The sequence below is a fragment of the Sylvia atricapilla genome, chromosome 2 (genome assembly GCF_009819655.1).
Source record: "Sylvia atricapilla isolate bSylAtr1 chromosome 2, bSylAtr1.pri, whole genome shotgun sequence".
Classification (NCBI taxonomy): domain Eukaryota; kingdom Metazoa; phylum Chordata; class Aves; order Passeriformes; family Sylviidae; genus Sylvia; species Sylvia atricapilla.
In genome coordinates this window covers 45,195,584-45,339,762 of record NC_089141.1, presented here as the reverse complement: position 1 = coordinate 45,339,762, position 144,179 = coordinate 45,195,584, and the positions used below count along the sequence as shown (strand labels likewise).

The following is a 144,179-nucleotide window of genomic DNA, read 5'->3' as shown; positions in this document are numbered from 1 at the left end:
ACCATATAGTATCTTGCTTTAGCCAAAATACCAGGTTTTAAACCTACTTCTGGTTTTGAAAGTTTTTTGAAAATAACTTCCAGCTACTTTACAAGCATAAATGTGTCAATACGATGATGTTGTCTTGTAAGAATGCCCTTCAACCACCTGAATAACTCAGTATTGGCAGCAGTTCAGACCATGCATCTTGGCAGGCAAACAACCTGGCTATATATCCAAAGCTATCACTGAGCACACTTTCTGTGACATGCCAACCTTGAGTACCTTGAAAGTGTATGAGTATTTTAAGAAGGTTAAAATGCTGTTGTCAGTTTGTCAATTATATCATTTCACCAATTACCACAGCTTTAACAAATCTTTAGATGTCACAGGTCTCCTGAAGCTGCTGCCAAACTAAAAAAGAGAGAGGGATGGATCAGCAGAGCAATTGAGGGAGTGAGAGGGAGTAACCATGTCTGGAGGGTAGAGGCTTGTTTACTTCAGCTTTAGCCTGTTTACTGAACATTCAGCTGGGAATCTTGATTGCTCCTGAGGAAATAAGTAGAAATGGTTGTATTTTTGAAGTTCCAAATTCTTCATGCAGTGCTGTGGAAACTGACACTGCGGGCAGGGGAAGACAGGGATGGGACTGATCTTTCCAAAGATAAATTGGTTGTAAAATCATGTTCCTAATCTTCTTGTTGCTCCTCCAGCTCTCCTTCTTCATGGCCCACCTTACCCAACCACAGCCCACACTGTGGGAACTGTCAGGCCCTGAGCCGGAGTTTACAATCACAGCAGTTACCAAAGTAGCTCCGACAACAGGGTCTGGCTCATGCCTCCCTCCATTTCCAATCCATCAGCCCTTCTTTCATGCTCTCCAACTGTTCCTCTCAGCTATGCACAAGGTCATTACTCCAGAGCAGGACTTCCCTAGAGAAAACCTTTCCCTTACACATCACCCCTTCTGCCAGTGTTTACTGTCCTGCATCTTTACTGTCCTGCTGATGGTCCAGCACTTCCCCTGCATCTCCCCTGGCTGTTCACCTCCTCCCTGACTCTCTGATAACTGGGCAGCCAGTTAGTAGCAGTAGGCCAGTAGAGTTAGCGTTGTCCTGTCAAATCTCAAATCATCTACTTCCAGTCCTGGCTGATTCCTTCAAGGAGAGACAGAACGAAACAAAAAAACCTAGAACACAGAAGAATTAAAGTGCCTTTGCAAAGTTTGAATGCTGATGCTTAGTTTCTTGACATAATGAATTTACCCAGAAAAGCTGTATCTCAAGCATAAAGGAATCTGCTAAGAAAAAGGCACTGCAAGTAGCTGGCAGGCAGCAAGACATTGTGTCAATGACCATTACCCTTCTCGGGTAATATCCTTGTCAAAGACAATAGGACAGTTCTGCACACACAGGATGAGAAGCAGCCACTGAGCAGGCAAATTCCAACTCATTTCACCAGCCATAAAATAAATACTGAGTCCATAAGTGTTTGTGCAGAAATGAAAGCTGTTTTATGACCAAAGCATAAGAGGAAAGCCCTTCAAATGCCCACTTCAAACTCTAAAGCTTTCTTACACCTTTGACACTTCCAATCTCTTTAGCTTTTTGCTATGAGTGCAGTTTTAGCAACAACAGGAACAAGGAAATAACACCACCAAATTGGCTTAGCACCACGTGTGAATTCTTATTTACAAGCTACCGATAGCAGCATTTTTATCCCTGGTTCAGCTGTAGCTGCAGCAAGCGAGTCTGAAAGCAGCTGCAGGGCTCACAGCAAGAAGGGCACTGCCCCAGCCCAAGCCTCCTCCTCTCTCATGAGGCCCCACGCCACTGAGGTGATCAGGTACTGCCACTGAAGTGCCCCTGGGTCAGTGGGGGATCAGGGACTCACTATGCACCAGTATGACCTACTGTTTCCCAGGCCCCTTCTCTCCTATTTCTGACCACCTGATCTTCTCATCTCACACAAAAAGGACTGCTCTTATGGATGTTCCCACCATTTTTTTTTTCTGCTCCACAGGGCAGCAAAGTATTCAATAGAGACTGAAAAGAACAGCACCCACTAATAAAGACTGAGCATGAGCCTGTGCCCAGGAGTCAAGGCACCCACATAGGGAGGAGTCATAGAGATCCTGGTTCCCACTCCCCAGAACCTATTGTTATACCAAAAAAAAGGGCAGGAGCTCTGGACTCATCTTTCCCTCACTATTACTCATATCTCCAGGGCCTCTTTATCCATTGCATTTATACACAGCTGGTTATAAATATCACAACATGAAATAAGGTGATTTTGGGCTTTTGGTCTAGCTGACATTCCTCGGGCTTTCCCACATTTCTTAAGGCATGTGGTAGGGGAAGAGATCCCACAAAATCAATTATCCTTTTTCATGGATTTTCAGCAAGATATACAGTGAGGCAATAATTAAGACCTCAAATCTACATTTTGGCAAGGTTTTCAGTGGATTAATTTGAAATATATAACAAGATAATGATATCTTTATTATTTTTTCAGGTTATTATATAAATCACACCACTCTCTCCAGAATGATGGAGGGTCCTATGTAGTACTCTATTTTCAGTTTCCATCAACAGCTGTTGCCCCAAAACATTTAGAGCTGTTGTAATATCTCTTCCAATGTACTAAAATACAATTTTCCTGTTGCTATTGCAAGACACCAAAGACCAGACGAAGTGATTGGGTTTTTTGTTTGAATCTAGGAAAGAAAGTTCTAGGAATATAACAATAAGTTATAAACAACATCCACTCTGGTGCACCTGCCAATTGCAAGCCATAAAAAGCCAAAAAAGGCTATAACATGCTCCAACTAATTTAAGATCCTTCATCTAAAAGACTAAACGCCTCATATATGACAATGTGCATGCACATAAAAAAGTCAAACAAAAAACCAAAGAACACCCTACCCAAAAACTCAGAAGAAATGAAAAGTATAATTTTCCTCATATTTCTGTAGGAACAGGCAGTCTATTATGTAACAGACCTGAGATGACCCTAAAAAAGACTCTAAGCTGTAAAAAAAAAATTGACAGTGCTTGCTAATTTGACCTGAAGATAAAATCCTTCCTGGTTTTAAACCTCCTGAGTGGATCCAGGTGGCTGTGTCTATCTCCGTTTCAGCCCTGCCACACGATAGGATTTTTTAGCATAAGTACTTTGTTCATAATGTAAATCAGGCATGTAGTTCCATCTTACCCTAGGAAAGCTGTTCCCCATTTGCTTAAACTAAGGAAACTTGGCAGGGTGACTTAAGCTGAGACTCCCAAATATGTTTCATTTTACTTTGAGAGTCATTATGAGCATGCAGAAGTCCTGGACTAGCCTGTTAAAATTGATATAGCCTCAGCCCTGTGATGTGCATGTGAGACACAAGAGGCAGGTATAACTGGACAGAAGAAAAGAGCAGAGTGAAACAAGCCAGCATTAGGATTGTCCACGGGCCACTCTCTCAAACTAGCATTGATTTATTTTAAATGTCCTAGCAGGGAAGGTTTTGCTGGGGAATCATAATGCAAGCAGTGAGGGAACTTTGCCGCTATTTATCAGGAGCTCCTCCACACAGGAGGGGGACATTCAGCAAGTAAACTTTCATAGGTAACTTCAGAAGTTCTCTTATACCTTCTCTTATGCCAGAAGAGAAAATGCAAAGTTATTTGCAGGAATGGTTTATCCAAGCTGTCAGACATTCATGGAACAAAATCAAACTCCAGTTTGGCAGGACCAAAGGATTTTTGAGAGTTGTATTTATTTCAAGAAACCTGGACGAAATCCAAGTAGGGTTGTTTTACTAAAAACCGGAGAGAGAAAGACCTCATCTGACCTGCCAAATCTGAGTGCTGCTTGTGTATCATGAATGCTAAAACTGAAATGGCCTGTGGATTCCATGCCAGAGAGAACTCAGTTTCCAGCCCAGAATAGCCAGTACCCATTGTGGTCACTGCAAAGGCTGAGTTCCAGCCCTGCTTGTTGCTGAATCAGGGAAGCAGTGACACTTCTACTCATCACATCCCAACAGAGTACCCTTGTTCTTACACCTCTCATCATCCTTAGCGAATGTATTTTGAAAAGCTTGCAGCTTCATTTTGGTACAAAATGAAAATGGATTTTGCAACTGCAACCTCTCTTCGTGGGATAGAGTCCTTGTTTTCTGGCCCAACTGAGCTTAAGCTTTAGTTTTCAATGCCTAATGCAAATAATTTGAAATTGGAACACTGAAAGGCCTAGATGCATTCTAAACACTACAAGCACTACATTACAAACTAGTAAGCATAAAACATATTTTAAACTCACTCCTGTTTCATTAATACAAACTTCATAGTAAGTAAAGTAGAAATCTTCCTACAAATTCAAAAGCAGACCACTTTCCAATCTCCCTTCATCTGCTTAAATTATGCTGACTGCCATAGAAAGCATACCCTTTAGAAATAATAGATGATTAAACAGCCTGCCTCACCTGTAAATAAGCATGGAATTTGGTGTGTTAGACATGTTATTTGCTTTGCACCTACTAGTCAAGCTCAAGTCCTGTGACTATTTATCTACCAGAGAGCCTCCAGGTTTTTTTCATTTGAAATAAATGCCAAATGACAAATTGCTTTTGACTCCAGAGATTTGGAGACTGAACTGCTGCTATACATGTAAGCTTTTTGCTGGGGAGCCATCTGAAAGGCAAACACAAAACTCTAACATTATTATCCAACCCAATGTGAAATACTGCAAAATACAAACTCAGCCTCCAGTTTGACTCCTACTAATATGCACACAACATAAGACTCAAATAAAAATGTTCAGCTGTGAATATTTATCTCTTATTATTAGCTCTGTTGTGTTTAGAGGCTTAGTACACCTTTGGTTGCTTCTCATCCTCCAAATAGACAATACAGAAATACTTTTTTTGTGCCAATCATATACCAGCATCTGCAAGACAGAAAGAACATGGCAAAGGTACATAAAATGTAGAAAGAGGTTTGCTGGTGCTTGCTGCATTTCAAATGGATGTTTAAAAAATGTGAGAAGTTTCACTGATTGCAGAATATACTTTCAAGAGCCATCAGATTTCTTATGTATGGTACTCTAACTTGCACTGTCATGTCTCCAGCCAAAATTGCAGCAAGGTGCCAGTGGGCTCCAGAAATCTCTGATTCTACAGTTGTGTTTCTCCACCTATGGACATTGGGAAAATTATGCCGTTCTGTCACACAGTTTTCTCTGAACACATAGGAAAAATCTTTCTGAACCTCCTCATTAGAAAAAGCACTACCTGGCAAATCCAACATGCTTATGTTATTAACGGAAATTTAGAAGAAACCATGCCTCTCGCTTGCCTTTTGGACACTAAAGTAAACATTCTTTATTACATCTCAAATAAATGTTCATTATTATATCTCTGAGCATAACTTGGCAAGTTGCGTAAGCCCTGCTGGAAAAGGTGCATAGTAATGAAATAAACTAGGGTAAATGTGATCTGAGCAGTAAAAAATCATTATAAAAGCAATACATTATTGCCTTTACTAAACAATTACAATACTGATAGAAATAATGGTTGCAACAGCTCTGCGTTCACTGACAACTGTTTCTTAAGGCAACACCCTAAAACATCACACATTAAAAATGTTGCAAAACAACAACTTTTGATAAATAGAATGTACACTAAAATACAGGATCTGAATACAGAGATGAATCAAGAGAGAAAAGTCTGTGGTTTAGCAGTTGTTTTCTTTCCCCCTGATTTGGATTTAAGTACTGTCCTGAAGGACAAAAGTGTGAAGATGCTTCCAGTAAATGTGTATCTGATATAATTAAAGGAAGAAGTAGTGACATACACAATTTCTCCCATGTGTCTGACCATGAATCTTACTTACAGTTACTCAGGTACACTAATTATGATTTCAGAGAAGAGACACCTGGACTATCCACACCCTCCACAAGAAGTTTTACACCTAAGCTTTATCACTACCAAGCACTTCTATGAACCTTTGTGATTCTACTGGATTCTTCAGGGAACCTTTTAGAAGATTTTCCAAAGAGAAATGCAAAGCTGTCAGTGTGATCCAATAGGATTTTTTTCCACTATCCATTTTTTTCCACTTGGTTGATCTCTCCAAACTGACTTACAGCTGAAGGCACCACAGAAATCTGAGGATTTGTTTGTCCAAGGCACTGGCAAGGTCCTCATCACTAAATGAGATTATCCAAATGGCTCATGAATTAACATCTTTTAACAATTGGAACATATTTAACCTCATATTACCCCTGCTGCTTCACAGAATATTATACATATGAGGAATTACAGCACAAAGAGGATAATGCTTAGATCTTGGAAAAAGGACACTAAGAAAAATTTACCATTATGTGCTATTGCAATGCCCAGATTTCAGCATCCTTGTCCTTCTGATGAAATATGGACCTCTGACAGTCTGATCACTTGGATACCTCATGCTGGTGGGCACCCAAGGTGGCAGGGAACTGCATGGGGCAAGGAATAGTTCTAATCCTGCCTTCCTTCTATGGCAGCAGAGAGGCACCTCCAAGCTTCCCTGAAGGTGATGATGGATACACACTGAAGAGATATAGCAAGAGATCTCCATAATAGTAAACTGGATAGATGAATAGCCTTTCAGGGAGCTGTAGAGAGCAGTTTTGCCAGATCCACCAACCTGGTTACAAAGCAAGAGTGGTGTAGGCATGTCATCTTGTGTGTCATTTGAAGGTGGTATTGTCATATTTTATGAGGAGAAGAGATCTTTAAGGAATTAAAGCAAGCTGTCCCTTGACCATGCAGCTAGACTCGTCCCTTTAAACATGTACTTAGTATTGTCCTTGAAAATTTACCTCAAGACTTCAACATTACAAATAGGAACACATTTAGGACAAAAGGAACTGTTTCAGGCTCAGGTATGCATTACCTAGTTAATCTCAAGTTCTGGGATCTTTTTTCCATTATTATCCCTGCAATCAGCCCAAAGTTTAATTTTGTTTTAAGGAAATATTAGGACCTGGACAAACTGTCAGGGACATCAGAACAGCCATGCATGGCAGAGCAATGGTCCATCCAGTCCTTTGTTCTGTCCCCATTTTCTGTCTGGCCCAAACACAGGTGCCCAGGCCAGTGCATGACAGGGCAAGCACCCATCAGCACCTGCCCTGGTTATTATCCTGGCCCCCTTCAGATTATGGCTCTGGAACATCCTGGACCAGGCAAAACATAAACAAAAAAAGTGATGAAGACCAACATCAAGTGAGCATCCAGAACTAAAAATGCCCTTTATATTTCTCATTGTAAATCATTATTTTCAGAAAAAAGTATGTGACCTTTTTGCAATGTCTGCAAATCTTATTCTTGTTTTGAATGTATAAACTGGGTGCAGCCTTTCACTACCAATCCTATCAATGCTAAGTACAGAGTTTAGCTCCCTTTTGACTCAGCAGTCTTTTAGCTACATATCTTATGAGCATTTTTTGCTGTAGCAGCAAACTAGAATTTCCCATTCAAGTACATTCTCACTGGGAATCTTAGACTTTTATCAGCATCACTGTTTTCCTATGAATAGCATCTGTTCGGTTACACGTAAATACAACTTCATGTAACAAGGCTAACTTATCCAGCACTCCACACTTCTCTGTAGATCTGCCCCCTTATCTCTACAGGTCTTTCTACAGTTTCAGTGTGAGTTGCAAGTTTTCTTCTGGCTTGGAGTTCAGTACCAAAAATATTGAGTAGTGCTAGTATTTGCATGGAGCCTTAAAGGCTCTCATGAGACACACTTTAATCTGGAGATGATTTCCTATGACAAGATTCTAAACTTATGCAAATTCAAGACAATTTAAGGTGTTTTTAGGAATATTGCTCAAAAAATATCTCTTATATGCTACTCATGTCTTGCTTTCTATGAACAATCCAGAGCTGTGTGCTGGAGAGTCTGGCTTTAAGTACGGCTGTCACAAACCAAAAATGGACCCAGGTTTGATATATATCAAAATAAAGTGAGCAGAAGTGTGAATGGGGTGGGAGTGAGAGCTTTTACATGTGCAGTGAGTGCCAATTAGCAGACATCAGAAGTTTGTGCCAGTGTGAGATAGGTGGTCCCAGCCCCACAACCCACCACAAGCTCTGCTCTGCAGGGACTCATTACAAATGTGAGCCAGAGGCAGTTGGGACTGTGGAGACAAGGGAGTGACAACCTGAGACTATCAGGAACACAAAAAGAGGGCAATGAGGATGGTGGGATTGATCTGGGGTTCTGGTCTGTGAACATGGGGTGAGAGAAGAGGATGGAGCTTCATATCCAAGCATTTAAGGGACGGGTGATGTGGGAAGCACTGCTTTGAAGATGTGGCACAGCAGGGATGGGACCTCCTAGTATTCAAAGCCAAAAGCTTTTTCTCATAAATAATTACTAGTCTTTTTCCCTTCCATTTTTAATTTTATTTTTTTAATAAATATGATTCTTTTTAGCTTAGTAGTAATCTATTAAATATGTACATTCTTCAAAGTGTAGGGGTACCTTTGCAATCCAAATGTCAAGTGGCACATACAAATGTCTCTCAAAATTTAAAGAAAATGGATGTGCTCTGTTCCTTTCATGTGCAACATTTATAATCTCAGCAAAAATGAAAGCAGATTTGCTTGATGAGATGTAGCATGAAACATTGAAATCCCCCTTTGCCCTGGCTTGCCAGCCAAATAAATCACAGGCCACTTCATTGAGTCCCTGTCTGAATACATAAACATGACAGGACAGCTTTGGGAACATCTAGTAAATCTCATTAAACACTTCCACTGACAGCATAATAACATGCTAAGCATATTCCAGCTGCCACACTGCACTGAGAATCAGAGTGCCTCTCTCTTGCTCTTTGTAATGCTGAGCCTTGCTTCCATAAAAAGAAAGATACTATCATAGTTTTGTTTTAAAATAGTGGCTCACCCTGCAGGTTGTATATTTTCAAAACTCAGCTTTTCTCACTCTCATTTTTGGGACACATCATTTGTTAACCTTGGACTGCTCTCCTGACAAGGTGAAAACTCATTAACCACCTCTGTATAATTTAAACACACAGCTTTGTTACTATGCTGGCACCAGCCCACAGGGACGGCTGGGTTCCTGAAGCAATAGCTTGTTCTCATGGCAGGTACGTCCTCAATAGCTTTCTCTGGGACAGAAGATAATTACCTGCCCAGTAAAAGAATAACAGTATCAGAAAATCCACAAAAATGCTGTATGAACTTGATTAAGGCAAGATCACCTCACCCAGGACTGTCACAGAGCAGAAAAAAATAATGCTGCTCTTGAGTTTCCCTTTTCATGTTATATGAACAGTTCCCATGGGAACCATTCCTCTCCCTGTCTCTTCAGTACCTGATGGTACAAGAGAGAGGCACACACAAAACTTTCAGCTCTCATATGGAATACTTCTCTTCCCTCAGCAGCCACTTCAGTGTAGACAGCTTTTCAAAAGTGATTGATCTTAATAATAGCACAATTTTGATGTTGGGTATCTCCAATACTTTATATCACTGTCCCCTATAACAGGCAAAGAAACACTAACATTGCGGCAGGGGCATCAGGGAAGTGGCAGGGGAATGGCCCCACTGGTTTGGAGTCACCTTCCTCAGCACCATGGCTACATCCAGCTGATCCCTAGTTGTATTTGCTTAATGTGGGCTCCTTGTGGTTACCTTTCACCCCTCTTCCAACCTCCCAAGTGTTGTTCAAAGCCTCATGGCACCAGGGATAGAGGCTCCTCCAGTGAGGATCACTGATTTACATTCACTTTACGGAACACTTTTATGTCTGCTCATTGCTCCAGTGACTAGGTGCATCCAGCACCAGCAGACTTCCAAAGTCACGAGACCTACCAGGCTTCAAAAGCTTATGGTAGCAATATCTGATAGCAAAACCAGGGCTGCATAATTTAATTTACAACAGTGTGGGAGATGGAAGGGAAGCAGCTTAGCATGGTACGGGTGAAGGCATTAGCGAATGAAAGCCACTCAAACCCTTATGTCAGATTTCCTCACATAAATTTATTGCCAGGCTGAATGCTAAGCAGGATCTGTCTACTTTCCAATTTCAGTTTGAATCATGCCAAAATCTTTTGAGCACAACCCAAGGAAGTCAAAGTGGCAGATACTCATTTCACTTGAGAAAAAACAGTCTAGGAAGCTCTCTAGAGTGCAATACAGACCCACGCACAGAGAGCCCTGAGATGTGGTTTGGCATTCACATTGCAGAGGGCTTCTGCATTTGGCAAGTCCCCTACACTGCCGCTTCCCATGTCTCAGGTGCCACCTAGAGCTGCTGGCTGTCTGCTCCGATGAAGATACAGTGACAGTCCAGGGGCAACAGCAAGAAAGCAAGAAGAGAAAAAAAAAACATTGAGTCTAGCATTTAAAGAGCTAAATTAGCCAAATTTTTTCTCAACATAATTAAAATGGCATGACACAATTTTGAATGGGTCAGACTAACTTTTTCATATGGTTCACCTTACCCCTCATATCCTCCGTTATTCCATTCTCATAATTTTCTACCATGGAACAATGGAGGCCTTGCAAGTCCTTGCCATTGCACCAGAACTCTTCCTTATTTTTCTTTCCTGACCCTTCAGATCAGGACATGACCACCTGCTTACAGGCTGTCCAGATATAGGCAGGGTTTACAGCACCTAGGAACCTCCTTTCTCACCATGTTTGCTTGTGTGTAAGGCTGTGGGTGGGAATAAATCCATGGTTCTGGCCCACATCTAGAGCACTGCACCAGCTCCAAGGGCAGCACAGCAGCCATCCTATGGTCCATGCTGACAGGGAGATACCTGGGCCTGACTCAAACTTCCACAAGTTAGTGGCAACACTTCCATTGACCTGGATGGAGTCTGGATCAGCACTATAGTGGGACAATTACGGAGGTAATCTTAAGTGGAAGACTCCAAGTAAATGATTGCCAATGAATGAGGAGCTGATGAGCAGAAGGGAGAGACTGTGGTAGGAGGGAAAAATTTTAGCAGAAGGAGCAACTAACCAAGAGTGATAAAGTAGAATAAACAAAATTCCTACAGGAGGATACATAGATAACTTCTCATGGTTTCTTCTCTGTGATCCCCTCTTTGCAAATCTCTTTTATTTACACATAGTTTACACTGGCGCCTATTTTACTTCCAGTCTGGACTACAATAGTTCAGATCCATGCAAGGATATTTCATAGGATAGGCAATACAAAGAAAAGTCTCTCTCTCTCAGTTCCCTCCCAGTTCACATTTGTGTGGATCCTTCTCCCTCTTCAGGATAACCAAAGCTGTCTCTGTAGCCACAGCAGCAACCCTTACCATGAAAACTTATTCTTAAGGCAGTATTTAATGCTGTTTATTTGGCATTTAGAACCTGCCCTTTTTAAGGAAGGTGACAAATCTCTAGGCAGAAAATGCCAGCGAGGCCTTTTACATCAAATCAGTGCATGGAATCTGCTGGTAGAACTCCATGGAGGCTAATGCCAGAGATGCATTCACCAGATCCAGCTGTTGGCACTTAAAGGAGGCAGCTGGAAACCCAGAGTCCAAGGAGAAGGAAAGAGAACCCCAAAGGCATTCTCGACCGGGCTGAACCCTCTCACAAGGTACCTGCCTACTTCCCTCACTGTGGAGGCCAGATTTTGCCTAATACAGACCTGTACTTTGAGGAGACCTGGAAATGGATCCTGTGAAATGGACTGGCTGCTCAGGTAACACGAGACTGAGCAGATGAAACCACTGGGATCATTTTTCCTTTTAATCATCTAGTTCTGTGGCATTGGAAATAGTTGATGTGGGCACTTGCTCGTGCAGGCAAACAGGGAAGACTTTGGAGGGCAGCAGGGTCAACCAAGCACCCAGGTTATCAGGCGGGTTTGTCATGAAGGGACAGGTCCCGCAGATCAGGACCACGCTCCACAAAGGCACCCAGGGTCAGAACTGCCCTGCTGTGGCCAGGGCTGTGAAGAGCTGGAGATCTGCACTGCTGCTGCATGGCCAGGGCAGGGGCTGGAATGGGGCCCTGGCCCATGGGCAGGATGGGAGGAGGTCCTGGAGGAGGTCAAGCAAGGCCAACAGAGCCTGTTAGTTCCCTAAGGAGCCTGGCAATAGCTTGGCCGTAAATGTTCAAGGACTCCAGCCTTATCAGATTTCATTAAAACTAATGGGATGAAATCATACCTATTCATAAAGTGTCTTGCCCTCCTTTTCTAAAAATTTAAGTATCTTGCTGTCAGCAGAGCCTTAAGAACAGCTACAAGAATGGCTTGTTATGAAGAACCCGACCTGCAGTGCTGCAGGCGACTGCAATTACCTAAATCTTTACCACTGTTGCAAATTACTCTCATTTGTCAATGTCCCCATCCTGTCCAACCCATGATATGTTGTTATTATTGCCTTTGGATTTGAGTATTCCACAATGCTGCATTTGTTGCAGAAAGAATCTATTAAAAAACAACATGAAATTTAGAGAAGACTTTCAATTACAGATAGCCTGTGTAATACTACATTAATGCTCATCAGCCTTCACTAATTTATTCTTGCTCCCTTGTAATATGCGTGCAGACACTGTGTAAACAGGAGCTCTATCAGAAGGAATGATGCAGTTTCATTCCTCAAGCACAGTAGACAGATTCTCACTCCATAAATTATTCTATTTGTAAATTATCCTATAGGTTAATAGATTTTTGAGCCTGAAGGTGCTTCTGGCATCATCTAGCCTGTATTAACTCTTGCATAGCCACTGCGTGTATTAGGTGTACAATTTTATCCAGTGACTCGTAGCAAAGAAGAAATTATTCTCCCAAACTTAGTGCAGATGGGGATTTTTTAAGAGGAAACTATGAATAAGATAAATAATCTTTTGCCCTTAAAAATTACTTCTAAAAGGATATTTCCTCGGTATATAAATCATCAGTAGTTAAAGGCAGATTACATTTATAATAAATGATAGATGTTAGATGTTATCAAAGAGATTTCAGGCTTCACTCCACAAAGGCACTTAAGAGTGAATAGCTTTAAATTCATGAATTGCCTTGTAGGTTTCTGTGGGATCACTCCTGGGCTTCCAACAGAGCTGGCATGTAGGGGCTTGCTAGAATAACTCTTGCAAAAGCTGACTGAATACATCTATAAAATAGCACCAGATGAGCTTCAGTGAGAACAAAAACTCCAGACTCTGAATAGCTGCACTGCAGAAAAATACCTTCAAGGCAGGTCTGGAAACATTATGGTGCCTATATATCACACCCAGCTGATTTCAACTTGTCTGTGAGAATGGTGATATCCCATTTCAAAAAATCAACCTGGGTACATGACACTCAGGGTTGAAAATCTTGGATTTTGCTAACAGTAATCACAAAATGATGCTCATTTCTGCAGCATATGACAAGAAATAGTTGGTGCCTGTAGTACATACTGAGCAAAGATTGACTTTTGAATGGTGACTACAGCAGCTGTGGATGTTCGTTTAGCTGAAGCCACCTTCATTTACATGTCCTTTGAGAAGACAGCATTGTCACAACAGTTGTGTCCTGTCGTAAACTCAACTTCAAAACAACAATAATTGGAATCCATGAGAAGCACCTGATACTTTTGGGAAAACACAAAATTGTGTTAAAGCACACCAAAGAAAAGTAAGTTGCACAACAAAAAAGATGTCAGAGTAATATCAATATAGACAAATAAGAAGGTGAAAGATGAAATGCAGCAAACATTATTGCCAGCTTTTAGAAATAACTGCAGAGTATCCAGGTGACTGGAAAAAATTAATTGGGACACTGGGAAAAGAAAAAATTAGCTCACTAGCAAGTTTTATGTATGAGCTAGGGACATAACTAAAACTAACAAGATTGAATAATACGGCTTCAAGGTGAAACTGTGAACTTTGTAGAATCCATCCAACAGTGAATTTCGGGATATCTTCAGGTAGACCATTATCCAGGCTTAAAGATCTTGAAGAGTATCTTTTATTTTCTTGATTTGTTCCACAGGTTTGTGCCTACCTCTGATGCTAAAGATTCTTTTATCATGAGGTCTGAATCAATTAATTAAGCCTCTGAACAGCACCAATAAGATTTTGAATTATCTTCCCCTCAGGGCAGAGTCTGAAAAAAACCTGCAATACCCTAGCAGTACTAAGGACAAAGCTCCTCCGAAAACAGTAGAGCTATTTTGCTTTCCTCCTCTCCTAAGGTGGCAGTGAATGGGACACTTGCACTAAAAAATTGTGAAACAGACTTCTCAGTTAAGACTTTGTCAGTTAAGGCACTTCCTTAAACCTTTGTCTTTGTGTTAACTTGAAAAAATTATGTTCCAAACCTCTAGAAAGGTTTATTAGTAGCTGTGAAGACAGTAAAGTGATAACTACATGTGGCATTCTTGAGGAGCAAAAGGAATGCCTTCACTGAGTGATACAGCCCCATGCCACCTGCACAAGCCACCCGCACCCCACGAGCAGCAGCAGTGCACAGGTGCTCCTACATGGCATCTTTGGTTTAGTGATGTTTGAAGGGAATTCAATCTGTGTGCTCCAAGACCAATTTTTTATGTGAACTGAAGCATGCTAAGGGGGCAAGTGATGCTAATGCACACTCTTACTTTGCACCAAAATATCACTGGCACATTGCCTGCAGGCAACAGCCTGCTCTGCTGGGTTCAGAAGATGAGTAGCAAGTTAATGCTTCTGGCAGGACTTGAAAACAAGTTTACTAAGGCTCTTTGGGATTCCTAATGTAAGTTCAATACTCAGAGGGAAAGATCAAGCCTTCAGGTATTTTACTATAGTGAGCTGCTGTTGAGTTCCGAATGCCAAGGTAGTCACAGAAGACTTCAGCAATATCTTTGAAACTAGCAAAATAAATCAATCCCCTTCAAGTTTTGTACAGAAACTGAAAGTCTCATAAATGATCTGAGGTGAAAAATTTCAAAAAATCAGGATGGAGACAAGCGATTGAGGTTGAAGGACACAAGCACACAAAAATTTAGGAACACTAAGGAAACCACTGCAAGGGCTCACTTCCTCACTATAAAATTCAGCAGAATTTGGAGGACTGAAATTCTTGGCTAAAGGATGGAAACACAGTGAGGACCAGAGGTGCAGAAAACCATGAGTGACCTGCTTTGGACTTTGAATTTCAAAAAGGAAATCAGCAGTACAGAATAGAAACTCCTCTAGTAACAGTAGGTCCTACAATCATCTTATCCTATATCTATTTCCTGCTGTTAGTTTCTATTTTGGCACTGAAGCATGCCAAGTTCCCCAAACAACTGTTTTGTGCAGGTACAATCTAGACACAAACAGGGTTATAAACATTTTGGGGTTCTGTCATTTGGTTGCTTCTAAGAATGACTTTCCTGGCTTTGCAAAGACTAGGCCATGTCCAAACAAATGGTACACAGAGTGAAAAATACAGAGCAAGTTACACACAAGGCAGTAGCACATCAGTCCCTCTTGTCTGCCTTGTCCTGTACAGTTTCCTGTACCAGAACCAATACCCCAAATGTTCCCCATGCAGCAGGAGCAGAGCAGTACATTTATGCAGTGGGTTTCTAGCTGCAGTTCTCCAAGATACTGTGTTTTCAGGACATGGATTCAGTTACAAACATCATTCAGTTACAAACTCCCCTACTGAACATCACTCTCCTACCACAGCTAACTTGAATTTACCTCAGCAACGTGGCCAAAAATGAGATGCCTCAGGCATACAGACAAGTTACCAGGCAGTGACAAGTAACTGTGTGTCAGCTACCCTGCAGTGGCTATCTGCACTGATGCTGTTAAATGTCTGCAAGGAAAGACTTGTGCCTGTGACTTGCTTCTGCCACAGACTGTGTGCACAGTTGCAGCACATCAGCTGATGGGAGGTCATTTCTTTCCCACTTTCATCCTGCCTGTGCTTGCCTGTAGTATTTTGCTGGCTGATTTGACAGGCCCTGTGCAGACACAGGCTGTGGATGGCTGGAAGCTTGTTTCTATAATTTCCCACTTCGTTCCTGTTTGAAGGACAGCCTGGCAGTGTGTATACACAGACGTGGGTCTGGCAGCCACTGGTTGGCAGAGGGCCTATGGAAGCACCCATGGAGTGGGAAGAAAACATTGGCTATGGTTTAGTGGTTAGGCAGGGGTAGGAAAGAAGAGGGCAGAGAGAGAAAATTTATGCAGATGCTTTACATGGAGTGAGGACAACGAGGTTTCATAGAGGTTGGAAAACAATAGCTGATAGTGTGATTGCAGTTCTGAGGGCATTGACTCAAAACAAAGGAAGAAGCTGTCATGTCAAAGAGGACCCTCTGCTCACTCCCTATAAAAGCATAAAGATATTGGGAAGAGAGAGGGACACAAAACCTACTTGTTCTTTTTTTGTTTTCTTCTTTTTCTCTGGAGCCTGGTACAGTACAATAGGAAATTTAGAAGCACACTGAAAAGAAATTTCAGGGAAGTGCCTTCTTTGAGAACAACCTGTGAATTAGCTTCAAAACTGAAATTCAAAATATTTTACTGTTATACCTCTTTTAACACCAAAGGCTTCCTACAACTACTCAGTGTTTCAAATCAGCTTATTTCAAAGCTTACAGTATTACCTTGTTACAGTTCCCATTTGAGCCTAGTTAATGTTTGCAACAATAAAAGAATAAATTGTTTCAGCCAGAAAATAGCTACTGCAGATATTTGCTTGCATTGTAAAAATGATTGGGTCAAAGAACAGCTTCCCCAGAGGGAAAAAATAAAGAGATCCAAATAAAACCAGAGACATAAACAGAAACATGCATCACATCTTTATCCTGGCAACCAGCATGAGGGTTCAGCAAATCTGCACCAAATGACATCCAGCTCAAGGTCCAGCATTTTGCCTTTATTATTTAGCTTTTTTTATTAAAGCTTTGGAGTTGTTTCACTGTCATGTATTTAGTGATTGGGACATGCCTTTTACAAATTAAAATGTCTTTTTTTCTTAAAAATACTGGGGTTTGATGGCTGGTAGATCACATGTAGCTCAACAGAAAAACTGGCACTCTCTTCTTAGTCAAGTTGACTACATGAAACAGAATAGACAAAACCAAGTCCCATGGGAACAATAGAACACGTGCTCCAGAATTTGCTGGATTATTTATGAAATATGATGACTTTAAATAGGTGGTTTCTGTAGCAGCTCACGGATCCTCTGTATACCTGAGTTTATCATGGTTTCCTTCTTTTTTTTTTTTTTTTTTTTTTTGTCTTTTCATATTATCTCATTGGTTTCTTAAAATATATATTGGATATTTCTGTTTGTTTGTCTTCCCTCCCCAGACACCAACAAAATTTCTGGAATTGGCACTAGCACTCTGGATGCGTAAAGAAGCAATTTTTCAAATTAAGCCATGCACAACTTAATTTCTCTTGGGGTCTTAATAACGACAATATCTTTCAAACATAAGGTACAAAGCTTCATTTAAAAAAAAAAAGGGGGCTTCAATTTGTACATGTCTGCCTTATTCCCCTACTAAAGATGAGATCTCAAATTCTCAAAGCAACAAAGGTAGAGGTAGCTACTTAGTTATCTGAATTTGTTTATCATTGTTTACTATTTCTATCCCAGTGGCATTGTATTATACACTGTGCAATATAGATGAAGACAGTCCTCTGCATCACACAGCTTACAGAGATAACTGTAGCCAATAAGAAAAAGGAAGAGCAGGATGGTCTCTATCTCTCTGCCTCAGTTCACCATCTTTAAAAAAATAGCATTTGTGCTCAGAATTCTTCGTCATGTGTCTACCATGGAAAAACATGATAATAAAACATTTAAGTAGCTAGACATTTTTACAGACTTCAATGGAGATGTGATTTCAGCACTTCTAGCTTCTCTGTTGTATGTGGAAAACACAGCACATTAGTTACAAAAGTGGGCTGCATGCTCATGGGAATCCTAACGGCTCAAAGACAGAGGCAAAATAAGACAACCACAATTTATTAGTGAATAAACTAGAAAGCACCTTGTATAATGAAGGCTGTTCTCACAAACTTTAGATCTACAAGTAATGGTTTGAAACATCTGAGGTTGCAGGCTTTCCCCCTGCATTTTTTACTGCTGCCTGTGAGTAGAGCAACAGTCTCATCATTAATGCACATCTTTATGTTATTCTGCAATGTGTCAAGAGCTGCATCCTTAAAATCTGCAGATTTGAAATTATGAATCAGCAAAATTCTCATCTTTTTCTTTCATTGTTAGAGAATGGCTAAATAAACTACAAGTGTAATCTGGAAAAAAAATAAAATAAAATAAACACTTAATTGAACTGGTTGGTTTCTGGTTTACAGGCTCTTACATTCTGCTTCCACCAGCAGGAGGATCAGACACGGTATAGTTAAAAACTTATTTGCAAAAATAGTTCACAGTTCATTTATGGTGGGAATAATTTGTTTCTCACCCCTCAGGAAGTTTCACTTGGTTGCTAAAACCAAAGAGGAAGAATTCTCCTGGATATAGGAAAAGGATCTTATAATTTGTTCATAAAACCCTTTTCTCATTACTTTTCCCTTTTTACCTTTGCTGTGTACCATTCTGTCTTGTGGGCTGCTATTTACTTAAGAGAAGATAGATATACTTTCCTCCAGAACACATAAATACTAACTGCAGAAGAGAGGACTGAAAAAAGGCAACTCAGAGTCAAGCTGTGTAATGAATCTCCATAGGAAATATATTTGTAATTAATTAAATATCAAAAGAGAAGACTAAAAGCTGCCAGCTGGGTCATCAAGTAACAATAAAAACTAATTAAACAATAAAAAAGATCCAAGAGGCCAACTAACCAGCTTAGTGAGTGAGGACAGCTTCTCTGATCAGCTAAACCAGAGATTACTTCTACTGCTACCCTAGTACATCTCAAGAATTTGCAGGATAAAATTTGCCCGAAAGCTTAATTCTCCCTCCTGTCAGAACTTTCTCAGATTCTGCCTTTCATATGTGAACTAGGTCTTCCCTCACCAAGCCACTGTGGCCTTAAATGCCTCCAGACTGAGCTCTATTATGTATTCTAGCTGGTCATACATAGTAAACAGGCACATGAGCAAAACTAATGATCAGGTTTCTAAAAACCTGCTGCACTGTCATCTCCTCCCTTCTCACACATATCACATGTTCTCCAGCTCATCTGGTTTAGGGTTGGGTTTTTTTTTTCCCCCATCCATCTGTTATACCTTCCACTGTCTTCACTGGTAAGCCCTGTGCTGCATTGTTGTATAGTAAGCAGCACAAAATTATACCTGCCAGCACTGAGCTGTTAATTAAGTTAGCAGTAGTGGGATAATAACAGGACCCTGGCTCAGTATAATTTTCATCTGAACCAGCTGAACACATTTACCTAAAGGAAACAAAGGCTGCTATTCCAGCATTTTATTGTATTCACAATTTTTATTCATGGCACATTTAACCATTTCTACCATTACAGACAGTGCTGGACAGTTTTATCTGAACAGCAGTCTTTCTGTCCTGCACTGAGCAGTAAAGCACTGACCTCTTGGTAGGGAACAGCAGACAGGCTTGCTTTTGCTCTGTAGTGGCAACAGCTCCCTGCAATGCTGTAATAAGTATGCTGTGACAACCAGTAATGATACCAGCCAGAAGACATCTGAAACACACTGCAGTAATGTTGAAGTGAACAAAATATTTAACTCTGCAATTTCTTTACCGAGTACCTGGCATTGAACCCAGTTCGGCTGCTTGCTGAAAGCAGGACCCTGTGCAGCTGCACAGGGCTGGACTTGAACAGTGACCACCTTGGTGTGCAAAGAATTCTGTCTAAAGACTGGAGGTTTTGGCTCCTTCTCTAGAAGGCAGAAGACTGTCCCTTGCATGCCACATATTATCTATCTTTGCACAGATACGTATTAAAATATGTCTGCATAAAATGACCTGCCTTTTCTCCATCTCTCCCAGTCAAGAGAGTTCATCATCCAGCCTAGGTTCCAAGTAAGCCAGTGGAGTATTTGTAACCCTCCCTTTTTACCTAAAAGAGCTTAAGCTGTGCATATTTTCTTTCTTTTATACTTCCATGCTATATTTTCAGGGAGGAATTTCTCCTTCCCTGTGTCTGGACATCTTTGATTTATGGAGGAACTAACCATTTCTCTTAACATTGACCTTCATTCTAAAGGAATCTGACTGTTTGAACAAGGGTTGAAAAAGGCTAATGAGGAAAACAAAGCAGCTTCCTAGAACCTCTGTCCATCCAAGCATTTCACTCAGCATTGGCTGTTGTCACAGCCAAGTAAATCCCAGTTACCGACTCCCTTACCAGCTCAAGAATGTATCCAACAAAAGATGCATAATCAGGAAAATAATAAATAATCTCCCTATCCATGCACTCTGTACATATCCGTCCAAGGCACTGAATCCCAATAACCTTAAAGTTAAAAAATACTTATTGATTTCTAGGCTGGATGTCTAAGGCAGCACTTCATCAGGGACCTGCTCAAAATTATAAAAACAGAAAAAATAAAACAAAGGGCCTCCAGGCTCCAAGGACTGTCTGAATTCTCCCTTACAGCAATTTTGTGATCCATGTTTACATTTCTCATACAGAGCTACTGGCACTTTTTGAAGTTCTGTTTACATTCTGACAGCTCCAGCTGTCAGGTCACTGCTACAGACCAAGAGAAGCTGAGAGGGTCAGGGCCATCTCTCAAAGTCTTGGTTATTTGAAAAAGTCTGTAGTGAGGACATGTAGACTTTAGATGCTTTCTTTCTCATGTATTCCATCCCAACTGTATCAGAGATTTCCATTACTTTTTGAGTGGCTCTCACTTAAGCTTTTCAGACTTCTTTCATTCTCATTGTAAAGACAGAAGAGCAGATTGCTCCATAGGAAAATGCACATGAAATAAAATGTGCTTTCTTTGAACCACACAGCCTGTTCTATGGAGAAAGAAGCTAAATGCCTCTGCATTGCCAATAGGTGCCTAATACAAAAGAAAGTATGCAAAAGAGAAGTAACCTGCTCTACAAACTACTGGCACAGATGGAAGTATTACTCTGTGCAGGTACCCAAAATGCAACACTAGAGTCAAACACATATCTGCCTGCAGCTTTGCCAGAGTTACAACAGTGATGCTTTTGTCTCCTCCGCTTTACTTAATTAGTGTCACATCTATCACTGAGCTGCAGCAAAACTGACATTTCAGGAAACAATATCTGGCCCTTGCTAATCAGAAAGAGAGCTGTAAATCCTGAAAGGAGAGTGGCTTTAATTTGTGCCTATGGAATACTGATATTGAAATACTGGCCTTAAATATCTGCTCTGTGGGGAGTTACTGCTGCACATTAATTCTGAACTTAGCAGTTGCTGAGCTGTAATAAGACCAAAAAAAGGAGTGATGAGTGACAAAATACTAAGCCACATAGCACCAGGAATGCTGTAGCAAACACAGGAGTGCACTCACCCATGAAGCACACCACACCAATATTCACCCCCTACACACATCCAGTACTATCCTATGTACTATATCCTATGTACTAAACTATGGAGGAGGAATGAGCTTCAGAGAGCCCAACTTTACCAGAGATCCACTCCCACATACACAGAGAGAAAGTTATATGGAACTTTCAACATAGCCCATCAGAGAGACTTGGGAGGTCACCATCCGATTTGCCTCTTCATGCCTTATTTTATTTCTTTGGCTATACTGACTTACACTGGGACATCTCATTGAGTCATCTTTCATGCAGCCTGTCACAAAAAAAAAAAATTAAAAAAAAAAAATTAGATAAACTTTGGAAAGTTTTCTGAAGTGCCTTTCTCCAGCTTAACACATTTTTGATCATGCAGCTTCCTATCCTTTTTGTGAGGTGACATGAGATCATCATGATTCATTCAAGGTGTCCATGTTTCACTACATTCACTGATGTAAATGGCACTCCAGAATGCCCTTCAAATTCCACAGTCAAAGGAAAAACTTCCACACCATATTTAGAAAGTCTCATAGAGGAACTTTTCCCAGGGATGGCTGTAAGATGGATTGTTGCTTATTTTTTAAGGTGCAACAACACAGTTTAAGGGTCTGTCCATTCTTTAGGAGTCTTGGTAATATACATACCATTACATTTTTGCTTTTAAATAAGCCTGTAAAAATATGTAAAAATTCAGATTTCCCACATTTTATATGCAAAATCCCTCTAATACCAAATGGTAGCAAAAATATATTTGGTAAATGCAAAACTACAAGGAAGTCTCAATTGGATGGAGGCAGAAGCTCTCCTTTTCACATGAAATAAATATTTATATTCATATAAGCTTCTATTATGATTCATAAATATCTCAGAATTATTAACACCCTTGTGGTGACTTCATGAGGCATGGTAACGCTGCCATGTCTGCTTCAGAGAGGAGGAGCTGAAACACTGAAAGACTGAGGTTCCCCTCATAGCATTTTTAGCTTCTTAATCTGAATTATTAACCTGAGTTCCCCTCATCACAAAGCAAACGAGAAGCAATCACTTTCAGAGTGGTTGGTCCCTTCTAAACTAAGCTGGTTGGAACTACACTCAGACATTACCTAACCCCACACAAGACACACAGAGAAACTGGAGGGCTAGAGGATACAAGACAGGAATTTTGTTCCCATGCATAGGGATTTAGTTAACAATGAAAGTATGGAGCAAAACATGATTTTGACCTCATATTTCTCAAAAGTCAAGCCCACTTCTGAATTATTGAGTAACATAAAATAGTGGGCAAGATGCTAAAATAAGCATTTGCTAAAAATCTTTGATGGATTTGATGCAATAAGGAAATTAAAATATTAGTTTAACCTATCAATAATTCTATAACACAGCTATTACAAATGCAGACCAAAGTAGTTTGTTTGAAAATGCTTGATTGGTACAATAATGTATGAAAAAATTATTACATATGAGATTGGTAAATCTGGTGACATGGATGAATACTACAAACAACTCAAAATTGCATGCAGAAAGTCATCAAACATGAAGGTGGATGATGCGGTTGTTTTTTCTTTTGAATCCACTAGAACAGAAAATTAGGAAGTAAGGTCAAAAACCAGCCTGGATTTCTGTTGAGTTGCAGAAAATGTACCAACTAATGTAATGTAAAATGTACCAACTAATTAACTAATAATGCAGATTTAAGGAACCATTTTGTTCATTTGTCAACCATAATTTTATTTGTTTTCCTTTACTTTGTTTCTGTTTCCTTGAAATATTCCCCAGTCACAAATCTCTCCTGGAGCTTTGGCAAGAAATATGTCAGCTTTCAAGTAACACGAGGACAGGAAAAATGAGAGAATGAACCCACAAAAACATAGTTGAGTTTTAAGTGTGTTACAGTCATCTTATAAAATTCACATCAGTTTGGCTAGTTACACTGCAGTTTTTCCTCCAGATTTCTTCTCCAGAAGAAATGAAGTGTGATACTGTGGGTTGTGTTCAAAGTCAACTGCTATGGCTGATTTCAGTAGAGCTGTTCGTAGTGTAAAGCTAAGTGCAGAACTGTGGTCCATCTTGTACAGCTAAATGAAAACAGGTGTTTAGAACAGACACAAAAAGGGTGGCCAAACCATAGGTCTCTTCAAGCTAGTATTAAATGTATTCCACATTTTGGAAGCTGAGTCATGGCCAAAGTGGTTTGGGTTTTAGATAGTGAGTGATTTTATTTATTTCACTTTTACATTGGTTTTATAGTAACCAAGGTAATCAATTATGAATTTCAGGCAAAGTTCTGGTCTCTGCTGGACTTGTTTTTGTATGCTGTGGTACAGCTGAGAAATCTAAGAGGAATATTTCTTCTTTTACTTTACCAAACCTGGCTGATTTTCAACATTTGCATTTATTCTGAGATCAGTTCAGATTGACTTACCTCTAATGAGCCCACTCCTACATCTACAATTTTAAAGAGGAACCAAAATGCTTTAAAATAAATGTGTTCCAAACCTTGCTCACTCTGGCAGCCTGAGTTTACATAGTGCAACAGTAAGGAAATGCCCAAGCACTGAAATAAAAGACCAAAGAATTCAGTCTGTAGAACTGATACACAACTATGCCACAGCAGCAACAGAATTAAAAAACAAAAAAAAAAAAAAAAAAAAAAAAAACCAAACAGCGTAGCAGAGTGTTCCTATGGTTTAGACAAGTGGTTCCAGGCAGCTTGTCAATACACTGGCAGTACAATCTCTTGCACTTTTGTACATGATGGAAAGGCATACATGAATATTTAGGTCAAATAAATAATACATATCTCATGAACCATATCTCAAACCAGTGGGTGTGTCCTTGGAAGTTGCAGATTAGTGGACAACATTTGTATCTCGAGAACAGATGCAAGTATGTTTTAACTGTTTGTATCAAGATGTGCTGATTTGGGCTGGAATAAAGTTTATTTTCTTCACAGTAGCTGGTGGAGGGCTGTGTTTTGGGTTTGTGCTGGAAGCAGTAATAACATGGGGATGTTTTGGTTACTGCTGAGCAGGGCTTACACAGAGTCAAAGCCTTTTCTGCCTCTCACCCCACCAGTGAGTGGGCTGGGGGTGCACATGGAGCTGGGAGGGGACACAGCAGGGACAGGTGACCCCAGCTGACCAAAGGGATATCCCAGACCATCATACTCAGCACACAAACTAGGGGGAAATTTGGCTGGAGGCTGCTGCTCAGGGACTGGCTGACCACTGGTCATTGTTTTTATTTGCATCACTTGTCTTTCTAGGGTTTTATTAATCCCTTTTTTTATTACCTTCTTTTTCCTTACAAGTTATCAATACTAATATTATTATTTTATTTCAGTTATTAAACCATTCTTATCTTAGTCCATAAGTTTTCTCACTGTCACTCTTCCAATTCTCTTCCCCACCAACCTTCTGGCAAGGGTGGGGAGTGAGGGACCAGCTGTGTGGTGCTTAGTTGCCAGCTGGGGTTAAACAACAAAACAACAACACAAGAATACTGGTGATTTTTATAATGTTCTTTTTTTTTTTTTTTTTCGTAATAATATATCCATATTCAGAAGGATGCACTTAGCAAAGAAAAAAAAATTAAAAAAGCGCCAAAAAACAATCAAACCAAACCAAACAAACAGGAAAATAAAAATCAAGGAAGCACATTCCAGGAATAAAAGAAAATATAATAGGTCAGTTACTGATGGCTAGATCTCTTTCTGTCATAAATAGGACTCTTACCTACTCTTATTTAGCTACTGAGTAGCCCAGAATTTTCCTCTTTCACTCACCACAGACCTGAATTCTGAAATAAAGACTAAAATTAAGACTATAAGATTAATTACTTATAGAAGGATACATAAAAGCATAGCAAATCAAGAATCAAAATGCAGACAGGTGAAACATTCCACAGTCTGAGACCAACAACTGTGCATTCCAGCTTCCATTGTAATATGTATTTATTTTTTCTTTACATCATACCACACATTTTCCTATTATCAGCTAGCTACTATCAGAGATGACCATGTGCTCTCTAACTCACTGCTTTGCTTAATAATGCACTTGCTATATCTTGTCTCACTTACTATACTTGTCACATTTCCAAGCACCCATTTCAAGCAGCTAATTATAGTCTTAATTGGGGCACTTTCAGACCAGCATATATGCCTCGTGTTTGCCAGATGGTGGAACCAGATCTCCCTGTCTTGTGTGTACTCAGCAAACAGATAAAACCACAGCCCAACGTTTTGGAAACCTTTTTTAGATCAATCTTGCATCAGTATGTCACTGAGAACTGACTTGGCCTACATCAATAGGAGTTAGTTCCGCATAATCTATTTCATGCTGTGCTTCCCCAAGAGCTGCTCTGATACTAAAATTCTTTAGATAAAATATTATAAAGATTCTAACCCCCCAAAAAGGTGTGATCTTCTGCAACCTGCCTACCTGAATTTTAAGAGTGCTATGACAATTACGGGCAATGACAACCTCAAGGTTCAGTCACTGGATTCACCACTCAGGACCTAACACATCTGCAGCTCAGAGTTTCACAGCTTTTGTACTCCCAGCTCATCCTTCTCAGCACACAAGTAATGTAACAACAGGCTAATCTCAAGCTGACAACAAATAGCCATAGAATTAATCAAAAATATCTACGAAGAAGAAGAAATATTTAAGCCAGAACACTTACACTTCATGTCTTGGAACATTTCTGCTACAAGAAATTTGGAGTTGCAAGGATATAAGAACAGGTATATTTACTTTTTCCATACAATAGCCACCGCACAAGAATTCAGAAACTTCTCATGTTACAGTTGGTCAGCACTGTACTCCATGTGGCCACTTAGATACCTTTTGCTCTGTTCCGTGCACTAGAAACCATCCCTGTGCCACAGAGCTTTAGGAAGAAAGATGGAAAGAAGAAATGTACCAGTCACTGCATCCATAAATGAGGACAGAGTATTGTTATAGCTTCTGGTCAGGTAATTTCTGCAGTGGTTATTGGCACATACAGCAGTTTTCCTGGAAACAGCTGAAACCCGAAGGATTACAGCAGCCTTTGTGGCAAGACTGTTAAAAACAGAGCTAAAAAATCTGATAAAGATATAAAAAGCAAGGCTAGATTCTTCAGTGCTGGGAATGAGCTTGCTACAGTGTTAAGCTATGAGTATGGACTATTTTTACACAAAGGCAGTGGAACAGCATTGCTTTAGATTCAGAAGTGGTGCTTTCCCCAGGGAAGGCTCCCAGGAGAACCACTTCCAACGGTTTTTGTCCCACCCCCCCCCCTTTCCTCTCAACCCTGTGAAGAAGTGCTGTATTTCCACCCCTGCCGGAGAAAGAAAAATGAGAGAAAAATCATTCTACCACGCTTGAAATCCCCAAATGCTTTTAGTGGTTGTAATTTCCCCAGTGAGCAATTTTTAGCAGAATGAGCAGATAAAATTACACTGCAAACCATCAGATTGAAGGATAGAATCTTCATCATAATCAGGCATCATTCTTGCAACCGTTTCATCTCAGCAATTCCTTGCATATTCATCCCTCTTAAAGGCAAGCGGACAGAGGTCTCTGAATAGATGCTGTATTCAGGAGTTCCTCCTACATTTTATTGCAATAGAGACAGTGGCTGTATTTACTGGGCCTGTATTTGCTGTTCCATCAGGGTGAGCCAAGGCAGCCCAGTGTTCCCAGTGTGCAGCAGTGGTACAGTTGCACTGTTTGCACTGTCTCTGCACCAGCCCTGGGTTCCCTACCAGGACTGTGGGATTATTAAATACCAGTCAGGCACTGAACCCAAATATGTACAGGTGACATGGAGCAGTAACAGATTTACAATCATGTAAATGAAATCATGATGAACCATCAGCTCTGCTCATCACACTTTCCCTCCTGGTCCTCAACCTGTCTTTCAAGTACCATTTTTTATTTCATATGACTGCTGTGAAAAATGATGGCTCTTATAAATCTTCACAGGTTCAGATACTTAATCACACACTCCTGCATCTGTGACCAGGCTAGCAGTGCTATAGACCTGGATTTACAGGGCCACATTTCAATTATCAGCTCTATGGTCACGTATTTCACCATTCCTTTTTCCTTCACAGTTTCTAAATGTCAGACGTCTAAAGTATTTGACATTTAGGAAAATACCAGCATTATAACAAATATGACAATACACTAATTTTCAGACAATACATGCTAGTAAGAATGTAATTTTCAAGACTTAATTTCAACCCTAGTACACATATTTTTAAATCACTGATTTTAAAATTTAAATGAGAACAATTGCTAATATAAAAAATTTAATTATAAGCATGATCACTGAACCAAAAATAGGAGTGAGTTATAATTAGCATGCCAGCATATAAATGCCATAGTAAGAACTGCTACTGGTTACAAATAATTGATTTGTGAATAGATATGTTCTCTGTGAACTTCAGAAATCTGTAACTCAAAATCATTCTCATTACAGAAACTGGTCATCTTAGCTGAAAATATTTCTATCGATGAATGAGCCAAGAAAGTCAGTCACTTTTATGGCCACAGAAAGAGGTGGTTCTGGGTCACTGTCCAGATAGTAAAATATTAGAAGCCTGTGATCTAGTTTATAATTCATGATAGGCTATAGTTAGCCCTACAGATATTAAAAACCCCTTTCTTCTCCTGAAACAGAAACTGCTCTAGAGAACTTTACAGCTTTCAGAGTTTAAACACCAAGTCAAATAATTTCGTTAATTTGCCCAGTAAGTACAACAGTAACTATTCTATCACTATTTGTTTAACAGAAGAGTAGGAGTGAATGTAAGATGAGCCAATAGGAAACACGGGTTATAATTTTTACCAAAACTTTGCCTTCAAAAGGGAATTCTGAAAGCAATCAAAAAGAAACTCATGTGTTGATGTTTCATTATCTGTCACTGGGATCATTGTCTGCTGTCTAATGTCCAGCACCAACAATGATGGTAACAACAGGTTTTTCCTGTGCATTAATTTGGTCTGTATTAGCCAAATGGGAAGATGCTGCCTAGACAGCTCGGTAGGAAAAGCAGTCAGAGGAGCAGGAGGATCCCGAAGAGGCTATTTCTTTAGATATCACATACATTATTTGAAAAATGCAGAAAAGGCTCATTAAACACCTCTGCTTTATACAAAATAAGAACACTTATAGAAACAATATACAGAAGTAAAATTTAACAAGTATATCCAGCTACATATATGTCACAGAGCACACACAGCACAAAGATCAAATAAAACTCAGAAATCATTGAGATTCCTAAAACTTAGGACCAAGGTGTATCTTTGAATCGACAAGTCTGACCTCTGTAAGACCTCATGCAATAATTCTTGCATTTGAATTAATCACTCAACAGCTTAAACAGTCCTTTGAAAGGGGGTAATGAGGTGGTGACAAAGGTGTTTTATGGGACACGCATGCCAAGCATCAAAGGAAGTGATCAATAGGTAGCAGAGGATGGCTCCAGAAGCTCGTGAACACATCTCAATACTTAATTTAACGTTTCCTGAAGGGTATTGGAAGAGAAAATGAGCCTCTCATATTTGAAGCTTGAGAGGCCACAGTCAATGGAACGTTGTTAGGAGAGGATTAAATTGTTAAAAGCATTGCTCTAGGTAAGTGACCTCTGCAAGCAGCATTTTGGGTGGATATCAGCTGCAGAAGGCTCCATTTGTTAAGCTTGGATAAAACTGTGTTTCAGTGATGAGGGACTGGACAAGACTTATCACCATGGGGTCGAGAAAGGCAGTATCATAATCTAAAGGACATAGCTTGGGTCTGAATGCAGAGAGACTGGGATGAGTTGGAGAATAACCTATGAAAAATAATTAGGGTGGTGACCACTGACCAAGGCAGGAAATAAATGGGAAAGTCAGGTAAAGAGGAGAGACTAGACATGCCATGTCTAGGGAAGTTTCATAACATGACTAAATGTGTACCCTTTTAATAAAGTGGGGTGAATAACTTCTGCTCCTGTCAGGAATGCTTTCTTTTGCTCATCCATTCCCTAAGGAAAACATACATACACACATACACACACAAATATTTCCTTCTTCTGAAGATGACTGGGTGGAAAAAAAGCAAAAAGAGCAAATTTTAAATTGTCTTTGTTGTGATGTCTCAAAATAAAACTTAAAAGCAGTTCTGCTACTGCTGCTATATAGACATGGTCATATGTGGTACCCATTGTTAATATTTAAGATTTGAGATGTCTGGCTAAGAATTTTATCGTAACTAAAAGAATATTCCTTTCAAGTAAAAACTAACAATGATGGTTTCAGCTCCCCACTTTTCCACATCATTAACTACAATCATAGATAACTAAGCTTCTGTGTGACCTGTCCTAAATTGCACTTGTCTTATTACACACTTGGATTCCCCAGATTTCTGACACTGGTATTTACAAATAAGCAATTCAGATAGGTGTTGTCATTCAGAGTGGAATTGCAAACTTTTTCTTTCAGTGGACTCTTCCCAGAAAAAAAAAAACCTACTAACTTTCAATTGGTTACATGGATTAGAGTGAAGCATCACTTTTATGGAGGTGATAATTCTGAGAAAGACGTGTTGGATCCACAAAGAATTTCTGACATTTTCTGATTTGACACAGAAGAAAAAGTCAGACTCTTCCATTCAGTGGATTTTGTCACCAACCAAACTCACAGCCAAACCCCCCTCTCTGAACAGTCCATGTGATACAAAGCAAATATCCGACAATAAAGCAGATGTTTCTGCAGGAGGAGTGCATGCTGCTGGACAACCTCTCCATACAACCTCCTCACACAGCTAACATTTCCCATGTCATGCACTGTAACACTTCTGACTACAATAATTTTATTACATTTGTGAGCTTGATAACATATCTTTAAGCATTATTACCACAATTTCCATGCAAGGTGCAAGCATGAACATTTAAATCATCATTTATATGTCTCAACAATATGGTCACTTACCCTTCAGAGAACTATCTATTACAACTAGACTTGCTTTCCAGAATACTCCCAGAAATATTCTCCATGCTTTAAGAGCCATGATGCCCATTATCTCCTTGTAAAATAAGCAGAATAATCAATGTGCCTCAAATGATTTTCCACTTTGGGATACTACTTCACTGGCCAACAGAGCAACCAAATATAGCTGCAAGCCAGCCTTTCTACTTAAGCATGGTCAATATATGAGTTTGTAGCACTAACTTTTCCCAGGACAACATACACATTTTAATATTTTTAATATGCTTGCCTTGTTTTCTCTTCCCCGATGTCCTCTGTGGTCTTTTGAAGAAGTCCAAGTACTTTGTGGGGCTCTAAAGAAGCTGTACCTATGAGAAGAAGTAAAAGAAAAAGTCTGTTGTCTTAAAGGGAGCAGGAAAGAGACAATAGCTACCAAGAAAAACATTAGATAAATTTGCAGGGAAACATGTCCCCAGGACAGACAATTTTGGAGACTGTGAATACTGAGCCATTTATCAGACATAGGCAAGGAGCCCATCAGGAAAGGACAACTCAGAGCAGTCCAGACTACAGAGAACCCAAGAAAAAATGGTTTGTTTTCAGACATCTCAGACCATTAGAGTACCCTATTCTTTCACTTGGGGAGAATAAACTGTGAGTTTTAAGAAGCTTCTCCTTGTTATAGTGGCCCACATAAAGGAAAAAAAGACATTACTACTAATTTTGGGTAAGGTTTTTATTTTGGCATGTGACTGTATAGAATTTGTTTTTGATAAGGGTGTCTTCCAAAAAGGTGTCAAGAGGAAATTAAGTCATTATTTCCCTGGATGTGTTGATCCAGGGCATAATTATATTGGTATTAAAATTTTGAGCTTAATTTTCAATCTGAATTTCTCTAACTTCAGCTTCCAGACATTACACCTTTTTCTGATAGATTAAAAAGCCATTCAAAATCGTGGTGAAGGTATGCTGTAATCCGTGCATTTCTTGATCTTCTCTTAGACTGACTGAAAAGAGTAATTTCTATAAATCCTTCACCAACAGAAATTTCCCCAGTTCTTCAGAATGCTTTTGTGATTCTTTCCTGCATTCACTCTCATTTCTCAGTACTTTTTAAAATGCACTGGCCTGGACTGTATAAAGCTTTCAAATATCAAACTCATCAGGTCCCTGTCCAGAACTAATACTTATTTCCCTGCTTCTCTTCATGATTCTCCTTTTATCACAGCAGCCCTCTGTCACTGCATAGGGAATTCATATACAACCAGGTACTTCCCATGCAGTCAGTGTAGTCCCATACATGGTACCCTGTAATGTAGGAATGACTAAATAATTCCTTTTTAGAAATACACTTATGTTTATAGCTGTATATATATATATATATATAAAATTTTCCTGAACAAGCTGTGTGACAAAAGTCCCCCACCCAAACACTCTGCTGTCTTCTTTGTTTACCATGATGTCCACGTGTCTGTATAACACACCCATTCTTTGCCTATTCTGTGGGTCATGTGGGTCTGTGGGAATAACTGCAAGTCTGGCAGAGGCTCTTTCAGAAGCTGGTGTTTTAAGAGGTTGTAAGAAAACAAGTATTAATCCCCTTCACAAGAATTTTAATGAAAGTTGGCACTTCTGTTACAATGGCATATGATAAGACAAGTGCCTTTCAAAAATCTGTTGCATCTGTGGAGGAACAAAATATGTCTTCCCATTGTAATAATATCTGTGTGACAAGACTTATTTTCTATTAAATTGATATAAATTGGCAAGTATTCTTTTATGCTCCATTCTCTTTCTTTCCTTTGGAAATGGACAAAGACTGATTTAGAATAAACCCAAAATATTCTTTATATATAACCCCTACTTTAGTTATGCTCCTAATTGTTTCAAGTATGCCTAGCAATTCAGAAAAAAATAAGTGAGGACTTCAACACTTGATTCACGAATGGAAGGGGAAAAAAGAGAAAGTTAAAGTAAAAAACAAAGGTTAAATGGGCTGTGCAGTGCTCAGGGTATGCTGGTTCAAAGATTCTGAAAGATCAGTAATAACTGCACAGTTCTGTGCATAGGAACAATTTGGTTCATTACATGGTCTGAGTGTCTAAACGACATTCATGTAACACTGAAGATTAAATCAATGTGAAGATGAAATCTCCTGAAAGAAAATTCTAACAAAAGCCATTGCTACAATGCACACAAGCTGCTGTCATATATTTAGGGTTTTCACACCTCTTTTGTACAGCAAACCATCACTATGGTTGTTACCAGAATATGAACTTTCTTTTCTTAATTTTATTTAAATTACTACAAGACTAGATATAGGGGAAAACAAAATCCAAGGAAAAAATAAAATCCAAAGGAAAAATAATTCCAGGTAATGAGGACTCACACATGACTAGGCACTCCTTCAGGCTAGTTTTGATTATATGGATGAAAGATTAGGAGTCAAAACACAGAGATTAATAATAAAGAGAGGGTGCTTAGGAAGCAATGAGAGGCATGGGACCTTGTTGGATTTCCTGAAGGGAAGCCCGCTAGACGGTAGGGACCCAGATGAAAAATATGTCAATGCGTTATTTCAGGATAATTTTTCTATTTGAATGGAGCTGTTTAGTTTCTGTGGATAGCTTTATAATTTACTGGCTGGTAAGTCAGGATGCATCCCAAAGCCTGATGCTCTTACTTGCTCAGACCAGGAAGGCAGTGGAGCAGATGACATTTTTTATCCCTTAACTGTATGAAGAGGCTCCCCATCCATGGCACAGACTTGCCTCTCAGGACATGGCTGGGGCATGACCCTGGAGAAGAGATTGCCACATACTGCCAGTCACAGATACCTGAAGGAAAGAAGGGCATGGCCCTGAATTCACCCAAACCTCCTGGACACAGCAGGTCACAGACTGCCTGAAGAGTGAGAAACTTCCAGACTGTGACCAAGACAGATAACAGCACTAGACTCCACATGTATTTCACTCCTCACAGGTGTCTATACTCCTCAGGATATGCCATTATTATGCAAAGTCATGTTGTGTTACCTGAGCTGGGCCACGGTATCTCTGTACGTCACCATGGCAGTCACAGCGTCAGACAGAGATCCTGGGTCCAAAGCCAGCACAGCCCGACCTCTGCTCCCTGTTCCAGCACTAGGCTGTTCTGTGCTAGCTTGAGGGTCAGCAAACGTCTCTGGCAGCAGCTTCATGAGAGACAGAAATAAATGGCAAGGCAATGGTGCAAAAGCTTTTTAGCTATGACCTATCACTAATTTTTGCACCTGGTAATCTTCATACTGCCAGAGATTTTAACAAACAGAGATTTTCCTTTAAATGACAAATGTTCTGTTTCACTGGGTGAAATCCATGCCAATGCCATTTGCCCTAATGATGACAGTCCACCATCTCAGGAAAAAGTAACAAACTGTGACAAACTGGCAATACATGATACAAACATTAGCTTGTTTATAATGTGTTATAATTGAAATGGAATTCATTCACAAATTAAATAAGTGAATAAACACAGCTCTCCAAAGTCCTAAATTAAAATATTCAATTGAAACACTTGTCTTTGCCATTTGTGAAACAAATGTTAAAACATTTGAAGAAGAGCTTTTGCATTTTTATTGCAACTATTCTAAATGGAAGAGTGACAGATGATGAAACACACCAAACATATTCAGTCCAGATCACAGGAAAGTATTTGTCACACTGTCACAAAAGAAATCACTGGATAAAACTGGAAGACAATAGCAGCAAGGTGATATCCATTTTTAATCCTTGTTATAAAGCAGGAGGGGCACCAGAAATATGAATGAATCATCTTGAGTCATCCAGCAAAGTTTCACAAGGCTTAGCACAGTGACTGAGGTTGATCTGAATGAAGGATGGCACCATGCAGACTTGCTGAGTCCATAACTCAACAAGGGAGAAGGAAATCTTTCCTCCAGATTCTAATCATTCCCCAGGGCCTGATTTTCCAGAGGGTTTTAGATGTACGGTGGTGTAAATGAGGACAAAGCATGTTTTCCTAAAATTTCCCAGGCTCCTCTGTAGAACAACTCATCCCACTGTTTTGACATGGCCTGGAGGACACTGACTGTACAGAAGACCTTGGGAGACTACTTTCAGTGCAGAAACCATCTTTATCTGGCGTTTAAAGTTGTTGGGGGTAACTCTTCTAACTCAGTGGCCTATATCTGAGTTTAATTTGAGCTCACACTCCAAGCCCCACTGGCCTGCCTACACTACTCAATATCTAACACCCTTGTAAAAACGCCCATGTGTCTCTAAGGTCACCATCCCCTAATAGCAGGCATCCCCAAACCCATGCTACCCCAGCAGTCTCCCTGCACAGACAGAAGCTACCTGCTCTAGACCTGATACTGGGCATCACTCTTTTTAATTTTTTATACCATATTTTCATTTCCATGTGGTTGCAGACCACAGAATGACAGAACGGTTGAGGCTCCAGCGTGCCTCTGGGGGTGTTCTGGTCCAGCCCCATATCTCAAAGTAGTTTCAGCTAGAAGAGGTTATTCAGGACCTATGGGAAAGGAGGTTGTAGCCAGATGGGGGTCGGCCTCTTCTCCCGGGTGACAAGTGACAAGATGAGACGACATAGTGTTAAGCTGTGCCAGGGGAGGCGTAGCTTTGACATGAAGAGGAATTTCTTCAGAGAAAGGGTGATTTAACATTGTAATGGGCTGCCCAGGAAGGGGATGGAGTCACCCTCCCTGGAGGTGTTTAAGGAAAGACTGGTTGTGGCACTCAGTGCCAAGGTCTGGTTGACATGGCGGCATTCAGTCATGGGTGAACTCAATGATCTTAGAGGTTTTTTCCAACTTAATTGATTCTAGCATTCTATGACTCACTTTCATATGGTTGTAGACCACAGGATCACAGAAAGGTTAGGCTCCAGGGTGCCTCTGCTGACGGTCAGGTTCAGCCCCAATTCTCAAAGCACTGCCAATTGGAACAGGTCATTCAGGACCACAGCATCACAGAACTGTAGAATGGTTTGGGTTGGAAGGAACTTTAAAGACCATCTAGTTCCAAATGTCCTGCCACGGAGCAGGTCACTCAGGACCCACCCAACCTGTCTCTAACACTACCAGGGACGGCGATGCCATCAGCTTTTGAGCTACCTCCAGCGGCAGTGACACCGCAAGCTCTCCGGGCAAACCCGTGCTGCTAGTACTTGACCACCCCCGCAGTACGAGGATAATTTTCATTTCGATCATTTCAGGAGGCTCTTGCAGCAAGGGGAGAGCCGGCGGCCCCCAAAGGCGCGCCCGGCGGGGCAGGGCCGGGGCGGCGGCCCCTCAGGGCGGCGGAGCGGGGCGGGGGCGGCCGCCCCTTTTCCCCCTCACCGCCTCCCACGCGCGCACCTGCGCAGGCGCGCGGGCACGAGGCGCGCCCCCGCCCCCTCACTCCCTCGCTCCCTCGCTGGCGGCCGGGCGCACGCACACGCCCTGCGCGCGCGCGCGGGGGGCGCGCACCTGCGCCGCGCCCTCGGCCCCCCGCCCCGCGCGCGGCGCCGGCCCCGTGGCGCCGGGAAGGGACCGCGGCCACCCCTCAGCGCCTCCGCCTGCTGCCGCCTCCAGCCGTCCTCCCTCCGAGCCGCCGGGGGACAGCCCAGGTGACCCGGCGCTGGGGGTGCGTGGGGGATGCGTGTGCGTGTGCGTGCTGTCCGCGTCGAGTTTGTAAGTTCTCAGAGGATATCGCCCTACTCTGCCCCCAGCCCGGGCGGGGTTTCCTCACTGGGGGTCGATGAAAGATACTCCGCCTCCCCTTCTCCTTCCCCATCCTGTCCGCTCCCTCCGTGACCGGTGTAATCTCGGCTGCAGGATAGCGGGGTTTTCGCCGCCCCGCAGCCGGCCCCCACCCCAAACTGCGGCGCTTAGAGCGGGGTTTAGCCGCTTTATGGGTTGCCTGCCGTGCCCGTGCCTCGCTCCCCGTGCAGGCTGCCCGGAGGATCGCTCAGCCTCCGTGCACCGGCCCCTTGGAGGCAGTTTTAAATATCCTCCCCCCACCCCCGGTTTTGTTTTTATTTTCTATTGTCACATTTATGTAACAAGTGCCTGCCTGCACATCAGGCTGGTGTTGCCGTCTAGGGCGTTGCATGCTCCGGGGGGGGGGGTGATGTGTCCGGTGCTGTGGCTGAACATTAAAAAAATGTCTTTCTGTTGAAGAAGACAGGGGTTAAAATGAATGAAGATCTGAAGGTTAATTTGAGCTGGCTGCCTCAGGATCATGTAGAAGCCAGCTCTACAGAGAATGCCTCAGCTGCAGGCTCCTCCCTGGTTCCTGCCGTAGACCCTGAGCCAGAGCTTTTGGTAAACCCCTGGGACATTGTCTTGTGTACTTCAGGGACCCTTATCTCCTGCGAAAATGCCATTGTGGTTCTGATCATTTTCCATAACCCCAGTCTTCGCGCCCCCATGTTCCTCCTGATAGGCAGCCTGGCGCTGGCAGATCTCTTAGCAGGCATTGGATTGATCATCAATTTTGTTTTTGCCTACCTTCTGCAGTCAGAAGCTACGAAACTGGTTACGATTGGACTGATTGTTGCCTCTTTTTCAGCATCTGTTGGCAGCTTGCTGGCTATCACTGTTGATCGTTACCTCTCCCTGTATTATGCCCTGACTTACAATTCAGAGAGGACTGTCACTTTTACCTATGTCATGCTTATATTGCTCTGGGGAGCATCTATCTGTATTGGACTGCTGCCTGTAATGGGCTGGAACTGCCTCAGAGATGAATCCACCTGCAGTGTTATCAGACCACTCACTAAAAATAATGCAGCTGTCCTTTCGGTCTCTTTCCTGCTTATGTTTGCCCTCATGCTGCAGCTCTACATTCAGATCTGTAAAATCGTGATGCGCCATGCCCATCAGATTGCCTTGCAACACCATTTCCTGGCCACTTCACACTATGTGACCACCCGAAAAGGAGTGTCTACTTTGGCCATTATTTTGGGGACTTTTGCTGCTTGCTGGATGCCTTTTACGCTCTATTCCTTAATAGCAGATTACACCTATCCTTCTATATACACCTATGCCACCCTCCTGCCAGCTACCTACAATTCCATCATCAATCCTGTAATATATGCTTTTAGAAACCAGGAGATACAGAAAGCACTTTGGCTCGTCTGTTGTGGCTGTATTCCTTCTAACCTGTCTCAGAGGGCGAGATCACCCAGTGATGTCTGATTGGCAGCCACGAGGACGCTCCTTAACATGTTACTTCCCAGACATTCTGTCTTTGGTTTAGATGCATTCATTAAATGGTGTGTGATGGGCTCACATAAAAGCCACAGGATGGACTGACCTTTTTGTAAACAGAAAACCCCAGCGACCGAAATCAATCGAGTGGTTTAAGGAAGATTTCCAAAATCAAAATAATCAGTGTTCTTAACAGATTTGTAATGTTGCTCAGGGTATTTTTGTCATATTACCCAGACTTTGCCATGTTTGCCATGATTTTACATTAAGTTTTCTAATTAAAATTAGATTGAAGCAGCATACTTCCTAAAATTGTTTATGTGATTGAATTTAGTCATACTGCATGTTACAATCTGTTGTTAGGATATTTTTTCCTCTTTAATTCTTTTTTAAACAGAAAAAAACTCCCAAACCAAGTCCTGTTACCCCATCTGTATACCATCAGAATACTCTTCAAAATAATGGCCAATTGTACTGATTTATATGGAATTTATTGTAATAATCTCAGTGCAACAAATCTGCTCTAAGTGAGAAAGTATTGTGCAGCTTTTTGTTTTACATCTCAGCATGAATTAGGTTGACATTTGTTTTCAAGAGTTACCTGCTCTCTCATGTACTCTGGCTGGGTGTTAAGCAAGAGATAAGTGTTGCTTTCCTTTTCAAAAGTCAGACATATGTCTTCACTTGCATGTGGGACATCAGAGCTATGCTGTTGATTTTAAAACTGACTGGGGGTATCTTTGAAATTGATGGAACAATATGGCCGATTTGGGCTGTGCATTTGTAATAGATTGAAAACTAGGTTTCTCAGACAAGTTTATCTTTTCAGAAGATTAAAAGAAATGTTTCATAAAACAACCTACAGCTTGCTTGCAGCACGTATTTAGCACAACATGAAATGGTTCCCCTACATTTGTTACCAAGTTAATACTATTACCATTTGTTTTCACTGTTCTCCTATGTAATTTTAAATACTGACACTTAAAAATTCTCAGAGCATATCTGGTTCATAGTTATATGCAACCAGAACTGCAAAATGAAACAGTGTTTTCTAGTTTTTTAGCAGTTTCATTCTTTGCACTGTATACATGTCAGTTCATTTCATTATAGGACTTCATTTTAGTTCTGGTCTAGAAAGCAGAGCTTCCTCTCCTGAATTGTTAAATTTCCGACTGCTTCTAACCTTTCACTGAAGCCACATTAAAATGCACTAGAAATAAAGCATTGTTTTCTGATTTGAAGACTACTTGATTGTCAGAGAGAAAATATTCCTGGCACTTGTCTTCATGAAACTTATGGCATACCCTCATGTCAGCGCATGAGAGTTTAGAGTACTGCTTCCATTGGTGTTGATGGGAGCTCAATGTGTTCGTGCCCTGGCATCAGCAGGAGGTTGTACTCCCTTGAATGTCAAAGTCAGCATATTGTATTGTTGCTTCAGTACCTTTCATTAAAAAAAAAAAAAAAATCCAAAAGTCAAGTGTAAAAATAGCAATATTTACAGTTCAATGAAAAAAAATATACCTGTGTAGTAGATATAGTAGAGACAACTGCGCTGCTGGTCTGGATTTTTCCAAATGGAACCTGTCCTTTTCATGTGGACGCTTGGATGACTGTAGCTTTTTGTGGCAAAGTTTCTGTGATGTTAAGAATCATATGCTATACACAAAGCTGAATCTCAAATGTGAGTTGTCTGTAAACAAGGCTCTGTAGAGATTTTTATAAGCAATAATTAATTTTATTTGCAATGCTGGGTTTAAACTCTATTATTTATTTGGTTCAGCCTTCATGATATTTGGTTCTTACTTGGTAATCTGATTAGTTTAATAATGATTGCATGGCATGACCCAGTAGAGCTGTGAATTTGAAGCTCCCCTGGCTTCCCTGTGATTTACAGATGCTCAGCAAGTTAGACTGTGACCTCTGCTCAGTGTAGGGTATTGGTGTTCTTTATCTACTTATGAATGATGCTAAAACTCTAGTCATTGAATATTCTTACGATTTTTTGTATAAGAAATACTCACTTCATAAATATCCGTGCTGTGTATATGTGCAGTTTTGCAAATATGCAAACTATTGGGAAATAATGGCAGTAAAAGTCATGAGATGAATAATGTAGAGAGGCTTAATAATGTAGGATGGCACTTTCAAAAGAAAAAAGAAGTTAAAGTCATGCAAACTTTGCTCCCCTGCTTTTCCCCTTATTTGTTCTTCTGTGTCAAATTGCTAAAAGTACGATGAAGATGAGCAGCTACAACTGTGACCAAAATTCAGTCCTGAAGGCAACTGTTGTTTTTCTTATACCGACATGTTCTCATCCTCTTGGATAACCTCACAGGCACTAGTGTTTTTCTCTAGGCAACACCTGTGTGGTAGGGAAGCCAGAGAAAGACACCACCGAGGGAGGGAATGTCATCCCCTCTTCTCATGCTGTTTCACCTTGTGTCCTTGTCATCTTCCTCACTCCACAGGCTGCTCAATTCCGCAGAGGCTCTCCAGTGTGCCGGGGGAGCCGACCTCTTCCTTGTGCCAGAGCAGAGAGATTTGTAATTGGAAGCTTCTCTCCTGAGGAGCAGAGCAAGTCAAACAGAGGAAAGACAGATTAATTATAGCAATCCCACAAAGCTGGCTCATAGGGATGTGATTTGCCCTTGTTTGAGGAGTTGTGCATGGTTACTTTCCACCACAAACAGATGAGAAACATAATTCTGCCTCCAAAGATACTGCTGTGACCTCCAGTGAGGATTTTCCCTCTTCCAGAAATATGTTCTGAAATTGAGGCTGTGCAGCATAGGGCAGAAAATCCTACTGAAAGTCAGTTACATAGGTTTGTCTGCAGCTGTCAGGCCAAACTTTACCAGTCTGCAGCATTGGGATGGGTGCTACATAACACATCTCTGAATGAGCACTGGGAAATAGGGTCAGAGCCGTGGGTGCAAAGCTGCCTCTACCTCACTCACACAGAAGAATTGCTTGACAGCCAGCCACCTTTCGGACCTTGCAGAATTAAGCAACTCTCTGCTCTCCCTGCAGAGTGACAGTGGAGGCTCCTGTTCTGTATGGTGAGGTGCCAGTATCCATCCAAGGTCCTCCTGAAACTGGCAGAAATCCAGCCAACTTCCAGTTCCTGATATTTTGTTGTCCCATCAAACAACAATGTGTAAGACCAGGGGGGTGAGATTCACCATTCTGTGTATAGTGAAGTAGCTTTCATATTTCCACTGTAATGACAAAAGGTTGGAGTTTTTTTCTTAATACGTAATTCAGTTTAAATAATTGAAGTGCATGTTTATTTATTACCACCCTTGCCCCAAAGTTAGTAACAGCTTGTATCCTCGTGGGAAAAAAATTATTGTGGTCAGTTTTTTTCATACGTTCATCTTCAAAGCTTAAGTGAGGATTTTTTTTTAATTGTTGGGGTTTTTTTTAACAGTTTCCCCCAATAGTAGTATTTCAGCAATAAAGAGAAACATGTTTTTAGCATAAGAGCAATAAAATCCTCCATGATGTGGATACTATAAACTGCTGAGTAAACTCAGAGCAATAGAGAGGAAGCAATATATACTTTAGACAAAAAAAAGGTAACTTGCATAAAGACTTTCAGTAAGCATAAGTCTTCCTTTGTTAAGCAGATCCTATCAGACCAATGTGAGACATTGTTTCTGATTGATTTGTTTTATAATCGTTGAATTCCTGAATAGAATTACACAGCAATAACATTTTACCTTAATTCTTGCATCCTGAATTTGTGTTATTTGCTGAAAGAATTATGTACTGCATTGGGGAGTTTTATTCTTTTCATTGTATGGCATTTAGTTGCACAGCATTCTGTGGATAAATTAATGGTGTTCAGGATTTCCAGTTATAATTTAATCCCGAGAATACCCGAGCTTGTCATGCTCATCAGGGTGACTATGATAAATGGTGCTAGCCTGTTCTGAAAACAGCTTGATTATGATACCAGTGAAGAAAACCCCTACTAATACCCAGACTCTTTGGAAGCAAGCTCAAAGGACTGATCCTGCTTCTGTATCTTCCTGCCATGGACACTTAGTGACATAAGCAGTTGCATCCATCCTTTAGTGTTCAGGGACCAGCCTTGAGGCATCTTGGAGTCGCTAAAACTCCTCCATGGACAGCAGTGAACTTTGGCACAGACCAGCGCTCATGCTGTCCCCAAAGAGCTATTATTCTCTTGCCTCGTTTTCTTAGGGATTTTTTAGCTTTTAAAAATAAAATACATTCCTTTAAATACTTTAAAAATTATTTACCTTTTAAAAATAAAAGCCATTCAAGACTTCATTTCCCCAAGGTGATAAGCAACCTGCTGTGTGACTAGAAGTTGGGATACATTGCTACAAAACAAGCCTCAGAAGCATAAGTGCACACTCAGTACTTTGAAAAAAAAAAAAAAAGAAAAGTGATTCTTTAATATTCAGAACAATGTTTTCAAAATATTTGCCCTGACTTTTATGAAGAAAAAGTAGGTAGGGTCTGGTTTTTCTATGTATGATAAATAAATAAAAATAACAATTGGACAGAGTAGTTGCTATTTAAAAACCCACCAGCTCTCCTGTCGCTTTATCTGAGATACTGAATGGTTCTAGATTGGCTTTGTGGTAGTCCAGAGATGTTCCATGGAGAAAAAATAAGATCTCTCAATCTCTGCTTTTAGAGAAGTGAAAGGAAGGAACTATAAGGAAGTGGTATAATTTATATCTTATGAACAAGCAATAGGTCAGGAAAGGTAAATTAGGCATGTGTATCTCCCTCATCTATCAGTAAAAGAATGCTGGTACTCCAAATAAACTTGAAAGGTTTCCTGTCTGGAAATACTTTTTTGGTACAAGAGGAAATTACCCCTTAAAACTGGATGCTGCTGTCTTCTTCAAGAATATGCAGTTCCTTTAATGGATCAGAAATCTGAATGAACTGTAAGGATATCTACTTTCATATCAAGTGGATGATGAAAGATGAGAGATGGAAGTCTATAGCTTGGTGCATCAGCCAGATTCAATCACTCTGCGCTTGAGCTTGGCTGGGAAGGATGCTGTAAGAACATCAGAAGGATGCTGTAAGGTTCCAAATGGACAGTAAGAACTGTCCATTTGGAACCTTACCCGAGGTCCACAGAGCCCCCAGGAGGGCCCCTGGGGCTGCCTCTGGTCTGGGATGTGGTGCAGCTGTCCCATGTCCCTGGGGCTGGTAGTATGGCTGCCCCTCTTGAGTCTGCTCAGAGAGCAAGAGAGGAAGAGATATGATGAGAAGTGAGGTCCACCTTCCTTGAAACTGTTGCCCTATATTTTATTCAGGTTATTACTTGTCTTGTTACTACAGTCCTGTGTGACCCTACTTGAAGTCAGAAGAGGGTTTTTGTGGAAAAATATTGAAAATCCAAATAGGACCACCAGAAGATTATTTTACAGTAAGTCATTATGTATTTCTCTTCCTTTTGGGGAGCAGCTAAGCCTGTAACTTTGTAGTAAATGTTTCTTTGAAAACAGTATGCCTTTGCACTAAAAAAGTCCATGCTGTGGTTTATTCACAAAATTGTTGTGATCTTGTAAGCCCTGCAAGAATAAAGAGTTGCACATTGCACTATTTTACAAACTTCTTACAGAAGGGAAGGGAAGAATCCAAACCTGAATGTCAGTTAGGTGAAACCATATTGCAGTTAATTAGTGTGTCACTGCTGTGATGCAGACTAATCCAGTGCCCCGTGGAAAGGACAGGGGGAGATTTTTACAGTGGAGATTCTTTGCAAATAATTGAGAGAGTAAAACTAATTTTAAAACAATGTTCAGTTACAGTTGCTGTCACAGACTCCTTCAAGTGGCTTTTAAGGAAATTGTTCTCATCTTCCCAAACCTTTGTTTTGTGCTTTACATATGCCAACACAATTTTTACATACTTGCTGACATGCCATATCTTTAATTGGAAAAGATAGTGTGTCTCCCCCTCCCAGGTAGGGGGAAGTGTGTTATGTCCCAGAACCAATGAACTGATTTAGTTATCTGATACCTGTAAGTAGCACAGAACTTTCTAAAAAGCAGAGTTCTTCATTGCACATTTAGGAGCTTCCTTGAATTACAAGTGTAGAGTATTAGGATTTTAACTGATGGCCATAGGATTACAGGTTGGGTTATTTTTCTTTTTCTCCTTCACCTCCCCACCACTCCAGCTCCCAGATGTACAGTCCTTTTTGTTTCAAGGCAGACATTGCTTTGCAGTTGGACTCAATGATCCTAAAGGTTTTTTCCAACATAAATGATTCTATTATTCCAAGTATCTTCCTCTCATAAGTCCAGTGGTGCATTCCTAGGCAAAAGCTGATTTACAAAGTTTTTAATAGTTTGTTATAACTCTCTCAAATATATCAGCAGCCCTTTTTCATTGAACAACTTTAGTGAGTGTTTCCCTTACACAGGAAATGTCTGATACACCTGTGGGGAGGGAAAGCAAGTGTACTGCTACTGTTTTCTTTACACTGGTGATATTCCTTTTCCTCTGACCACTTGATCCCCACCATACGATCTACCATGATGCCTGAGCACAGGCCTAGTCCCGACTTCTCAAGGAAAAAGCAAGCCAATGCCAACTGCACATGCTGAAGACTGCATCCTGCAATGATTTACCTTAGAAAATGGAGGGACCTTTCACTTTTAAGAAATAGATGCCAACAAAATAGATTTTTTGTTGTTTTTTCTTCTAAGTATAAACTCTTTCTTAAAAGGAAATACCTATGTCCATGTTTAACATATTAGTTATATTACATGCAGAATAGAGAAACAGTTTCTTAGAGTATTTTAGTATGTCATTAACTTGATTAAGTATGATGAGCTATCACTTTTAAATAGCATAATTACATACTTAAATATTATATATATATACATATATAGTTATTTCGATTATTTAATTTAGTTTTTATGTGTATGACATGCCATATATCATGCTCTGTAACTTCATTGTGGACATGGTTAAAGTGTAACCTCTTTGCTGGGCAGTTTCTTACGATCAAAGAAAAATATTGCCGAACTTACACGAGTCGTGCAAACACTGAAAGATTCAGCAGTAAATGGCATTTCAACAAACAAAGACAGACAAGAGGTTTCAGAAGGGAAGCAAATTCTCATGTCTTTAATTTGGACAAATCCCACTGCCAGCTTTGAGATTACAGGAATGTTTTCCATGACCACAGATGGTACAGAATGCAGGAAGCGTTCTCGTCACAAGCATGGGCTTCTAAAGCAGTTATAACCTTCTCCACACACTGTTCCCATTTCTCTCTTTTTCTGTATTTCATAGGTGCTTTGGCAATAGGACTGCACAGATCATTATTCTAACACAGGTGTGGGGCACAGGTGAACATTTTGCAATGGCTGAAGCTAACCTGGGGAATGTTAGAGTACTTAAAAAATTTTATGCATTCATTTTTAAAGGGCACACAAAATTCATATATGCTTCAGGGGTTTTCTGGGAAAAAGGCCCAGGACCTCTAAGATTTAGGGCCAAGACAGAGAGCTCTAATACTTATGGTCACCATAGAATTTTCTTCTTACTTCAGTGTTCACTAAGATTAAATCCAGCAAAATAATGAGGCATTTGGCTTCCCCTGCTTTCAGGGGAGAGATGCTTTATAGTATACAAATAATACAAATAAAAGCAGCATGACCTGGCCCTTTGAAAATTGAAATACCCACATCCAGAAAAGGATAAAAGTATCCCCATAGAGTGTGGGAAATTGTGCCCCATCCGTGGGTTTTTGTGTTGCCACCCTTCATTTGCTCTCTGACAATGTAGTCCCCCGGTACATGGTCAACACTCAGTCCACCTTGTGGTGCCTTTGCCCCAGAGGCCTCAGGAGAAAAGAGCACAGAGGTGAGGTTTTCCTGCTGTGTTGGTCGCAGGTCACAGCACGATGGGTTTGGAAGGGAGCTCTGCTCTCAGCACAGAGCTTTCTGAGACGTGATAGAAAATAGGGAGCCTTCTTCAATCACATTCCAACCAAATTGGAGCTCTTTTCTTTTGTATCACCCTCTCAGTGTAAGCAGAGGCTTCCCTTAGTCCTAGAGAAGGAGGGTGAGTGGTTGCTGGGAGTTAGCATGTTCCAGCACTCAGCTTTTTACACGGCAGCTATCCCAGAGCTGAGCAGCTGAAGGTACAGTCATCTGCTGCTGAACTCAGGCTGGTCCCTCTACGAAGAAAATGCACTTTTCCAGAATGCAGGAACAGTGTGTGTGATTTGTGCCAAAAGTGTGGAATGAGTATTGCAGCTGAAGAGGCAGGTAAATTGCCTGGATTACACATACAGCAAAATAGTCCTGCAGTCTCTAGGGTTAGTTGTATGTGCTCAAATATATATTTTTTGAAGCTGATAGCAGTCCCATATATGTATGGAGAAGGAGAAGAATATGGGCTTTCCTGTTGGGCCTCAGCCAGAGCCAACCAAAAGAAATGGGCATTCTTGGTTTTGTCATTGTTTCTGGAGAGAGACACATTACACCTCTGTCCATTTTGATGTCTACAGCTTTTTACTCTTCGGGGCTAAAGCCCTCCTTTGTTTGGTCTGAGCTTTACTGTCACAGCCTACAAAATCTACAAAAGTTGATTGTAAATGTGTTTACAAATGGAATTTCATAGGATAAGTGTGCCTCTGAAATAAAGCTGTAAACACTGTCTTTAACTTCAGACAGTGAAATTTGGAATACCTGGGCTGGTAGAACGACTTGTAATTTTCTAGACTTACTACCTAGACCCCCCAAGTTTTTTGTTGCCAAATGCAATTAAAAATAACCATGTTTATGTCATGAAATCCTCAGAGAGAACTTTTCCTAGGAAATACTGTACATTTCAGGTAAACACCTAATACTACTGACTGCAGTGTAATTCCGTGCTGAATTCTAAAAGCTTTAGCAAAAGCATCTGCATGGAGGATAGTTCTCATGCTGTACATCTCACTAGGAGCCAGGTGGATTCAAATCCTGCATGTTGTGCTTTTCATATGAGAACCAGTTACTGGCTTCATACATGAAGGCCTGTGGTTATTTCTTATACTAATTTAGGTTTTTGGTCTGATGGTTTTTGGTTTTTTGTTGTTGTTTTTTTTAAATTTAACTGTGGTTGAAGTTTGAACCATAGCTTGCCAATGTATGAAGTGATTTTAAAAGGAATTGAAACATCTTTGCCTCAGTTTCCCTTAAGCTTAAAGCTTTGAATTGCAACTACAGAGCTTCTTGTTGTATACAAGATAGTCATTTAATGCACTTTATTTAAAAAAGGCACAAATTATTTTCTTTATAAAATGTTACAATTGCACTATGCTGTAAGAATTGGTTACTAAATATATACTGTACAGTTTTGTAGTCAACATTGTAAGTGTTTAGTCAAAAATGATTGAAACAATTACATGTTTCAGTTAAATGTTAATTTTATATGTGGTGTATGTAGCCATAAATAAATTTTTCTTTTTAAAAAAAGAACGGTTGGTTGTTTTATTTCACTGAATTCCCCACTCTGTTTCAAATAACAAAATGGTATCCCTTCTACAAATACAAGATTTAAGTGTGTTCCAGTGCAAAGAGATGACAGATGACACTGACCAAACTTGGGGGATTAAATTCAGACATGCAAACTTAAGTTGAACTTCTGTAGATCCCCAGCATCTACTAACACTGCAGAAGGAAATACCAGGCACTAAAGACAACAACTCTGAAAGAAGAGCTAACAGGAGCTCCCGAACATAGAGTTGCAAGTGAAAGCCAGAGTAACCTTCCATGCCTACCTTTCTTATTCAAGCTAATTTATCTATACAGCACTCTCTTCTGACACACTGCCTTTTATTATCATTGCATACACTCAGTTTTCGGGAACAAAATGCACTACGGATTCTAAGAGGTTCTGATTTGGTCGTGCTAAATGGATCTAAATACTTAATATTTGTGTAAGCAGTCATTACCTGGGAGAGGTAAAAGTTACTGTGGAAGTAAAAAACTGTGGTAACCTAGATTTTTTTTTTGGAAGTTTGGTCCTAATCCTTGAATAAGTAACTGAAAAATCAGATGCAGGATCACAGTTCTTTATTTCCAATTTGACTGTTTTAGACAGGCTAAAAGAAAACGGTGGACTGTCTCCTTTTCCAAATTAAATTTTTTTTATAATATGTATGTCTTAATTCTTCTGAATGGTTTTCTTGCACACCCATCTTATTTTCCAGGCATATAAATTGATGCAATGAGTTACATCTCTAACTGTAGGACTGACTGTCATCACCACAGCCATTGAAATGTAGCTTCTGAAAGGAATGGGGCAGTGACGGACAGATACCCAGGTAAATGATCAAGAGTAAGGCTTCCTTTATACTATGCAAGACTACAATCCTGCATGTCAGATGGATCCTGGAGGAGATCTTGGGAATGTTTGCTTCTACCAGGTACAGCTGTCCTCTCCACCTCTCACATCAGCATTAGGCACCACCTGTTTTGTCTAGAGGAGAAGAAACTGGTATCATGGTGAAAGAGTAGAGACCCAGTTTGTTTCTCTGAGGTTAAACTGCAGCACAGTGGTGACCAGGATGTATTTGATAAAGGTAACAGAATTATGAATAATGGGTATGCAACAGAACACTTATGTGGCCAATAACAAATGGCCACAGTACTTATCAGGATAAAACAGTTGAAAGCTGTCAGGACGTGAAATTATTTCCATGCTACAGTAAGCAAAACAAAGTTTCGTTGTACAAGACCCACAAGTGGAAATTTAAAAGTGTAGTTTCAGTGTTCTTTAGTTCAAGGATGCTTGACTGCATCATTCCAGGTGTACATGCCTGTTCTCAGGTTCATTTAAGTGTCTGTAAGTCGCATCAGAGATGAGCTGCTGAGTTGGACGGACTTTTGGACACGGTGCAGCATATCTTACCTTCTCAATAAATTCTTATGAATTTTCTTAGTTGTAGCAGGATGTCAGAGAGTGTCTTCTATCTCACCACTGTCCTATACCATGAATCTTTGATGTCCATTCAAAGTGTGAGGCCTGTGCAGGTAATGGAGATTTTTGATTCATTGCTGAAAACGTTATAGGAAAAATAAATCATCCATCTGGCATTTATGACAAAGACAAGTTCATTTGCAGATATTTTAAAAATCCTCCATTTTAAAGTTATTTTGAAACTGCCTATAATCATACACATCCAAGTAATTTTTTTCTCTAAAATTGCTTTTAAAATTAGAAGCTGAAATTTAATTTTCATTTTTAGGTTTGGTTTGTTTTTTTTTTTTTAATTGAAATGTCACCCTCATAACAAAAATGCTGCATGGGGTTGGGGGTTGGTGCTGCTTTGCATTCCTCTAATGTGTATGTGAGCTGAACAACCTCACTGCAATACAGCACATTACAACCAACACTTGGTTACTACATGCAGATCAGCTCTTACCTGAGCATATTCTGCTTGTGAATTTTATTGGGATTTTCTTTCATATCTGCAAAAGCCTTTCATCCCTGTATTTTGCCTTTCAATGCAGGCATTCTTTATCTGACAGCAAAAGATATTTTAATGTAACCAGGACACTGCCTTCCCACCAGTGGCCTAGCAGAGTTGCTTTCACCTTCATTTTTATCATGATATATGGCATTTAAATGGTGCTTGACAGAAAGCCTATATAAACACATTTTCTAAGATACATTGAGTTTGCCATCATCATCATTTAGAGCTGTCAAGCTCAAAACCACACAATTTCCAGAACAAGGATCAACACATTCCAAATCATTCAGCTTACAAGGGGAATACAGAGGATATGGCAAACTAAAGTGGGAGAGAGCCTTCGCAACTCCAGTTTCAGGCATTAGACAGGTCTAATTGGGGACAGAAGATTCCAAAATCTCAAACTAACCTCAGGATTTCCTTTACTCCCCTGGCTATTCCTCCTCTTTCACCTTTGCATGAGGGGTGACAAAGAGGGGGCTGGTTCTTGTTTCCCCCACCCTCTCCCACGTGGCATCAGTTGCTGTAGCCCCCAGCTCCACTTTTTTTTTTTTTTTTTCCCAAGAGCTGGAATTGCTCAGTGGTGCCGCTGGTGATGCAGTGCAAGGACATACATGGAACTTACTGTTAATGTGGCAAACCATGAATCTGCATCAGGCTGGAGAAGGAAGCATCTGCTATTTGCCAGTTTAACCCAACCAAAAAACCACTCCCTGACATCCAAGGAGGTCAGATAGCCTCACTGGTTTCAGAGGGAAGCAAGGGCAAGCTCCCAGTCCACTGGCCCTGGCCTAGAGACTGTTGGAGCAGAGGGGCTGGTCCCTGCCCAGCCGTCAGACGCTCCCTTGGCTCTGTTACTCTGCAGATAAGGTTGTGTTCCCTGCCTGGCAAGGTAGTGTATGTTACACTGAGCTAGATCCACACGGCAACAGCTCATCTCTCCCTTGATGCTTTGGATCCTTCTGCAGCCTTGTCCCTTACTCAGATGGGCTCCAGGATTTATTGTCAATGCTGGATTCCAAACCCCTCCACAGCTTTTTGTATGAAATAATAAAAATATTTTAAAAGCCAAACAAAACAACCCAGACACACCAGATCTGGTTTCTGTTGTCTAATTAACTATCCTGTATTAGTGTCCTTGGAACTCTCTGTGCTGAGGTTTGGTTTAGTTTGGGTTTTTACCCTCTCCTAGGAAGATGTCACAGAAAAATGGCATGGTTTCTTAATGTTCGGTCCGTTTCATTCATCACACTTTTTCTGGAAAGTGTTTGTCTGCCTTCCACCCAGCCACAGCTTGTGCACAGCCTTTACAAAAACACAGTCAGCCTTGCCAATAGATGTGTCTGGTGTTAGATCTGCAAACCCGTGTCTGCCATCACAGGGTCGCTCAGGCTGGCTCCCGTTCGGCAGCTGTGTGTCAGCTGAAGAATCGCGCTCAGAGGCCGCCCCCTTCCCCAGGAGCAGCAGCAGCGACCTGCCTTTGCTGAACTCGGGTGTTTCTCGGCAGAGGGGGCAGCCAAGAGAGCGCTCCTTGGTGTCCTGTTTGCTCCTGCTGTGGAGCGAACACCACACCCCTGGGGCCTGGGCAGAGTGGGTGCGAGGGACAGACAGCAACAGGCAGTGTTCAGGGAGGCTGATTTCCTTCCTTTGTGATCCCAGGTTGTGAGCAGGTGTAGGAAGGGACATGCACCTGTCCAGGATACGTTTGCTGCTCAGCCATCCGCGGTGCATCTTCCCTCGATAGGATTCACTGGGTGCTGCTGGACACCAGCGCTGCCCTGTGGACTGCAGCGGGGCTGTGCTCTAGGAGTGAGCACACTGCGGACACACAACAGCCTGCTGGCTTCCAGCTCGGATCAATTCAATGGCTTTCCTCGCCTTACCAAGGAATGTTGTCTTTTTCTTCAGAGATGAGGTAAAGCTTTCCTCGGAGCTCGGTAGTTTCCCTTATTCTCTTCAGTGTTTTTCTGCTTCTCCTTGATTCTATTAGAGGCTGTTTCAGTGAGCAGTCATTGATCGCACATGTCTGTCCCCAGAGATCTAAAAAGCACAATCTCCATAATTTCCGCTGCTTCACAAAACGATACAGTATTTCATTAAAGACAAGTTAAAAACAGAACAAAATGCTGCTCTATGTCCCTTTCAATCACCTCACCTTCAGCAGTCATTTGCAAAAACCTGTTCCTTATTCCTCTGCTTAGAAGGGGGGTTTTTACACCATTTAAATGACAGCATAATGATATGATAAAAGGACTTCCCCGAGCACAGGTCTTCCCCTTGTGTCAAAATACCAGTGGATTCCATATTTAACTCAGACGCAGCTGCATTGCAGCCGTAGGTGAAGTTTCCCCTGTGAATAGCTTGCATGGTATTATATCCCTGTGGAGAGTGCTGCCTGTTGGGAAGCTGTTCAGAGACAAAAGTCAGCAGGGCTTCAGCCCCCCCGTGGAAATCAGCAGCAAAAATCCTGAGCAGCAGCTCAGTACCTGTAAAGATGACAGTGTTCCTGGAAAGGTGGGGCCATGTATAGAATAATTCAGACCTTTTATGCTAATGTAGCAATATTGTTTTGAAAGATACAGAAAGCTTGACAAACAGCCGTAAAGCGCTTCACAACAGATGGCAACTTGAGCACAAAGAGGTCATATTAAGCATGTGGCAAACACAAATATCTGCTGCTCTTCCTTCTTGCTTCCCTAAGTGTTTGCTGTGAGAATGTGGCAGATAGGACACGGGCTCTCTCTGTCGCTGCGTTTGTGGGACTAATGTCTAAAAGAAATTATTACAGTGAATTTAACGTTAACTTAAAGGTTCTGCACAATTTCTACTCCTGAACTAGGCTACATCACACCACATCATCTGTATGTCTACCTCTCAGTACCTTTTATCATCTGGAAGAGTGCACCACCACATAGCAGTTGTAAAGCTTAACATAATATTGCCTTGTTTCAGGCTTAGAGTGTAAAACCGGCTGGCATCAGCCTTCTGCTGATGCAGAAGCAAATTAAAGTGCAGAAAAAGAGATGGCAATTTGAAAGGCTTCCAGTAACAGGTCAGAGGAGACTAAGGGGTACTTCATCCCACAGATTCTGTGGAGCTTTGGGCACTGTGCCTCCACTTGCACCCTGCAGACATGTCTCCAGTCTGAGCCAGGGAAAACCCAAGGGGAGAGACAGTAACTGAGAGTTTCTGGGCAGTGCATCAGGTTAAAACCTATGAGGCCTAAGGTTTATTTGACCCATTAAAAGTTACTAAAAGCTTTACTTCCAAGAAGGTTTTACCAGATGCTTTTCTTTCCTGGTGAAGCTGGAGCCCAAGGAGTATTTTGCAACCAGCATCCATTGGTTCAACTGCAGCAGAGGTGCAATTTCCTGCGGAAAGGTCACAGGCCATTTGCAGCTTTGCGAGTCAAAAGCAATCCTTAAAACTCCATCTAAAAACCACCTGGCAGCAGTTGTCAAGCACTGTAATTGCCCCTGTGTTGTAGCAGCTGACTGTGAGAACCAGAACACGAAACAAAATCCTGCCCAGGAGAGACTACAGGTTTGTTACTGATGGTAAAAGCAGAGCAAATGTTTAAGTGGAAGAGCAGGATGCTGCTTTTGAGTGCTCAGCATCACGGCCGGGAGACAGTGCTCCAGAAATAAATGGGGTACGTGAGAGCTCATCTTATCTATAGTGAGCATTGGAAAATAATTCAAGAAGCAATGGGGAAACTTTTTGATAGCTCTGCTTTCCCTGTTTCAGCATCAGGAGAAAGAGAGATCTGGGTAGCTGGGGAGGTATAGAGATGGTATTTCAAATCACTGTGAGACAAAAAAAGCTTGGAAGCCAGCAGGGCAGCTGAGAGGGACTTAGTTAGGTTCCAACAGACCAGCCTGGAGGAAAAGATTTTAATGTTGATGCCTGAGTTTTGATATAAAATCAACTTTAGCAGATGAAATTACTAGAGAGGAACTGATGGGAAGCTCTGACATTTATGTAAAACACACAGACATCTACCTGTCCTTTAACCTACAAAGGCTTTATAATACCTAAATTGTCTTCAAGACAACAGAGGTCAGACTGCTCAACAAATTGACATCATCCTGTGCTGCATTGAGTGTTAAGGTGTTTATTTTATAAACACACACCACTACAGGTAAGTCAAAGGTGGCACAACAGCCTGTGAGGAGATACTGGGGGAGCTTGGCTTGTTCAGCCTGGAGAAGACCTGGCTTCACAAGGACCCAGCAAAGCCTGTGGGGGGGTTATCAAGACAACAGATCCAGGATCTTCACATGGTGCATGCTGAGAGCCTACAGGCACAAGTGAAACAGTGAAGAAGAAAATGGATATAAGGAGAAACTATTTCTCCATCGGGACAGCCAGGCAGTGGCACAGGTTGGCCAGAGAGGTTGTGCAATCTCTCTTGGAGGTTTTCAAGACTCTGCTGGATAAAACCTTGAGTAACCTGCTCTGATCCTGCTTTGAGACAAGAGATTGGACCTCCTGAGGTCCCTGCCAATGTGAACTCTCCTGTGCTTCTCATAGATAGTGGGACATACCTGTGGGTGTCCCTACCATGATCTGGAAGGCTTAGACCTTGACAGGGCATTATCATAGAATCACAGAATGTTAAGGGTTGGAAGGGACCTTAAAGATGATCCAGTCCCAATGCCCCTGCCATGGGCAGGGACACCTCCCACCAGACCAGGCTGCTCAAGGCCTTATTCAGCCTTGCCTTGAACACTGCAATGGTTGGGATATTCACAGCTTCTCTGGGCAACCTGTGCAGTGTCTCACCATCCCAACAGTGAAAAATTTCTCCCTAATATCTAACCTAAATTTCCCATCTTTCAATTTGTACCTATTACTCCTATTTTTAGTTCACAACCAGAAGGTAGGTAGAGATCAAGCCTTGGAAGATACTCCCTAGGAAATGGGGGATCCCAATCTCCTGACATGTAGATCAACTGCTGGAATGAAATGAGCCAAGCACAAGCTACTGGATTTAGTAATCCAGAAACAATGAAGAATAAATGACTGAGAAATTAAAAGAGCCTATAAAATACTGGTGGTCTGGCTCAAAGGTCTAGTGGATATTTCTGGGGTTAAACAGCAGTAATCAATGACCGTGGTCACAGCTGAGGCATTGACACAGCCTCCACAAGTTCCATATTGGATCTTGCTCCTATATACCTCTTGGTATCTGCTGCCTTGAACAGTAACAACAATTCTGGTGCCTAATGAAGGGGAAGGGCAGAGAAAGAGTGGGCCCCCAGGTGTTTTTTTTTTTTTCCATTTTTTACACGATGGTCTTCATAATCTTAAGGATTTCCCCTATTATTCACAACATTGGGTGCTCACAGAAGGTAACACATTTTAAAATTTCAGACATTACAAAAAGATCTGCCTTGAGGCATAAGCATTGGAAATAAAATTAATTAAAAGTATACCAAGGTCTTCATTGCTCCACAGTGGGGTTATGTCATATCAGAGGTGGTATTTAAAAGAAAAAGTAAACATTTGTGTGTCAGTCTACTCAACAGATAAACCAAACAGAAAGAGTTACAGCATAAGGCAGCATTAGCATTTGGATTCTGAGTGGGAAAAATTCCTAATATCATTAAAAGCACGTTCTTTGTCAAACTGAACAGCTCACAGTTACTCAACTCCAGTCCAAGTTGGAGACAGATTTGTTCAAGTCTGCATGGCCATATCATCTGGAAGAGTTAAAGTAGAACCTTGTGTCTGCAGGGTACCTGGCACAACACACCTTGGTCCTCACCTTAGAATCATAGATAACCTGTATTTAATAAAAATTTAAAAATACCTCTAGCAATCACAATTATGAGTTCACCATGATTTATTTATCTACCTAAAATAATTGGAGGGTATCAGTTGAGTTTGTGGCGACTGATCAATTATTCCTTTGATGTTTGACTATTATTCAAAGGACTGGAAAAGAACCAAGAGCACAGAAGTAATTTAAAGACGTCCTGTCCTCTGTAGGACTGAGGTACAAGGAAAAGCTTGCACAATTTCTGGATGGAGAGTAAGCCTTCCAGTCACCAGGACTACCAATGCTGAAGTCACAAGGGGAGGAAAAAAAATCCTGCCTCTTCCAGCATTACTAATCAAGTACTAATGGTTATGACATGAACATTTTCTGTGGCAGCTTGTGCATTGCTAAGCTAATATATATTCCTTAATACTATTTTCCATATTATGATGTCTGGCATTATCTCTCTAGTAATGATAATAAAATAATACAATTTTGCTGCTATAACAGAATAAAATACTAAACATCCACAGTTTATAGAAATTCCTGCTCCCTGCACTGTCTTTACAATGGACCAAACCACCTGAGTAAGTGAAGTAACAGCTCATTTGTCAGTGTCCCAGCCACTTGTAAAAACTCCTTGCTAGCAATCCTGGTCAAAACTGCTTTTAGGTTTTTGTCCTGCTGAAAAGATTAATTGAAAGTCTTGAATCTGCAACGGGAACTTTTTCCTGACTTATATTGCATGCATGTTTAAGAAACGTTCACACTCAAAAATACCTGATGGAAGTCTCCGTATCAAGTGTCTGGACCAATTACAATGAGGCCCACCACAATCCTGCCCAGCCAAAACCTGCTCACCTGGCAGCTTCCATCTCCTTCAGCCAGAGAAACATATCCCCAGTTGGTCACTAAACACCCCAAGTATTAACTCCCGAGTGACACTCAAGGAGCCCACCCTGAAACAGAGCAGAAGGTGCCCTACAAATCCTCAGCAACTCAGGCTTGGAGGGTGTGAGGCTGCCTGGGAGAGTCATCACTGAGCTTGGAGATGAGGAAGGAGAAGACAAGCCTGGGAGAAGGCCTGTCTTTAGGAGAATGTGGGTTATAAACTGTGCCAGGTTTCACCTTAAAAGAAAAACATTATTTCCTAACTTTTCATGGAAGGGGAAAAAAACATAGCCACACAGAACAGGGTGAAAAAAAAGGTCCCTCGTTGCCATTGAAACTGGGACTCTCTGACCTGTGTTACTCTACTGACCACCAAAGGCCACCAAAACTCTTGGCTTTGGGTAGGAAGGAAGTTCTCAGGAAGGTGTAGAAAGTGAGACTTGGGGGACACATGCTCACAGCTTTCCTTGAACACTTGTGGAAATGAAGGTGTGTGGCGAATCCATTCCACATGGAGTGTATTCCACAACGGAGACTAACAACAGCAAAATAACGAGGCTCCAGATGTACCAAAAATAATAGTATCACACACAAATTTACACCCATCCATAAGGTATAGTCTGTCCATCACTACTCTGCTCCTTGACAGGAGCAGCTGAGGAGAGTGCCTGGGGGAACCTGCTTGGCATTGGTGTTTTCCCAAGGAGGGTCTGAGCAACAAAATGAAGCAGAGCTTACAGAGCCCAGCAGAGCTGCACACCAGCTGTGCAGGGTGCCTACCACCCACCTCTGCTACGGCACAAAATCGTGTGTGAGCCCTGCCAAGAAGCTGATCTGAGGTGCACCAGAGCACACTCTCACTTGAAAGACAAAGAAACTGAAATAAGCAAAGGAAGAAGTTTTGTCTTTATGAGTACAACTCCCAGGACAGCAGGGCTTTCCTTCAGCTCTATATAACCAATAAAAAGGAATTACAGAAACCACATTACTAAAATTACTTTAGGCCCATGCATATTCTGCAAGCATTAGGAGCAGATTAAGACCAGAACAGCTAGTAACAGTGCTATCTCATCCAAAAGATTTGCCTACCAATGAGAGACTGCTTGTGTAATGCTCTCTCAAGGAGAAGCCAAGCACCAGCAGCTGAAGGATCCTGAAGCTGCTGCAAGGCAGCCCTGGTGTGAGCAACAGAGGACAGGGGGACATGCAGGACAAGCTGCAGTGCCTCCTCTTTTTGTCCTTTTTTTTGGTGGTTTTTTTTTTGTTTGGTTTTTTGGTTGTTTTTTTTTTTTTTCCCTGCCCCATTCCAGCAGGTATTCTCTTCTCCACTTCTGTTTCCTCTCTGCCTCCTGCCAAAGTAGTTCAGGAATTAGCAGGGGATGCTCTTTGGCCTCCTTGTCATTACATTTAATTAGAAGACACCCTCATTTGCTTTGCTTTTGCTCTCCTACCTGGCAGAGTAATCTGCATTTCAAAAATGCAAATTCTTGAGCCTTGTTCTTCCTTTGCCTGAAGTGAGCAGCACAGAGGGTCACACTGAGTGGCTTAGCGGCAGCAGCTGTGGCACAGCCAGAGTTGACAGCTGAAAGAACACCTGGAAAGTCTACAGGACTGGTTAAAAATTAATGAAAAGGGAAAAATGCTGAACACGCAGTAGGCCTGGGCTGTCTAAGGTCAGTGCAGACAGAGAGAGCATCACAACTAGGTGGCACACTGAGAACAAATGAAGCCCTAAGCACCTCTCTAACACAGAGTGATAAGAAATTCATAGCAGTTGTATGATCTACCCCCTTTGCATGTGCCATGGAATATCCTGACAGCAAATATAGTTCTGGGATTGCCAACTCCTCTTTGAACAGTGCCACAGTGAGGCAGCAGTTCAGCTTCCAGGTCCCTTCGTTGTCAGGCTGTGCCAGTTTTGCTACCAAGAGCAGTAACTCATACCAGATCCAATGCTGAGTCACTTTTTTGGCTTCATTGTGTAATTTGCATGAGCAGTATCATAACAAACCATCTGCTTTCAGAGACCAGACACTTTTGCAACACCATGCCCCATACCATAAGTTAGTAATACAGCAACTGTCACAGTTGCCCAGATGAAGATAATCACAAACACTTCCATAATGTATGAAATAAATCTGATCTTTTAGGAAGAGTCACTTTCTCAGTGGATGCTGAGTGCTAACAGCTTTTCTGATCTCTGCTATGATAGTACAGATTACATTGAATCATTTCAGATTGCTTTTGTCCATGCCTATCCTTAAGCCGTGCTTCCATGGTTGAAACTTCCAGCCTTCAGTACTTACAAGTGAAATTTGAAACTTTGGATGTGCATAAGCTTTGACTCAGGTCCACTCTTAAACTGACCTGGAATTATTAAAAATACTAGTGGGCCAGGAAAAAAATATGTCTGTTGCTACATCAAATCCTAAAAGAGTTTCATTGCTGAGGAGGCAATCTAAGAACAGAATGATGAAAAGAATCCTGTCTGCTCTATTTCTTGCCACCTGTTCACATGAGGCTTTTTTAGTCTGGTTCACTTAAACTGCAGTCATCTGGCAGAGCTGAAATGCAAACACAAATCAAAATGCCAGCCCTGGAATTTCTTTTAGCTAGAGATCTACAGAGATAGGAAAATATGATAATGGTACAATTCACAAACTCTAGGCATTTCAATTGAATTATCTATAAGCCGAGTTAATTACCTTGAAAGAAATAATTCAGAATCTGCTCTCTTTCCTAGAAAACATCAATACATTTAATAAAATTTTCAGTATCTAAAGTTTTCTTCCTTTTTGGGTTTTTTTTTTGGTTTTTTTTTTTTTGCTTAGATAGGGCACAACCAAGGAAATCAAATTATTTCTTTGTGACAGCATGGGAAATAAGGAATGCATAGTAGATACAAGCTTTAGTGCTGCAGTAGAGATGCAGTTTTACAGAAAAAAAAAATTGTACATGGTTTTGCTGTACACACAGAAACAGCTGCATTACAGAAGGTTATTAATCAAATAGGCTCAGCGCTTTAATTTTGAATCCCCAAGAAATTCTGAGAAAACCTTAGTCTAAAGAAGTCACAGTTTTGAGTAAATTACTTGGAAGTCATTATGTGTTCTCTGAAAAAGGTAATTTTTCAAGCTATTAAAACAGCCCATCCGAAAAGCCACCTATTTTCCTCCCACTCCCATAATTTTGTCATCCTCCTCCCCCTACTTCAGACCTCTTGCACCTGCTGGTTCTTCTTGCACCTTTGTAAGCACAGAAAATTTAAGACAGACCTAACTTGGTTGTGCAAAGCTGATTAGAACCAGAGGAGAAGAGGTGATGTAAAGAACCTGAATAAAGTTAATCTTGGATTAATGGCTGCATTTATAATGCAGAAGAGAGGGCATTTGTGGGGGGTGGGGGAGGCAAAGGGGGTGAAAGAAAAATAGCACAACTTGGAGAAAGTACAGAGAAACAGACAGGGAGTGTCAATACTCCAACACATCATGTTCACTGTGCTCTGCTACTGTGAATCACAGCACAAGGTTTTATGTACTAACCCTGGGCATTCAGTCAATTTTAATTGTATTTCCTGTTGTGACATGCCTTTTTGTTCTGACTGAAATGTTTTCTTTCACTCTCACTTTTCCCATCTATTCAGAGTCAAAGCAAATTATAGAAAAATAGAGCTTTCAGAATGGCCAAAGCAGATTGTTTCCTTTGAGCTCCAGTTAGCTCAAAGGAAAGAACAAAAAAACATCAAGTGGCAGCAGTGCCTTTCCATGACACAGCAGAGATGGATGCTGAACTGGGAATCACACCATTGCCTGTAGGAATGCACTGGCAACGGGGTTTTTGCAGAGAAGGCTAGGTTTAATCTGAATCCACTCCCTGCTTGGTATCAATACAGCATTAAATTGAGTCATTTGGTCCACAGCAAATCTCCCTGCTCATGGGGGGGCTTTGAATCAGGAAAAAGTTGAGGCTCCTGTTAGATAATATGGCTGCCCACCAGCTACCTATCAAATTCAGGTTAGACTGCAGAGACCACCTTTTCTTTCTGTGGTTATACACCACCTGTATTGCAAGCCTCTGGCCATGAACTCAAACAGTAATAAAATTACAAAGCCTCAACATATTTCTCATTCTGAAAGAACAAAAAACCCATCTAGAAACTGCAGATATATCAAATTTATTAAGAGAGGATAAAATGATCCTTTTTATGCTATTAGTACTATTGACTTGTAATCTCTTGATGCAGTTTAGATATTATGGAACTTCAGACTTAATATTCTACCCAGAGGATGATATAAAAGCCATTATTGATTTCCACTCCCTATAAGCAGACTTCATCTCTATGTAAATTAAAGACTGTATAATATATTTCACAATATAGATTAGTTGTCATTCAAGTGTTGATCTAGTCTCATACCAACAACAAAGTTCCAAGCAGAAACACATCCTGTGAAATCTGGTTAGGCCTTTGCTCATTTACACTCACATCTACAGGCACATCATCAAACACCATAAGGAAAATTTGGGATGTATTTCTTGTCAGAGGAGTGGCGTATGCAGCAGTGCTGCACAAAGCATCACTCACCATCATTGTCCCAGGGGAATAATTACCCCCTTTCTATTCACCTGAGGAGGACAGCAGAAGACAGCAATGTCTTCTACCTACCAACGACTCAAATCCTTCAAATATTTTGAGAACTTCCAGAAGAGGGAAAGTAAAGCAGCACTATCAACATGGAAAGGTCTCCCACACAGCACCCCAGCCAGCTTCTCCCCCAACACACACGTGGGGAGCAGGGAATGTGGGCACTGCCAACTGCCCTCCCCATACTGCAGTGAGGTGTTTCCTATGTGCTCTTCCCTTAGTGACCAGGAAGCATTTGTTTGCTCCTCAGAGCAATGAAGACAGTGGCCTCAAATGTTTGACAGGGGAAAGCTTAACCCGGCCATGAACATCCTTGTCACACACAGGAGAAAAACCCAAATGTTACTGTAAGCATCAGGGGCCACATCAAGCGTGGAGCAACTTGGTTTGACCCTGCTGTGAGCAGGATGCTGGACAAGGGAACTCCTCAGGCATCCTCCTGCCTGAACTACCCTGTGATCCTATGAAAGAGCAGTGGAAAGGCTTTCTACTAAGACTGGCTTCCACCACACAAAGGAGCAGCAATGGAGTCTAAGGAAACAGCATTAGCTCTTGTCGCTGAACATGCTTCCCTTCCTGACTTGGAGATGGGTTTCAAACCACCTTCCCATCCAAACCTGTGCTTGCACACAACAGAATGTGAGAAAACTTGTCTACCACAACCCCATTCTGACCCCCCAGTCCTTTTCTAAAAGGCAGCCACAAAACTCTCAGCTCCTTGAAAAACAGCCTTACCAAAACCAACAAGGTCCTCAGATTGTTTCTCACTAGGCTGCTGACAGGCTTTAGAAAACCTGGCTGGGTGGTGAAATCCAAAGCACATCACCCAAGCAAGGCTGGAGAAGAACAATCAAGGTTTTCTAGTTTGTTATTAGGCTCAGCTCCAGCCATTGGAAGTCAGATGATGAAACTTGCTGTGCAACTAACTTCCTTCTTTAGTGATTTTTATTACCATGTCACCCAGAAGCTGAATAGCACATCCACTTCTAGTCATACATAATTTTCCCCGTAAAAAGGGAGACTCGAGAGTTTTAACTCAAGCATTGCATTTACAGCAACACCGTTATTAAGCATTGATGGGCAGCATCTGTAGAGCTCAAGCACACAACTGAAAGCAATGGGCACAAAATGATACACAAGAGGTTCCCTCTGAACATCAGGAAATGTTCTTTTGCTGTGACCCTGACTGGGCTCAGGGGACTTGTGAGGACATTTACAGGTGGGAGCTCAGCCAAGGTGCAGTAAGTTCCTCAGCTATCAGACCTTGTTGCTCTAGTGCTTTTAGCTCCATGGCAGTTTTACATTTCAGAGCACTTTGTTCCAAGTTTGTCAGGGACCGAGACTCTGAGCCTCCAGCAGTCAGCACAGTTGCACGTGCACAGAGGTTTTGCTGTACATCCACTTTTACCACACTACCACTCGATATCTGAGAGAGAAACCTCTCTCTAATTCAAACTTCTTCATCTCCTGTCCTCATACAGCTGAATTTTAATTAGAACAAGCTCTTATGACTGCCCCGTTTGTCCACTGGAGGTCAGTCTCTTGCTACAGAGACTGTCCCTCTTACCTGGCGGGTCTGCAAGGGATAGAAATCTAACAGCAGCACCTCACTTCCAGGATTTTAAGGCTTCGAGTCCAAGAGGAGGACAGAAGCCGAGAGCAGTCCATAATGGAAGGTTGCTCCTGACATGTCCTTTTTCAGTCAAAGTGACACAAAGAATTGCAAGAAGCTCAAATGTAGGGTTTTCCCAGCCATTGAATAGGTTCGATCCAAAAGCTGCATGTGCCCTCCTGCAGCTCTCCTGCCACCACTGCAGGGTTGCAGCAGCCAAGTGCCAGACTCCTCTCTTGGGTAAAAAAGCATCTCGTTGGGCAGGGAATTAGTAACTGATGAACGAGCATTTTGAAACATTTTCACGCTTTCTGCATTATCTAGCTTTGTATGTAAATCAAATACTAAAGTGTAATTACCAGCCAGTAGATTTTTACTCTCTAGTTAATCCTACTTGGCTCGTGTGCCAGGATGAGCTCCAGAGAAGGCGGCTGTTTCGGCTGCTGCTCGGGCTGCGTAGGAGAGGTGCTGCACCACGCTGCTTTCAGCAACACCCGCTCATTAGCAAGGCTTCCTCAGCTATTGCCAACACTTCGCCAGACATTCTGCACAAAGACACGGGTGTTTGCCTCTCCCAGCCTGAGCAACAGATGATGTTGAAGGACGGCAACAGCAGCGACCAGGAGCGAGGGAGTGTGGCAAGGAAGGGTGAACAGCCACGAGAAGGGGGCTGTTTGGCACTGGAGTCCATACCCGTACTTCAGTTTGGATCAGAAGCACTTCGGAAGCAAATCTGCTCACTCCATCTCTCCATGCTGCAATTCCCATCGTGGAGCAGCACATGAATTTGATTCCTGCCAGATGCAGATAGGCACAAGACCTGCTCTCACTACAGCTCCAGGCGTTTATTTTGCATGAAGCAGAACTGAAGCCCAGCACCTGCCGTGCCCTGATCTACAGACTGGCTCCCTTTGAGCCCCACTTGAGTCACCTGGACATGATCTCACCGGCCGGCTGACATCAGGGCTGTCTAGGCTGCAGTTTCAGGCATTAAGATTGATGAGATGAGACAGTCTCCATGCTGGGGATCTTAAGACCTTTAATTTTCAAGTCCTACTTTATTTTCTTTAACCACCAGGCTAAGAAACTAATAGTGCCTCCTGTATCTTCAGTTCTGTCCTGCCATGATCACTGACGTTGTCAGAGAGAAATTTTGTTCTTTTCATCCCATTACCTTTCCATTTCATTCCATATATGCCTCCTGAGGCAACAAATTTTTCTGCATCCTTTCTACAGCACCAATACCCCTGTTAGCATTCAAGCACTTGGGTGAGAATAAATGGTTGCAGCCCAAACCCAGAGAGAAGCAATACCTCCAGCAGGCTGGTAATTGCAGCAATTGAGCAATACTCACATCTGGAGGTCTTAAAACAGAGCAGCACTTTAGAGGTGTGCTTTATCCACACATTCTTTTTATATATCCTACCACCCTGAGTATAGTATGTTTTGCTTTCTGAGCAGAACACATTACCAGTTCACTAGACTCCTTTAGCAATTTCTGTATTCATGAATTTTAAAAAAGACCTATTTACTATTTAAAATGTCAGCTGAAGCCTATTTATCCTAATCAGGTATCGAGGCCAGCAGCGCCGCCAGTGCCATTTGTACCCTCATGTCTCATCTGATCAGTGAAGGAAATAAAAGCTGAAGCAGGCAGATGGCTGAATCAAAGAGAAAGGTCATTGCATACTGCAGCTGATAAGGTGAAGAGAATAAAATAGGGAAGGTGATCTTCAGGGAAAAGGTTAAAACATAGCCTCACCCTTTGGAGGCTTCTGTATGGAGATAAAACAAATACAAAGAGAAAATATCATCAATTTCACCGAAGCACTTTCTCCTGTTGTTTAGAACAGAAAAAAAAATCCGGACCGTTCTCTTCTTCCCCATCTCTCTTGTAAAAATCTTTATTTTCTACCTCCCATTTAAGAGACAGAAAAATGTCACAGATTTGTGCTGTTATTCTCCCCATGTAAGTGAGGCTTCCATGCTTAAATGCTTTTACTTGGCTAAAACAGTAAATAAGCAGCTATGTTACAGACAACTCCCACATCTCTTCTCAAATAATTCTAGCTGTTGGCAGCTGCCTCACCATTTGGTATATTTTAACTAGGTTTGAAAATCCCTAAAGTAAGGATTTATTATCTCTTTCAGAAAAGCACAAAGTAAATCTATCAAGCCATATAAATTATTCACATAAATTCTAGAAACATAGCAAATAATATAGGACAGGAGGGGCACCACAGGAGAGGGATGGAGCAACCTTTACTTAAAAGCCTGTGGTAGACCTACATTCAGTTTTCTAAGCAGACCATGTCAACTTATAAAGTTGGCTCTTAAAAATGGTCTGTCATGATAGTCAGTGGGAGTTTTGAAGAGAGTACAGGAGTGTTAAAAATGGGATATACTTTCAGGTAAGCACTTTGGCTGATGGCAGTCTGTTGGGTACAAGGCAGGATTCTTGTTTCTCTTTCCTAAAACATTTGTGAAATGTCACAGTGGTGCTTTGCATCACCTATGGCAAATCAGTGACTGGTACTGGGAGGAGCAGTGAGCCAGTAGGATCCAGGTATTCTAAGGTAAACCCCAAATGCCCCAAGGAACTGCAGATGTTTAAAACTAATCAAGATCACATCACAGCATGGCAAAACACACATTATACATCTTAACAGTCTCAACACAGTCAGATTAAATATTCTGATGAACCTATACAAAATTCTTCTCTGCAACACAAAAACTTCACCATCTGCTGTAAGCAAAACTTCTAAACCTTTTTTACAGCAGAATGTGCCATACATATAAATTATCTAGAAATAAATTTATGGGGAAACTTTAACAGCCATCCTTGAAAGCGTTACTTTGATTGTCATTCTGAGCATATGAAGCAAACAAAAATCCTTCATCCTCAAAGACAGAAATAATGATTACAACATAATGGCAACCATAAGAAGTGGACCCAGCTGTGTGAAGGCAACCTAAGAAGAGTTTTACAAGCATACTAAATTTGGAAGGAAACACAAACAGAACACAAAAACAAACTACTGCTGTTATAGCTGAAAACACCCCAAAACCAGACCAGAGAAAATGAATACAAACAAATGTGAAAGTGTCTCAAGTGAGGCTAAGGTGTTATCACATGGCTGGGATAAGCAACAACTTTAGAAAGGCTTAGCTTACTGATCAAGTGCAACTCTATGGTAAACAATCCTCCTACCATCATCTTCCTCTGTGAAGAGGGAAAGCCCTGTGCCCTGAAGCAGCACCCCTTTTAACACCCACTGGTACCAGCGCACTCACAGAAGAAGAATCCACTCAAGGGAAAGACACCATCGCTAATCAACCAAACCACAGGTCCTGCTGGAACAGAGAAGGGGAATATCCCAGGCTGGTAACGTGCAAACCATCCACCGAAAACCAGGATGAGACTCACAAGAGGAGGAGGCAGAGGGACAGGCTGCAGGTGACAGCCTATGCTGGGCTGTGGAGTTCAGGAGAGCAAGGGCACTGCCACCATGGCCGGTGATGGCATCCAGTTTGTGAAGGGTGACAAGGCAGTGGCCATGGGCGATGCAAGAAGTAGAGAAGGTGACTGGTAAGGGACTAGAAGGCTAAACTCACTAGTGAAATCAAACATTAACAGCAGGATGGGTCAGGAAAACTTGACTAAAAACGCATCAGCACTGGCAAATACCGAGAGCACCTGATTTTTAGGAACAGAGGGAAGAGATGAGTTCTGCCACCTCCTTCAGTGTAGTTGGGATTTCTGTTCAGAGTTGCTGCCTCAGACAGAAAGGACAGGCTGTCCAGTATTAACTGGCATTAGGGTAACTTGGGCAGATTGCCAGGCCTCTCTTCCCTCCTCTACCCTACACTTGACTGGCATTGAGTGACTGCTGAACAGAGCAGTTTTCACGTGGCACGACAGTACAGAGCAATTGAAAATGCCGAGTGACTCAGAAAGGAAACATGCTTAAGACAAGCTGCTGAGACATCTCCAAACAGTTGCCCTCAGCTCTAATCTCCAAATCACGCTGCACATAACATCCTGACAAGAGGAAAGCACAGAACTCCACCCTACTCTGGCTAATCAGATAAGAAGTTCTCTACTTATCTGCAGCAGTAAGAATAATCTCCAAGAGACTACTATATTTAGCTAAGAATCTTAGGAGCAACTTGTCTTCTTATATAGCTCAAAAGCCCAGGCCAGCACAAACCTGAGAGTGCTTTCCACTTGTAGGACTGCACATCTGTGTCACCCACATATGAGAACACATTTCTCCAGAGAAACCTTAGAGACTTGACAGCACATGAAAAGATTCTTTGCCTGTTAGTAGAGAAAGCAAGATAAAAAATTCCTTTTCCCTATTTGTACCTAAAGGACTTATTTTTCTCAGTGTTCTTGTTCTAGCTCTTATTTTTAATGAAAGATGGTCAATTGGGAACCCACAGTCCTTCTGGAGTAACCACACTTCCTTTTAAAGTCCAAGGAAACTGGGAAAGGTGCTCAGTGATAGGCTCAAGTCTCTCATGACTGTTCTGCAGCAGACACCAGGGCCTGAGAGATTCTAGCATGTGTCATAATTTATTTTTATTCTCTATATATCACCCTCAGTGTTCTAGTACCTGAATGCAGATCTGCCTCAGTATGCTAAAAATCCTTGGACTTGAGTTCATGTATGTATGTACTCACTCTTAGCAGGAATGCTTCAGACGCAGAAGTAAAAATCCACACCCCTACAGGGCAAGCACTTACCCAAAGCAGACTACAGCAGGTTGAATTTTCGTTTGGTTTTTCAAAAGGCAAAAATGTGTAATGTCACCTTAAGGAAAATTCACTGTAAAAAACTATCTCTGGATAAGCTGTTCTAATACTTGCTTTACTTCTTGGCTAGGAACTAACACCTCAGCTCAAAATTTAATTTGTACAGCCTCGGCTGCCAGCCGTAAGATTCTAATGAAGTCTTAATTATTATCAGGTTTACACTCAGTTCAGTTTACAGTGAAATTTTAAACATTTTTAGAAATTACATTTTTGCTGTACCCATAGGTATGTTGTTTCAAGGGGAAAAGAACACCTCTTCATTATTAAAACAGTGAGAGAACATAGCTGAAATATACATCAAGAACCAATTTCCCAAGGAGACATTTCCCTTACTCCCAACTCCAGTTGCATACTGCAAATGAGCTCAATTTGGAGCTTGTTCTCAACACCATGCACACCTTCTTTTACAATAAAGGTGGTTTTCTTCTCCATTTATCTTGGTAAAGAGAAACCTCAAATACCCAAAAATCCAGTTCAGTTTAGTTCCATGAAAATTCTTTAAAATTCAGAGGACAACCACAAAAGCTGTAGAAGCAGCATGCTGAGTGACCATTAGTCCTAATTCCAACCGAGCTACAACAAGCTGTTATAAATGTTTTACTAAGAGAACCTTTGCATCAAAAAATTTCAAGCTTGCATATTCAGTTTCTCTGAAAAAATGGTGTCTAAGAATTGTGCTCTAAATTATTTGAATTGGGTTCAAATCAAAAAGTGGGAAATTTGAGACAGGTAAGAACTGACTGCCAGAGGGACTGGGGTTTTCAGCGGAACAGAATAAAGATTAATTTATTTTCCCAAGGAACAACTGAGTCTAAGATGCATAAACAAATCTGTTTAATTTACAATTAAGCTACTCTATTACACAATTGGTTTATATAAGTCCTTCCCAGTAGAACGGAAAGCATCTCCTAGCTTTAATCTGATTACAATTGAAAGATTAAAGTATTTTTCTACTGGGCCTACATGGGTTTGTACTTCACAGTATTGTGCTGGGTGTCACTAACCTACAAAGATAACTCCTTATTAAAAAAGTGGGCATGAAGACCTGCTGGTGTAGCTTGTATTTTCTGCCTTGTTCTTTCTGGAAGCAAAGCTGGCATTTAATGCATTTCACTAGAAAAAAAATCCCTAAAGTTACCTGTAGGGAAATTCATACTTGCTTAAACCAGTCAGGAACTTGGAATCAAGGCTGCAAAAGAACAGAGTAAGGATGTTAGCAGGAGCAGCAGTACCTCAAGGAAATCTAGTTCTGTAGACTCTATCCTTCATCCCAAGAACATCCTGCATGTCTTGGGATCAGAGATAGCATTTGGAAGCCTTACATTTTCACTTCTGTTATTGGTAAGTTAAAATAACGATCAACAGTGAAATCTTACTAACCTAAGGAAAGAAACAAAGGCTCAAAAGTGAGATTTTATTCATATTTGTTACTTATGCACAACCCGAAGTATGATAAAACCGATAAAAACAGCCTAGAATAGTGTTTACATCACTAAATTCAATTCACATTTCCTCCATAAAATAACAAAAGGAAAATGACAACATTGCAGGTTCAGAAAAACAGGTTTGGCTACTATGACTGAAAAATTTACACTAACTTCACTGGTCACAACTGATTGCTTGTTCAATGCTTATTATTTAAAATAAGCACAAATTACAAAATTTCAGACACACCCAACTTCTGTGCTCATAAAATATATCTTCTGTCATATCAAATTTCAGTAGATTGGAAAGAATTTTCTGCTGAGACAATTCATTTTAGCATGTATCAAAAGAACATCGAGAGTGCTCTCACCACCTATGCAGTGATGTAACACTGAGGTCCCAGTTGCACCTTCGGCTCCCTCTCTGAAGAATCATTTTGGAGGCCACTGTGCAAGCACACCATGATGGTAAGGACAAGCCATCTCCCACACAGTGATGAAAGCCACCATCGTGCTACAGCCTAAATTCTGTCCTCTTTGGTGGACACACAGACCTCAGACTCCAGGACACAGAATAAAGCACACTTCAGCTCTGCTTTTTAAGGCAAAGACAAAACCAGCTCCAACTGGGACGGGGATCAGCGAGTACCTTCAGGTGCCCCTGGTTACCAAGAGCTATGGTTGCTCACCCCCATGCAGAGATTAGTCATACTTTGTGTGATAAATTTTAACACCAGCCCTGAGGCAGCATGTTATCCCTCTACCATAAAGGCAGCCACCAGGGACTGAAAAGTCATTTGCAGATTAAAGAGCATTGCAGTAGCCAACAGTTTGCATGCAAACATCGTGTTAGACTGTTACATTCTCAGGACTAAAACAGTTAATGGTGTAAACATAGGTTAGACAATCACCTTCCATTTCTCTTTTTATTTTACATACTTCTTTTAAGAACAGATGGGGGGCCTCACAGAACAAAAGAGGTTTACCAAATGTTAGAGTTGGAATTACACAGACTTCCGTTATGAAGATTAGAACTGTAATCTGGTAAGGAAAGAACTCTTCCCCTGCTATGAATAAAATTTAGAAGCCTCATTAGGCAAAGCAGCAGCCTGACTCTTGGTCCAGAAAAGAAAAGAAAACAAAACGAACCATTTTAATACTGTACTGCTGATTTAAAAAAAAAAAAAAAAGGAAAACAAGGAAAACAGAGACACTCAAAGCAGACTTTACGGCTGCAACTATGCCTAGGAAAGGAACAAGAAAATGAGAATATGTATATACATGGCATAGTACCTCAACAGCCATCAAAACTGCTTTAACTGCCCATGTTTTATCCATGGGATGTACTGGGAAAGAAATACATTCAAAGTAAGAGTTCTGAGTCAATGTGCTACATGACTACACATGTACAAATCAACAATAACAGGACTTATTTACACACATTTATACCTACAGGCATAAAGACCAAATTCAATACTTGTGAAATGTATCTGATTGCTAGATCCAGACTGTTCCAATCTTTAGTAATAGCAGTAGCATCTCTGCACTGCAATAGCCACAGGGTTTCCATCAGGTCTATCCTGCATCTGGTTGATCTCATTATAAGACTGAAAAGCTCTACAGGTGTTTTCATTTTCATTTATAACATGGACATGCCTCTGCTACTCAGCAGAGACCCCCAACACTCTTCTCAACTCAAGCAGCCAGCAACTTCGAGCTGGTACTGTTACAGACATATCATGTCTGATCAACAAATGTTCTTCTTGGATCATGTGGGTTCATTCTTCAAAGTATACATTTCATCATCTGCTACATTTTTAAGATAAAAAGGAAGACAGTATAAAATCAATTCTGTATGCATAAAAACCTAAGCCCAGAAGTGGTTAAAAATAGACTAAGGTGGGCATAATTAGTACCTAATAAAAAAGCTACAAGTTACATTTCTGTAACTCAACACTTCACTCAAGCCATAGTTAGCTGCCCTCAAAGACCAACAACCAGACCAATTCACAAGTATCTAAGTTGCTTACATAATTAAAAGAATAAGATGTAAAGTCAAAAAAATATATTTTATCCCTTCAAGAACAGGAAAGTAAAACAAAATGCTGGTTCTGTAACAGTGCAACAACTGCAGCATATTTTGCACGCAGCACAAGAGTTGCTACATTTAGTGGCACTTAAGTATTATGCAGTAAATACTGAAAGTAAGACAAGTTTCTGATCTGCATAAGCATAATCACATCATTATTACCAGAGTTGCTAAGCTACAGCATTCTGAAAAATACCGATTCAATTTTAGCACTTCCCTCACTAGCCTTAATACATGTCAACGTCCTGCTTTACATCTCGCTAACAAAGCAATCACTGAAGCCAAGTGTTTAATGCAGTTGCCAGCGGGCCTGGAGCACGTTCAATCTGACCAGTCGTTCTCGTCGAACTCGGAGTCGTCGTCGGAGTCGCTGTACTCCACGGCAATGCGCCTTGACAGGATGGTGGCCACGTCATTGCCAACCGGCTCGCGCTTCGCCTCCTGCTCACGCTGCTCCTGCACCTTCTTCAGCTGAATTCCTGCACAGACAGATACTCTCAGACTAAGCTGTCCAGGGAAGGGAGTTCGCATTTGACACTGTTACTGGTGAGTCTGTTGTATACTTACAAAATACTCAGGAAGAGGGAGGGGAAAAAAGAAAGATAAGAGAGCCTCCTTGAGCAAGGAAGAGGGAAAGACAAAAAAGGCAGATGGGAAATAATTCTCAGAGACTGAATACTTCTGAATTTCTAAAGCTGTCAACATGTTGAAGCTAAGACTGTACAGGTCATTTCCATCTGAACATGAAAGTTTTCAAAACTGTCTTGGGAAATACTATTAGACCTACAGCTCCATATTGAAAGCGAGGTCAGGAAGAGCTGTCACTGGTTAAAAAAAAATTAGTGGGCTGAAGCCTGGTGTTGGGTAATTCAGTTCTTCTGAACAGAAGCAAAAATCCATGTATATCTACTGGCACTTTACATAACAAACACAAGTGCTGTGTTCTTTAGATTATGTCCACACAAACACCAGAACATGCCTGACAAAGCCATGCATCTTTAGGTGTTAGAAAATGATCCAATCTCTGGCTGACTAATGTCAGAATAGGTGTGCAGTACCTGTGGCTAATGAAATCTCCCAGCTGGGAAAAGAAGCCATAAACTCATTTCAGTGGAAAACACTGTGCTCTCACTGGAAAAAAGGAATACCTACAACTCGGTGTGCACTTACCCATCCTGATGGCAGCCAGAAGATCGCTCCGTGCATCGCTCATCGGTGCCTGCTTCGCCTCCGATGCCGGAGGAGCGTGCATAGGGGAGGAAGAGAGGGATGCACCCGCAGCAGGAGGGCCTGGAGGGGGAGGAGGCGGGCCAGGAGGAGGAGGAGCAGTGACAACAAGCCCACCAGAAGGAGTAGGATGAGTAGCTGCATATGTAGAGCTAGTCACCAGTCCAGAATGGGAAGGTGGCACAGGAAGCTGAAGGGGACTAACAAATGCAGTTTGCGCTGAAGGAATCATGGGGGGAGGTGGTGGAGGGGGAGGACCTGTAGGATTGTAATAATCCACCATCTGAGCTGGGAGCATCCTATATAAAACAGAACAAAAACATTTAATGCATTCAAAGTTAGGACTTACAACATTATCGCCCCTAAACTGCACTCATCCAACCTCAGGCAAAACAAAAATCTAAAGCAACTCAGACTGGTGACTTAAATATGCAAGTGATTATACATGTAAGGATTGTCAAATATTACTAATATATTAAGATTTAAGACAAACGTTGAAGTTAAAGGCTATGTCCTTTCAGCAAAGTGAGCTTTTTATCTTAATTCTCCTGCCTAGTTAAGTATAAAGCTCTATTTCTTATTAAACATCTACTCTGTGGGACTGTTAAGTACAAAGTCTTTGATGAAGAAGGGACCAAGAAAACTGCAGACTACACCCTTCAATTCCACAGAAGGTCAAGAGGTAATAGAGGACACAGACACGGAGAACAATGGAAAGTATGAAAGGAAAGATTTACCCAAGGTATCTCGTGTGCTTCTTTAGTCAAATTTATCAGTTTAAATACCATTTAATTAAATTGATACATTTGACTGATTCTTTAAATAGGAGCCACAGGGAAGACCTCATTTCTTTGTTAAAATGTCATTGAAAGAAATCTTAATCAGAAAATCAGAATTGGTAAGAGCTATGAAGTAGGTAAAGAGATAGGTACAGGAGACAGGACTTGAAGCAAAGTGGCCAATGACACTACACTGAGTGACTCACAGTCGGGTGTGTGACAACTGAAACCCCCTGACAATGGCCATGGACCTGAAGACTAAACACAGGAATGTGTTTACACACTGGAAACAACAGAAAAAGGGCAGGCTGGAGCAGTCACTCCTGACTGAGTCATCTGCACCACAACAGCCATGATGAGGCAAATGCTATCCCAGGATGCATCAAGCAAGCATGACAAACCTTGGCTTGCATATTAAAAAACAACACAGGCAAGAATGACTATAACTCTCCTGGGGTTACAACTTGAAAGTTTAAGCTATTTATACAAAAGATCAGATACAGACTCATTACAAAACAGATGTTTTCTTGCTACAGGAGAACCAGAACTCTGGAGCATGCATCCAGGCTTGAATACATTCAGGCAAAATATCTACACAGGCATTTGATAAATCTCTGTCTTGAATTAAAAAGTGGCATTCCTCCTGTGCCAGTACAGAATTTGTGTCTGAGGAGACCCCTTCCAATTCTGTCACAAGCTTCTCTAAAAAGGCATTTCAGGGATGCAACAAAGACTGCCAGATTAATCACAATCAACAATACTCTTTCTGCACATTTCCTGAAATTTAAAGTATTTTCCAAATTATCCTGTAACTACTTGCTACTTTAAAGGAAAATTATCTCTTCTTCCATATTGTATTAGGCACCCTTAATATTTTAAAATCATACTGACTTCACCAATACACACTTCATTCAATACAAGCTTGATTATTTCTGCTTTCACTATTTTCTTACTTAAATTCAGTTCATACATAGAAATTACACTAAATTGCTTCTGTCCTCCCCAAGGAGGTAACTAATGTATTTGGGGTCTTTTTCTCTGACGCATTACACGTTACGATGGTTATGAAAAACATGCATTCCTCTGGTTTTGCCAAGAATCCACTAGAATAAATCGGATTTACCCATATTCTGCTGGTACCACAGGTACTGAGCTGTGCTGGGCATCTGAAGGCTGGGGTGGAGGGGGAGGTGGTTGCTGAGGTCTGTTTAAAGTGGCATGTCGTACAGTGGTGGAGGGTGGTCTGTATTCGTGCTCATGGCTCTGGGGTGCTGCCATGTACTGTGGACCATCTCCTGCTCCATAGGAAGGCATTGCTATCTGCTGATGGAGGGAATGGTTCGGAGTAGCAGGATAAGAATAATCTGTAACATCAGATGCATGGGACCTAAAATTAAAGTAAATTGGTACAGAAGGACAGATTGTGTGAGTGTGACAGGGCATTATCTAAATAACTGACAAAATAAGCTGAAAAGAATACAATCAGCATTATTTTTCTCGCAAGAGGATTCCCTGGTTTATCAAGCACCACTCCCTTTTAAGTCCACAGAAAGCACAAGAATTTTAGTAGCCATAAGGAAGCTTATGGTTTTTGTCAATGATTTTGACAGTCCATTGTTTGAAATGATAATACTTACCAGCCTGCCTCAAGTTAGCAATGGTAGCAGAAAAAGAAAAGCAATACTACAAGCACTTGAAATTATGCAAAAGAACATATTTTACCAATGCAGAGAAAAGCAATTTCTAAAGTTAGAAAATGCTTTTTATTTTGTTTGCACAATTAATTTTGTTGGAAAGGCTTAAAGAAACCGGGAAATGTAAGTATTAGTTGAGCAAAGAGTTCATAAAGATACAAAGTCTAGGATGCTCTGTCAAATAAGCCCAAGAGAGGGAGCAAAAGGATCTTTTCATCCCTTTACTGTGAAGACTTGTTTTAGTAATGAACAGTGGTGCAGCCTGGCTTTTAGTGAGCACAGTGAACTGATGCACTTATCTGTGAGACCGGAAGCAAGGTAAGCAACAAAAAGCCAGGGCTTTGAGCAAAACAAAACAACAAACCCTTTGGGCATTTTGTCCTCTTTCATGCTTCCTGCCTGTTCCATTTTCTTTGCGTCACTCATGAACTCAATGCCCATTTTCCTTCTCTCCCACTCTTCTTTTCTTGTTCTTACTTTTCTCACATTAATTTGCTGGTTTCTGTTTGGATTCAGCTTGTGTTTCTCCCTCTAAAGTACAATAAGTGTAACAAATACATTGTAAATTGCCACAGTCCAAACGCTGGCATGTCAACATTTAATGCTTTAGTCTTACAATTAGCAACATGACCAATTAGCAATTACAAGAAGAAATACAACTTTTTTTTTAACTTTAGCAGTAGAAAAAGAAGTCACAGAATAACCAAATACACTTCTTTGGGACCTGACTTACAAAATACTGCTCATGCAGTAGCTGGCAGCATGAAAATGTCTCTTAAACCAGTACATATTTCTATATGTATGGGCTTTTCATAGCTTAAGACTATTCCAAGCTAAAAAACAGAAAGCTTCATCTCATCCATACCATTCTCAGAATTAACCCTTCACGGATGTAAAACAGATTTCAGGATTCAATCTCAGATCTTTGATTCACTGAAATGTAAAGTACTCCATAATTTATAAAATATAAAAGGCTTATGTAAGTACAAAGTATCTGTGACATAAACAACATCAAAATCCAACACAGAGATGCATCCTACAATTTGTGCTTTAAAAAAACCCCACAGATTGCAAATACCACAGGCATCTGGAAACAGCTAAGTAGATGTTGACACTGCTGGGAGATAAAAACAAATTATTTTCATAAGATAATTGAAACTAAGGAATCCTGGAAGCAAGGTGATAAATCTGGGGAAAAAACAAAAAAACCCAAAAAAAACCCAAACCAAACCAAAAACAAAACAAGCAAACAAAACAAAAAAAACAAACAACCAAACAACCAAAAAAAAACAAAAACAAACCAAAAACAAACAAACAAAAAAAAAAACAACACACCACCCACGCCATCCTCTCCTGATGAAAAAAACCACACCTTTTACTGACCAACCTATGTAAAGCTTGGTCAGTCTGCAGGGTTTCATTAAGACTAACAGGAGACAAAGTTTTGCATTAGAAACTGTAAAATAAAACCAACCAACCAAAGGTTTTTAGACCGGGAGGGAGTCTGAATACATTACTGAAAGACCAATAGCAATATCAAATACTATGTTTTAATCACAACTTAATTACTTTTCACAAAGACCCCAACATTACAAAGTTCTGAGCAGATTTTTTTCTTTTAAATTGATCTCCACTGGACTGTGGACTTGCAGTGATAGCTGCCTCCTCAACCTAGCCATTCAACAACATATCCACTTTTTCCAGTCGACTCTAATAATTTCTATGTTAATTGCTAGCACTTAATCAGAACAGACACAGGAAATAAACTAAGTGGGAAAATCCTTTGGTGAGGCCAGAAGAGTGTAAAAATGATGACTTCAATGCACATCAGGTAACTCCCACAGAGCTCAAAGAGAATCTCAGTCAATGAAAATGAATTCTGCTGTGTATCTCTAAGCAGAGATTTTGTTATTTCAAGCAATAACATCTCCTCTGGTTGTGTAGCTTGCTTTTCAGACTAATGTAACATCAAAAAGCTGAACTCCTCTCCTACTGAAGCATTCTTTACAGGCAAATGTATTCTCAACTGAGTAGATCACAGAAAAATATTTATTAAGCTACCAGCAGAGCACCACACAACAAACTAGACACTAAGGAAGAGCTACTGACATTATCTAGCAGAGGCTTAAATGCTTTGTAACTACAGCTACTGAACATCAAATATAAAGCAATGCAGCAAACACTTCTTTCTCTGCAACACATAACATCATGATGACAAAATGCTCATTCGAAGCTGAGGAAGAAAAACACCGTTACAGAATCTGTTATGTCAATTATGCTTTAAAATAAACTTGAAAAGAATGTTTTAAACATGCACTGTATGTTTTGTCTAACTATTCCCATCCTGTAAAAACACCTAGTTCTATTCAGTATTGCTGAACATACAACTGTGGTATAAGAAACAGCTTTGCTGTAAACAGACCTAGTATCTGGGGACAGTGATCCCTCGGAAGATGCTCCATGGTACACACTTTGAGACAACCTGTTGTCAGGTCTAAGCTCTTTGTCATATGCCATCATATTCCACTCTTGGCGTCTGTTCCTGGCTTTTCTAACCTTTTTCACCTCACGGGTGGTGCCATCTATACGTTTTTGCTCCTAATGTCCAAACAAAAGAAATAAAGCATGCAAAGAGAGAGAAAAAAGGAAAGGAAGAAAGCTGGTTAAAATGCAGTTAGAGTGCATGAAAATAAGACCAGATTTACAGATGAAGTCAAGTCTTCATCAAATTTCTCTGCACTGAAAATAAAGATCTCCTTACACTATGAACCTCACTAGTAGCAGTACTTTTGATTTGCCTTTGTTCTGTAGGATGCATGTGCTACTGTGATGCCAATCTCCTGTTTTTCCTAATACAGAAATGTGACCAATTTTAAAAGCCAGAAAGCTGAACAACTTCTGGCATCATGTCTTTTATTTAGACCACCCTGAAGCACTTGTAGTTTTCATCTCCTGAAACTCAAACTTCTGAGAATGTAAAATAAGCTCAGGGCTATTCTGGGTATTCATTATGGTAACAATCAACAGGGCCTGGGAGAAATTGGACACACTTTTCCTATTCCATTCTCTATGTGAAATTATTTTTGTTTTAACTTCCTCTCTCTTCTTTTATTTAATTGACTACCACAATTCCTCCTAGTTTCTCCTCATCGTTTCCCATTATCTGATATAAAAATGAATTACACTAATTCTCTCTGCAGTGAGTCACTGATACTCAGGCCAGCAGTATATACTACAGCTTGATAGGTTCATGACAAACTTGGCTGCTTCTATCTTCCATTATATCAGGCTCAACTAATGTCAGTGTTTATCATATCTATTTATCTTTACCTCAATGATAGCAAGATCTCCTAACATTGGGACCCAATGCTTACATTCACATCTTGGAAATGTTGCACTCACCTACTTCTGACTACTCAGTATGAATATAAAAATCATACTGGTGCTTCAGCACAAAAAATGAACAAGATTGCTCAATTCAGACTGAGAAGGGTCTGCTACTCCTTTTCTCAGTATTAATGAGAGCATGGTGGTTTTTTTTCAATCAGCTCTGGATCGCACACCTTAGAATACATGCTTTTTCTATTAGATTGGTATTAGACTTTTGGCTGCTAAAAAATAGCTTCTCGGGAAAAAATTATATTGCTATTGTGAGAATGCAGTCACTTAATTATATTGAGAGAAGAGCTTGGTCAAATTCTGGTAGGCAAGCCTTTTACTGAGGATTTCTAGACCCACAAAATAAGGGATAATAGTTGGAAAGCCAGCTCAACAAAAAGTTCATCACAGATGAACACAGGTTTTTTACTCAAACTGTCAAACAGCACTGGGTAAATAATTCTGAAATAACGTGTTTGGCATTACATAACTAACAAAAAACTATCAAATGGCTTACTTGCCCTTGTTTTGGATCTCTTGGTCATTCATGCACATTTGCATGAGGGACCTGCTGACCCTACCAACATTTAGAATGACAGAAAAGACTTCTTGAAGTTCAACACTCCAGTGTTTTGACAACTTGCTCATTTCTACAGTAAACAGATCTTTGGTCTGATTTATGTTAAATAACAATGACCATCTTGGTTCCTAATCAGTTCTCCCAAAATATTTTTCCTCCACAAACTTTTTAGAATCACACTCTTTTTATGTCTGATAACCACTTTTGCACATCAAATTCTGCCAATACAGAATTGGAGTAGAAAGGACACAGATCCAGTAATGCTTTATTTTAAATATATAAAGTTTTGGTAATTGCCATGGTTGAATATATGCTTGTTAAAAGCTTTTCATCTGCCTTTTGCAATTACTTGCTGCAAATGTTTGGGGGTTTTTCACTTTTTGATTTTTATCCTGATTAATATTTTAAGATTTTGTTACCTGAATCATGTTATATTTGGTAGAAAGCCCAAGTAAGCCTTTTCACTGAAAACACTTAGTTTTGTCTTCCTTCAGAACAACAATTTTGTCATCTAGGGGTCACAACTACACATTTCTTGCAAGATTATACATAAAATAAATATCAATCTTTTGAGCAATACATGATGCTGCTTGGAAGACAATCATTTTGATATAATGCCTGTACAATCATGAGTGCTTACATGACTACTTACAGTTACTGCCTACTATTTAGAAGTTTAGTTTTAAAGAGATCACTTTTTTATGAAAAGGTAAATACATATGGATGTATAAAGAACAAAAAAACAAACACAAAGCTTAGCTGGCTTTTATTGGATCAGATTTCAACTGGACAGGTTGTTCCAGACCAGTCTCTGTAAGCATGCTAATGAATAAATATACTTGAATCCTTTTTACTCAAGCAGTACTAAACCCTACTGGTAGCGATATTTTGATTAATTATTTTATCAATACATCTCTAAAACATTAAAAACAGTGGGGCAGCCCTATTACTAGCAGCTGACAAAGCTACATGTAGCTCTAAGAGTAGTTTTAATTGCTCTAGTAGCAGTTTCATTCCTTTGACAATGATGACAGCTCTAGCTTTACTACTCAAGGCAAAGATGACAGAGCTGCAGGGGAGCTGAAGCCTTTCTAGATAATTACAGCTGGAAACAGTTCTCAGAAAATTAAAGTAATATTAAGAGGAGTTACTTTTTTTAAACTAAGTATAACAGAAGCTGTGGCAGACAAGTGGGTGCAGTAGATTAAGCCAGAAAACAGGTACATAATTCATGTTGGCAGGAAATTATTTCAGCAAACACAAAACATATTAGAGCCTTCAAACGGGGTTGAGTTAATTGCAAGTTTGATATTTGCATCAAGAATTAGCAAATGATATTTCAAGCATCTTAAAAAAGAATTAAGAGCTAGTAATAAAAAGTAGCTTCAGCAAGTATTTGCAGTACTTTCAAAAAAATGGAAGCACGAGCTTAGAGTATTTTCCTGACCACAAATTCATAAAATCCTACCAAAACACAAGTCATCAAGAATGGTTTCTGAAATACAAGCTTTCCAAATTTAAAAAAAAATTATTTGCTTGAATAGCTGATTATTCTCAGATAAAAAGTTGAAACAATAAAGAGCAAAGTTGAACAACTTAACTTTGCTTAATCACAACTGCCCTATCTACAGTCATTCAATTTAGAGTACTACAGATACATATCAAGTCAAAACTACACTAAAGTCTAACACACTGATCTACAGAAAACAAAAAAAATAGACTACACAGATTTTAAACTTAAAGACTTAAAATTGCATTTTTCTTCAGAAAAATGTTCACCTGAAAGAGCCAAATCAGAGGAAGTCTGTTAAATATTTTCAATTAAATTATACAGAAACAAAAAGCATTGCATTTAAGGCAAGAAAATTAAACTCCTCACAAACTCCTGCTGCAACAGCTCAAGCACATAGGGCAAATTACCAAAATAATACTGGAAACTGATTTTCTGGTGCAGGGACTACTCTCAGATTTTACTGAGCACCTGAAAAATTGAGGCTAAAAACTAACTGTATTGGGTCAGATGAGTACGATGGCATTTGGATGTCTAGCTTGTACTTCGCTAAATATTTCACCTGCACAGTTTCTCAACAATGATCAAGTTTTGTGCTTCTGTAGAATAGAAACTGAGTAAAAATTTCTCATTTAATAGATTGAAAATTTAAGTTCAGCTATCAAATTGCTAATAAATGCTCTGGATTCATTCCTGGTTACTGCTGCCATAAGGACAAAAATAAAAGAAAAAGGATATTTGGTCCAGCAACCTGTAGAACAAAGTGTGCCTGGGTGACATCTCATCCAAACCATCCTGCTCTCTAAAGGACCCAGATCATGAAATGCTTGAAAACCATCTTCTGGAAAGCCAAACCTAGGATTTCTTCCCATCACAAAATGAACTTCATCCACCCAAACTCAAGTCCATGCTGCTTTCTTCCTAGTTGGACTTGGCATATATTTAATCAAATCGAATAGCACTTCAGCCAGAATTTATCAAGGGGTATATTTCTGTGATGTATGGCTACATTATTGGAATTGAGCACATTTGCATTTGTAGACTGTAATAAGACAATTAAAATCTACAAAAAATAAACCATGGAGAGAAATAAGCAGGATGTGTTGCCTAAGTTAAAGTCTAAAATCAACTTTATATATAAATAAAGTAGTTTTATAGAAATCTTTCTAAAGGAATAAAGAAATGTTCAAGTGATTTTATAAATTGTTATAAAAGCATCTGTGTTTTTTCCTTTAAAATCAGAATGGGAAAAATGGGAAATTGGAATGGAAAAAAATTCTAATTCAAACTCCTTTCCTCTCCCATTACAGTGTCTTTTTCTGGAGCACAACAGGGCCATTTTTCTGGGTACCAATAGGCAGATACTGGCAAAGGATTCAAGTAAGCATCTTGGAAGATAACCACAGCACTCCTAAAATTCAATCTGCTACCTTCTTAATGTAGAAAGGATAGGCTATAAAAATGAAATGCACCAAATCTACAGCTACACAAAGAGGAACAATCTTTCCATGCACACAAACTAAGTATGACTTGGCAATTTTTATGCCTGGACAACTGCACATAAAATTGTAATGTATAAATGTGCTATTATGTTTCTGCTTTTACCTTTTGTCTCCTCTTCTCTTTTCGCTTATCTTCAGTATCTTGTAACATTTTTTCTTTCCAAAGATCAAAAAAATAGGAAGGATCGGTATAGAACTTCAATCCATCTTTCTTATCATCCCTGGAAAGACAGCAGAAGAAAAGCTAAAAATACACAAATTAGTATGTTTTAAATCCAGAAAACTTATCTTGGATGATCATGCAAGCCTTAAGCTGATCAATAACAACTTGTACTTATGGACATCCATAAACAAATACCACCACTCTCTGCAGCAGCAGCAAAAACTTCCTTTGGTCATAAATCCTACACATTTACCTTCCAATTAAAAATTCTTAAAAACTAAATACACTGCAAATGCTGTGCTATACCATTCTTAAAAAAATAATCAAATTATTTATTGTAGATTGAGTTTTATCAATCTTAAAAAATCAAATCTCAATAATCAATATAGTTTTTCCCTTCTGCTACAATTATTCTCTGCATACAATTAGGAAATAAAGGGCAAAGTACAAGAAGGTAAACAATCAATTATTTCCTTACCTATAAGGGGAAAGAATATTCAGAGGTGGTGGTTTGTCACTTTGATTATAAATATCAGCCACTGGGTTTGGAATGCTGTTCTTTGAAACTACCTGCTGGTCTTGAACTGTTGAGCTCTTGAATGCTTTTTTCATGTTGATGTCCTGTAAGGATACTGTTAGAAACAGAAATACATTTACCACAGGTCTGAAAGGAAGGAAAGTGGATACACAACATCCATTTTCCACTTACTATTTGAAATATTTTCAGCAAGTTAACAGGAAGACAGATTCCTTAGTAGATAATACTGATACTTAAGCACAGAGGCACGTAAGAATTATCATAATAAAAGAGATTTTAGTCTCTCTTGGTGTAGAACCTCACTTAAAATAATGTGACCATGGACTACATCTTGGAAGATGATGCAAGAATGCTGTCACATGCAGATGTCCAAACATCTCCCTTTTTTGTAAGATTTATCCTGGAGTTCTAACAGCAGAAAGACTGGCTTCAAGACTGAAACACAAGGTCTGGTATTCCTCTGACACAGTGTGTTTTATAATTACATATGGTATCCATACACATTCCACCCCATTCTAAATATAATTAAATTACAGCTGCAAAAACCTCCTGTGACAGTTCCACTTATTTTCCTCTCTTTCAACTCCCAAGTCTTCCCATATAATTGAACACTCCTTCCTCTTAAGTTTTGCTCATGTTTCTACAGAGGGAAATACTTGCACTCTCATACTTCCATTTTATCTCTTCACATACACAGCTCTGGAGGAAATGACACCAGGCTTTTCATTCTTTCTTTTCAAATAGAAGATTTAAGTTGGTTTTAAATGTTCCTATCACTTTTACCGAGAGTTTCTTTCCCTCTTAATACAAGTTTCCATGAGATGCAGCAATCATTGTTAAAGAAGATCCAGTTAAAGGCCAATCACAATTTGAAAGTGGCAGTAAGCTCTTGATATCATCTTCCACCCCTAAGCACCCTGAAATACAGGTTTTAGACTGCAGTTGAAGATGATGTTGAAGTCTTCACTGGGCTGCCTACAATGACACTGACCACTTCTGGATTCGATCCAAGTGTTTTATAAGTGTAAACTGTAGGACTTGTGCAAACAAAATACACTGGCTTAGTGTCTTTTTATTCCCATTGACATTTCATCTAATACTTTTTCCCATTCATCTAACTTAATGAGTCTCAAGGACTAACTGTGAGAAATTCCACACTGATGACCTGAAAAAAGAAAAAGGGATGAAAATTTACACTGTTATTGTTTGTCATGATGGACACCAAGTCCCACTTAGACGTCTCTGCCCAACTATTTTTGTTATCTGTGCTGAGGTCTTGCTTCTCACTCCAAGAACTACTTCATTTCTTCTGTAACTCTTACAATACAAAAAACCTAAAAATAGAATATTTAATGCCTAATAGTTGTTCCCCCATTCACATCATGTGAAATATCACATCATTTTTGAAAGTACTTCCTATTTAAACCTGCCTGTAAGTATAAGGTATTTCAGGCAGACTTTTTAGATGCATATATCTCAAAAAAATTGTTTCATTCTTATTTGATGACATTTTGAAGACATTCAAAAGAATTAAAAAAAAAATCCTGGAGATTTTTAGAGTAAGTTATTTATATATTTTTGAAAACTTAACCTCAATTGTTTAAAATTCTTTTTTCAACTGCAGGTTTTTAAATACACTGTATTAGTTATAGCTAGAAATATAGGAAATCACTGACGCAATCAAATCTGAAGGGCCTTTTAAAACAACCTTGCAATTTTGACATTTTGCTTAAATGCCGAAGCTATCCAGAAACATACTATTTCTGACAGTACAATGAATTATTATAAAGACTTCAACTTCTACAGGGAAATAGCTAATAAAATTTACTACTGACACTAAGGTGACAGCAGTTTGTATATATAGCTTATTAATATGAAGCATGATTAGCAATGCAAGTGTAACAACTGCTGTCAATTTAAAATAAACACTGATTAAATTCTCAGTCCATACACTAGTTTCCCCTTGCAAAATATTGCTTTTAATTATTCTCCAAACTCTGAAAACTAGATAGGTGGTACTGCATAACACTAATGAGACATTAACTAGGCATTAAAAAAAAGGAGGGAAAAAAAAAAAGAAACAGCAGCAAAACCAAGATGAGAACTGCATTTCCAAAAGTACAGTGTATTAATATCATCTAGTTTGCTCATAGTACCAACACAATATGCCTCAAAAACTAAGCTGAATAGTGATCTCATAGGAGCTTAGTTTATGTTCCCATGTAGCTCTTGACTCCTAAGACAGCAAAATGCAGGTGCCTGTACCAAAAAATCAGTGGTTTGGTTTGGAGGGGACCTTAAAGATTATATGATTCCAATTCCCCTACCATGGACAAGGACACCCTTCACTTAACTAGGTTTCTTCAGAGATAGGGCATGCACAGTTTCTGTGGGCAACTGTGATAGTCTAACAGTTAATATGTTCCAAAACCATAAAACAAGGACATGTAACAATTTCCAGAGAGTAACCAGCTAAAAAATGAAGGCTAAATATTACATCATTACACTATTAAATATCAACAGTAAAATTTATATTGGCACTAATTATTGGGATGGCAAATAAATGACAAAAATCTGAATAGCAAGTAAAATATACAAGCCATATAAATAGCACTATTAAACATATCACAAGTAGCATTAGCTACTACTGAGTCAATATTACACTAGTGTACTGACAGAAAAAGCTTTTACATTTTAGTAAATGTCAGGAATCATCTAAACAAGTATAGGCATTGGCTGGCTCAGACCTGTAGCAATGGAGGCCAAAATGGATGTTAACAGCTTTTAAAGCTAGACATAGAAATGCTTTATCTACCCAAATAAGTGTTTTCAAACAATAAAATAATGATAATGAAGTCCTATTTTTTAACTGTGTATTTATGAAGTGAATAACCAAGCTCATAAGCAGGAAATATTTTTAAAGGAAATACAGTTTATAGTGAGTAGAACCCCTAAAAAATTTCACCTAGCTGATCTAAACACAGTGCCTTGTTTAGGTAAGAGTATTATACCATCTTTGATGACCACAGAACAGACTAATGTACTAGTGTAGGTTGTGACTACTCTACCCTGGAATTAATAGAGACACCCAGTGTCTCAAACTCTTTCCAATACTATGACTTACTTGCAGTAAAGACTGTATTTATTAAATTATGATTTACTACACTCACAAACTCGAGGTTTTCCTCATGAAAAAAGCAGCTTAATAGCTCCATTACTACATGGGCTTCTTGACTCAAGAATTCTTTTACTTGCTCTGTAAAGTGATTACTCCCAGCTTGCCTTACTGAGACAACAAGATGAAATATCGGCACAGGATTACTTTGAAAAGACAGAGGTTATTGTGCAATTAAACACTGTGCTCTTGTCAACATCACTTCTGGCTCAGTGCTTTCATGCAATTACCTACCCTCTTCCACTGTTGAATCCAGCTGGGTGACTTTGACAGCGAGGCGATCAATTCTGTCTTGGAGGGAATTTGCTCTGATGTAGAAGCTGTTGGCCTCATTAAACAATTCACCAAATATGTCTTCAGCATGTTTGCCTGTGTAAGAAAATAGACAAGGAAATCCCTTCGCTAGTGGCTTACAAAACACAAGACAAGTGATTTCAATATCATGAAGTATAATAAAACACAGTAGCTGTACGATTAGAACAGCGCAGTTTGTCATCCAGCAAAATTTGGGGCAACAGATTTGTATAAAAATGTCAAAATATACCATATATTCTGCCTGAAGTCTATTCTTCTGGACGTCCTGGGTAGCAGTCTCCTTAAAAACACAGAGAGACTTACAAATTCTAATCCTTATGTAGCTGAGCTAGTGCCAACTGACAGACAACTGAGCATTAAAACCTGCCCCTGTGATGAAAAGGCCTAAAGTTACTGCAGTCCATAAAAGCTTCTGAAGTACATTTTGAAATTAAAATCTTGCAATCCATAGCGGCTAAGATTTAATTTTCAGCATAAGCACAGGTAAGCATCAAAATTAAAGCAGCATGAAGCAGATAAAAACATAAAAACAGGGGTTCTCCTGCAAGGCAGCCCATTTACCTCTACAAACGCTGACTGCACGCATTTGTGTGCCTGGAGCCATTTGAGAGAGGGTCAGAGGCCACTGACCACATTTACCCATGGACATACAGGACTTGGTGTACAACCTTTTCAGCCTCCCTTTCACCTGCTGTATGCTCTCAATCACTGTGAGAATGGACAGTGCAGTCCAGCTCATCAAATCACTGAATCAATTAGGTTGGAAAAGACCTCTGAGATCACTGTGTCCAACCTATGTTCTCAACTATCACATCAACTAGATCATCACATCAAGTGCAACATCCAGTCTTTCCTTTAACACCTCCAAGGGATGGTGACTCCAGAATCTCCTGGGCAGCCCATTCCAATGTCTAATCACACCTTCTATGTAGAAATACCTCCTTATGTCCAACCTAAACCTCTCCTGAAGCAGCTTAAGACTTTGTCCTGTCATCCCGTTACTTGTTGCCTGGGAGAAGAGACCGACCCCCACGGTCCTTTCAGGCCCTCACAGAGCCGTAAGGTCCCCCGAGCCAGGCAAAACATCCCTAAGCTCCTCAGACTCGTGCTCCGGCTTTGCTGCCCTTGTCCGAATCCACTCCGGCACCTCAATGTCCTTCCTGAACTGCGGGGCCCACAGCTGGACACAGTACCCAAAGTGTGGCCTCACCAGTGCCGAGTACAGATTTGCAGCCTCAGGCCCTTCCCTGAAAGTGCTACAGTGGACAGAAGGTGCTACATGATAAACTAAATCCCTCCTTGATGCATGGATCATTGTCCATGGCCATTCCTCTCCCAGCCTTCCCACAGCCCTAGGCATACTCATCCACAGTTTAACTCTCTTCGTGTCCCAGTCCACAACTCTCATCCACTCCAGATCAGTGGTTCCAGATCACCAGTTTAATAGTTTAATAGCCTGCCCCAGAACTTCCCCTACAAATTTCAGATTCTACCCAAACGCATTGCTCCCACTCACTGAATTGATAGTCACACCTACCCAGATACTGCCATTTCATTTAAGATGTCTCCCTCCACAATTTCTGCAGCCAAACACCCTCAACAAACCCTTGTAGAAAGCGAAGTTCTGCCTCATGCATTTAATCATGCTTTTTAAGCAAAAACAAATTTTAAAATCCTGCTTCTGAATTAAGCTCATCTTGTTACAACCTGTACCAAGAAGAGTCTGAAGAGCAGAAATGGAAAAGCGGCGTGGGGGGGCAGGGTGAAGTAAAACTATCTAAGTGTTGGAAGAATATGGAACATGCATTAACCACCTAAATTACTTCCAAAGCAGCCATCATTGACATCTTAAGTTGGGTCCAATAATCAGCCTTAATACTTCACAAAGGAAAGTAAAAATACAATGAAAATTTCAGTTAAGATCCCATCCTGTGAACATCCAGAGATAGTAATTCCATGTAAAAAAATGGCCACACTTAGGAAGTCAACAGGACAATCTGGCCTTTTCTTGGTCACTTAGCTGGGAGGGGAAGAAACAACAACTAAATGTTCTTGGAAAACACTGCTTGTGAATCACATGGAATAAAGAAGTGATTCCCACTGAATGAAGGACTTTACTAGTAATAGTTTTCATTACTATGTGTAAGATCAGCCAATAACTAACCTAAAACGTTAAAGATATGTCAGTGTATGCAAGCTCTGCTTCACACATATATATATATATACATGTGGAAGGTGGGTAAAGTAAGGTATGCCATCTACCTGCTCCTAATCTCCTTCTCCTCCAAAACAAAAGTAACACACATAACCACAGAAGAGCCAAAGTTCAAAATCACCAGGTCCAATTCCCTGCTCAAAGCACAATGAGATAGAGCAGATTGCCCAGTACTCTGACCAGCTGGATTTTGAACATTTGCAAGGATGGAGGCTCCACAACTCCTCTGGGCTACCCGTGCCAGTGTTCAACTACCTTCACACTAAAAGTGTTCTCTAAGTGTTCCCAGCAGTTAGCTGAAATTTACTTATAATCCCCACTTGATTTAGTTGCTCCAAATGAAGATGTTATTCCAAGCTATGGCAAAAATAAGCTTTTCAACTCTTCAGCTAAATAAAGCAGTTATTACATTCTTCAGCTATTCAGAGCTCAATCAATTTTAATAGATGTTAGTTTATGTTAATATATTGAAATCAGCCTGCTGAGAGAGGACTGCCACATCCTTGGATTAAACACATCACCCCTAGAGAAGTCAAGGAGATGGATGTTTGTCAGGTATCTTTCAGAAGGCAAAGTGGGAGCATACTTCTAATTTTTTTTCAACACTTGCTAGCCCAGAACACATGAAAGACAGATTGTCAATCTCCTGTCTGTGTAAACAGTGACATAGTAAAGCAGTATTGGACATGCTGCTGTGATTAGCATGATGCAGTAGGTTTTAGAAATAAAATAATACTTGGAGTGTTTTCTACGTTGCCTTTGTTTAAATTAAATCTCTAACAAACCTGAAACAAGCAGGAAAAAAACACGTATCTTTCAATTTAAAAGCTGATTTTGCTACTGCAACACAGTAATTTAAAAACAATAGGCGTAACCCAACATGTGGCCAACCTATACATTAATTTAAAAACCCATCAAAGAAATTATGCAGCCTTTCCTCCCAAGGTTCCCTCCAACTACAGAAGACAATGATTCTACCCACCCATTTGTAACTGGATTAACTAGAAACATTAGAATCATGCTTTACCCCTCCTCCTTTTCTAAAAGTGGTAGGCTGTTACTGACTAGGTCTTGATTCTGACCTCCTTTCTCACAGTACCTCTAACAAGATAATGGCAAAACCCAACCTTTCCAACCCAGCCTGGTTCAGCAGTACTACAGAGCAGAGTGATGCACATGGATGCAGTGTGCTCAGGCCCACATGAAAACTACTGAAATTGAGCCAATGGCCAATCTACCCAAGAAAATACTATGAGGCAAGTTGGTGGATGTTGTTCTCTGCATGAAAGAAAAAGTCTTTCAATTCTTCACGGATTATGTTTCCTTCATGGTACTTACAGATACAGGCTGCAAACTCTTCCTTGTCCTTCCCCTCCAGTAGATTCTCTCCTCCCAAGTGGAGGTGAATCCCCCAAATAAGATTCTGCCTGACATTAAAGTGCACAGTTACATACAGAATGCTGCTCACTCTGCCTGTGCTCTGAGCCAGCTGGCTGGAAAGGAACCCAAATCTGAAAACATAACATAGAAAAAGCTCTCCTGAGAGCACATTCCCTTTGGATAAGAACTTGTTCACGTCTCCCAAAAAGAGCAAAGGCAGAAGCAAGCCAAATTTGTATGCAACAGTACAGACCTGCCAGTTTTTTAAATCCATACTAAAATCACAGTGCAACACTAAAAAACCAGTGTGACTGCAAGATAGACCTGAACTTGCTCACTCCATGCCTCAAGCTGTGGGAACACCAACGAGCTCTGATGCTGCCAGCAGGATGTACTACTTCAGCTCCAGCACAGCATTTTTCTGTGATCATTTCCTTGCTCTCAGCTGGCTCAAAAGACAGGCAAAGCAAATGCTGCCCGCAGAAAAAACCCTCTGCAAACATGACATATTTCAGACGGTGGATGAGAATGGTAATACATTTCACTTGTTAAATACCACCTATTCATCTGTCAAGACTAAGGACACATCATTTATTTGCATAAATCTTTAACTTGACACTAACAGAACTTTAGAGGCCGTCTACAAAGACTTCAGATGGCCATAGAAATCCACTAAGGGAAAACTGCAGGATATGAATATAAGTAGTCAGTTCCTCAGCAACAATCATAAGAGGATCTAAATACACAGCATAACAGATTAGGCCCAAGACCAAATCTGGATAAATGAAAACTGTACACATTCCTAGCAAGTCAGAGAAGTAAAAAGTGCGTTATCTGCACTCGGACAATCATTGCACAATACCAAAATGAGGTCTTATCACATCTCTTTCAGTAAATTAGAATATTAGCCATTCTTCTAACTTTTCTGAAACTTAAAGATGTCACTACTAAGCAGCTGTCTGAGAAAACAGTAAATGAAACTCAGTGACAATGCAAACACAAATTAACTCTAAATAACATTAGGCACTAAATTGTCAGCTGCTGTTCAAGAAAGATCACAGGATCACTTAGAGGCTTATCTGAAAATAATAATACAACGCTTAGCAACAATCAAAATTCCACAAATTCTTAGGGCAATAATGATAAAACAGAAGTCTGTTTTGAATATGATCTGAAGGCCTCAACACTTCACCTTAAAAAACCCACAACATACCCTAACTCAGAAATAACAGTGATCAGAAATACAAAACGGTTTCTATTCAAAAAGATCACTTACAGATCAGGATGCTTCAACCTGGAAAAGATATCACCAGAAGAACAGGATAAAGACTTAATAAAATCACAAATTATTATGAAATGTACAAGATGAAAGCACCTTTCATTACTTTTCATCACACCAGAATGAGAAGATATCTAAAGAAGAAACAGGTCCACTTCCATTGTGAGACCTTCTGTCACCAGGTCATTGGTCAAAAAACAAAGCATAATTCCTATTTCAACATATCTAAGCAGTACCACAGATGACAGTTTAACAAATGCTCACTACATAGAATGATTCAGATGGACCTCCAGTTCAGAAAAATCCCAAAATCACAGACTACTGCGAAGACAAAATGCTGAGCTCCTTGTCCTCCTTCCCTAAGCAAAGGCTTTTTCCTATCATCATGAACTGAACACCAGTGGGCCCCATAGCCTGAGCTCCATGCAGACTCTCAGTTTCAAAACCACGTCCATTTACAAAGTGAAGCAACTGATGACGCAGTAATTTCTTTTCTAGGACCAGCGTTATCAGCACAAACAACAGCTGCTGATTGTTAAAGACTGTCTGAAAAACATCTCTTTTCCCTTTCATCACAAATATTGTTCATCTTGCAAGCACTCCAGTCATGCTTCTAGAATTGCTAGTGGTGGTGTCACCTGACAGGTGTGGTGTGTAGGCTGCTCTGTACAGAGCTGATGTTAGCCTGTCTCAACAGTAGCCTGCGGGCTTGTTCAGCAAATGGCATCTTTTCAGTGTGCTTAATTTCATTCATATGAATTCAGCACATGTATATATATAAAAGGCTTTAGAAATACTAGCACACTATGAAAAACTAAAATTTCAGTCAAATGTATCATTTGATGTCAAGAGGCAGAAGAGTTTGCTGGCTCCATCCTGTAGAACTGAAAGGCAAGAACTTAAGTGCTTAGTGTTTCTTGCACTAATTTCTCTCACCTTAGAAAATTTCCTGGTTTTCTATGCTCTGTTTTTTTGATTGGGGCTTTTCTTGGTGGTGGGGTTTTTTCCTGCTGCTGTTTGTTTGTTTGTTAATTTGTTCTTTGCAGTGGAGTTTGGGGTGGCAGAGGGGTTGGGTTTCTAATAAACTTCAAAAAAGATAAGAGCATAAAGCAAATGAAATAGCATATTTCACACAATACCTAAGTGGTAATGTCCCATATCACACTTTTACTATTTAAAACAATCCATTTAAAACATGAAGAAATGATCCATCTTAAACCTTTACCTCTGTTCAGTTTTTCACCATGAATCAAATACCTGCAGGAAGTTACAGATACTTACTTAAGCTGCTTAGCTGGCGAATGATAGCAGCAAGGGTGCTATTGGTCACACATTCCAGTTCACTTGTAATTCCCTCTGGCAGAGCTCCTCGGCAGAGATGCCGTGGCTCAATGTTCCTTTTCACCAAAGGCATGGCTCACAATCTGTAATCTACAAACAAATACATATGACAGTTACAATAATGAAATTAAGAGCTCTGAATCAGAGTAGAACACATTCAGGCTTTTTTTCTCCAATAAAGTACTTCACCTTTCTTCTTTTATAGCCTTGCTTCAGCCTTCCCACTGTAAGATACTCTACAATTCCTACTGGGGCAGTGGAGTTGTGCACTCACGCCAGAATATGACAAGAGCACTGCAGAGCAGCAGAGAATACAGGCAATATAGCTAAAGTAGACTTTTTGCCGCCTTAGATTTGGTGTAAGATTTACTCTATGCAGACTTGTGCTGCAGTTCCAGAATCAGTGGACTTCAGTGCACATTTGCATTTATAAAAAACTGGCAGTCCCCACAGGAGTGGCAGGAAAGGTCACTGTCTGGAGCAGGCTGGCATCCAGCCTTTGGCAAGCTGGGCACCCACAGACTGACCAAGCACTACAGCCCCTGATTACGTCAGACACCAACCTACCCCAGCTCCAACAGTTTTCAGTAAAAATGATAAACTCATCTGACACATAAGGGCAAGTGTCTCTCAGAATGAGGCTGCATGAGGAAGAAGATGGTTTTCCACAGGTGGTGCTGTATGGCATTCTGAATGGTGTAAATGCATGCACTGAACAGCTTTTGGGAACGTGCCAGATGCAGGAAGACATTTAGCTGAGAAAACCAGGGTTGCCAGAACTGGTTTTCCTGGAAAAATAAAATAAATGAGAACGGTATCTTAGCTCCAGTCCAGACCAAGGGGAGGGGCCAAGACACTGTGTTATTTGATACCATCTCACATCATTGTCAGGGGCAGGGAAAAGGGATTCCTCTCCTTTCCAAGGAGCAGTGCATTCCTCTACAGTCAGGAACAACTTGGCTTTGGTCAAGTCAGGCTCTGCAATGACCATTTTTGCACGTGAATCATTCGCACTTTTTACATACTTTTCTTATTAATATTGTTGCTGCAACTTTGTTTTCTCATCTCATTGGTGTTTCCAGTAAACTGTTCTTATCTCAAGCCGTGATGTTTGCTTTTGTGCATCCAGTTCTCCTCTCTGGCCCCCTGGGGCGGCGGGGGGCAGAAGAGGGGGAGAAGGGGAGCAAGTGAGTGCCAGTGTGGTTTGGAAGGTCTTGGGGGGAGAACTAAATTGCAGAGAACCATTCCTAAACCACGACAGATGGGGAAAACAAGTACAAAAGGAGATCTCAAAGCATCACAAAAGGGTACAATGGCATAGAAAACACTGTCCTGCAGAGAGCAGCTTTGAGAGTAAGGATGTCCAAGTGAGACAGAATTCTCCCAATAGGGAAGCAATATAAAACAAAAACATTTAATGCAGTTTTCTCTAAAATGACACTAACACAATGGTCAACTTGATAACATTTTTAATACCAACAATTCAATGCCCATGTACTACTCATGAATAATGTTATGTTTTAAAACCATATGGCATGGAAATTTTCTGGAACAAGAAGATACATTATTACCAAGGACATAGTTCACTTGGGAAAGACTTAGCTGAAAATTTCTTTTTTACTGTACTAAAGCAATTGAAGTAGCCTTTCAATTTCTCTAATTAAAAGCACATTTGCAAATTAAAAATGCTTTTGTCTTTCAAATGTTGCACAGTAATTTTTGTAATGACTTTGGCCTGAAGATTTAAAATATTTTATTCTCATGATCATTCCTAAAAGCTTAACAACCTTAATGAACAAAAATACAAACTATTTAACTGTAAAACCATTTCATAACAGATCAGGAAGGAATAAGCTCATGACTTCCATACAGTAGTCTTGAATTATACTCTACATCTTTCTTAACACGAGACTATTTGAGGGTGTCACAGTTTAAGGTCAGCTGAGTTTGTTAAATTTTACACAACACATCAGAGGTAACAGAGGAGCAATTTCTGTATTTGATAAAAAAAGCTTCCTGTTTCTGTTCTGTGTTTTTTATTCTTCTACAAACATGTATATTTCAAAATACTACTTCCTATCATTGCAGACACTTCTGAACTTGATCAAAAATAAATCAAAACTAGAAATTTACTATTACTGAAGAGCAACATCTCGCACCAATAATACTCTGCAGACAGGCTAGTGCATTGGAGCTACAAAATAGAAGTAATTATGAAGAATTCTTTCACTGTAATGTAAATGTTACAGTGAAAATGCATTTCACATAAACATAATTTGTATGAAATAAATTAAAAGTATCACAAATTAGTGCTAAATCAAATTTTTATATGACAAGGCCACCAGAATAAAACCCTGTTTTTCCCATGCGTTTCTGTCTAGCATTCTCAGAGCTGCCCATACCTTCTGTAGTTTACCCAGCCTCCTCACTAGCCCACACAACACACTGAGCCCAGTTGGGAGCTGGCTGTGCGCTGCCCAGCTAATTGTCTGCTACCTCTCGAAACACCTACCACACCGTGTGCAAACAGAATGCCTTCCACCAGGAGCTCTTATTTAAGTCCCTTCTCCACATAATGTTCTTTCTTGCCTGTAAAAGCTAATTGGGAGAAAACATACTACTGGAGTTTGAGCTTTTCGTTTTCTTCTCACTTCCTGATGAAAAAGTCCAGTGTGTTCAAGTGCTACCAGGGGAGTGACAAACCAACACAAGAAATCCCATTTCTCTAAAGCGCAGGCAAAACACACACCAGGGCTGAGGATAGGGGAAAATAAACAACTTTGATATTGAATGCATGATTTAAATTATTATGTAGCAATCTCATTTCAGTTTGAAGTTTAATTCCAAAAGGTAAACTGCACACGGATGAGTAAATATATGCAACAAATTAAGCAATCCATTACCTGCTCCTGATCAGAGGAAAAGAAAAAGATAACTCTTCAGCTGCAGTAAGTTTCTTCTAATTTAAAACCGTTACCTAGCAGAATTAAACACTTACAGACCTATTCAGATATTAACCCATTACTAAGTAAAAAGCTTGTGTTCTTACTACTAAAGCACAGCCACCTTTTTCTTCACCACACACAACTCAGATGAACTTAATCATCTTTAAAGAAAATGCATGAGAAGTGAGGCTAAATTTATTTCAAAATCTATGCAGCAAGAAGTTAGACAAGAAATAAAGACAAAAAAGGCTTCTGAATTACAGGGTCTTCATGAGACACAACCAGACTGAAGGGAGTGTGTTACCAGGAGCAGAAAACAAGAAGTTGCAACGGCAATTCCACTGCCTTCCACATTCATCTTCCACCTATTTTGAGTCACACTCAGTCCCAGTTTCTTCCCAGACCAGATATTCACTGTGATGTCACTATATTAAATACACTGGCATTTAGAAATCATATTCAATTTTGCAATACAGATATTTAATAACTTCCCTTCTGCCATGGTTTAACCCCAGCCACCAAGCCAAGCCCCACAGTTTCCCTCTCTGTCCCCCAACAGTTGGATCAGGGAGAGAATCAAAAGAGTAAAATATAGAAAATTCATGGGTTGAGATAAAAACAGTTTAATAGGAAAAGCAAAAGCTGCCCATGCAAGAAAAGCACACCAAGGAATTAATTCACTGCTTCCCACGGGCAGGCAGGTGTTCAGCCATCTCCAGAAGAGCAGGGCTCCATCACACATAACAGTGACTTGGGAAGTCAAAGCACTGCAACACCACTCTCAACATCCCCTCTTCTTCCTCCTTCTCCTCACTTTATACACGGAGCATGATGTCACATGGTCTGGAATACTCCCCTGGTTATTTTGGGTTGCCTGTCCCAGCTGTGTCTCCTCCCAAACCTCCCAAGCACCCGCAGTGTTCTCCTTGACAGTGTCAAAAGAGTAAGAAGAAAAGGCTATGGCTCTGTGTAAGCCCTGCTGCTCAGCAATAACCTCTCTAATTTATCAACCCTGGGTCGAGCACAAATCCAAAACACAGCTCCACACTAGCCCCTGTGAAAAAAAATAACTCTACCCAAACCCAAAACAGAACACCTTCCATCCACAAATACTTGAAAAAATCTTTTAAAAAATATTATATATGAAAATATGAAAAATATATATTAAAAAATTATTGTTTTAAAAAATTGTGTCAGTGCAATAGATTGGTCCCAATCTTAAGTCTGTAATTTTTTTATTCATTTTACCCCAGAGTTGGGATAAGGGGCTCATCTCCACCATGAGGCCACTTATGTCTGACAGCTGCCTTTAAACCATCAGCTGCATCCAGCACAAGAGATGAAGAATCTAGAAAGATACTATATTGCACATATACAACTGGCTGAAGTGGAAATGTATGTGACGTTAGTGTCAGACCAGAAAAATCAGAGGAGTCAAAAGGGGAGAAAAGAAAAACTAAGAGGGTAAGATGTCGCTTAACATCTCACTAAGCCCATGTGTGCCTCACTGGACACGGATCAGATTTGACATCTCACTGGACTGAACTCTGACTGAAGTACAAATGGACACTGCCCTCCAAACCCTCCAGACCTCAGCAGCTCAATTTACACACACATTCTGAAAGGACAGGACATCAAAAGCTAGAATTAGCTTAGATCAACCCATTAATATTCAGATTTTGCACGCTTCCTCAGTATTCTCACCTCCCTTTATCTTCTTCCTTTCTCCCCCTCCCATAAAAACTTGCATAACAACTGCATAACAACTTGCCTTTTGTCTTAAAATTAGAAGGCACTTATCCCAGCAGTCACTGCTGTAGAGGCATGTGTGGTACAGAAAGACTTAATCAAAGCATTCTTGCTTTTCTTTGCCTGCTTCCCCCACAGCCACAGAAGAATCACTCCAGGTCAACTCAGACTGCCTTCCCCTGGACAGCAGCTGTTAAACTGCATGCAAAAAGTGTGACACTGCTGTAGCAAGGCAGATTCTTAAAAAATCATGTAGAGAACAGATGTACAGTAACAAACTTGAAAAATGACAAACATCATGTGCAATCTTCCCAAACAGCAGAGCACAGCTATTGCGAGACACAAGCTGGGTTTTTCAAATATTTGAGCTATTGGCAAAAAGTTGAAGCATCAGCTGTTCCCCAAACCTGCCTTTTGCCCTGTCCCAAACCTGCCTCTTGCCCTTTCACATCCCCAAAACAGCACTGCAATTTACACGAGTGCTAAAAATATGTACCTGCATTTCATGGTTCTTTGTTTTAAGTTCTTTACATATTCACTAATACCACAAAACAAGTTCCAATTCATTAAACAGTCTCTTTACTTGTGAATGTTTACTTATTATATTTTTTCAAAGACACTGTTCAATCCCTTTTTTAAGCTCTTCAGAGATTTCTTCATGTATTCTCTAGTAAAATATGACAAAGCGGAACATTTTACCATGAAAAAGAGCTTACTATACATCAATTCTAAATTTTCCCTGAATACAGTCTATTCTTTTCAGAGAGCTTTAGAGCTTTCCATTGATGAATCTCCCAGATATCTACAAAAAGAGAACATACCATAATTCTCCTTCTATGGAGAAGAAAAGTGAGACAGACTGAATACACAGCCTGCCATGAGTAATGTACCAGATGGGATTCCATTCAGGATTAAGCACCTAAATTTGTATGATTACATATATATGAGCTCAGCAGAAGCCCAGAGAGCAACCAAATCCCTGCATCTCTTGATAGATACAAGAATGACACAGTGAGTTCAAATGCCTCATATGTAAGCTCTGATAGGCATTCAACTAAATTTCAGTGTCTGAATCTAGAACTGCATTTTACCTCATCAAAACCAGAGAAGTACCACTGGTTTACTCACATCAAGCCACTCAGTCAAGTCACACTACCTCCTAATCACAGCCTCCATGTCTAGGGCATTTCAACATTTAAAAACCTTTACAGACAGTTAAGTTTTCCCATACCTAATGTTCTAACAGCCAATTCAACACACAATTTCCATCTCTGAACGGCACACAATTTCGTAATACTGCCCATTTTCCTATTGAAGTTTGTAATTCTAGATAGCCTGCCATCACCCACCTTCAAGATTCATGTATGTGCTAAATTGGATGAAAAGGGAAAGCAGAAAGATTAAAGACCACAAGCACCAGCTTGGATGCTCTCCCATCCCCAGTTTTTTCCCCCATGGAGACGCCATTATCACAGATCTCCCATGTCCTCCAAAGGCTCTTTATTCTTCACAAGATGAAAGGGCTACATGGAGAGTAAACATTGCTATCTTCCTGTCCTAATGGAAGGAAAGGTATAAATATACCTTTAATGCATGCTCCTTTCTGTTCTTTCCTTACCCTAAATGACTGAGAACTTGATGTTTGTGACCTTTCCTACTTGTCCTCTCGGAATGTCATTTACTACCTGATCAGTAATGACAAATTAAAAACAAGTAACTGTAACTAGCATCTATTCTGGAAATCACTGAATTCAAGATTCATCTAATATCATTCATCTGTACTTTAAAAACTTTTATGGTTGTTTTTTTGGTTTTAACTGGGTTAATTCTAGTAAGAATCTGAATCCACATTTCGCATACTCCAAAACAATACAGAATACAGAGCCATCAGTTATTGTCTCACAGTGCTCTCTAATACCTCAGAATTATTTTTTATCAAAAGATATCCAAACAAGACTACTTTTTAATAGTCTCTTCTAGTTATTTGAATTCTGCCAAGTATGCAATTCCTCTCTCATCCACATTACTATGTAATGAGTATCAAAACAAAGTATTGTTTTACTAAACCACAATCATGCTTTAAGTACCAAGTATTTTACTTTTATTAGAACTATCCCAACCTAAGGGACATTGCATTTTTTTAGTTAATATACAGATTTTTTCATGTTTTGCATAATTTTTAATGCAATTCTCTTGATTTTGATAGGAGTTTGGTGGTTCAAGGGCAGACTTTCGATACAAATATGCACAAAGTCTAACAGAATTCTATTTCCTAAGGATAATTAAAAATCAAGAACATTGCTTATCCACAAGAAACTACATCTTTCAACAATACATGTAAAGTGAAATGCCTAGAAAACGTCCTTCTCACTACAATTTAATATACAGCCAATTCTATTAACTTTGTTTTCACAGATCTTCCTCCTGATTGTCAGGTCTACGTGAAAGGAATGACAACCAAGCCTGGAATGAAAGCAGGTTTTTTCCTCTCAGTATCAGACCACCACTGCTGATCTTCATCTCGCATCATACCAATCTAAGTATTAACGATAATGAAAAGGGCACAGAAATTCCTAAAGCTATTTTGTTTCTTTAATAGAGCTCTTTAATGTCTGCTGCAATGAGCTGTTTCTGAAGGCTCACCAACTTGGACGGTTCCTTTGTTTTCTTTTCTTTATTTGGCAGAGTTTTTGTCTGTGTGGAGATCTTCAGGGCAGATTTTATGGTCCAGTGATATTATGAAGGAAATCAAGACATTAAGCAATGACAAGAGAAAGGACAACAAAAGAAGGGATGGGAATTAGTTTTGCTTATCTGCAATCTAGAATTTTATGGATGTACCTTTTCCTAGTCAACCCTTTCTATCTCCAAAAAATATGTAAGAAGCAGAATAATAGCTACTACTGTTAACACAGTGGACTTGCAACACAAGTTTGCAGAACCATTACTTCATGAATTTCCACTAATTAAAAAGTTGGGAGAGAAAAAAATGAACAGAACATTACAGCAGTGAACATTTACAGGTACTTTAAATTTAGCTCTCACTATTTCGGATTAACTATAAACATGCATAGAAAAGATAACACCCACAAATGCAGGAAAAGAGGTCCTGAGGATGATTCAACATAAAATTCAGTAGTTGTTCTTTCCTTGACACTATAGACTGTAATATAAAAGGCTTGAAAATATTATCAACAACTATATCAGAAATTTATTTATTTTCTCTACAGCTTCCAGGGTGAGTATTTTGGGTACTTTTCCCCTTTGTTCTACAATCTCATGTCTGCATTACCTGTCCACTGTAGCTCAAGATGATCATTGGGGACCTGTCATTCTTTGATAGTGTCAAAGGTCTCATCAGCTTCTGCTTCAATACTTGTGTCTACAGTTCACTGCTAAGTAAGAGTCCCCCAGTGAATAAATGAATACTGGGGGACAACTTCAAAGTTATTGCATTAACATTTTCCTCCCAACAGGACTGCTACAATCCCAAGAATAATTTTTCCCATTCACAATACTTTTCACAGCAGTTTCTAAGGAAATAAAAAGCTTAGCATCAGGAAGTGCAGACAGATTATGACGAAGTTTCGTCTCCTGCTCCAAAATAAGGGACCACATACATGCCACCCAATGGCTTCATCATTGTTCAAGGCAGAAATAAAGGTATTTCTCACGCTCTGTTAATGAAACCACTTAACTGAAGGTTAACAGCGGTTCATCTCAATTTCCAAGTATGCAACATTTCAGACCCAACTGCAACATACCTATGGAATATAGAACATATTTCCTGTATTAAGTTCGCCCTGTTCAAATTAATGGACTTTGCCATTTATACTCACAGCATATTTTCCACTGCCCAATATGCAATTTTTTACTCTCGTCGCTTAAATCTTTATACTTTTTAAACATGCCCTATCATTTTCATAAAAATACAGTAAAAGCATATACACAGTATATTTTTCATGTTGAGGTACATTTCTTTAAAGACTAATATCTACTTAATTCTACTACCCCGTATCTTCACAGAATAAGCTTTCCCCATAACATCTATGCATATCCCTTAACTAGTTTTACCCTCTTTTATCTTTGTCATGCTTATTTTTAGTCTGAAAACTGAGATCTGAAAGCTCTTACCTTGGATTGTGTCAGTTTCTTGTGATTACTTTCTCCCTTAGAACAGCTTATAGCACTAGAGTTGTCATTACAGATTTTAAGCATCTCATTTTCAAATAGCCTTCCTAAATCTGATTTCAGATTCCCATTCCTTAAAATTCTATTCATTGAAAGAAACACAAAACAACCCAAGAAATACACTGTGGTACCACTGAACTTGTGTGTTTGAAACCCAGTTTCTCCTTCACTAACACATTTAAGTCTTCCTTGACACCCAGCATTATTCAGATATCTATTCAGAAACAGACTTGCTTACCTGAAATCTAACAGAAGTTCACAGAGTGCACAACACAATAGCTTGCTGTACTGAATCCACTCACTCTGCCAGCATCACATCCACCCACCCTTTTTTACTCATTCTGTATCAGTATACAGATGATCCAGGGCACCTTCACACATGACTAGAGTCTCCCGCTTCTAGACACAAGCTGTCCTTTCTCTAAACAATTCATTAAGCCAAAACACTAATTACACTTATCTCAAATGATGTTAGGCTAAAGGGTACTAAAGAGATCCAACCGAGTAAACTGAATATACATGGTATACTTGTTGCTGTAAAAAAGAAAAATTCAGGGTAACAAAATAAAAGTTCATTAAGAGCACGAAACTGAAAAATCCTGGAAAACATGTTCAGAAGTTTTTTCACAAGTAAATAAATTTGAATCTGTTTTAACGCAATGCTATTAACTGACACTGTGCTTAATGGTAAAAGGTGGCCAGTCACATCAATACAGCTGAATGGGGAAAAAGCTGGTTTCTGTCTGTATGAGTCTACGTCCAGCCTAACTACCATTAAATTTATTAATTGTTCTATATAAATCACATTTTCTCTTCTGCCTTCTCTCCGTAGCCATGTGAATGATCTTAGCACACAGGGAGTCACGAGACCTCGCATTGTTTCTTTCCGCCGAACAAACAGTGACCAGTTTAAAGTATCAACAAAAGATGCCGACACGGTAATCTTGTTCTTAGTGTGATGGCTGCTCATCCTGCTCCTAGTCCCTTCCAGATGGCTCCGTGTGAAAGGGATGGTGGGATGGGGAACAAGGAATATTCCAAGCTGTTCTGAACATCTGTTCCACCGCATTCATACATTTAAAAAAAAAAAAAAATAAAAACCTTACTGCCACTATCAATTTTACTACTTCAACCTAATACTGCTAGACTAACACCAAATACAGTGTAAATGTTTTGCATGCACATGAGAAAGGAAAAAAAGTCTTTTCAAATCATGTAAGAGCATTTGTTTTGTTTTTTAAGAATGGACTTGTTTCAATCACAAAAGTACTTATTGCTGCACTGAAAACACAGTTTTCTTTTGGACTACCTTTCTGTATCATACCACAAGACTTTATTATCATCCCTTCTCCTATTCAAGCAAACAGAATTGAACTGAGTCACCATTTCTTTCCCTTTGGTTTTACTATTTGTCTTTACAGCAGAGGCACACTGCACATTTGCTGGAGCTTGTTTAAATTTCATTTGTCCAGTTTGGCACAGCAGCTAAAAAATACTTTGCTTGTGCACATAAAGAAGTAGTGGTAACCTTGGTTTTTTTAAGCAGAGTTGAGTAAATACCTTACAACACCATACTGTCTACCTCTCAAGTGACATTTACCCTTTAAAAATACCACCTCTTTCTTGAAAAGAAGCACCCAGCCAGAACTAGGAGAAACTCGGAACAGAAAGAGGAAGAAGCAGTGCTTTGTCCTACAGCACAGGAAAGAAGACTTAGATTGATCATCCCCCCTCTTTTGTATCATCTTGACATGTGCGAGCCATACGACTGCTGAATTATTCAGCTCTTTGTACTTGGAATACCCAATGATTACATGTATGAAAATTTAGAAGCACTGAAACACTGACTGGAAGAGCAGCAGATTGTAAAATCTAATTTTATTTTGACCTTTAGTACCCTACATGGTAACATTCAGTGAGAAGTATAAACCAGATGAAGTCCAAAGGAACAAAATCACAAAGCAGCAGAGAGCTAGTTGTAACACCGAGCTAATTAGGTCAGGAACAGCCCTCCACTAGCAGGTCGAAATGTTTCCAGATGTCATCTGGAAACAGGCTTAGATCTTAATCAGATGCAAGCAGAGTTTGTTATGCAGACAGAGCCACACAGTTCTCACTTCGCACAGCAAAACTCAGCAGCCCAGACACTTGAGAAAATGTCTACAGGCCACTGTCTCAAAAGCCAGAAGTATTCCCATGAACTCACTAAGATGAATTAAGCCTTAAAAGTAAATCACAGTTCACGTAACTTGCTGTGTACTGCAACATTAGTGATTCCAACCTGTTTAGTACCTGGTAATTTTTCAAGCATAGCAATACCACAAAGCAACAAATAATAATTTAAAAGAATTAAAATATGACAAAACCAGGAGAACTGCTATTTAATAAACACTGGTACTTACTTAAAAATTAACCATACTAGGATATTCCCCATCTGAAGGAAACGTCTTCGTTCCCTACCCACCTATTGCAGTCCAAAAAGCATCATTACAAACAAACTCCTTCTTCAGCTATCCGACAATTAAAATAAAAAGAAAGAGTGGCTTTTCATGTCCCAATTTACAACACAGCACTGAGAAACTATTGTATGATTCCTTCAATAGTCTCTTGAATGATGGCATTAAACACCTTGCAGTGCTTACATTAAGCCTGTTTTGGTTATTTGATGCACATTCTTTGAAGAGTTTAGAGTTACATACAGTAGCATTCTATCTACACTACAGAAATGGAAAAATTCTGTGACAAGAACCATTATCATATAATTTCTTTATGCTACTTCAGACAATTTGATGCTGGAACAACTTGTAATAGAATGCTGAAAACCTGCAACTGTAAACAAGCTTTTTCTTAGTGTTTTAGACTACAATAACATACAAGTAACTCCTGCAGACCATTTAAACTACATTTGTCCCAGCCTTCCTCCTTCACAAACAGAAAGGGTTTATCAGAACCAAATGCCTTCATTATATAAAGAAAACCTAAGTTGCAGCTAGGCTTGCTGACTTACATTGATCCCATTTAACAGAGCCTTACTGGATTTAAAGTGCTCGAAATAACTGTCTGGGTCACAGTCCATGTGATAAAGGCCACCTGGTGAGGCCTCAGGAGCCCTCCTGCAGGGACAACATGCCATTCAGATCCTCCCATGACCTCAAGCTAAACCAGAAGCAAATTCAGTAATTTGTTTCTCAGAACTCCAATTAACCTTAAATTGGAAGGGAAAGTAAAAAAAGGATCAAGGATTCCATTTTTTGTCAAATAATATCCATTTTATGGCAATACACAGCGTTCCCTGTTTTCCATATCTAATATTCACCATGAAAACTCTTTTAAAAGAGGATTTTTCCAGGGGAAAAAAAAAATCTGTTCTTAAACTCTTACTCTCAGCAGTTGATCTAAAATGTCACATGGAAGTGGTACAATTTCACATAATTCAGTTAATCCAAAATTTAAAATGTCACATGGAAGTATCAAGATTTCTTACAGTTTTTTTCCATACAAGAAACCCTCTGGATGTCATATATGAATATACCCACAAGCACACTTTGTGTACATTTATGCTCTAACTATACACATGTAATTTATACACATTCATTATAGATATGACACACAGAGATCATGGAAGAGACCAATAATGTAGGTCAAACAGCAAAAGAAAAAGCACTTCAGATTAATGTTGAATTGCCATGATACATTCTCCACCACTACTCCTAACAAACCTCCTCCATTCCCAGTTCTCACCAGGCAGGAAAGACTTTACCAGCGTGAAACAACTGCAGTGATTCTTTTTCACACTACCACACTATATAACACAATCCTTAAAATACTTTGCAGTCAAAGCAACTTCAATATCCATCTGAACAACAGCAGCAGAAATTTCCTGGAAACACACAGACAGTCCATGAGGATTTAAATTATTACTAAATAAAGCAACATTCCTGGAGTTCCTCAAGGTAAAGCTTTATACCCCATGCCACAAATTTTCCTGATTTTGACACTCCTACCAACATCTGACTTTACCTATATATCAGAACCCTGGAAATGGCAACTAGTCTGTGTGGGGGAAAACCAGATTTATTTTGGGTGCTTTCATGGAAAAACTGAACTAAATATTTTGTGTCTGGATCCAACAGCTGAGTCTAAGTGAATTGAAAATTCCCAACTATTTTTATCCTGAGCCAAGTGTGCCATCTGTTCCCATAAAGTCCATCTTCTGGTAACTACCATACTACAGTATTATCACAAAGTGCTATGTGATCGAGGACTGGTGTATAAATGAAGATACTATCAGTGACAGAAAGCAATACTCAAGACAGTAGTGTAAAAAAAAAAACAAAAACAAACAAAAAAAAAAACCACACACCACCCACCACACAAGAAATCACCACAAAATCAAGGAACCTTATCAAGGCCCTCTGTTAATACAGCTTTTTGTGTTGTGATTATTTTACTCTGGTGCCTCAGGAAGGCTGAGCTCTGGTCAGAGACTTTCCCAGGGTGGGGATGCATTTTAAGTCTTCCCTACATGTTATCTGCCTGTACACGGTAACCTAAGCACTAAGGATGCTATTTCCCTCTTAAAGCTTGTCTTCCTCACTCTCTTCCACACAGTTATCATCATCAAGGTAATCACAGAAACCATTCCTGTTTGATGCATGAGAAATCAGCAATGTGTAATTTTTTAGTTCATAATATGAAATAGTAACAGTTACAGATGACAGCAGAACATTCAGTTACTAGAAGTGCAGGAGCTCCCTGTACCCCAACAACTGAATCACAAGCCAGTAACATGGGGCTTAATCAAGACGGATCATACTCCTTTTTCTGCTCTTATCAATACTGAAGGTATTTTTTCCAAACCAATTAACATGAGCAGATATCTATTTGTACCTCTCACCAGAAACAGAATACTAAGAGAAATGAAACAGCAGTAAAAAACATAAATCTAAACACACCTGATGTATTTGTTATTGATATGTAAGGCACACTAAGATTCTAAGCAGCTACATCTCCCCAGATATAAAACACCGCTCTTAGTGTTTCTGGCTCTTCTGTGACAGATCCTCTCTCCTTGCTAGGATCACAAATTCAGATGTCAAAGTTTTGCCCACCATTACCTTCTTAATAATTCAACATATAATGCTGGCCTCAGATTTTTCTTTTTGATGCTGTTTTGAGGTTTTAGTAGCATTTTGGGTTGAAGTTTTGTGGGGTTTTTGGTTTTTTGGGGGTTTTTGTTTTGTTGGAGATTTCTTGGGAGGTGTTAAAGTTAAAATCAGTGTCAGGCAGTACTACAAGTAACATGCTTTGATACAGGAACATTGGCATACAAAACCTCATTTTCAGGATTAGAGAGATTTCCTCGTTACATATACAGTAACTCCCATTGTGAGACAAATAAGCTACTATAAAACCATAGCGAGTCTCAGACGGAATTCAGCAGTTAGTCTTCTGTAAAAATCCCCTTTCAACACTTGAAGGCTGGAAAGAAACTTGTGTTCCATGAAATCTGGCATTGTATCAACACATCTCCATGGAGCTGCAAGGATAGAAGTGCTCCAGAAACCAGCTTCAAGGAAAAAAAGCATTCCTACCATGTACAAATAATCACTAAAGAAGAGGCGTAAGCAACTTTTCCTGCTAGCTAAAACAGCTAAGATTACTGGGGATGCAGAGGTTATCAATGATAACACTAAATTTTTAAAATCTGCTTTATTCCTGTATTTCAAATCAGTGCATTAAAATACCTCTTGTGGAACCTATTGTCTGTCTTTCTTCAAGACATATATATATATATATATATAAACACATCTTGAAAATGTAAACATAGCTTTATAAGGGACTATGAAATTTCAGAACTTAACAGTGAGTATTTGAAAGCATCATACTGATTTATAGCTATGTCTGTAATTCTCTTTGAGTCAATGCTGAGTGTGGGTGAATGCTAAGTGCGAGCTGGGAGGAAAATAGTCTTACATAGAACAATAAAAGCACAAACCATCAAAATACATGGAGTCCACAATAAAAAACAGCATGAGCCATCAGGTTTTTCACCTGTGAGCCTCTAGGGATGTTTAAACACTTCAGAGACTGCATTAGCAAGTTGTCTGGTACAACAGGAGCATAAGCACCTTCAGAGCAGAATAGCTGCTGGTGAAGATCCTGAGTCCATTTTGCAACACTCCATTTTGTAGGGGAACAGGACATTTGTCCCAAGCTAGTGCTCTCCCAGTCTGTGGACTATCAGATACTGACATTGACACGTATGCCCCTACAGACAATGTTTTGGTTTTACACCCATTTGAAAGAGCTCATATACTTCACATGTGGGGAATTTGTATCATAAATATAATACTGGATCCAAGTCAAACCTACAGCATAATACATCTTACAGTGTTGTTTGAGCATGCTTTAATTTGCTACACATAGGCTGAAAAAGAGCAGTTTTATTTTGTCAGGACAAGATGGAAGAAGAGAGGCAAATACAAGTAAAAAGAAAAAACCATCTTAAGGCTGAAAATATGTCACAGTATATTTTCATTATGCTTCCCCGCAATACTTACAAATGAAGGTTCCACGAAAAAGGAAGGAATAAAAAAATATGTACAGGAGTCAGAGTTTCCTTGATTCCCCCCTCACTCCCTGTAATGCATTTGGCCTCCCAATCCTTTGGGAAGGATCTCATCTTCCTTACCAACTGGCAAGTCACACACACAGCAAAATCCTGGCAATAGAGCCAATAAAAAACCCACTAAAAAAGGAACAGACTGCCTAAACCTAGCAAGGCTGCAACTGCCAAGGAGCATTACCAAGCCTATTACAGTAAGGTTCCCCAATACCCGCATTCCTGCAATATCTGTACACCGGACATTAAATTTACTCTCGAAACATAAGAAAGACAAGAAGCAGCATCTCAAATTATACTGCAGAGAAGCACAAGAGCCCCTTGTGTGCTGGTCAGCATCACCAAGGCCTTTAGAAAGATCAGAAACTGGACTTAGATCACATCAATACTTATCAACAAATGTTTCAACCACAAGATGAGTTATGTTTCCTTCTCAGAAGCAAAACTTAGTCATTGCCTTAAGATCTGCTCCACTTAAAATTGTGCTTTTTAAGACAGCTGTAAGCCAACCACTCCTTGATTTAATTAAATAGATTCCTTTTCCCATCCCTGTTTCAACATTTGTGCTATTATAGCTGCTGCTCCTGGCTGAGCTGCTTCTCGTGCTGGAATCAGATTGGAAGTCAGCAAAAATCTAATCCAGGGGAAAGAAGTCAAAGCTGTTTATGGAATTACTACTCTTATATCTGAGAGCATGGAAGTGAGAGTGAAAGCATTCAAATCTGCTTCAGGACAAAAGAAGGGAAAAAAAAAAAAAAAGAGCAATTCAAGCTGAATTCCCATTTCATACTCAGAGTATTTAGTTGTGTAGGTCAACAGGAAGCTATGCACAAGACCTGAAAGACTAGCAACTGCTTTCTACAAGAAATGGCACCAATATTGTTACATTAAAAGAATTTTACTTGAGTCATAGAATATGTCAAGTTGGAAAGGGCCTGTGAAGATAGTCCACTCCAGCTCCTGACCACACAGGGCAGCCCAAAAGTTAATCCAGGTATTTAAGGGTGTCGTCCAAATGCTTCTCGAACTCTGACAGCTCTGGGGTCATGACCACTTTCCTGCAGAGCCTGTTCCAGTGCTTGACCACAACTCCCACTGAACAACTTTTCCCGTACATCCAATCTAAACTTCCCTGCTGTAGCTTTATGTCATTCCCCTGTGTCTTGTCACTGGACACCTGACACAGGCTGGATCAGCACCTCCCTTTCCTCCTCCTCACAAGGGAAATTGTAGACGGCAGTAAGGTACTCTCTTCCCCAAGATTACACATAGTACCTTCAGCTGCTCCTCAGAAGTTATTCTCTCTAGTTCCAGTCCATCTTATTGGTAGGAACACAAACCAATCACACCAAAGAGCCCAGAACTCCTGCAATTTTTGGGAACTTTCTGCTGACACATTTCCAAATTACACAGCATCCCAGCAAACTCTGAGTAGGTCAACAAAAAATCACTGAGCAGAAGAAAACAGATATCCAATGTCTGCATTACAAATTCTGCTTATCTTTTTAGCCATAGTGGTGGTTTATGTCTCTATCCTTTCCATCTCTTTCTGAAAAATATGCTTTTAGTAAATGCTAACCTGGTATACATTGATATCTGTGGTTTGTTTACAAAAAGAAACAAGCAGCATATACTCATAAATATTTAAGACTGAATTTATTTTTAAAGAATGAAATATTAACTATGTACTTTTTAAATAAATACACAGTACTCTGAAACAGAAGCGTGGATAGCAACAAAAATTAGTATCCTCTTCTCAGGAACAAAGTCACTTATCTGATGAAAGATACCATCACATCTCAAGAAAAACAGTTTCCCTCAGCTCTTGGTAAATTGTGAACATCTTTTTTTCTTTTCCAAGAGACTAACATAGAATCAAGAACAAACCATTAAAAAAATCCAAATTGATCTTGTAATTTATAGAGAACAGAGCATTTCTCTACCCGTTACAATCACCAGTCATAAAAGGTAAACAGGTAGACTGCACATTGAACTGATCACATTCATATTTCCCAACTGCATCAGCATTCCACAGCCAAACACCTGAAGCCACTCAGTTTCATACTGATAAGATGCCCTGCCCATATTTTAGAGCCACAGTGCAACCTTCTCCTCCTTTACAGGAGTCCTAGTGCCAGTGCTTTATCTCCTCCTTCACATCCAGCACCACTGCTCTGTGCTCTGGGCATATTCACCACTCCAGCTGCCAACATAGCAACAAGATTTGCATCCTTCACATGCCCTACACCCACTTTACTAACCTGGACTCTGCTCTCTACACCTCACTTCTGCAATGCTGTGTCCCACCATGTCTTTGGAAGTTGCCAGCTGGTCCAACAGGAGTTGGAGGCATGGGTAACTAAAAGAGATACAAACTAATCCTTTCAACTACCCTTTCACCCCTGCAGTTTTACAATCCAGTGTTTGCCAACAAGGCCTATTTGCTGCAAAACATTTATCTTTCTTTTTTTTTAATTGTTGAAACTCTTTACTAGTCAAAGATTTTAAAGACTGTTTCTTACTCTCAGAAGAAAGAAGAAAGAGTCTAGTAACTAAAAGAATGAGACTGGGTAGTTGCTCCTCCCCCTTTTCTATCCACTCCCCAGAGACATTCCAAACTCCCCTCTCACTGTCAGTGTAAAACATTCTATTCAAAGGCTGTGTTCTTATCTGAATATGAAAAGTCTTCCAACACACCCCATAGCACAGTCAACTCTTTCCAAAGAAGTAAACACTGCTTCTCCCCAAACAATAAGGAAAATACACCTAGCTTATGAAATGCTGGCAGGTTACAGACCAGGCAGCTATCCGCAAAGACTCAGTACTCTATTTTTTAAGGAGCCATTAATGCCTCGTTTTAAACTGTTTTAATGCATAGCTGAGGTTACTTTGTAGCTGCAACAAGATAATTTAAGGCAGTCTGGTTTTGCTCGAAGGCTCTTCTCAGCAGTGCCAAACAGCAAGACAAGAAGCAATGGGCAGAAACAGATGCACAGAAGTTCCACCAGAATGTAAGAAAGAACTTCTTCAGTGTGCAGTGACCACACACTGGAACATGCTGCCCAGAGAGGGTGTGGAGTCTCCCTCGCTGGAGATAGTCAAGAACCATCTGGACACAATCCTGTCCTACGTGCTCTAGGATGACCCTGCTTGAGCAGGAAGGTTGGACCAGATGACCCCCTGTGGCCCCTTCCATCTTTATCCATTCCATGAAATACACAAACTGAATAATAAATGAGGAAGCTTTAAATGTTAATGTTTTATTTACAAGGAACAGTATAACATTGCAATGAGTATGGATGAAGTATGCTTTAATTTTACTCCTGAATTTAAAAAACAAAAGCGCAGCCATGTAGATGCTGATGATCATGGTAGTCTCCTGTAAACTTAAAGAAAGCAGTTTGAAATAGGGCACCTATTTCTAAAGAAAGAAAAACCCAATTGATTCTTTTCACCCGTTCAGTTCCACAATGATTAGCAGTGAACTTTGTCGTGAGTTGGCTTCAAAGTATTTTGCACACTGGACCAAAACACTTTCAATATTTCCTATCATTAAATGGCTTTGAACAAAAAGATTTCCTAGATGCTCATTCTTAACATTAGTAAGTAGACTGTGAACCTAAACATGTTGAAGTGAAAACCATGGGGGGATGGGGGGGGATTAAATCCTGGAATGTTAAAGTTCAGTATGCTTTTGTTCTTCTTTAACAAACAACAGAAACAAAGAAAGATGCTGAATTCTGAACTGAACCTACTTTAAACTTGTCTCCCTCACAGCAGTGCTGTTGTTGTTATATTGGTGATAAAATCTTCTCCTGTGAAATGTAATTATTAGTTTAAAACCCATTGAGCTGATGAGATCCTCGAGTCCAAGAGGAATAGATTTCTTAACTACAGCTGTGACCAGCTGGCTGCTACACAGAAAAAGGACTGCTACTGCCATCTCTGTGATGAGGCTCCAGTGGGCAATGATGTGGTTGTTGGCACCCTTCCTGAGGCTGAAAATCACATCAAACCGAGCAAAAACCCGCTGTGACTGGAGACCAGTTTGTTTTTATGGACTGACAGGGTGACCGTAGGCACAAACACATTGACTCCAACTCTCAAAGATTGCAATTTAAAGTTATCTATGATTACATGGATCTTCCATATACCCCACCAAATTATGTAACAAACGTATCAATACTTACATTGCTCTTAACTACACTTTAAAATAATCAATGTAATTTACACAGACTACAGGCACATATGGAAAAAATCAAGCCATTAGAGACTAATCTACACACAGTTCAAGCAGTAATTTAACTACATCAGTTAAATTTAGAAGCTGATTTATTTAATCATTGCACAGACAACCAAGATTTAAACCTCATCTTCAAGCAGATCCCTGTGCAATAGCTGCATAATTCAGAAGGAAGTTATTATGATGCCAATCACAGAAAAGTTCAGAGAAGAGGCCAATGACTGCATTTATTTGCAGAAATGAAAATTTCCGAGTCTCAGACAGCGATAACAAAGAATATTTCTGTATGTGATGAACATGCTAAGGCAGACACCGCTTTCAATACATAAAGAGAAGACATTTGCTAACATCAAACCCATTTTGCCAGGCTGCAATTTAATTCAACTCCATGCAGTCAAGTCCAAAACATAAATAAATGCATACTGAAGACAGTTTAACCCCAGACAGGAAAGAGATAAGCCCAAATATTCAGCCTCTCCTAACATCAAAGTCGGACAGAAAACAAGAAAAAGCTCTTAGAAAATGAATATACCCCAAGATCCAAATCTGTGCTCACTTCTCTATCATGTTCTAAGTTAGTCTCTCTCAAAACCAATTCCATCTCATCCTGGTCCTACCACTTGTAATGCAAGAATTCTGCAATACTTTCACCTTTCTCACAGGTTTTTTTCCACCCCTAGGGTGACCATTGGGAAAACACTGTCCTGCTACTCCCCACATCCACTGCTATGCAATCAGTGATCTGCAGCTTTTGGCTGGTCAAGTAGTCCAAAAACCTTCCACCATTCTCCAGAGACTATTTCTATCCTGCCCAACCTACTTTTCACACTCAGTCTGCCCCATTCTGAAAAGCTTCTTTCTTTCAGGGGAATATTCTTAATGGTTTGCTTTAAATCAAACCTTTAAGTTACTAAGGAATTCTATCATTTAGAAGCCATGAAGGTTAAAGGATACAGGTTACATGACTGAAGAGTCAGACAGTACAGGAAAAGTCTTGGCACATAAATTTGGTTTAACCCTGACTAAAAATACCCAAGTTACTTTCCCAATAAAAGTACTTCTAAAGACTGCAAAAGTATTATTCACACAGCAATCACAAACATAATTTTAACATCTTGTTTCAAAACATGTAACTGAGTACCCAGTATTTTTATCCGCCAAACTAAGTATAAAGGTATACTTCTTAGAATGCTTGTGTGTGATGACAAAGATTTTTTCTGGTAGTCTACTGAATTGACAGCTGGGGCTAGTATGCATCAGAGGCTGTTTTCAAGTCCCACATCTGGTATTCCATTCCTCACTACCTGCCTCTCGAACTTTCTTTGTCGAAGACACTTTTGTACTGTGGTGCTGTAGGTTTATAAGGCACGTTTAGAAAAGCTAGTGCATGCTACTCACACAGGATAGCATTTTAAGCAATCAGCAACTCTTACAAACATTTAATATAGTGCTTTTATCAACCTGACAACCTTTGGGGGAATTTATATTAGTAAAACTGAGAAGGAAATCCAGAGAAGCAAGACAAGGCACAACTGTAACCCAAGCAACAAAATGAATGGCAATTTCAAATTCAAATGCCTTACTATACATGCAGAACAGGTGAGTTAAGTTGTTTAAATTTTTTATTATTACTTGTAAGTGAAATTCTTTGAATATATATTTAAAAAGAAAATACATTACATTTCTCTAGAAATCAACCATTATTTTAAGCACAAGTTTCTCATTTTGTTGATCAGGTAGTTTCCAAATTGTATGTCCAATCAGAACGGTTGTGATACAGGAATGATCAACATTCAACCAGAAATTAGAATTAGTTTACTAGAATTAGATTATAATTTTTTTTAAAAAAATTAAAAGGTTGATATTTTCATGTATGTTGGGCATTGTCTTTACACACTTATCAGTTACAATAAACTCCCAACTAGTTAAACACTAGACACTACAATTAAACTCTACATGAAAGTTGGACTTAAACTGCACAAAAAAAACCAGAAAAAAATATTTGCTAAAACTACACTGAGAATGAACAGCAAGTATCTCAAAATACTTTTTTGAAGTTTAATGCATAAATATAACCTAGGTAAAATATTCCAAAACCAAGGTTCTTATTCCTGTAGTAATTCATTTCTGTAGCTTCCCACAAATAAAAGCAATGATGTTCAGAACAAAATGCAACTGAAATACAACCATGTTGTAACATTCAAAGCTTCATTAAATAATAAGCAATATGCTAATCTAATAATCTAGTAGTGAAGCGTATTTTCAGCGTCTGATATGTGCATTTGGGGTTTTTTGCAGACTTTCCCTGACACACTTCCTCCACTTTTGACACTTATAGCAAAAGGTCTTTTTTCCAAATTATTCCAGTATATAACCTTTCCATTTAATGGGTAATGCAAAAGTGGTAAAGGGGGAAAGACTGGGTTTTCTTTCACCCTTCTCTATCAAAAGCTGTTATTATAACTCTCCCACCCCTGTGTGCACCATATTACTTCCTTATTCCTTCATTCCTCAAAACAGTTTCCTACTTGAAATTGTGAATGTACACATTTTTCCAGAATTCTTCTTTTTCCTAACTTACAGTGCAACCTCTTTCAGAACATATATGCTGAAGAGCATCTGGAGTATTACCAAGCAAATCCTCAGAACTCAAAACTGAAATAAGCATAAGTGACTTTCAGCTGAGGGAAAAACTGTGGCAAAGGATCATAGCCAGGGTTATAGACAGGGACAGCTCTAGGACACAGGAGAACAGTATCCTAAGCAAGTCTCCTAAAGCACTGCTGCATACTTTACTGTTTCTCAAAGACCCTGCAGCAAGGCTGGCTGTGGTCTCTGCCAAAGGCAGCACTGTGGCATGCAATGCAGGAAGAAAACAGTCTCTCCTACAAGTAGCTAATACTACTTTTAACCTCACCCTCTCAGAAGAAAGAATAAACCTGCTCTTCAGCTTCCTCCCCTGCTCAAAAGCTTTCTCTCTCCCACTGCAGACACCAAGAAGCAGCTCTCTGTAAATACATACATGCACACCCTTATCAGCCTCACTTGCTGTAACATAATTGTCTGCACTTTGGCAGCAGTCCTTCACTAGCACCCCCAGGTGTGTCTCATCTCTTATGTCACACAGTGAGGGAAGTGCTACTCTTCCAGCAATGCAACAACAGATAGTCCTCATCTAAAGGTGCCTGGCATTGAGTGCACCAGCAGAGACAGATTGGGAGCAGGGAAATATTTCCCCACACAGCTAGTTTAATATCAATAAATACAAATCTTTTATTATCCGTTGCACTTTGATGCAAACAAATATTCAACCTCAGCAGATTTAGTTTAAATCTCTTAGACAATACATCAACAAAGTACAGATTATAGTGGGCAAAAGTAATTAACAGATGCAAATTTATAAATCCAGTATCTCATGAACAACCACAAATAAAGTAAATTTATTTCGGTTTTCTACACAATAAGATTAGTATTCAAATACTACCAGTCTCCTGGGTGAGCAATGCCTTTGACATTTGTTTCAAGGCCTAATACAGCACATCTTCAGCATCACAAAAATATAAACCTTCTTCCCAAGGCTAACTCAAAACCTTCTGGACAAGTTTTCAAAATTCATCACTGGTCTTCAGTTTGAGGGACTTATCACAGTCTTGAAAGCTATTTGTAATAGATTCACACAAATGCAAAGTAAGTGACAAGGAATGTTCAGTAAGAGCTCTCTATAACTTACCATTTAAAAAGGAGTGCAGAATATCCGTACTGTTTAAGTGTTTGAGAAGACAGCTGCTCTCTAACTTCCTAGCACACTCAGGTGGTTTTTTCTGCAAACAAAGACAAATTTAACTTAAGTCTTTCAGTAACAGAATAATTAAAAATATGCATTAAAAATGGGGTTCGGTTCAGTGATCAGCTAAAAAAAAGCTTAGTAAAATATGCTTGAGTAGAATCCAGACAGTTTTAACTCTTTTGTGCTAAATATTTCATGATATAGCTTAATTTTTTTCAAGGTAACAAAATAGCTTGTGTTATTTTATAATCAATTTTTAAATAGAAATATGAGCAGAGAAAGTAACATTTACCCACTTGAAGACTGTGGGGATGGAAAAATGATGTAATGGCCTACAGTAACGCACAATAAAACAGCAGGCTTAAACCCCTCAGAGATTCTTCACAGCAAATTAAATATTACTGAACAGAAACCCACTAAAACAGACTAAAAAAAGCAGTGAAAATCTCTTGCAAAAATTAAGTAGTGAGATGTTTCCACGAAAATATTACAGTACCTAGCATCAAGAGAACATTGTGACTTACAGATTAGTATTTAATCGTACACTAAATTTTTATAAATTCAGGTTTTTTGCATTTAAGATATAAATGCCCTTTCTAGAAGAACTGTATAAAAATTATCTCTAAAACAGATCATTTGCTTAGAGGTGGCTAATACTGTTATCATATTTTTAAAGGGTGCTATTGTGCATTTTTTTTCCTAAATATTTTAGACAATTAAAATTTACAAGAGAAAAGAAACATCTATCTCAAGGACACAATTACAAGCAGTGATTTTTAAGAAAGACAAAGCATCTAGAAGAGCAAGACACAATTAAAGTCACCAAACAGATTTCTCAAAGGCAACCCAGCAGTGTCCTGCCTGCTCACTGTCACCACGTGCCTTGCCCACTTCCCTTCATCTTCCCTCAAAATATCACAGCTTTAATGTGCCCAGACCTTGATTCCACTAAGCACTGGTGCAGTAACCACCTATTCCAAATAAAATAACTGTCCTCTACTTAACTTGCTCACAAAATCTACCACTTGGTCAAGGTCTTGGCCCTCACTGAAGTGTTTATGTGTTTAGAGAAAAAAATGTCCTAAAAAGACACAATGCAATGGCTCATATACATACAATTAATTCATGTTCTCATTACCAGGACAGATGTACTACATGGGGAAAGTGCCTCCCACACACAGCTTCACAATCCCAGTTAAATTATGTCAGACAGGATCCTATTAGCTTAACTCTACACAAGATGGACATGGACCTGCTGAAGAGATTCCAGGAAGGCCACAATGATTATTAGGGGGGCTAGGATATGTTGTCCTATGAAGTCAGGATCCTGGAGAAGGCTCCAGGGAGACCTTACAGCAACTTCCAGTACCAAGAGGGGACCAACAAGAGAGCTTGAGAGGGGCTTTTCACAAGGACATGTAATGAAAAGACAACGGGGAATGGCTTTAAACTGAAAGAGGGCATATTAAGCTATATATTGGAAAGATATTCTCCACTGTGAGGGTATTGAGACACTGGAATGTGTTCCCCAGAGAAGTTAGGAAATATTCAAAGCCAGCCTGGATAGGGCTCTGGGCAGCCTGGCCTAGTGGAAAGTGTTCTGCCCATAGCAATGCATTGGAACTAGATGTTCTTTAAGACTCCTTCCAACCCAGGCATTCTGTGAGTGAGTTCAACCAGCAGTGATTTATGTATGCCTGTGGCTCAGAAAACAGTAAATCTGCTTTAGAGCAAATAGCACTACATTAAAAACAGTACAGAACAGACATCATAGGGCACTTGCAGTACAAGGTGACTGGAACTTTATATAGATCTTAAACCCTCTAGAACTACTAGGGTGACTAAGAAAGTATTTACACGTTACATTATCCTCAGCAGCAAAGGCACCTTATGAAGTGCTCAGTTCCCCACATGAGTTGAATGTTTTTGTCCATGTGCTGCAGTTTACCACTTCCATCGTTTACATCTACACAATGTCTGCAGTGCTGCACTACATAAATAGGATCCTTGAATCCATCCTGTGATGAAAGAACTCCTCACTCAGATCAACAATATAGGACCTATACAGGGATGGAAAGAAAGCCAAGAATTACCACACTGTGAGGACACGCCTCAGCTTTCACAGCGAAATAAAATCAAATCAACTATCTTGACATATATTTCAGTATAAATCCTGACCTGGTTAAATAAAAACATCAAGATGTGGTTAATGTCATGCAGTTTTAGATCTTTTTTCTGTAATCATATTTGTGATTTTTTTTTTAAGAAGAACATTGAAAAAGGGCCAGAGACAAAATATTGGATTCTCTGTGTTCTGCATTTAAGATACATAGCTATGAAACAAGATACAGAAAGGAAAATATGTTTTGGTACACCACTAACTGTGGTAACCATGTGTGGCAACCAGCAGTACACATCTACTGCCCAACTGTGAAAACACACACATTCCCCTTTGAATGGATTCTTTCTTTCTTTCCCATGAAATCCCCAAGAGAAAGAAAGAAAAAAAACAACAACAAAAGCCATTATAAAAAGATTCTTACTCATTATCAAGTACATCACTGACTCCTCTGCCAAGTGCCCCATCCGATGCATTCATTGACTAATGACTGACACTCAATGAGCTACAGAAAGTACTAAACAGTTTCAACAGGATATGAATTTAGACACATAGAATGTGTAACACAGACTTCTAGTATGAAATTTATATCCAAGTAAATTTTGTTTAAAATTGACGTTTTAAAGCTTTCTAAACAAAACTCCTAGATATGAGGCTATTACAGGCAAGCAATTTGAAAAACAAGCTATATGGTACACAGAGGATTACTTTAGAAATCCACAGGAAAAAACATAAAGGATTTAATGCAAGACATAACTTTTATACAGATTGAGGATTAAAAGTATCCAAATGGCAGGTCATCATGAAAATGGTGAAAAAAGGATTTTATTTTGAAGTCTTTCTGGGGTGGGGGGAGGGTTTTTAAAACATGTTTTCATATATGGAGAAATATATAAAGCTTACCCACTATAGTTTGAATTCAAGTAACTGCATTACCAGTGCATACACACAAAAAAGGAAATTGTTTAAAACCTCAATACTGGTTTGCCTTGTTAAATTTGTGCATGCATTCAATCTTAAAAGCATGAAACTCAATCTTAGAAACTACTGTAACTCTGACAGGTTCTGAAGTCTTCAAAGAGTAGAACCAAACATCAGTTGGTGGTTAGGTCTCCCTTGATCATAAGTACACTCACATGGGGGCTTTTCTGTAAAAGAGCCATATAATCAATGACTTAAAACTAAGGGGTCTCCTAAGCAGCCTTCATGAGATTGATCAAGACAACTCAAGAGTTTCTTATCTTTAAGCTAGACTTGTTCCAGTCTTAAGTTTTAGACTTGTTCCCAGTCTTAAATTCAGACACAGAACAGAAGCAGCACAAAGACCTGATAGTTCATGTTTTCCAGGTGGTCTTTAATTAAAGATTCCCTTGCTGTTGTCTAGTCCAAACACTGAGTCTCTGCAGCATCCAGAAATGCAAAATTAGTTGGGATAAACACTGGAGTGTTGGAGTGCAGAGAGTAATCTGCCCTTTGACAAGCTCTCAAGGGACAATTTCCCACTGCATCTTCTTGAGAACCACTCTGACAGTCAGACTTCGGCACAGCACGCAGAGGTGCCCTTTGCCACCAGCTCCTTCCGAAGAAGGAACAAGTTCAAGCTCTTGATGTTTTTCTTCAGAGCACGGGCAGATAAATTAAAAATATCCCACCTGTGTGGAGTACCTGGTGTCTCTTTTATTCCATTTCACTCACTGGATTATGGTACAAATATTCACTACTTGACTGAGTACAGCAGTCCTTCAGTACTGGACAGAGGAAATCCATCTAAACAGCAGGCTTGCAAAACTCTAAACATTCTGTGGAATTTATCTGAGGTTAAACACTTGATCTTCAGAGATTTTGCAATCTACAAAAGCCAGCCCACCAAGCCTACAAACCAGCCAGTAATACAGTGGTTTGTCAGACATTCTTTGCTGCTAAGAAGCATGACCATCCCTACATCTATCACCTCTTTGGTGTCTCAACAAGAGGCTTGTCCAGCACTACGCTCTCTTCTTACGGTCAACACTGACTCTTTACTGCAAATTAAGCCAAACAAAGATTATACCACAAATTACTAGTACCAACCACAAGAGACAGGAAGTAGCTCTTATCTTTGATCCAAAAATAAAGGGTTCTTCTGTCACCAAGAAAGACAAAAGGAAAGACAATACCTCTAAGAAGGAAGAGATTTCAGATGGGATATCAGTATCAAAATGTGTTCAAACACTTGAAAAGGTTTGCTGACAGCATTCACCATCCCTAAATTCTTCAATCATAATATCACAGTACAGGTCTTCTGTACTATCAGTCTGCTCCTTCTCCCAGTACACCCTGCACCCTTCTCCAGAAGGTCAGAGTACAGATGTTTAAAGAAAAGCAAAGAGCTCCCTCCTAGCCTGTAGAGATGTCTCCCTAATGCCTCACAAAAGCATTAGGCCTTACTGATGGCTTCACTCAAGCAGATCCCCACTCTCACGTAACAACAGTAAAAATGGGACATCCTTGACAGACAGCATCTCTGTAATTTCACTTGCTACTCACCCAGCATTACATAGCACAGTTTTTCAATAAGAAACATATTCTTCAATACTAGTTAAAATAGGTCCCTTAAATTCTACTTTCTGGAGCATTCAACCTCACTTCTTGTTGTTAGCAGACACTACCAAAAAGCATGAACATCTAGACAGATGCTTTGTGTAAGTACTCCAGACAGAAAACCTATGGGTTCATTAAGGGGATTAGTGCAAGATGAGGTGATGTGACTTTCAAGTTAAATGCTTCATTAAAATACCTGAATTTGGTGACAAAATCAATCAAAAAATATTGTCAGGTCATTAACAGCCAACATTCAAATCAATTACCAGATTTCACCTTCTGCTGGACAAAACTTAAGATTTTCTTCACTCATACCTCTCCAGAAATACTAGAGGGTCATGCAGGTTGTACCCTACAGTTTCATAATATTAGAGGGAAGTAGCAGAGTAAGGGAAGCATGAATCAGCACAGGCCACAGAACCCCACTGAAAAGCATTCGCCAAAAATACCACATATACACACATAAACCACAAATGAGACACCTGAAGACTGAAAAATGAAATCTAGTAAACTTCAGAATGTCCAGGACAAAAAGGGAAATTAAACAGAACTAATGCGGTTTTTAAAAACAGGAAAAAATACCACACCAATAGGGAACTGCAACAGCAAAGGAGGCAGCACCAAGGTCCTACTAAACAACTCAGCACTGCCATAGCTGACAGCTAACTTCAGTTCCATGGAATCAGAATTATGCAGATGGTCACAGCCTGGATCAAGCAAGCAGCTGCTCCCTCTAGCACACCCAGTTCAGGGCCAAGACATATTTTTACATCTAGATCTAGCTGAAAGCAACCACTCACATCATTCCATGGCTAATTCCCCCACAGTCTAGTGATAAAAGAGAAATGAAAAAACGTAAGAACACTCAGATTTAATATTTGGAGAACAGAAGGCACACCCTTCACCACAGCAGACGGAATGATGCTTTGTGATATAGAGCTGTGTATATGGAAAAATTTTCACCTTCCCTCTTATTAGGTACTCCTAAAAGGCCATATTCTTTGTTAAAAAACCACAACTGAGTATGAAGCTTGCTTCCACTGGGAACTGCTTTATGATCCCTTAAATGGCTTTTTTAAAGTACATAAATAGCAAGAGGTCTAAAAAAACCTGTTGGACCTGTGAGAAATGATTAAGTGACTTCTAGGGGTAAATTAAAAACAAGGGCATTCATTGTTGTTTGTTTTTTCCACAGAATTACAGAATGGCTTAGGTTAAAAGTGACTTTAGTGATCATCTTGTTCCAACTTCTCAGCCATGGGCAGACACCTTCCACTATCCCAGGTTGCTCAGAGGCACCTGGCCTTGAACACTTCCAGGATGTGGAATCCACAACACCTCTGGGCAACTTGCTCCAGCGCCTCACCACACTCTGAGTAAAGAGCTTCTTCCTATCTACTCCCTTTCAGTATAAAGCCATTACATCTTTTCTTGTCAAAGAACAGCCTTCTCTTCCCCAGGCTGAACAGCCCAAGCTCTCTGAGCCTGTCTTCACAGGAGATGTGGTACAGCCCTCTGGTTAATCTCATGGCCTTCCTCTGGACTTGCTCCAGCGTGTCCACATCCTTCTTATGTTGGGGACCTCAGAGCTGGATGCAGCACTGCAGGTGGGATCTCACAAGAGCGAAGCAGAAGTGCAAAATCACCTCCCTCAATCTCCTGCTCAGGTTGCCTCAGTAACAATACTGATGGACCTGGGGCTGCCCAGTCCCAAGTTGGAAGACCATGAGTATAGGAACAGTGACTTTCCATATGCAGACACTGAAATTCTAAGGGACCAGCAGTATCAGCTGAATAATGGTGGCAACTGCATGGGGCATAATGAGATTCATCCCAGAGTTCTGATGGAGCCACTGGATGCTTCAGCAGCATCCCTGCTGTAGATGAGTCCATCTACCAAAGCTCTTCAGAGTTGAGAGAGGTCCCTGATGATCCAGATTGAGTTTTACTCAAATTTACAAGATGGGTATGAAGGAAGATCCAAGAAACTACATTTCTATTCATGTAGCCCCAGTTCTTGGAAAAATTATGGAGGAAAAGATTATACTAGTAATACTGAAAGGCATTTAAAGAACAATGCAATTATCAGGCACAGTCAATATGGGTTCACAAAAGGAAAGTCCTAACTAAGAAATTTGGTAACACTTTCTGATAATGTCAGACATGTACTGGATGAAGGGAAGGCAGTAGATGCAGTTTTTCTGGATTTTTAGGAAAGCTTTTGGTACCATCTCTCACAGCATCCTTCCGGACAAGCTGTCCAGCTGCAGAATGAGTAGGTTCATGCTGTGCTGGGTGAAGAACTGGCTGAAGGGCAGAGCTCAGAGGGTTGCAAAATGAAGGGGGCTACATCCAGCCAGTGACCAGTCCCCACTGATGCTCCTCAGGGATCAGTTCCAGGGCCAGTCCTGTTTCTGTACTTCCCAATGATCTGGCTGCAGGAGTTTGCTGGTGATACCAAACTGGGAGGTGCTTTTGTGAGGAGCTGAGAGCCTTACAGAGGGATCTATGCAGATTGGAACACTGGGCCATGATTTATAGCATGAAATTTAACAAGTCCAAATGTCGAATTTTGCACCTGGGATGAAGTAATGCCAGACACGAGTATGAACTGGGAGAGGGATATGGAGTACATGGTGGGCAGAAGGTGAGTCTGAGTCAGCAGTGGGCCCTGGCACACAGGAGGGCAAAGCCCATCCCAGGATGCATCAAACAGCATTGCCAGCCAGGCCAAAGGGAAGACTGTCCTGGTGCTTTCAGTGTTGGTGTGGCCTCATCTCAAAGACTGTCTGCTGTTCTTGGCTGCACAGTTTACAAAGGTTGTGAAGGCGCTTGAACGTGTCCAGAAGGGCTCAACAAAGCTGGAGAAGGGGCTGGGAGGAAAAGTCCTGTAATGCGTGGCTGAGGACTTGGGGTTTGTCTAATCTGGAGAAACAGAAGCTGAGCAGTGACCTTACTGCTCTCCACAGCCTCCCGAGGAAGGGATGGGGAAAGGGAACTATTGAGCTCTGCTCCTTGGGACCCAGTGACAGGATACCAGGGAAGCTTCAGTCTGGACACTGGGAAGTGTCCATCCCCAAGGGAGAGGTGAAACCCTAAAACAGGCTTCCTAGAGGTGGCTAATGCCTCAACCCTTGATAGTGTTCAAGAGAACATTTGACATTTGGTCAGCCCTGAAGCAGTCAGGCAGTTGGATTGGATAATGGCTGTAGGTGCCTTCCAGCTGAAAAATTCTGTTCTCATCAACAGCTCTCTCATATGCACATATTTAGGTATGCATGTAGCTAATAATGTAGGTAGTTCTCACTATTTATAAAGCCTTGTGTATCTACAGATACAGATCTCTCTATATACATAAAACCAGTATGTTTTATCACGAGGAAGATATTGGTGAAAATTGAGGGGGCTTTCTCCAATTTTAAAGCCTCAAAAAGCATATAAATTGTTTTCAAACAGACATAAGTATCATACAGATTAATCACTGAAGAGCTACCATTTATAAAATTAAAACTCAATGCAATTAAACAGTTAATGACTCCTTACAGCTGACCTATAGGGCTGAATCAAGGACATTAGTATTCAAAGAAATAAGGTGAGTGAGAACGGAGGGACAGAAAGCATTTTAACAGGTGAAACTTATGTATTGAATTATTCCATTTTACATTCCAGCTGGAAAGCTGCTCTTGAAAGAGGCTGGCATACTCCAGCATTAGCTACAGGTTCAGGTTTATCCTAACTTCTCTAGGGTTTTTTTTTTCCCTCCCTCCTCCTGTTTTTAAAGGGCCAGATGCAACAGGCAGTTTTGTTTGTTTCTTTTGGGTCTTTTTTGTTAAAAACATTTTTATTTATAAGCCAGTTAAACTAAAGCAGTTTTGCACGGATCTGTGACCTCAAATCTCACTCAATGTAGAAGAGCTTAGCAGTTTAGGAAGATCAAACAAATCACCAGAAATCCAGAAGTATGTGAAATAAAGTCCACTTTTTCTTTTGAAAAGAAGGCTGAAGTGGCTTAAAACCATCGTGCCTGCTGTTACCATGAGATTTTTATGGTTTTAATTAAGACTTGATTTCATAAAAAGGAATTTTAAAATAGTTTTTTAATATGGGCAATGAAAAATATCAAACTCATCATCCTAATCACATACACCATCCAGGTCATCTACTGCCTTACCATCAGATTCCACACCACACAGCTGATATTAACTAAAGAGACAAGTTTTACCTGTTCCCACTACATATTCCCATAAATTCAATAAATCCTATCCTTCAGATTACTTCATTGTGACATCCACAGCCACACCTAGTATTTTCTACTGAGGGGGAGGAAGAAGAGGCAGTCAGCTGCCACAAACACAGCATCTCACAAGGTAATTTCCCTTAAGAGATTTAGAAACAATAACCAAGATATGATGTGACACAAACAAAACTTAAATTACCTAATACACGCAATATATACATCTCAGATTTCTCCATAATAATGTGATTGCAGGTCAATTATCCTATTATGGATTGGTTTCTTGTCTGCATCCCTTCCTCAGTCTTCCAACAACCAGAAAATACCCATTTCAATTTTGCTTTCCTCTATTAACATTTCTAAAACTATAAATAATTTAGATCTCTGATAATTAAATACTGATCTACATCATGTAAGATGCAAAATATCTTGACTTTTGGGAAAAAAAATAAACATTTAATGTGGCAACTGGTTGCTGAAAGGCATGGGGTGCCAATGAACATGCAAGAATTTTTTTTTTTTTTTCATCTGAAGAGCATCTATTCTGTTTAACCCTATGTGGGCAGAAGTGGAGGCACAGGATGTGTCACAGGAAAGGAAGCATGCCATGTCCCAGGGCAATGCCATGCCTGCCCAGGCAGCAGCTGACAGCTCCAGAGCAATGTGTGGCGTACATTCGGAAATGGAAGCAAACCAGATATTCTGGTTATTACTGACCCCTTCATCCCAGGATGAGAAGAGAGAAAAGACAGCAGGAAATGTGGCACAGCTTCAAACCCACCTCCTCCCACCTCCCTATAAAAAAGCAGAAACCACACAAAGCTTTGAAGAGTAACAACTCCAGTTCCCAGAGAGCATGGCCAGAGCCGCACAGCTGTGACACATGGCTTCCTCTTTTACTCTTCATTTTAACAGCTGCTTGGTGCTGGCAAGAGAGCAACAGAGGAAAAAAAGACAACCCAACAAGGGAAGCTCAATTATGATATGCAGTGCACTAAGACTTTGTTCAAAGAGCCCAGCACATGCGCTGCAGATGGGTGGAAGGTTGCAAGTAAAGCCACACCAGATGCAGAACCTGGTGCCTTTACTCTTCTACCACACCTGACCTCGGTCTGGAGTGCTCATGCAGCTCTTCAGATGTGACCTCTATGAACAACAAGTGCTGAGGAGGTGTAAGCACCACAGTTATTTGAGTCAGACATTCATGTTATTACAGGTTTATGAAGCCCTGGCAAATTCTGCAACTAAAACAGGTCATCCAAGAAGACACAGAACCTTGCTTGTTGGAAGGCTTTTGTTGATGTTTTGGGTTTGCTGGTTTTTTCAAACCCTCCTTTATGAAGTACCACTTAAAATGTCATCTGATCCCAAACAATACAGTGTTCCTTTCTGTGCAGATGCATGCTGGCTTTGCTATTTTAGAAAATCTTCCCATGGATTACCATGGGAATCACACTTTTTTTTTTTTTACAAGAGGTGATAGCCCCCAACACTTTCAAGATCATGTGTTTTCACAACTACCTAATTTTCAAACATAACAACAGGACAGAGATATTCTGCCCTTCAGAAAGGCAGTAATTTATTTAGGAGTGGCCTACTACCAAGTTAACATGCAAATTACTCTGTTCTGCAACAGAACTACTACTTATGGGCCAGCTGTTCCACAGGTCATGTTCTTATATCCAGAATCGCCAAAAGTTGTTTCCAGTCTACAAAAAAAACATACTGCTTAAGGTTCCAACTTAGGCCAAGTTTGTTCTTTTAACACCCGATAAGCATCTGATTCAAATCATCAAGTCCTATGTGCTTTGAACAAGAAAAGAGGATGAACACTTCATCATCCACATGCAGAAATGAGCAAAAATAGTATGGAAGGCATATTTTAGGGAACACTACTAATATTATGCAAATTAACTAATCGACAGTGGAATTCAATTATTTTTACAATTTTATCTTCCTTCAGTTACATTTATTTTAGTATTTTGTCCAGAGTGGATTTAGAAGCCTCAAAAATACAAAAGAACTCTTGTCCTTCAAGCTTCATATTTCAGACATCTTTTGTTTGAAGGTTTTCTCCATATTTTAGCTCTAAAATAACAGGTTAAGCATCTTAAAGAAAATATAACAACTCTCAGTAAACCTCAATTAAATTCACTAGTTTTATTCCTCTAGATTCAACACCCATACTTCTCACCCTCACAGTTCAGTCTCTCTGATGTTTCCCACCCAGTGCTAAAGCACATAATTTTTCTCCTTTCTTAGCCTATCCCTATAGCTGAATGAACCCAGACAAGTCTCTTTGAGTAACCCGACTGCTCTACGCTGAGTTTATTGTCCTGTGATGAGGCATGAAGAAAGTTATCTTTGAGCAACAAACCAAAGCTGTTCACTATTTAGACTGTCATCCCTTACGCTCACAAAACCTAATTCAGTGTACTTTCTAATGCTTCATATTCAAAAGTATTAACTGAATAAATCCACCAAGATGAATAATAGAGGGGATACTCAAACTACACGTTTGGAGTCACAGGTCTTACAGTTAACATCACCATGACCAAAAGTATAAAATGAGGCTGCATTTTTTTTATCCCTGAACCTCAACATGTAAGTTTACAGGCTGCCTATGTGCTTCTCTAACTTCATCAGCTCACTTCACTGAGAAAAACACTTGCCAAGCCTGCATTAGCATTTAGCAGCTTTGAGGCTAACTGTGCTTGTTGTTTCAACCTTGACAACCAACTGCACGGACACACTATTATATTTAAGCTTCCAGAAGCATTTAACATTTGATTCTGCTGAAAATACAGTTCTACTATATGTTTTGAAAATAAAATCACTTTTTCCTCTTTTGGAAATCCATGATGATGCCAGACATATGCTTGTTTTCCAAACAACAACTGTTTAAAAGAAAGAAAACTCTTTCTGATGTTCCTGCCAAAAACAACATTCTGTGGCTTAAAGAAATTTGATAGTAAGCAGTTCACTCAGCTAAGGGAAGAAGGATTTACATTTGGCAACGATTTACACTTCATGTCTTGCATCTACTTCCCTCCATTTTAAATTTCTTTGGGGATGCATGTGGCAACTGGGAAGGGTTTTTGTTGTGGTTTGGTTTTTTTACATCTCCAAGTACTTTACTCTCTAAAAATAAGGCATCCGTGGGTTTTACTAGAAATGTCACAAAGCAGAAATTCATCATAATGTTTATCTTTTTTTTATGGGAAATTCTAGGATATAGAAGCGAGTTTCGAAGGGAAGTAAAAGACTTCAGAAAAAACACATCGGCGAGAGTTTGCAGCAAGAGGAAATGGAACAGAAAATTCAAATGAGGAAGTGGCACACAAAACATTAACAGCTTCATTTTAAAGCATGGAACAGGGAGAGAAGGCAATGGATTTGGGGTTTCAGCAGCCATTGTCACAGGCAGCAGCAATACTACATACCCACTAAAGGTAGTTATTTCACTGCTGCCTCAACAGCTTCAGATTAAAAGACAAAGTGGCTAACAGAAACATGCAGATTGGACTATATACTACATAAGATTTATTTCTGTACATTTCAAAAAGCCAAGGGTTTAAGATGAGGGTTCAATCTGCTACAATATTTGACTCTGTCCTTCATTAATAACTCACAGAAATACTAAATGGATCAATTTACTAAGTAATGTAAAATATTTAGTCCATTCCAAGCAGCTAAGACAACAGAATTTCTGAAATTTTCCCCAGCTGTGGTATGTTACCTGCCTCTCACCAGTTTTTGCAGAGTTCTAAAGCCCATTGAGCAGACCCTTGCCATCACCCTCCAAGATCAAAAACTACTGATAACTGCTAAACCTGCTCCAGCATCAAACCAACTAGTCAGAAAAAGCTTCAGCCAGCTGAGTGACCAAGCATGACACCAACCTGCAGATCCAGGCAAGCTTCAAGGCCCTCAGAATTGTCAGTACAGCAACCAGAACAACATTCCACAAAGTACACACCTTCTCCAGTAAGATGGCAAGTATTCTAGAAAAAATATCAGAAACCAAATGATGTTACAGTAGTATTTCAGATGCAGCTATTTCAGGATAATAAAAATCCTTAAGGCAAAAAACCTAACTACTTATTAGTCCACCAACATGGAAGCCTCTCTTGTCATTACCAGTGCAAATTCAGTTCAGAAATTTCACAACTAGACATGAAAGTCTGTCTTTATGAATAGCATGAATAGTTTGAGCTATAACTAGGTGTAGCTCCTAATATTCAGTGTGTGCTTGTGTGGAGCTACCCACCTCGAATCAAAGGATACCTGAAATTTCAGCATAATCTACAAGGGCATGAGCAGTGCTTGATGACAGAGGCAAAAGTTATCATACCTACACTTCATGAGAGGGCTGAAAGATTATACCTCGGTACATTCTCAGGCACTCCTCTGGAAGGCATCTCCAGCTCTTCCTTTCAACCTTCAGGTATATCACACCATGCCCAAGCTTTGCAACTCTTTCTTTACTTTCTTTCTTTACAAACATACAGCGATTGCTACAGTGAACATGCACAAAACCTGTAGAATTGGAAGGGAAAGTTTCAAGAGAAGCAAGCTGGCTGAGCAGAAGGAGACAGGACCTCTTCCATCTAGGGAAAAAAAGGAGCTGCTGAAATGCTAGTTCCTGGTTCCTTCTGCCAAAAGACGAGTGGATAGAAAGCACATGGCATGCACAGCTGCTTGTCCAGCAATGCAAATACCTTTCTCCTACTATTCAGTTAAATAACCTGAAACTGTAACCAAACCACTTGTATAAAAGTACCAAAACATCCTCTTTAAATGTGACTTAACATTTAATTGCAGCTCCATTCCAGCTCCAGTTGGCATGCAGAGGTGAAAAGGAACTTCAGTATTCCATGTGCAGAAAACATTGATACAATAGAGCCTTCAAAGTCAGCATGAAATCAAAGGCTTCATTTGAAGTGATGTGTTCTTGTCCATGTTTGCAGCTGTTCAAGCATTCAAAGCAGCAGCCAAGCTTTAAAAAGAAAAATACTACATTCCCAGGAAATAACTCTGCAGTAAACCTGTGCTGATATAAGTTCCAGAGAATTTTCTATAGAAAACTCATCAGCAAGACCTAACTTCAGCAGAAAAACAAACTAAAAAGCCACCTTGCCACTAAAGCCCCTTTTCTAATTCACAAGTTCAAATTTCATTTATCCATTCACATGTAATGAGCCAGAAGAACTTCTCAAAGAAGTTTCCAAAGGCTGTTTGAAGTTTCAAAATAAAACAAGCTTTTCAGGCCTTGTCTTACGGCACATTAGTCCCCACAGCTGCCTGCTGCTCTGTTAGGACAACACCAAGTCCATAGCAGATGAATGGTTTTCCTTGGCATCACTTCATCCTCACCTTTTCAACTATGTGATTTCAAAACCAACCTCAAGAAATCAATTCCAACATTCACCGGATACTAGTAACATGTTTTGATGTCTTATGCATCGCCCATTACACACACAAGCTCTCCAACTATTACTTGTTTTGAGCAAAATGGTTTGCCACTGTGAATACGCCCAAGAAACCTAGGATTCATCAGCTGAAATACTGAATAACACTCAAATTTTTTGCTTCTAAAACATATCCTTGAAAATGTAAATCAGTTCAAGCATACAAGTGATATGACTATAATGAATACTCAAAACCAAAATATTTAATAAAATCTGGCATTCTAAGCTTTATACTTAATAGAAACACATGCCGTCCTCTTTCACTGAATTTGGCTACCAAATCTCTGTTAGAATAAAGAGATTATATTTGCTAGAGAGGGAGGGGCTCCAATAATCTTTAAGGAGTTACTAAAATTCTGCTGATTTGAGAGGTTTGCCAAAAAAAAATTCCCATATATTCTGCGTCGTTTTCAGACCCAGAAAACACCATCAGTTCAATGGCAGAAGATTTCAGTATGTGAAAGGAAAAACTAATTCACATGTTGAAATTCCAGACACCTACAAATCCTTAACACAAATAAAAGCCAGCAAATCCAACAAATATTTACTGTACTTAGAAACCTTCAAAATCATTCTCCAGCTACCTCACCTGCTAAAAATAAAGAAATCAAAGATAAGCTCCAAGTCTGCAGCTTAAATCAGCACAAAGGCTGCCATTTTGATCTCCAGCTGTTTGTACAAATTTTTTAACTTCTTCCCAAACATTTTGGTTCTTCTTGTGGCAGAAGAAATTACATCCATCAGCAGCTAAAAAATATTTCAGTTATTTCAATTTTCAAAATAGGGGTGAAAAACAACTGTGCTTTACCAGTTAAGAAAAAAACCCAGTGCAACATTTCAACAGCTTTTATCAAAAATTAGCTTAGATATAAATAAGAGTTAAATGTGAAGGAAAACGTTTGGTTAAAATTTAACAAATAAGTCTGGTGTAACAAGGTTATTGTCACTATTACCTCTGAAGGCAGACTAAGTTCTCAGGAGAGAATGTAAGTGCTATGTCAGTTCTGCTACAGAGCTAAGGCTCGAGGTGCTTTAATTTAATTCTTGGTCGAGACACTAATTTTTCCTAGATTACAGGCATTCTGTGTGTGAACCTTCCATATGGGAAGTTAATAGTCACCCTCTACCTCCACCTTTTAAGAGACTAAGCAGTGACAGCCTACAACTCATCATACTCCTTGTACAGGGAAACTTCCAAAGGCAAAGCACAGTTATATCCTACACTGGAAGACATCTGTAATCTGATCCTATCAATGATCTCCATACACTGAATGCCATTTAGGGTTAGAGAACTAAGAAATTAGCCTGACAAAACCAATCAGTACAGTATACTAATGTATTTCTGCTACTGAGATAATTAACAAAACTTAGTATCATGACCCGATGGGCACGCACAGCCTGGTCAGCAACTTACACCAGAAGGGCAATTCATGGGATACACCACCTATAGCTCAGGATCCTACGCAAGCAAGGATAAAATAAATACGAGTCAAAAGTAATGACCACAACTTGTCTAACAATTTTAACTGGAACCACACATGAACCAGGAAGTAATAACACATCCCGTGTGAATTGAGAAGTCCAAGAAGAGTTGCAGTATCCTGCCTGTATTAGATACCAGTGCAGTTACAGGACAACATTAAGTACACATCAGCCGAAGACAGGCCTGCAAGAGCAGATTGAAATTACCTCCAACAGTATTTTTTGCTCCTTCTTCATGCTAAGCAGTGAAGAGAATTCTGGAAGACAGTGCTCTGGGACTGCTCAAAAGAACAAAAGCGTACACTAAGATGTGACTGCTCATGCAGGGAAGTTTAATCAAAAAACGAAGACTTGCAAAGGCAGGACAGCTAATTAACTGGCCAGGTGACACCAATACAGCGATGGAAACACTCAGCCGCTATCAGCTCCTCTGGAATCCTTCACTAAAGTATCTGCTCTGGTTTGGTCACCTTTTCAGAAACCCTGTCCTTCTCATCACTGTATAAGATACTTCAAAGCCCTCTATCATCTGTCAGATGATGGCTTTTCTTTCTCTTTCCTCCATACAGCAATACTGCCCTCAGACAACATTATTCTTGTTTCAGCAGAGTTAATGGCATATTCCTTCTCACTGAAGAATAAAGTAAATAAAGCTGAGCTAAAGTAGGCACGCCAAAGAGTAGCTGACATACAAGGAGTTTATATTGCTACTCCTAAAATCACAATCCCTTGAGGCATGTTTTACAGCCAGGGCACATACTGAAAAAAATCAGATTTACGCCGGTTTTAACTATGAAATATCACATGTGTTATACCATCTAAATCAAACATGAAGCCACAATAACTTATTCCTGCTAAGAATATACCTTTTTAAAGCACAAGCAATTCTATTTTTGACATGTAAAGTCATTTTTAATACTTCTGTGGAGAAATAGGAAGATTAACAAAGTCTATTCAATTTCTGTAACTATTGAGTATAATCAAGACTATTGTTCCAGTATCTGATTAAAAAAATGTTTTCTATTTTCTCTTTATTTGAGGAAAATAGCCATGGAAAACGAGAAGAGGACTGGCTCAATTATACATTATTTCATGTACAACAAAACCTCTGTGTTCACTGCCTAATAACTCCATTCATACTGCCGCTAGCTATATAAACACAAAAGTAATCTTCCAGCAAGGGACAGAAAAAGTTTGCTTTGCACAACTCATCCCCAGAATTCAGCTGGAAACAAATCAAGTTTCCACATTATTTAAGGGAAACATAGTATGGTCCTAGTCTCAAATGAATAGCTGCAGAGAAAACATCCTAATTCTTACTAAGAATGACTTGGGGCCTCTGGGCAGTAACTGTCCTTCCATCTTAACATATTTTCTTCTGATGAGAACTTAAAAGGCAAAAAGCTGTAGCATAACAACTAACAAAGCTCAGTTCCACAGCTCAAACACAGGGTTTAATCTTCAGTCCTTGAAGTTTGCAAGCACTGTAACCAGTACCTTACACAGATCTGCAGCCTGAGCACCACTCCAGCGTAATTATTTTGCCTCATGTCAGCCTCCATGTATTAGAGGCCACATAACTTCACATCTGAACTACAGACCACTGTAGTGTGGGACAACATACTGGAGGATAAGAACTGCAGCCTTATTCCATTACTTCATCCCTCTCTTCAAGTACACTCACTATTAGTTTATGGAAAATATTGTATCAGCCAAAGTCCAAACAACAGTCTGTCTCCTCTAAATGTAATATTTTCTGATTCCCTATGTAAAGTTCTAAAAAGAAGGCCAGTCTTGCATGACAGGCAAGACAAAACAACCTCCTCATCCCCAGATTCAAAGTTTCTCAAAGTTCCTGGCTGCTTTCATAATTTGCCCCCATCTTTTTCATATAGGAAGGAATACTGTCCCCTCATTCCCCGCAGTTTACAAGAGGCCCAAAAAACTACAGCTTCTTCCTATTCCTGCACAAACAGCACACACACTACTCCATTTGTGCTTTGAAGTGTTTTCTATCAAGGAATCTCACAACTGTATCCAATAACCCATCACTCTCGAGCACTGGCCCCACTTCACAACTACTGCTCAACCTAAAACTATCAGCCCTTCTGCTGTTATCTGCAGCGATTACTGAACTATATCAGAAAGGAAGAGAATAAACAAAGCATTTCTTTCTGCTTTTAGGTCAGTGTTGGACATGGAGCAGTTGTGATAAATCCCTGTCTTCACTCACACGCCTGCACTCACTCAGACTCCGGACTTCTCCTCAGCGACACATTAACTCAAGAGCCAAGTAGGGGAAAAAAAAAAAAAAAAAAAAAACCAAACCAAAAAACCTACCAAAATGTGGGGCGGGGAAGGGTTTAAAAGTTCCCAAGCTGTCAAGGGCTCCCAGCGCCCTTCAAAGCCAAAGACGATTATTTCTAAGCACTTGAAGAGCGCTGCACATCAGCCAGCGGCGCGGGTGCCCCGCCGGGGGCCGCTCTCGGGGGGCGCACCGGGAAGGAGCCCCGCGGCGGGCGGCTCCTGGGCACGGGCGCCGAGCTCCCGCTGCCCGGACGGAGCGCTCCGGGGAACGCGGGGAGCAGCTCGGGGGCCCGTGCCCGACACCACGCACCGCGGGCTCCGGAGCCTCCCCGCGAGAGCGGCGGGGGAAGGGGAAGGCGCCCCGCGGCTCCGGGGACCGGCGAGGGGCCGAGGCCGGCGGGAGGACTCGGAACAAAGCTAAGGCGAGAGGGCCCGAGGACGGGCGGCTCAGCCCAGGCCAGCGGAGCACAGCCAGCAGCTCCGGAGCGACCCACCGGCGCCCCCGCCGCGGCCGGGAGGAGAAAGGGGGTTCCCGCAGGGCAGCGCCGGGATTATCCCCGCGGGCTGGGGACCGCTAAAAAGCGGCTGCTCCCCCTCCGCGCTCCTCGAAGGCGGCGAAAGGACCCTCTAAGCGCCGCCACCCGCCCTCCTGCCCGCCCTGCACGGTGGCTGCGGGGGGCTGGAGCAGAGCCCCGCACCCACCTGGCGCCGCGTTCCGTTCCATCCCGCTCCGGCCGCCGCCGCTCCAGCCACCGCCGCCTTCGCGGGCTAAGCCGCCGCCGCCCCGCCCCCTCAGCCGCGGGCCCCGCCCCCTCACCGCCCTTAGGGCTCCTGCGCGAGGGGCGGGGCGACGCCCACCAATGGGAAGCAGGGCCCTGCGGCGTCGAGCGCTGATCGGCGTGGGGAGCGACCAATGAGAGCGCCGGGGGGCGGGGACAGCTGTCAATCAGCGGCCCCTACCTGGGGCTGCCGAGCGGCCAGGCGCGGGGGATGGCAATTCTGTCCGTCCTCCATCCCTTATCCATCCCTCCTTTCATCCTTTCGTCTCTGCCCCGGCCGGCTTGTCCGTCCTCGCCGCTTCGACTGCTGCCAGCCCCGGCCTGGGTCCCTCCCGCCTGGCCCCGTGCGGCCGCCCAAGCGCCCAGGGTGTGGCGGCTGCCCTGCGGCTCCCAGACGGCCCCCGAGACCCACGTGCCCCTGGGGAGCAGCCGCCTCCTCCCTCAGTGCCCGAGCCGCCCCTTCCCGCCCGGCCCCGGCTGCGGGACAGCGGTGCCCAGTCCCTCGCAGTGCCCGGGGCCATCTGGCGCCTCCCGCACGCCGCTGGCGGGGTCGGTGCTGTCACCCACCCGCCGCCCCGGCCCCTTCTCTGCCCGCAAGAGGCCTCTGCGGAGCTTCTGCCCTCATTCCCGACTGTACAAGCACACCCACCCCCGGCTGCCCTTTCCTTGCCCTTGCGACCCAATTCCTGCTGAATCCAGCTCCTGGGCATCCGGGCCCCCAAGAGATCCATGTTTATCCAGACGGGCTCTTTCTCCGCTGGGCAGGTGCGTGGCGCGGGCTGCAGCTGCCGGCCCGGCCCCAGCAGCGTGCCCCTTGCAGCTCTGCCGGAGCTGCCGTCCTTTGTGGTTATCCCTGGAGCGGGGAGGGCTTTTGTTGCACGCCGCAAAGCCTTTAGGAAAAAAGTAGGTGGGAGTGTATCACGTGAATCAGATTTTGGAGGGGCAGGGTGGGTAGAACAACTGCTAAATGGGTTTTAATAACTAACTACTAACAACTAACACAGGACACCCCACACCAGCGAGCTCACGAAGATGACGAGCAGCTGCTCTGCCCGGTTCAGCAGGCTGTCCGGATCGATAGCCTCTGCTTGGCCTTTCTATGGGACAAAGAGGTCAGGAGCACCCCCGCGGTGATGACTTGGAATAATGCTGTCCAGAAGAGGAGCGGGAAGGACCCACCGCGATGATCTGACCATGGAGGCTCAGGCTGCACCGCTGCAGACACTCGGACCCCGGGGAGCGGTGGGGCAGTGATGCCTCAGGCTGTGGAACAGCTGAAGGGGTAGCCCCTGTCTCTGGAGTCATACTGAATAAATACTTTTTAGTCAATAAAAATAATCACAGCTGAACCTAGAGTTTTTTAAACGCTGTCTCCAGTCAATTGGCAACCTAAAGCCTACTGAACTCAAACCCGGTTGTACCACTTCGGTTGCCCACATCTTGCCTTACAGCAAAGTTGCAGGCTCAAAAGCACCTCCTTTTTACAAAAACAAAAACAAACAAACAAAAAAGTGGGATTATTATAATTTTCAAAAAATTATTTGTGTTTAAGGTACTTGTACCAGTCAAGGCAACAGCTGAGAACCACTGCTGCAATCACTCCAGATTACGCCGCAAAAAACAGCAAGGCAGCTTTGAACTGCTAATGGTGACAGTTTTATGATCACTAGCAAAGTAAACAGAAAAGTCTTTAAGTAACATAACCCTAAAAGAAGGAAGCAGCAGGCTGTTTACTCAGCATAAGGGCTTAATGGGATGAAAATCCTAAGAGCAAAATAGTCTCAAGATTTTCAGAAAAAAATCGTTCTCTATCCAAAAAAAGAGTATTTTTCCTAAAACACATATGCAGCAAGTGAAAACTCTTCAAAGACTGTAAAGTAAAACAGAGGGAAAATTACTTGCTATTGTTAAAATACAGCTGCATTCATGCTTGTTCAGTGGTCCTTTTTTTATGCTGAAAAAGGGATCTTAAGTTTTTCAGAATATTAATTTCAATCAGACCTATCCCTACTGATACTTTTTTCTGCTCCATCAATACAAGTAAGTAGCCTGCGTGATGCAAGGTATTAATTAACATTTATTTCATTCCGGCTGCTTCCCAGTCTCCTGGATTACTTCTTAGCTTTCATTTTTCTCCTCTGTATTCATGACATTTTTAATGCCATTTCTAATAACATCTAGATCTTGTAAGAGAGGAACACAGGCGCAGCATTATTACTGCTGCTTTGACCTTGTCTTTGAATTTGCAAATAAGGCAAATCTGCCAAACAACTTACCCTGAATTGGTATTGAGTTTTCATTAAGAGAAAAGGAAAGGTGGTTAAATTAAATGCAAGGAATAATTGAAACAGCATTTGTATGAACCAATATTATTTTTAAGTTAAATCATGCTTCAGAAAAGCCCTCTGAATGCAGTAAATAGAGGTTTAGACTGGCACACCGAGAGATATCCAGGATTGATCTTCTATTAATTTCACTTGAAGGAAGAACCAGACTTCAGAGGGTAATGAAAAGGGAGGATTATTGGAGACTGACACCAAGATGAGTTAGTGGAAGTGAGCCGGACACTTTCTTAATGTCTGCTTATAATATCACTGGTTTAGATCAAATTTATAAGGACCTCCTTTTCTTGAATAGTTAATTTTGCACACACACAAAAAGATACAACATAAGAAGGAACAATATTTTGAAAGCCTTTTATACAGCTTGTTGCTTCCTTCTGGAGAGTGCATTTCATGATATGAAAACCTTTTTGTCTTTCAGGAAACACAAAATTGCAGAATAATGTTAAAATAAATAGTGTTGCACAAATGATTTACAATGCCACCGATAATCATTACAGCATCTCTGATTATTAATGGTACATTGATAGGCCCCTGCAGAGTTTCTTGCTGAATCAGCTTTTGAAATAAATTGCTTTCCCTCCATCCACAGCCGCACCCCAGAGAAAGGGGAACCATGTCTTGACTGAAGTAATTGATTTAGCACAGCCAGCAGATACAGACATTGCACAACCTAAGATGCTCTATGAATTACTGTGTCTCTGTTAATGGAGCTTATTTTCCTTTATCATGAAACTGTTTAGCCTTGATAAGGCTGCATATGTATTTCTCATACTATTCATATTTTCAATGTGATTGATATTACCATATACACATGGCAATATTTTTCAGCAATACTTTCCTGAGACTATTAATTATTTTCTTTTTCTTTGTTGTCTTCTTTCTACTATCCCTGGATTGCTGGAATACTGAAAGACTAGCAAAGAATATGAAACCAAGATGCAAGTAGATCCTCAAAGGAAACATTCAATGTAAGTTCAAAGAGTCATTTTGAATGTAAGTGTAATCAATCTTGAGGAAAAAAAAATGCAGGGAAGCAAGAACAAAAGGAAGCCTAATAACTTTTCAAGGCAGCTACTTTCATCAACAAAACAGGAGTTGTAATTCTGCCAATTAATAGTAAAGTCCATTAACTAGAAGTCATAAAAACTATTTGCTATGCAAAGCACTCGTTTTTCTTTGCTGGCCCTGACATTTTGGGAGGGTAGTGTAGCAGGATATCCTATGAAGCAAGGACTGGTGATCTACAGCAGGAGTGGACCGACTCTCTTAATGGTTTTACAGCGTTGCCAGTTGAACAAGCTCCCTTTATAAAAACAAACACAGGAAAGACATGATTCCAAGTTCCCTGAGAGATTAAAAAATTATATACAGAAAGCTGCAGTTAGTAGTGCACTGTTGATTTAGTGTGGCACAGCTAGGACTAATGGGATGAAACTAAAAATTAGGAACCAGGGTGAATATCTAGGGGAACGGAAGGTCACAGGGATAGCTGGGTTTCTGCAAACAGGACAGTGTGAAATGTTTCAAAGGGTACTGTAAAAAACACTTTCCCATCAGCTAAAGATGAGCTATTTTTTCCTCCTTGCTGGATTGACTATAGCTTTTTACAAACCTAGCAGTCCTTTCCTAAACTTCTGTGCTTCTTTGTGTTGTGGCCATGAGTCATAACAGGGATGTAATGTCAAGAGAGAAAAAAAATCTCTTATATAGGTAAAAATAGGCTTTCTTGGAGAAAAAAAAAAAAAGGGTAAAGAATAACAGCATGTTGTTCGGTGTCAAAGGATTTATGCAGTGTTCTGGGAAGTCCCTAGCTGCTTTCTCACTCCACTAAGCTCATAAACAGACATGGATATTGAAAGATTCATGATAACTATGTTGGATTGCTCCCAGCCTGATGTCCAATAGTTACTGGTAGCCTCACTCCATCTGATTTGTCTGTCTCTCTTGTCTCTCTCAAGGGTAAAGTTTACCAACAGAGATGGCAACCATCCATTTCCCACTGACTTTCAGCAAGAGGTTATCATCTAGGTCCCTTAGGGCCCCTTAGAAATCTCTCTTCTCATCCATAGAAAAGAGTGAGTGCCTCAGTGTTGTATTCCGTTACCATCTCTGACTTTGGGTAAGTCAAGGGGACAGAGTGAAGATAAGCTATCAGAACAAGAAGCAGCTCTGGCTTATATTTGAACCCCTGTGATTTGCCTTAGATATGAAAGTACTTTGAATGACACACGGATGCCCAACACTGCAGAGCCAAAACCCAAGCTTGTTCAAAACCTTAGAATGTCCCAGTGGCATCCCACTTCTTTGGACAGACATTATCTGCAGTCTAGTATGTGAGGTAAGGTGAGGGAGGAATAATGAAGGAGATGGCTGTGATGAAAGGATTAGTTATGTTAAATAATTTTTTTTTTAATTATAAAATCATAGTGGGTGTCAATAAAAAATACGCTCCTGGCATGTCCTGGAATTGTTAGGAGGAATATTACATAGCAAACAAACATGAGAAGTAAGGTAAAAAATTAATTTAAAAAAATAGAAAAAAACCCCAAAATCCATCCCTTTCAATCATACGCATCTCATGGGAATAAAGCTGTCACGGAAGCATCCTGATTACTTATTTCAGTGTCTGCCTCACAAGTATCAGCTTCTTTTTTATGCACAGGCATTTAGATGGCAGGGATCAAATGACCAAGTGTACAAAGATGCACTACAGTGAGTACAAAATGGTTCTGAACTTTCCCTGGCCCGTTGTACACAGCTTCCTCTTAGGAGTGCTGTGACAGATGAACTGTTTGTTATATCCTGTTATGTGACAGGTGAGTGACACAAGGCCAGTGAGACTGTCGCCTTCCAGCAGCTTGACCAAGGAGGTTTTTTTTCCAGTTGAGATTCCACTCTCCAGCTCCCTGAACCCAGCTTCTAGACACAGTTGGATCACCAGTTAGGCTTGCCCAGTGGACTTGGTATCTGGTGTCCCAGAGTGGAAGAAGCTAAGATGTAAAGGATTAAGGTGTGAAGGTAGAGGTAAAGGTTGGAGAGCACCAGAAGAAAATTAAATGTATGAATCATAGAGATCAGATGGAGTTTTACTGAGACCACCTTTCAAAAATGTATGCAAAGTAACTGCAAATAGGAAAGTTAACACTAGAGTTAAATTGTGAGAGTAGTGATAGAGACATGGAAAATGGGGCCAAATTGGCAGAGAGAGTTCTCTTAATCCACCTTCCTGTGCCAAGCCTGCATAAGTGAGAGAGGTATGGTTATGGACTGATGTCTGCTTTATTATTTTACGGTATTTAATCTAAAGCAGAGAAATTCACCATTTCCTCATGTATTCTTGCCTAGTTTCTACTGTCAAAAACTTATTCCTAAGATCTAGTGTAACTCTTCCTTGATGTAATTTTAGCACATTCTTTTCTCTTGATATCCACAATGGATAGAGAGAACAGAAGACAACCTGTGATTATTTGAAAGCTTCTCACGTCTCTCCAGTCATTCATTCAATAAATTAAAGCCCTAGCTCTTTCTTTCTTGCCTCATTGGACATGTTGTCTTAGTCTCTGGCCATTTTCCTTTCTTTCTTTTTAATTGCCTCCACATTTGCTGAAGTTCACTGCCCAGAACTCGACATGCAGCTCTCAATAGCAAAGCCTCATGTTTTCTTTTACTTTATGACACTGTTGATACATATCCCACATGTGAGTCACTGCAACCTCAACATCTTTTTCAGCAAAATTTCTGCCTAGTCAGCTGTTTCCATTCTGTGTTAATGCACTTGATTTTTCCAGATTAAGTGCAGACTTTTGGGTTCTCCTCTTTGAAGTAAGTTCATCTTGGTTTTTTTGGCCAGCTGTCCCATTTGTCAGGATCACTTTGATTGCTATTCCACCAGCTTTGTGACATCCGCAAACGTGCTAAACATACTTTCTACTTCATCATCCAGGTGCCATCATCTACATCATTTACTACATGGTCCAGAAGTAAATACAAAACATTACCAAACTCAGGACACATCCCTGGAGAATCTCAGGCAACAGTTTTCAATTGTAGTAGTAAACTTTTGCTAACTATTACCTGATGACTGCTTTCCAAACAATCTTCTCCAGCTTCTTAAAACAACGTCTACCAATGTTAAAACCTTTCTCTATACCAATGTTTTAAAGGGAACTGAAGTTAAGAATTTCCTTAAAATCCATGAGTATATTAAATTTGGTTACTTATGTCTCGTTACTATTATGAAGCACTTAGTATTTGCACGAGGGACACAAAACCATATTTCAGACTAGACAGTGAAACTGGGCATTTTGAATACCATGAAGGGAAAAGTTGGATTTTCACTCAAAGAAAGTCCTTAGATTCTGAGCATCAGTGATTAATTTGTATGTGAGTGTTTTCTCACATTACTGAGGGTCCACATCACTATGATTGATCTTGAAAATGGCAATTTTTTTTTAATAAAGCTTTAGAATTTTGTATTTAATAGTTTCCTTTTTTTTTTTTTTTAAGCTTATTCTTTTTTGTCCTTAACAACATAGCTTCAGCATACGAATTCTCTAGCTTTTATTGCTTTTGACTAATACAATTTTTGCTACATTTTTGACTCAGAAACAAGGGAAATCATGCTCCTCCTCAAAGCACAATGCACACGTCATTATGCAAAGTTGAAGAGCAATCACCATGATAGGTTTCCATCTTGCACATTATATCCTAAGCCTCCTGTTGTCTCCAATTAGACTTGTGTACCCATGAAGCATGAAGCACAAGTCCCTTCAGATATCAGTCATGAGCTCAGTCCTGCAAGGCTCCCTTGCCCTTGTGTTATCACAGGCCCTTCTGCCTGAGCTACACGGGAGCTTCGAAGTTCCACCTGTACTTTCTGGGTCAGCACGCTCATTTCTTTGCAAGATGAAACCTGATATGAAAAGAGCACGAAAAGTATCATTTTCTGTGAGCCTTACGTCTGCCTGAAAGCTGCACGGATCCCTATGGCCTTCAGGGGACATGCCCAGGCTCTCCTTTCTCATGTACAATTCATATTGTGTTCACACGTGCCCCAGTGCACAATCAAATCTCATCCGAGCGCATGCAAACTGGGATAGGCAAGAGCCATTGGCTGCACTCTGAATGCTCGTCGTGTCAAAAGGAACAGGAGTCCTCACTCCCAATGGTAATTAAGCCTTGCTGGGAAATCAAGCGTATGTCATGTAGAATAGGCTGCCTCTTCCATTTTCTCTCACTCCCTCCCCCTTTCAGCCCCATTTTGGATAGGAAGGAATAAAAAAATGGAAGGAGGGGGAGATTTTAAGTAATCCTTAACAGCAGTTTTGCAGTTGCAGGAAAATGTGTTGTTTGGATAACAACATTACAAGAGGAATTCTTAACTGATACTGGAAGGAAATAACAGCAACATCAACAAGACAGAACAAAAACCTGTCAGAATAAAGAAATCTTGGTCAACACACAGAAAGGGCTATTGGGAGGCTCTGTTGCAGAAAGAGAATAGCAGAGCCTTTATGCAATGTAGATGCTCAGGGAGGCGAGGCAGCAAGGAGAAATAGAGGCTATTTGCTCGTTCGGTTCTAGCTGAAATGGGAGATGGCTGTCTTTCCTATCATACATCAAACCGAGCTCCGGAACTCCGCAACAAAAACAGCTCAATACAGACTGTCTGCAGCAATGTCTTTTTTATTCTCCTTTTTCAACCAGTGCTGCATGGGAAACCACATCTCACACTTGTTCCCCCAGCTGAAAAAAAAAAAAAATCAGTTTAGAAACAACTGTCATTACATAGCATATTTTTCTCATTATAAGGCACTCAAAGAACAAGAAAAAGCCATCTGCTGTGACTTGGCTGCCCTTTCCTTTTTAGGTTAATCCACATTTCTGACTTTTTTATCCTCATTCCCAATTAAATATTTCTCAAAAAAATTTGATGGTTTTACAATTTGTACTTAAACCTTCTTAATCAATTCTAGTTCTTTTGTCATAGTATCAGACAAAATCATCATGTATTGTAGAAAACAGTTCTGCCTAAACTTTGAAGATGTAAGTGATCTTCCATTTTTAGGCAGATCTCTGGGGAAAAGGACTTAAGGTCTCATGGGATTAATAGTCCCAGCTTTGTGCTAGATGCTAAAGTACGATGGCATCATAGCATACCTTGAGCATTAAGTACTTCCTTGCATGGAGTTTTTGTGTGGAGCATTCTGTTCACTTCCACTTTACATTTCTAGGAGGTTGCTAGAAGAAGCTGTTGTACTGTGCTTTGTACAATCAGAGAATTGCACCATTTCCTGTCTCCTGGGAGGTGTTTGATTTTTGTTCTGCTTAGTTCTATCTATTGTGCCTTAATCTAATACAAAAGTATCTGTGTGGAGAGCAGAATGATGGGAGATGTTTGCCCTCGAGTTCTAATGCTGTCTCTCCTATTCCAGTCTTGTTAATGAACAGCAAAACAATACAACAAACCGACAAGTCTGAGCTTCTCTTTGATATCACAGCAGGCACATGGAATGGCTTCTCCCAGGCATACTGAACGCTTTTACCACATTTATAGTGCTCTAATAAATGCTGCTTGGAGCCGCTCCAGGCAATTGTAATTAATTCTCAGTGGGATGCTCATAGTGGTCACCCCGGATCAGAAAGGTCAGGACTTTGTCTGTGCCTTTACAACATCAGTAAAAATTAAATACCCACTTTCCCCAAAGGTCATCGCAAGCCAAATACACAAAACGATCAATCTCAATCAGTTTCTCGTTCCCTGCTGTTTCTCATTATTTCTGCAGATATCCTAAAAATTAAAAGTAAACACACAAACAAATCAAGGCAGAAAGGCGTTTTCCGTGCTGATCTAATCCTCTCTCCTATGCAAGCGGCTGATGAAGATACAACCAGGGAAAGTGAGAGAACCCCCTGAGCGCCTAGAGAGCCAATTCACCTATGGGGACTCTGGCTTTAATTAATCTCCCTGCCTTCTTAGGGTAGCTAAAAGAGGAAAATCCAGCCTGAGAAACATCTGTTGCACGGCGGAGGCAGCGGCAGTTCTAGGTAGAACCCTACGGGACCCGAAGGAAAAATGCTTCCCGTGCTGCCGGCGTGGGGAGAGGAGCGAGGGCCGGATCCGCCGCTCAGCACCATGGACAGGGAGCCCCGGGAGGGCCGGGGACACGGAGGGATGGCAGGGCGGGGACAGGAGGGCAGGGAGGGGACAGGCCGGCCGGGAGAGGGGCTGCCCGCCCCAGGGGCCCCCGACACTGCCGCCCCATCCCTGCGGGGCCGCGCTGCAGCCGGCCGGGAGGCGAGCCGGCTTGGCCAGACGGCTTTCTTTGCTGCACGCCTTTATCGCCGGCGCTCCGCTGTATTTTCCTGAACTTGTCATGTCCTCTGAAAAGGGCAATGTGAAATCGGTTGTCAGTTTTCCTTTTTTTTTTTTTTTTTTTTTTTTTTTTTTTTTTTTTTTTTTTTTTCCTTTACTTCTGCATCTCTCAGAACCTGGCAGTTTTGCAAAGTAGGAGGAGGAGGAGGAAGGAGGAGGAGACCTTAACACAAGCAAAGCACAAAAATAAGGATGAAAAATAGAGCACTGTGCACTTCAGCCAAGAGAGGAAGCATCAGCCAAAATCATGTACAAAATTGGACCGGTTCTGGACTGTTCTAATCACACAGCTACTCATAACCACAGCCTTCCTCAGGGAGAGAACATCAGTCAAATATTCCTCACTGACATCCAGGTGCCTCTTCCAGTATAACTGTTTTCTCTTTACAGTGCCAGAGAGCACAGATTTGACCTTGGTGATTTTATTAAATATATATAAATATTACAGAAAAAAATTCTGCTTCTTCCTCTGTATTGTTTCTTTATCTGACAAATATTATTTTCTTTCACTGGCATAGTGGAAATTCTGAGCACATTATCACTTCTT

At 40.3% G+C, this 144,179-nt stretch overlaps 2 protein-coding genes across 3 annotated transcripts; one reads left to right on the top strand and one right to left on the bottom strand.

Annotated features, from left to right (window-relative positions):
• The first annotated feature begins 36,571 nt into the window (after positions 1-36,571).
• On the top strand, positions 36,572-40,769 carry GPR12 (G protein-coupled receptor 12). The gene has a single exon (XM_066339436.1). It carries the CDS (start codon positions 36,591-36,593, stop codon positions 37,593-37,595), a length of 1,005 nt encoding a protein of 334 aa, XP_066195533.1. The 5' UTR covers positions 36,572-36,590; the 3' UTR covers positions 37,596-40,769.
• Positions 40,770-68,211: 27,442 nt separating this feature from the next.
• WASF3 (WASP family member 3) lies at positions 68,212-133,906 on the bottom strand. Of its 2 annotated transcripts, none has more exons than XM_066313101.1 (11): positions 133,836-133,906; positions 114,884-114,974; positions 114,093-114,161; positions 91,341-91,483; positions 85,105-85,239; positions 81,636-81,789; positions 81,098-81,215; positions 76,447-76,622; positions 73,454-73,717; positions 71,495-71,850; positions 68,212-70,803 (listed from the first exon to the last, which is right to left on the bottom strand). In XM_066313101.1, the coding sequence occupies exons 4-11, from the start codon at positions 91,471-91,473 to the stop codon at positions 70,646-70,648; spliced, it is 1,494 nt and encodes a 497-aa protein (XP_066169198.1). In that variant the 5' UTR covers positions 91,474-91,483; positions 114,093-114,161; positions 114,884-114,974; positions 133,836-133,906; the 3' UTR covers positions 68,212-70,645. The 2 variants fall into 2 exon arrangements, with proteins under 2 accessions (XP_066169198.1, XP_066169197.1); XM_066313100.1 differs by lacking the exon at positions 76,447-76,622 and adding an exon at positions 74,389-74,555.
• Between the last annotated feature and the right edge of the window lie 10,273 nt (positions 133,907-144,179).

Bases quoted from the DNA above. Each gene is read 5' to 3' on its own strand.
- GPR12 (XM_066339436.1), top strand. From the start codon at position 36,591: ATGAATGAAGATCTGAAGGTTAATTTGAGCTGGCTGCCTCAGGATCAT.
- WASF3 (XM_066313101.1), bottom strand. From the start codon at position 91,473: ATGCCTTTGGTGAAAAGGAACATTGAGCCACGGCATCTCTGCCGAGGA. The intron at 85,240-91,340 runs GTAAGTATCTGT...TTTCTTACACAG, and splicing joins TCGCCAGCTAAGCAGCTTAA to GCAAACATGCTGAAGACATA. The intron at 73,718-76,446 runs GTCTGTTTACAG...CTTTAATTTTAG, and splicing joins TCACTGTCCCCAGATACTAG to GTCCCATGCATCTGATGTTA.